Source organism: Megalops cyprinoides, chromosome 13 (genome assembly GCF_013368585.1).
Source record: "Megalops cyprinoides isolate fMegCyp1 chromosome 13, fMegCyp1.pri, whole genome shotgun sequence".
Lineage (NCBI taxonomy): Eukaryota > Metazoa > Chordata > Actinopteri > Elopiformes > Megalopidae > Megalops > Megalops cyprinoides.
In genome coordinates, this window is record NC_050595.1 from 29,849,244 (window position 1) to 29,993,422 (window position 144,179).

General features: G+C 39.3%; 1 protein-coding gene across 1 annotated transcript; it reads left to right on the plus strand.

Annotated features, from left to right (window-relative positions):
- The first annotated feature begins 230 nt into the window (after positions 1–230).
- Positions 231–101,857, plus strand: LOC118788035 (LARGE xylosyl- and glucuronyltransferase 2). Its single transcript, XM_036543867.1, has 17 exons — positions 231–382; positions 28,191–28,250; positions 59,470–59,554; positions 89,837–90,021; positions 91,406–91,695; positions 91,895–91,977; positions 92,240–92,363; positions 92,720–92,891; positions 93,575–93,679; positions 93,846–93,958; positions 94,195–94,320; positions 94,624–94,779; positions 95,113–95,276; positions 96,016–96,294; positions 97,235–97,381; positions 97,978–98,173; positions 100,233–101,857. Exons 4-17 carry the CDS (start codon positions 89,922–89,924, stop codon positions 100,428–100,430), a joined length of 2,253 nt encoding a protein of 750 aa, XP_036399760.1. The 5' UTR covers positions 231–382; positions 28,191–28,250; positions 59,470–59,554; positions 89,837–89,921; the 3' UTR covers positions 100,431–101,857.
- The last annotated feature ends 42,322 nt before the right edge of the window (positions 101,858–144,179 follow it).

Here is a 144,179-nt window from a genome sequence, read left to right on the forward strand (position 1 = left end):
TTAAGCTACAACATTTCTGGCATTATCTTTGTATCCAGACGGCTGTGGCAGGCTAATTTGAGCTGCGTACAGTGGATGCTATTTCAAGACAGTGCCACAAAGCTTGGGTGACAGGGTCTGCCTCATAACCTGTAAATAGTGTTGCTGTTTCCTGTAAAGGCTTGGTCTTGGAAGGGTGCAGAGGGGAACTTGGAATGCATTAAGTGTTATACACTTTCCCTGAAGTGGAAAGGAACTCTATTGCAGTATCCCTCAGTTTTTACCTCAGATCAGACAAGAGCAGCATCACATATTATCTGAAAGGCATTTGTAACAACAGAGAGCCTCTAACAGAAGTAGGAATTATATGATGGAGCTACATACATCTTGTGTGGAAAATTCTGTAAGTCGACTTTGCTTTTTCCTGTTCTGTAAAAGTCTCCTGCCACGATTATTTAGTTTATGAATAGTGTAGAAAATATTGTGAACTTCATTTGTTGTACTTAATGTTTTTGGGCAAATATGTTAAAAAAAACCTACAGACTGTAATAAAACTAGAGGCTACTATATATACAGAAATTTTAGATGAGAACACTACTCCCTCACTACCAGTAAAATTGTGTAAAAGTGGTAAATGATCATACATATGAAACCAACTTGTATGGCAAATGCAGTTAGTACATGGTAAATGGTGATAGTATACCTCTGAGCTGATCAATCAGGAGCACTGCATCTATTGGTAGGATTTATTTAATCCTTGGTAGCATCATGGAAAATGCAGTGTATTAGAATGCCAGATTTTTATTAGTTATTAGAAGTTTTATTAGATGGTATTAAGTAACTTCAACTCTGCCAGTTGTTCCAATATAGTCATACTTTCTGGAGCTACGAGTGGATAAGGTGGAAACATTGTTGATTGACTGCAAGTAATAGCATAACTATTTAGCCTGTGGGCAGAGGAGATGTCTGTGAGACAGGGAGATCGAGACACAATATGATTTCCTTGATGGAGGCTGTTATTTATGCAGACTGTACTTTTCGCCTCTGACCTAACATGTCTGAAAGTGTGTTCTGAATTGATTTTTTATTTGACAGTACATTGAGACATGGTTCTGTTTCCATTTGAATCTCTAATGCGGTAGAGTAAACAAACAATCATACCACACAACTGTCATTACTTTAAAGGGTAACCCACCACACAGAGCCGCGTATATATTTAAGGTTTCCAAAAAGTATGTTGATTTTATTGCACGTGTATGTAAAATGTTCAATACTCTTGGCGCAAACTTTTTTTTAGAGTCACTGGATTGCTCATTCAGTGCCAGGCATGATGTGTACCAAAGGAGCAAGCAAGCCAGCAACAACAGTCTAAATCCCTCATTCTGATGATGTTCTCTGTCGGTGCTCTGCCTTGGGTGTCATAAGGAATCGACGACCATGAAATGTCACCTTTTTTTGATTTGAAGACCTCTCTTTGAGCATCTGTGTCATTTGGGTTGTCCTCTTCATCAGATGTGTCTTCTTGTTCAGGATCATACTCAACATCATCCTCATCCACAGACACATCCTCCTCAATGTCACTTTGCTCTCTGTCCTCAATATCACTTTCATGACAAAAGAAATGGTCAGTAGCCTCATAGACAGTGAATCTCTTGCTCATGTTGAAATAGACTGATGCTGCTGCAGAATGAAACTGATAACAACTCACCAAGCCTTATTTATAGATACCAATGTTCCGAGAATTCTGTGCATATTGTTCACACCACGCCCCCAAAGATGATACAAAGTGTATCAATATTCTGCGAGAAAAGTTGTGTTTCCGTGGGGTTAGGTGTTATTTCTTTTTTTTCCGTGGGGTTAGGTGTTATTTCTTTATTTCTTTGACAATTTCTTTTGTTGTGTTAAAATAGCTGTTTCTGAGGATATCATGAAGACCTGTTCCAATAAAAAAGTAAATGGTACTTTTCACATATCTTAACTTGAAAACGGGTCAAATTTGACCCTAACACAATATAAGGGTTAATCTATACATGATACATGTGTGGCATTGTAAATTTGTCACTGTGTATTTATAGCATGTAAGCGGTCTGACAAAGAGCATATGATGGCAGTGTGCACAGCTACAGTGAAACCACTGGAAATGTGCAGGGAAACTTGTGGGGTACAGTTGTTACCTATGAGCTCTGACCTAGCTGTACAGAGACAACAGCTGCCCTGCTGGAGGGGGTCCTCCAAGTTGGATGATACTGGAAGCTACATGCCGGGCTGTGGAGTGTAGTAGAGTGAATGGGAGAGCTGTAACCGGAAATATCAATGAACGCTGTAGGTTTGTCTGCAGAGATCAGTGCAGGAGGGGTGGCGAGCAAGATCTGACACATTTGTGCCAATGGAAGGATTCATGGCGTGTTGTGCTGGTGGCAGTGCTGTCTTTCAGGAATGGAAGGGAGCTACAAAAGCTTTTCCTGCTGTGAAATCCCTGCTTATCTGCAAGGGAACACAAGTCTGTAATATCTGTATCAAATGCTCTGCACAGACAGCACAGCATTCACACCCAGCACCTCCCGCCACTCCACTCAGGGGTCCTCTACATGTTTTCACGCCTATTGTGGAAGGAAAATACAATCTGATTTTGGGGAAAAAAAAAACAGTCTGTTCCACTGCCACTGGCGACACATAAAACCCGAAACAGTCTGTCTTGACAAGCATCCGCAGAAAGTGGAAGCTCATTAAGTTCTCTAATTGTAAGACTAATTCACTCTTTCATGGTGATTTTTTTTCTTCTCAGTAGTGTTGGCTGAAAAACTGCAATCATAGCTGGCACAGAGGACTGCAGCTATTAGCAGTTTGAACCTCAGTTGAATTACAGAAATTCGCTTCATGTGCTCTAACAGAATGAGAATGAAAATTCACACCTAGGTGTTTACTTCAGAGAATGAAGGGAGTGACAGATTTTCTCACATGATCATGAGGTGATGTTGTGTGGAAATTCAGATACCGCTTTCTTTCTTTGACTCTTTACTGCTTACAAAATGTGAATCACATGAATGTGACAGTGAATGCTCGTATACCTCAGTTTGGCAAAGGACTGAAGTAGAATTGTGTAGATCACAGGTGAGTGTTGTCCTCCCTGAAGATTAGCCTCATTGTGACAGCCAGGACACACCTGAAGTGAATTAAGAGTCTCTGAGAGGAGTGTTGATGCTGCTTTGAGGGACATCTCTATGAAATTGGGCTTCTTTCTTGTTTGAGATTGAGTGATTCTGCTCTTATGAACACCAATCCCTGTCAAGACCAGATTGGCAGCAGTTCCTTTCAATCATAGTGTTTTTTAAAAGGCTGTCAGCCTTAGCTTGGGTCCCCTGGTTGTGCCTCTGTCTCAAGATGTGCCGTGTCAGTATGAGAGCCAACCCTGTAGCCCCCATTCCACTGCTGCCCATTCATTTCCCTTGATGCAAAAATGTCAAAGAGTGGCATGGAAATGTCAGCAGCATTATTTACAACCTTTTACCCAGAAGCCATGATTGTCCATTCCATTTCATCGGTCGTAAAATTTTTGGAATGCAAAAGCCGTGTGAATGACATTATTTTTCTCACACAAAGCTGATCTTGTTGTCCAGTCGAGTGAACAACAGGAACCTGTGACAGGTTTGTCATTAAATGACAAAAGAGGGTTTAAAAAGACATTGTCGTCTCTAACGGCCATGTGCATGTGTGTGTGCGCGCAGGATGTGTGCTCATTTTGAATACTGTGATCTCCTGAATGCATTCAGTTAGGCCTAGGCCACAGTCCTTACGTGCGTCACAGCTGTAATAAGGGATGAGGCAGACGGCCACGCTATTGGATGAAATGTAAATGCACCCTTGTCCTCGGTGTTGTCAGGGAAGAACTATTTGACTTTGTGACCAACCCTGCATCACACGGAATCAAATAACATCATTTAAATCTGTGACTCAGTTGATATTAGCATTCCATGGAGGTCCCTCTACAGACATTGAGTTTTATTTTGCTTGATTTCAGGAGGAAATATAATGTACTAGAACATTCTAAGAATAACTTTCTAAAAAACAACCCATACACAACCCATAAACAGGCACTCACCCAGGCATAAATATGAAAAGGCGCTCTCTTGTTGTGAGATATCAAAGTCAGGGAAGTTGATGTGCTTATACTGCTAATAGGGATGTGACATTCACAACTTTTATTTGACCTAAACCAAGTATTGAGTTGTGCTAAACGGGTTAGCATTTCAAAACTAACTGTGTACCGCCGTGTTAGGTTGCAGGAGCCAGGTGGTGCATTTTCAACATATTTAACTGTTATTATACCATTTAGTAGTTAGAAGCACTTTCTGTATAACTCCATGATAAATTCAGACTCTTATGATATGTGGTTAACAAGACTCAGGAATTGTGTACTGCCCAATCCAATGGTTGATGTTTCAAATAAACGTTAAGCTTTTCAACAGTACGTATCTCTGTCTTCCAGCTTTTGTATCCACATCCTCTACTCGTATCTAATCTGTTTTGTGACATCCTTATGTCCATTCTGGGCACAGTGGGGAAACGACACACCTGCAGGCCTTTCTGCAGTAGAATGGCAGTGGCCCCAGTAGTTATCTTTAGCAATTATATGGTAAGTCAATTTGACTAAAGTTTCATCATAGGTAGGGAGAGAGAGTTGCTGAAAGTATACATTGCTCTTTGAAAGGAGGGGCGTTAAACATGACCCTTGATAAGTGCACTCAGGATTCTCCAGAGTCAGCTCCCTGGGTATGAATCCTGAATGAGACCTCTCTGCCCACGGCTGCATGGTTAATTTCCTTTCTGTGAGATAATGAAATAATCTATCACAGACCTGTCATAATCATTACTTTTAATGTGGGCAAGTTTGTTTGCGGTGACAGTGAAGTGCCAAGAGTCCATGCTAATCTCTTGGACCTATTCTGTGAAGAAAGTGTATTGTATTGTTGTGAAGGTTACATGCTCTCTTTGCTCTTCAGACGGACTATAACTCTGCAACTACCTGTTGGAGTACAAAGACCCAAAGAAACCTGTTCTCTGACTGAGTCAAGTTTGTGGGTTTTCACGAGTGAGAAATCATAACTGCACTTACTCAGTTTAAAACAAAAAAAATGTTTCTTCAACTAAAAGGTCTCTGACCCAATATTGCATGTCAATGCCTGCTGCCTCTTTCTGGTGGAAGGGGAGGGGTGCTGTCAAATCACAAATTAACTGCCACCAGCAGTAAAAATGGGTCAAGGCTAACTTTCTCGTTAGAACTCACTGGAGAGGGATTTAAATCACTGTGACACCAATAACAGACTATTTAATTCCTGTTAAAAGTTGGACTGTTGCTCATTCCTTCTGAAAATGTATTTGATGTTTAACACCTTGACTTTTGATCACAATAAGCAAGACAACTGTATGTTTCATCCATTGTAATGTAATATCCAAGGCTTTCTGTAAAGATGTTGTGAAAGCATTGAAATTTTGATCAATGTAAAGCAAGTCCTGTCATTTTCTTGGCATGAAGACCTGCTTTTTTCACTGTTACTTTTTACTTCTCCCACTGTTACTCTTTCTGGGATTGCGGATTGTGGTTTTCTTAATTGAGCATTATGCGGTGACCTTTACAGTGCAAATATATAATGGCAAAAAATTTCAGGCTTTGCAAAGTGTTTTAGTGCCAATGGGCCAACATGCTGTTTTATTGAGTACTAGATTTAATACTAGAGATTGCTATTTTAGAAAATATTAATAAAAAGGAATCATTTCTGTGGCATGTATGGATTTGGCTAAAATGTTGAGAGATGCTTTAGTGTGACATTAATGCAACTGACTTGCAGTAGCTTTTGTCCGCTTCACTGTCATGTGAATGGTAAGCTCATCATAGAACTAAAGCTTACTGAAGCTGTTTTGACACAACTTTGAAAAACTAAAGTATGTAATACAATTTATGTCACAAAATTATTACTTTCTTGTAAGTATTTACAGTGCGTCATATTTTCACTTGAGTTGATGAATGATCTCTGTATTCCCACTCCAACGTGTGTCTCACTAGATTTTCACACTGTTAAATTCAAAATCATTTATTCCTAAAAGGGTTGGTGAGGAACCCCTTATATCCTGTCATTAATATGATGTTTTTGAGACTCTACCCATTCTACCAGTTGAAGAATGATTCCTCATTGATTAAAGACCTTTACAGTCCCTATCAACAGACTCTACCCTGAGTGTGTCAGAGGTAGGGTTGGGTATCGTTTGGGTTTTTTTCCGATACCGGTGCTAAATCGATACTTTTAAAACGGTACCGGTGCCTAAACAGTGCCTGAACCGATACTTAAAAAAAGCACAAAATGATGGTCGACGACATTAAAGAACAGCTTTTTTTTTTGCTAAGGCAAAAATTTGAACTTGATATTGAACTATTTTAAATTAACTATTAACAGTTTAAAGTATGCTTAAATATAAATATAAATAAATACAAAACACTTAATAAATGTTCGCATTATTAGCATATGTTTTCACTCTTTATATTTTGTAGCCATGTCTTTCTATCTACCACATGGAAGCAGCATAGTTGCTGTGATATCAACATTGAATAGATATGGGTGGCGTTTTTTTTCCCACGGAAGCATTTCACATGGCCTCAGAAAATTGGAGGTGTGCTCCCGCATCAGGTATGACTAATGGGAAAACAATACGGGAAGAAACCTAGCGCCTTAACAACCCTTTCTCATGTAACTTATTTTTTATGCTATGTAGTGTGCGGGTTACGTTACATGGTTCATTGTGTTTTCATTAGCGTTATTAAGCTTCTCACAGTTTTCAGTTAGCATGTGCTATATTTTTTAGAGTTAAATCGCTGTTTCCTCAAAGCTAAAATTAGCTAGAATCTAGTGTTCTAATCGCACCGGTTTTAGCATACGTGCTAAATGGCTAATCACACTGGTATGACCGTACGCGCGAAAGGTTAGGTGGCACTGAAATGAGGGACTGAAATCTGCCTTGTGATTCGATGCAGTAGATACTGGTCGTATAGGAGCCGGTGCCATATTGGCTCTGGGTTTCGGTACCCAACCCTAATCAGAAGGAGGGATTTATGCTTTATGCCTATGGTAAAAACGTGAGGGAAAAGTTAAAACACTCTCCAGAGCATTACAGAATGAGACAGAAAGGATTTATATTTATGTGGCCTGTGAGATATCTGATTGGACTGTTTTAAACTCAATATTTAAATGAGAATACAAAGAAGGAAACATATTCCCTCCATTTTCTTAATAGATGTTTTTGTCATCAATGTGTATATTTATGTCATGTAGTGATATACATGACAACAGGTAAAATTTATGTAATATTGCTGAAAATGATTAAATCCAGTGTGACTTTGCTCAGTGAATGCTTATCACTGTGTATGTGTGTTCCAGAGATTGTACTCATATGAAAGCAGTGCACAGTTTTTATCAGGATACTTACCTGGAGCCTTTATGATTTCAGTTGCATCTAAGGATAAAATCCATTAGCATTCTAGTCTAAAGAGTATGTAGTGATATACCGAGAATCAATATGGTTATATGAGGTGAAATTAGGCCTGCAAACCATGATGACTGTATGGTGATTCTGCAGTGAATGCATGACTTATCATGTATAACTGTGGTCATTATCAGATTGAAACCCCTGACCCCTTCAACCCTTGACCTCTTGATCACCAGTGTGGCATCTTTAGTACTACTATGCTGCTAAACAGCCATCTATTTGTCCTTTCTCAGGGGAGTCCTCCTTTAACAGCTCATCTGTAATGTCTGACTAATGAGCGGCAAATTACTGTTTTGACTGAATTTGGCCCTAATACTCTGCCTCCAGGTTTGTCCTTTGCCGACGACTGCTGTGGAAGAGGTTGGGTGTTGGGAAAGAAAATGCCTCCATTTACCAAGAAATGTCATTTTAGACTGTGATGTCACTTAAATTAGGCCATCAACTCTTTAGCTATCATAGAGTTTCAGAATAATCAATGAATAGACAGGCTTTCCTTGGAGACAGTCTTGTCCCTTGGCCCTGGTCATTTAATATGATATCTCCATAATAAACGTTATCTGTTTTGATATAGTGTTGAGAGATATACTTGATAAGTACATTTAGAGGCACTGTAGAATGCCTGTTATAATCATTTACCAAAACTTTATCAAAACTCTGGTGTTGGATATATTGTTACAAAATGCTGGTTTAAATGCTGAAAATTTGTGAAAATTCTTCCGTAAAATTACTGAAAATCTCATTGAATTACAATGATTGGAAGCTCCATAGAATGTGAACAGGTGTGCACTATTGAACATTTTCTATTGAATGGCATTTTGCTCAATATTATTAAATTTGCTGTTAAAGCACAGCGAAAAATAACAGATTATAGGAGAGTGTGTGAAAACCCCCTTTGATGTGAAAAGTTAGCTCTTCATGCCACGCTGGAAGCATAGAGCTCCTCAAAAAAAAACACACAAAAAAACAACTTGTTTTCTGTGAGAATTCTGTGTTTTATTCAGCAAGGAACAGAAATGATATATGCAGCACTGGCTGTTAAAACAGGCTGTAAACTGCAAGAGGAATGAGATGAACAACAAACTGAACAACAGCAAAACAATTAATTACATCCCAGTGCATGTTTGTGTGCCTGCCTGTTGACTAATTAGATGGATTTCCCTCGGATCTCATTCTATCTCCTTCATCAGATGTTCACTAAATTATCACACTTCATTCAGTCAGGCCAGAATGCTCCATTCAGCCATTCCTCATTACAATGGCTGCAGCCATCTGAGTGATACAATGCTCAGAGTCCAACTGATTTAGATCCTTGGCTTTTTTACTGCACCAGTAACCAGAGGATGGTTCTGCATTCTTTTTCCCCTCATCTTTTTTGAAAGGCAACATCCTCTCTTTAGATTGGTGTCTATTTAACACTATGGGCCCTATTTACGTGGTGGGAATGCAGCTTTCAAACACAGATATAAATGTATCGGTGTTGTAAGTAGGGTCTGTCTAAATCAATTTTGGTATTTTATTGGTGCAAACACACATGGCTTGAAGCACACATGTGCCAGGATTACCTATCTACTCTGAAGAGGGTGGGACAATCAGGTACCGACCAATCAGGATGTGTACCAGATTACCTTTAACAAATCCTCTGCCACAGAGTGCCAAGGTGCATTGTCATTTACGCACCTCCCATTGCACAGAACTAGAAATGGGTACACCCAATATTGTGAAGGGATCTGTGAAATACAAAACAAAAAAAGATGAATGCTTAGGCTACATAACCCCACCGCTCATCTTTGATAAACATTGTGCTAACAGTTAGCAGCATTGTGATTAAGTATTTGACACATTGCAACTGAAAACTTTGACCACATTGAATTAAATCTGGGCTCAACGCATGCAGGACCCACAGCCAACTTTATGAGATTAAAATGAAAATGGCCCTGGCCCTCTTGAGACTGCTTTTTGCGTCAGGTTATGAAGGTACACCTTGTCCTGACTACACCTCTTTGCGTGTGTGTCACTCCACTGCACATAGTGTTTTCACCATTAATTGGCATGCATATTGGGTGCTTGCATTTACTCCTCCTGGACAGTGTCTGCTACTGAAAGAAAACATTTGTTTGGTCTTGTGAAGAAGACACAATAAAAATATGTTTGAAATGTTCAAAACCCACTATGGACAGGGTTTTTATATTACTTGAAAATAAACACTGAACAAAAGAGGCAGCGAAAAACATTGTTAATAAGGCTGGGATCATTTCAAAAAAGATCAAAGGGTTTGGGCTGAGGAGCTGAAAGGTCAATGCTTACAAAGAGAAGGGAGGAAAAGCAACACTGATAACCCCTGAGAATGTAGAGAGTCAAAACAAATGCCAGGACACTTATACAGAGAAACAGTGCAGGAGCAGGCTCCCAGTGTTGTACAGGCCATTTCCTGACAGCACAATAGAAGGACTATGCGGTGATTTTTCTTTAAAGTGTAGATTTAAAGTTCCAGCTTTTCGTGAATATGTCACACTGCTGCTGATGTAAATCTACTGCAATAGGAGCAGGTCGAATGTGGAGCTGTGGAGTTGACTACGGAAGTGAAGGAGTTATTTTCTATTATCCTTGACATGCATCAAGTGGAAATGTCAATTAGGTGTTTGCCCAAAAATCCAGTATGTCTTCCAGGGCTTTTAAAATGCTCCCATGAAATGAACAAATGGCAAGTTTCATGCACAAGGGAACATATGTTCAAATTTTCATGAGTACTTTTTACTGTTCATAATTCAACATAAAAATGGCCAGAAAAGAAAAGGCTCAAAATTTAGTATTGATGAATGCAGCTGATTTTCTGAATGATCTCTCTGATCTTCCCGCTTTTAGGCTGCATAATTTCAAATGGGGTTTAGTGGTCTTTTGACATGCTGATACTGTACTGATGCCTTTGAATACATGGGAAAAGCAGAAATAATCTCATGATTTTGGGACTCCTGTGGATACAGGTATGTAATGCAGCCTTTTTGTTCTCACTGTGATTTTATCGCTGAAATGAAGTAAAGGTCTCGAGAAAGCAGACTACTTCAATCAGCAAACAAATGAGCACTGGTACAAACATGATTTTCCCTGCTGTGCTTGCAAAACAAACAACCTACCAAAACACACAGGGCAAATGAGCCATGAGTAAAGAAAAACTAGAGGGGAGCGACTTTTTTAGGTAACTAGCATAATAAATGGCATCACTTTTGATATACCACATTGTTACCATTTTTGTTGCTCTTTATTACTCAGCCAACCAATTGGATGCTATGGCCTACATAAATAGCTAGTCATCTAGCTTCAGTTTCCCTTGTGAGTCCAGCAACAGGCATGCTAACTCTGTCAGTCTGAAAGCTAACATCATCTCTTAATCTTCTGTTCCTAAAAAAAAATACACCTCCAAATCTGGCATGTGTCATATATCTTTCTCCACCAAATCTCATTATGGCAGGGTCGCCTGCATCTTTATACCACAAACATCAGCTATTTTTCATGTTTATTGAACATTAACAAAATACTTCTCTGAGCAGATAAGCCAGTAATGGTGCTACTCATTCTGGGATAACACACTTTTATTGTGATGAATGGCCAATGAGCAAAATAGTGTCAAATGAAATGCTTACTGTTAGCCAATAACAAACTTAACTGTTGATTTGAATTATAGGACATGCGGAAAATCGTATTGTATATCTTTATCTTTGGGATTTTCTGGGTTTTGCAACATACTGTTTAAAGGCAGTCATTGCCAGCAGCAGGTTGTTCAGATGGCAATGAAATTTTGAATGACCTTAGTATACAGGTACTGTGTAATTACCCCTACTACTTATGAGAGAGGATCACTGTCGCTCAAATTTATCATTTGTTGAAACTTGAAACATGTATATACAGTCCACGAGACATAATAAGCATCTCAAAAGTCAGGATTTTCACACATAATCCAGAAATAATATAGTGACTACATTTGAAAAGTCTGGTTACAAGAAAACACATTTACTTGTGTCTGTTCTATTTAAGCATGCATGCTGTTTTAGGTACAATTCCTTTCATACCATTTTTGTGATGTTTTCAGATAGTAAATCAAACCGTTCTGAGGCTGTGTGTGGCTTGCAACTTGTGCAGACTGGTACCAAACGTCTTTATTAAGGTGCGCTATTCAGTTCCTCTGATCTGAAAGACTCTTGTTAAAGGAGAGCCAGAGCATTGATTACACATGCACCCGTTTGACCGCTGGGCCTCTGTTCCCTTGAGATCAAAACCTCTCATTATGTTATATCAGTTGAGTCCACTGAGATGTATCCATAGCCATCACAATGGTCATATCTTTCTCTTAATAGCAAGTGTCTGCCTCATATTACACCTTCCTCATTCTCATCCTTCCCAGGAAAAGCTTTGAACTCCAACCAAAATAAAGGCTTATTGAAGCTGAGTGCTATTACCTGTCTGTTTGTTTTCACTGGCTTGATCTATATGTGTTGTGTTTTGGCCATATCGTATTCCCCTGGCTCTGAAGAAGATCATTATGTTGAAAATAAGCAGTGGACTTGTAATGCAAATAAGCTTAGGTTAACCATTTATGACTACCACTGTACCATTTTAGCCAGGCAAGTTCATTTGCTTATAAATATCAATGTTAAATTAATTCAAACCAACAAATATGAACATAGAAGTACATATATTATAGTGATTTCTAACCTACCTCATATAGATTAGAAGCATATTACATGCTTTATATTTATGACCTACAACTATCAGTTTGCTAACTACTCATAATGAAGTCAGCAATGTATTTATCAATATAAGCAGACCCATTAAATACAGTGTATTGAGTCTCTTTATGTAAAGCTCAAGTAACTCACACCTGCTCACTCATTCTCTGTAAATCAATAGAAACACTGCCAAATTATTGGCAGAAAAATGAAGCTAAAGCACACTAAATAATTTGTGTGACATTATATGAAACCATTACAAAAAAACCTATACAACCCTCTTTGTTTTTTTTTTTTTTAGCTTAGTGAACCCACTGGATGAAAATATAATTAGCTAGCAAGCTAAATAAGTGGCTGGCGTGCAATCCTTTTTAACCCAACAGATGACAGGTTGGTAGGTTGTGGCTAGGCATGAATGGCAAATCTAGCTCATGTTCAGGCCTACCTTGTAACCTTGATACCTGTTGTATGTTGACATACATAATGGTATTGTGGTTCAATCATAATTCTTAGCAAATGTATTTTAAGAAATGTTTTTGGAGCCTTTAGAGGTTGAATTGTTATTATAGCATTATTAATCTTTGCTTTGGAGCTATACTAACATGATGAAATTGTATCTGTCTTGGTTCTACCTCTGTGATGACACTTTTAAAACATGACATATAAACATAGATATGAATCCTCAAGATACGGTGTGCAATTGTTGGTATTTTCAATATCAAAATCAGTCAATCTTCTCTGAAAAGCACTGCCAAATGGTAAATGTTAAGTTTTAAAATGGTTTTGACTCTTAACATTTCTCCAAAAGCAAATCCACTCTCGCTCCACTTTGACATTTAAGCTGATGAGTATTCATCATCTTACCTTTTGTGTAAATCTTGTGTAAGCAAGCAGACACATTCCTCACTATAATGGCTGTATAGGTATGTGCAAGTGCTTATTCTCAGGAATTATGTGCACCTTTCTCATCACTCATCCTCTTTGAGGGAAGATGCTTTAATCTTGCTCCTCTTTCAGGAGTGAAAGCAGATAAGAGGCCAGAGAATATTTGCAATGTCATCTTTGAAAAAAGCCTTTAAATAGAAATGTGCTTTTATCACTTTCCCCTTTTCATTCCTAATCTGGATGGCTGTCAATGATACGTACAACTGGAATGGAATTGCATACATTTGAAAAATTGATTAAAACTACTGAGATTGTCGGTATCATGATAATATTTATAGGTTTTTCAGTGAAATGTCTTCAGGGAGCTATTGAAATGTCATGCTGTTAAGACACTTTGATAGAATATGGTGTATGCAAGGAGCACTTTGGCTGATGTGTATTAGAAACACATCTATTCTTTGTTAGCTCCTTCTGAATACATCTCACGCTTGCAGATTGTTCCCTTAGCATTTCTGTATGTAGCACTACATGATGCATTGCTTTGCTCATCCTAGACAATATTTACACATTTTACACATTACAGATTATTTTGTGTATTTATGTTGTAGCTGTTGAGGTGCAGTAACAAGTATACAAGACCTGTTATTGATATGAAAAATTACTTGAAATGTCCACTTTTTTCATTTTATTAAGTGAGGATGCTTTACAGCAGAAATGTGTCCATCTACTAATTTCTCATATTGCATCTGGAGTTAAGAGACAAATTCCTTCAAGCACATTTCTGGTAGTGGTCTGTAGGCTACAACATCCCTGTCTTTGATATTTCCAAATTTGTTGGGGGTTTCGGAATAGGAAACTGTCAGCAGAGCCCAATTAAAAGTAGTCCACAACAAATAGTCCTGCTCAACTACCATAGCCTGCCTAGATTTTGGAAACATAATCCTCTAGCCCCTTTTTTCATACTGGCTCATACTCACAGGTGTACAGTACAATCCTGTACTACTGACTAAACTGGATCACTGAATGTTTATCTGAGAAGCTTACTGCAAGTCATTGTTTTCATATTCTCTAGGATGATCTTTTGCACAGAACTTGCTTGGAAGTCTGCCTTTGTGAAAACATGTTCAGTAATCGTGTATTCAATACCTTTATTCTGCAGTATATTGGATATTTAAAATAGGTAGGATATTCTTAAACATTTACTTTTGACTTACTTTTCATGGTCCAATTTGTCTATGTCTATAACATTTATAAATTTTTCTGATACTATAGACATGTGGATTAAATATTGACTTGCTTTGCCTTTCTGTAAATGTCTTTTGGCTTTGCCATTCCATGGCTCACCATCACACAGAGGGAATACTATAATCATCCTCTCTAGTGTTTCTCAGGCTTTCATTTCTCCTATTTACTAACAGCTACCACCACTCACAGAATGGTATACCAGGACTACGCAAAGTGATTTCATTACAGTACGGCAAAAAAAAGTCTTAAAAGGCTCTCTCATATATTGGTCTGATTGTGATGGAAGCTTTACAGATGCGGTTTGTGCATGCAAGCCAACGTCATCATTGCAGCCATGACATACAGATTTAACCGTGTTAATTCCCAGAAGGGAATTATGTCATTTTTAATGTTTTGTGTTTCATCTTTCCTGTAAATCTTTTTATGTGTAGCCACCATTAATTGAAAGTTAATACTGATGATGGTGTGAGTTTGTTCCTTGGAAATTATCTTCATTGAAAGAAACGATTTAGATTTATCAATTTACACAGACCTGTTCTGGTGCCTGTGTTGATTTACACAAAACATTTGTGATTTTTTGAGCAATTGGATATTATGGACATATAAGCGCTTACACATATGAAGTAGTTGAGGAATGACTGGCAGGGCCAGTTTAAAGGCGATGGACCCATGCACTCTTCACAGGTGAAGGACAAGTCTTCCATTCTTTTGTGTGAGATCACATTCTATCATCTGCCTCTGGATAGGTAGACAGATTTACAAACAACTGGATGTACTATGGCTGGCCAAGGTCTAATAATACTAAAATAAACAGCAATGGAGGGGAAAAACACACACATCTGCAGAATATAATCTTGCATTTATCATAACTTCAATGAGTAGAAAAAAAAATCATATTCAATTCTGCTCAGAGCCCTCTTACAGTTAAAGAGCATATCTACGAGAACTCGAGCTGTTCTGCTGCTGGTGCTCAGAGATAAGAATGTGGTGTTGTGTCATTATAGCTTATTACCAATCTGTATTCACATGCAGTATAACAGGAAATAATTAAAAGAGAATAATGTTTTTTTTTTGCTTCAGCTTGCATTTTTGAAGTTATCACTTTTTTAGAGATTTCAAATGAAAAGGGGAGAGATTTCACATCAAATCCAGAGTTATTAAATATTTCTCATTCAGTGGAAGACATGAATGCTATTGGAGAATCATTTTTGGTGGGCTGTTTTGCTGAGAAAGGGTGTAGTGTGGATTGGAAATGCTATCATTTCTGAATTACTCTCAAGAATTTGTTGGAAGAACATGATTATATTGGCATATTAATTTAAACCATCTGCATAATAATATTCCATATTTAATTATATTTGGAAATTTGCTTTTGGTGTTATGCAAACACATTTGGTAACTACTCAATAACGCATGCTCTTATGTACTTAACCTAGTTAATAGCAGGGTTAACTGCTCTCCTGACACTTGATTTCTTTGTCAAGTAGATACCAGCACAAAGCTGAAATTCAATTTTATGATCTATGATTCATGACTGAATACATTAAAAGACATTAAAGTGAACACTTCTATTGAAAGCAAAGCCTGTGTTCCTCTATTGTATTGATCATGCACAGCTCACTTGTAGTGTGAACTTGGTGCTTTAGAGGTGTGAGACACTGACGTACAAATGAAATATTCTTGGGTTCCCACCAAAGAACATCCCCTGAGTTATTTTCACCCAACTTCCTGTTAATTTGTTCTTAAATCATCTCACATGGTGGCAGATGGTCACCCCACCCCAACTGTCTTGACCTCTCAAACCAGAGAGATACATGCACTTTTCCAGTAATTCAGAATAAATCTTTTTAAAAGACTTCATGACTCTATATAGGCCAAGCAGCCATACCACCCTGTGACTTTCTTTTCCTGATGGCTGAAGCTAAGGAGGGCAGCACTTGGTTATTGCTTGGTCGGGAGACCTCTTTGGAAAAACTAGGATACTGCTGGAAGTGGTATGAGTTGATCCACAGGAGGCGGTCTTCCCTCTGTACCCAACAGAAGGCCAATGCTCCAGACTCACTGTGATCATTAAAGATGCCATGGAACTTATTGCAAGGAGTTTCCCTGGTGTCCTGGCCAAAATCCCAATCAGGCTCTTTCAATCTGGCCCAATTTAACAGGTTGAATAATTGCCTTGGTCTGGCATTCTGGTACAGAATGGCTACTGTGACTGACCCAGTGGTAACTCACTTTGGTGATGCGTAAGCTGTGGTGAGTTGCCCTGCTCTCCTCCCCCACCCACTCATTGCAGGGTACTTTGAGGCCCTGAAAGATGCTATAGCCATTGATTTTCTTCTTACTGTTGTTGCTGCTATTACAGAGTGTAAAATAAATGAATAATATCATGACATTAAAGATTAAAGATTACAATTTATGAGTTAAATCACTCTCAATCTATCTTTTAGCTTGTGCTATCTAGGCCATTGTACATAGAGTATGATGTACTGTAGTTGTTAATGCCATTACATTATGCGTGAAATGACAGCTAGATAGTTTGCAGTTTATCTTAAAATGATCTGTTGTTATTAATGTTGAAACATAGTGGGTGAACATGTCAAATAGTTGATTCAGCTGATTCAGAATCAAAATTTTAAAAAGTTGCTTGTCTGCTTGTCTATAGCTGGGGATATGGCTGAGCCCTTCATGACTAGCTGTTCTTTTGATATTTAGTATTTTTTCCTTTTATCATTATAGCATTTTTCCTGTTAGAATACGTGAAGCCATTCCTCTCAAGTGTCCACATTTACAAAGTATTGCCAACAATCATATTTAAATACAGACATCTATATATAACAGCAATACTTGCAATATACTCAGATTACACACTATGTCAACAATAATAAAAAAATATAAACGACATTTTAAAATCTGGTTTGGCAATCTGAAAACAAAACAATGTTATGGTACTATTAAGAATGCCGATGATGCTCCTTATTCTTTTGTCAGTGTCTCTCTAAGGAACAAAGTTAGGCTCCTACAAACTAGGCTGAAACTGCTTTGAATGTTCCTCTGCTTCAGTATGTGAAGCTGTGTTTTATGTGCTGCACACATAAAAGCAGGAGCTCCAACAACAGGCGTGGAATATATCATGCTGTTCTTCTGTTACCAGTCGTACCATCAACCTCCCTTAACTCCCTGCTCAATTTGCTTCGCTGCTTTGTGAAAATTTTACATTGCCTCAGGCTTCAGTCTCATCGTCAGTGGGCCTCGGAAAGCAGGAAAAAAACCCAAGGTAACCCCCTTCAGAAAACTTGCTCTGGGTTTCCAAGACAATGTTCTTTCAGGTTCTGACTGGAAATGAAGGCTTGTTAGAGCCACTCAGGCAGGAAAAAATGTTAGTTAGATGGCCTTTATGCATTACTGTGTCAAAAAATTTTCTCTTGAACATCACAGGTCTGTTTTTTTTTAGCCAGCACACCCTACTCTGACTCTGATTCTACATGGACCTCTGCTGAATTATTGAGGCACTCTGCTTTTGGAGGGGACAGCAGTGGGAACGAGTGAGGGCATCACACCCTTTAACCAGCCATTACCTTTTATACGTGAGAGGACACATCAAATCCCACATTAAAGGCCTGTCATGCGTAGCCCTGCTATATCAGACTGAGGTGACCTCTCGCTATTTGAAGGTCCACTGCTCCTGTGCAGATGATTCCCTGAATGGACATAATTGCATGGAAAGGACTTGAAAGATGGGGGTTATGGTTTGTCTAAAAGAAGGTGCAGTACCTTGAGGTGAACAATAACAATCGTTCTGACCATGAAAAATAAAATAAAAACAATTAAAGCATTTTCACTAGTGCTTCCTTACATTTCTAGTAAATTCAACAAAACCAAAATCACATTAGATGGACTTCATACTGTTGCATTCTGACAGTCATCATAGGCCTATTACAGAGTAAATTGGCTAGACCTCCTCAAAATGGGTTTTGGATTTCATCGTTGTTGTTTTGATATGGCTAAATCATATTATTGTCCATAAAATACAGATAATAATAATCATTCATTTCAGCTAAAAAGGACATTAAGTCCTCTCCACATGTCTGTCTCAGGGATGTAGAAGGATTGCTAGTGACAGGTGTTTAATGTTTTAAAGGCAGCAGTGGCTCCCCTTTGGCCCCTTGTCATTTTGAATTACAATCATCAGTGAAAACGGATGGGTTAGTCACTGCTGTGACAGTTGCTCGGCATTGCTAGGCAACACACGCCGCAGGGTCGGGCTTTAATAGTCAGGCTTTCTGGTGGCAGTCCGGTCTGGGAGGCTTGTTCCACGCAGTGGGAAAGACAGTTGAGTAAAATGTATTCTTTCTCGCTGGAGTTTGCCTACAAGTTCACCACTGTTTGGCCAGCAGGGAGGAATTGCTCTGACCTTTCCTTTGTTTGTTTTGCTTTGGCCCCCATGGTTACAAAGAGTTTGCCTTTGCAGGCAGGGGTGGGTCACATGGAAGTAACTGAGTGTGGATCCCTTTGGGAGATAACAGTTTGGTAGTGGCTCCATGTTGAGCCTCTACAGTAGATGGTGAACATGCTTCACAGCCAGGGAAAGGCCTCACTCTTGCACAGGCCTCATTTGTGCCCTACTCTGTTCTCCTGGCACTCTGTTCCTGACTGTGTCTGAGTCATGAATTTGTCTTTTGGGTTTGTCAGCACCTTAGAGGCAGGCCAGAATAAGTAAAAGCTTGGGACATGCCAGCTTGTTACTTGAATGATTGTGGTGTCTTCAAGATGATGTTGAAAGAATAATATACCAGTACTGGACTTTTTAATCTCAGCTATTTCATGATATATTCTTGTTCTAAGTCCATTTCTGAAAAACGGCAACCCAGGGTTATGTTTACAGAATAAATATTGACATTTTGCTGAATAAATTAATAAATCAGATTTCAAGTAACATTTAATAGAGTGTGCTCCAAAATCATTTTCCCCTTATAAACACTACACAAATCACTCTGTCAGGTTACTTTCAGTGCCCTCTGATACAGTAATTTACTAATGAGCACACTCCACACTTTGTCCACTTCTGATAACTGCAAATCCATTCAGATTTTGCAGCTCATTATATAGTGAGAACCTTTTGCAGAAAGTTATGACTGATGTTCTAAAAACATTTTCACTAGGTATGAACATATTAGAGGATTTCACATTCACAATTCACATAGAAGGTTTAATTCAGAATCCACTGCTGTTCTGAACAAGTAAGACCATTGAAACTCCTCCATTGAAACACCCACAGAATATAAGTACCTGAATGTACAGAAATTGTCAAAATAGCAACTGCTCGATAGTGCCTCCTGTCATCAGTTGCTACCATAACACAATTTGATGGAAGAATCTTAGCTGCTTTAAAGTGAAGCAATTCCCTCCTCTCTGTATGAATTATTAAAGACATTTGCTGGTGAAATAATATTCTGTTATTTTTTAAATGAACAGCAGGCGTGAATCATCTTTTTCTTATGGAATTATTTTAAAGCAATGTTGGTGTTATGAAGATGAAAGAAGCTACAAATAGAGTAATATTGAAAATAAAGTGTGTTATGGAGTTATGTATATTTTGTTGCTGATACATCAGTTCTCGTGCTGAAAATGAAAAAAAAATTGAAACATATTCCAGACAGACCTTCATTGTCATTATTATTTCATCAAATCACATGTTCATTTCTAAACAATGTTCCAAAACTCCACCCTTCCTGCTTTTCCAGGATAACATCCATGGATCAGCAGTAATATTGACTATTTCAATATCCAAATAGTTGAGATAATAAGCATATTGTATTTTCAGCTATATACAGAAGCTTGATCATTAGTATTATAGCAGTGGTTTAAGTAATGTTATACCACTGAGCAAGCTCTATACTTGCTCTGAATTGCTCAAGGAAATAACACCTGCAACAAAAGGATCTCATGAAAAAGTAGCTACTGGAAAGAAAGCTTCAAGTGGATGTCCCCTTGATGAACTGCTTTAAGCTGTTATGAGCCCACGCAATATTGCAGTTATAGCACAGGACACATCAAAAACGTATGCAAGCGTGCACGCATTCATACGCACAGTAATTACTTCCTCTCAGTTGGGTGTGTATGTTTACTTTGTGTCGCATCCTCTGTCTTCCTGCTGAGGTTACCAGAAGCCACCTGTTGTCTTCAGCTGCCAGGAATCCATTTCCAACTCAGCCCCCAGTCAGGCTTTCCCCTTGACCAGCTTGATGCTTGGGCGCCTGTTCACGTCCCCCAGGGGGGTGCTGGGTAAACAGCTCAGTGGTCATGTTGTTATCACGGCCTGATGGGAAGGGATGGCTGATTTTCAGGAGCAGATTGATTGTGTTTCTAAAGAGCGTTTATTCCCTCCAGCTCTGCCATTTAAAATCATCTCCTCTGTCTGACTTCCATCCCTGTAATTAAGCATCAAGGTACAGCTGATAAGAAGGGGAATCACTTGTCTATTAATTACCTGGGCCCTGTTCTTTCCTTTTGTGGCCTGTAACTAATTATAACGACAAGCTTGTTTTCCCCCCGTCAGATGGACTTGATGTTCTTGTTCTGTGTTCCTGAGCCAGCGAGACTGAAAATAACCTGATATCCACCAGCAATTCACTGAAATCCCTCTTGCACGACTCATTGCGTTCTTTCAGCTCCAACTCAGATTACCAAAATAACCATCCATCTAGCTGACTGACAGCTTCTATTACTGTAAAAAAGACAAAGCAGGACAAAAGACATGAATTAATAGTATTTCTCTTAGTATCATAAAATGTGATCACTTTCAAAATTGTAGAAAAATGTGTGTAGAAAAATATTGGTACTTCATGAAATATAGTGCAAATAAATTGGTATTTCTGTAGTTGAGGTATTTAGGGAAACATGTTTGCCTGTAAACTCTGCATGGTAAAAGCTTTAAGTGTGCTGGTGAAATCCCATTCCCATTCAAGTGACAGATGTGAAACAATTACAGTTTTTTTGTTAATTGTGGTATTTTGCCCCTGGAAGTTTCTTAGACGTTTGGAATTCACAGAAAATCCTCACTGTCATGGAAATGACACATCCCTCACTGGCATATCCCATGCAGATATTGTATACAGGATAATTAATTAAGATAATTACAGACAAAATGATACAGTGTGTGAATAATGTCAGAGATGTGCTTTTCCCCAGTGTCTGTCTGCCATTAACAGGTTGTAAATTGCAGCAGTGTGCAGAACTGGAAAGTTCAACAAATGATGGTAGAGTGAAATGGTACTGTGCAAATATTGCCATCAAGGGGACAATGAAACATAGTGGCCCATGAGGAATGTTTCCTACTCTTCTAGCATAACATTTTCAACAATTTCACCTCTGGCCAGTTCTCCCTTTACCCTATAGTCAGTGGCAGGACTCCCTGATGCCCTCTGGAAAAAAATAATGAGCCATAGCATTGATTTCCATCATCCAAGCCGTTACTTTCCTGAGCTCTCCACTACCTCCACTTTAACTTGCCTTCAGAAGACTGTTGAAGACCCAGAACCTTTCTAATTCTCCTCTTTGGAAACAGGGGATTGTGGAGGAGGGACAGTTCTTAAGGTACTAAGTTTCTGGCCTGTGCCCCGGAGTGCATGTTCCCCGAGCTTCCACCCTGCTGTATGATAATGATGCTGTCCTCTGCTGTGGCTCAGGTGAAGAGGATGTGTGCGAAATCACATCTTATTTACAAACCAGGCACTCGCATCACATTCCAAGGTGTGGGAGCCTCCAAAAGCAATTTAGCAGTTAATCCTTTCCATCTGAAAAGCCAAACAGTTTCTTTGCTCACAATTATAAATGCAAATCTGAGACCTGGTATGATGTGTTTCCATAAAGCATAATTAGTTTCCATCAGCAAACGGTGTGTAGGAGCATTTAAAAATGGATTGAAAATATTTTTCAGTTTTTTTTTTCTAGGTTTTATACAATGTGTTTTTGGCAGACATAAACTAAAAGTACCACTTGAAGCACACAAAATTGTCCATAGCAAAAGTTATTTAAAAAAGTATTTAATAAACTGAGTCGTTAAGTGATCTTTTGCTCCCAAAAACTTCAAAAAACATCAAGAAAATCAAATGTCAGAGAATTACTTGACATCGGACAAGATGTTTGCCTTTATTTATTTAAAAAAAAAAAAAAGATGTTTGCCTTTAACTAAAGCATATTTAAGTTTGAGTGACTAGTTGCATAGTTATTGTTTAATGGTTTAAAAATGTTTTATCAAGACTGGATTTGGCCTGTAATAGGCCCAAGGGATAGGGAAGCCTGTCACAGAAAGGTAATTTTTTCATTCAGCTCCACAAGGTCAGAGTTCTGTGAAACTCCACATGAAGAGCATATATGGTGCATATATTTTAATTTCTTAACTGTGGAGAGATTCTGCTTTGTAATAATCAATAATTTTCCAACTTCAGAATGCTGTCACAGCTTTAAAACTGATTTCAAATGCATTTAAACATTTTGCGATGCCATCTACCACAGAAGGATTTCAGATAAATTGCATAAGACAGACTCTCAAACTCTGAAATCAGCCCTAATTCAGTTGTCCTTGCAAAACAAACAAAATATGCAAAAACTTTGTTATCTTCCACATGTTGATTCCTTAGTGATGAGAGATGCTGTCACATATTATAATCAGTTCTTTCAATTTGCTTTCATGGAAGTCAGCAGTCCAAAGTTGATTGGCTGATGGAATTTAGCCCATTGTTTACGGCATGCTTGTTTTTCGTAATTTTAGCTGGTCCACTTTTTCAAGAGTAAGAACACATTGATGAAATCTTGAATGAAAGCCTTAATTTTCCCTTTGTTTTTGACAGAGAATTCCCCCTGATCCATGTGACTTTATGGATTTTAAATTCTATTGTTTAAAGATGCAGTTTAATAACATATTGCAAGTTGTGGAAAATAAATTATGCTTGTTCATGATAAAGTTATGCCTCTTGATATTTATGTATCCATTTCCTCCTCCTCATCACATGTGTTAATTTTTTTGTTTTGCACCAGTGAACTCCTAATTGTTACAATTATAAACTGATAATTGTATTATTTTTCATGTGTCTTTGCCGATTGCTACAGGCTGCTGTGATTGGAGTACCCACAGGGACGCCTGGAGGGTAATGATTGAAATACAGGTTTAAAGCCCTGCAGCTGATGTGGTGAAGAAAACTTTCCCATTTATAGCTATTATAGAGGTGTATCAATCTGGAAGCGAACACTAAGCCATTTCCACTTTGGTGTCTAAAGTCACATATGAGTGACTGTGGTGCAGGTCTCCCCTTCTGCTGTGCGATTGTTGCTGATGCAGTGATGAGACCGCCACCTGTCTCACTGTGCCTCAGGTGATGAAGCCAATTATCTTAGACCCATTCTGTGTCTGACACATATTTCAAAAGAGCAGTGTTTTGGATGTTCCCCAAATTGTTAGCTGAAAAGAAGGCTTGCTTGTTGGTTATTTACTCATCTGGAGCTAAATTTAGTGTGTGTGATACTTCATACAATCTGTGTCATCCTGTACACTTTTCATGCCAGGCAACCATGCATTTCTTGATGAAGACTTAATTAACAATATTTTTCTTTGATTAACAAGACTTCTTTGCAGACATGTTTTAGTGTCTTTTAGACTCGCTTGGTGTTATACTTTTAAGGCTGGCAGCAATATGTCACTTACAGCCAGTGTGCAGTGTTGCAGGTTCCTAGGTGTCTTTCATAAAGTCAGGACTTGGCACTAAGTTTGTCTCCACACTGTACAATAGCTTACTATTTATTCTATGGAAATTAGAGAAGTACTATAACTCCTAACACACAACTTGCATGCAAATTACCCTTTAGTGTCTATAGTTTCAATAATGTGACACGTATCACAGAGAGATGAAATCATAAAAAAATCTTATTTCCTGTATAGATCATAAATTTCCCCATATTTTCACAGAGGTAGTGCAGGTATTTGGGAATTTAGTTTTTGTAGAGATAAGATTACTCAGGTTGGGAGAATGTTTTTGAGAACTGCCAAACTGCTGCCTGCTCTAATCCCTGTCTACCTTACACGGAGGACACCATATGCTTGAGGGCAGTGTTGTGCATGAATGCGTTAAAAGAGTGCGTTCATTGAACATGCTCATTTTTTCGGTGAACAGTGAACTTGAACGTATCCGTTTGCAACTAAAGAACGTGAACTTGAGCTCGTTCAGGTTTGCGCAAGATTCGGAATCCTTGGGTGTGTTAAAGTTACTGCTTGATGAATAAACACGGATGGCGTTATTTCATCCTTGAGATGGTTTTATTAGTGCAACTCATCAGATAGACAGCTCGACAGCTCACAACTGCCCACATCCCGCGTAAGAATCACTGCGCATGTAGACATATACATAACGTCCCTAGAGCAACTCATTTTAAAAAAATAGAAGAAATGAACTGGGACTGTGAACTTGTTCAAAATTCAAAATTGTGAACCATGAACGTGAACTTGTTCCTTTTAATCTGTGTGAACTGAACTTTGAGCTAGCTCCTGTAAAGTGTGAACTTGCACAACACTGCTTAAGGGTCCTTTTATAAGTCATTCAACTACAAAGAGGGGGAACAAGTCATGAGGGATCACACCTCTACATGTGTCAAGGATTACTGTAGCCATTTCAACTGTTTATGACATCTATTGCAGTCACCAGTGCTGTGGGCAAGTCCAGCAGTGGAAGAGGGGGATAGCGTGTGGCCTACAGTCCAATTGATTTTATAGGTCTTTCAAAATATCAAATCACTGAGAACGCTGATGTTGTGGTCGTGTGACTGACTGAAGCACAATTACAGATCCAATCAAGTCAAAAGGGACTGAACCAATTACACAGATGGGTGGCTGCACACATCCATCCATGCCCAGAGCCTTGAGAAAGGACACAGCAGCTGTTCTGCTGTTGCAGTAACTACGGTACACTGCTGCCCTGACCTTTCCTTTACCATCTAGACATGATTAAATAAGGTCTAGGTTTGATATCCATACACAAAAGGTAGCACTGCATGTTTGTTTTGGTGGTTGTGTACAGTCTTGATTTTGACAGCAATATGAGCACAGTATTCCACAGATGATTGACAGGGGCTTGGCTGATGAGGACATGGTCTCTGCCATGTGTATCAGAGCGTTCTAATGTGCCTTTGGTTCTCTCTGTTCCCTCTATCTCTGTGAACAGTTGCAACAGACTTGCATGCTGGTTTTGCCAGAGCACAGCCCTAGCCCGTCCGCTTGCCACCGTCCGTGGAGACGTCTCACTTACGACAGTGATTAACTTCCTCTCTGTGATTGACAGCTGCCATTTCTCTGGTCACTGCTCCACTTCTAGATAACTTTCATGGGGTTTAGGGCGCCACATACAGCCAGACAATGGGGTGCGAGCAGGGTGTCAGAAATGAGTGTGGGTAAAATCGGAGCGTTATGAATCAGTGGCAGCAGTGGAGCAGTGTTCGGGGATCTGTACCTGATCTGAGGTTTGTTCACTCAAAGGGTCATAAGGGTCATAAGGGTCTCTGTTGAAAGAGAGAAGTCAGCTATCCGTTGCCAACCAAGCCCAGTGGACACATTTAACTTGCCCTGTATTATTCACTGTAGAGCAGCCAGGTAATTAGAAATCATTACTCATTTTCTGCTGCACTGCATGTGTGCTCTAGTAAATAGAGTAATTTGGGTGCTACCTGTATGAATAACAGAGCAGCTACAAAAGGACAAGGTGATTCAGGCCAGGCGTGCCACTGTATGGCATTATTTCAGTGTCGTCAAGGGAGAAAACGTTCAAGAATCTGCTCACAGATATCACAAAAAGGCAGTATTATATGAATACTTGTTAGAGAATATGCCAATGTACTTATTTGCAGTGTTCCTTTTGATTTAGTTATGCATGAACAGAATGACATATTGTCTTATATAAATAATGTAGATCCTTCTTCTGCGAAGTTAAGGGTGTCTTAGACCTTTCAACATGCAAAGTAAAGACATCACAAGGTGTCATCTCCTCAACATGCTAACTGCTCAGCAGCAGCTTTTTCTTGATGATCAGGATACAGTGGAAATTACAATGATGCCCTAATGTGTGCTAATATTGTTTCTTATGTGTACTAGTTCTCACATTCATTCAAGCGAAGGTCAACTACATGACAGTACACACATTATTACACACCATCCATTTCATTATCATTATTAGGGTGACCACAGTTACTAGGAAAGCACCGTTCATTCATTGTGTTTGTTGCAACTCATGCCCAGCCTTCAGAACTTTTAATACTCAGAGAAGTTAATTGTATTTCCAGCCAGAGTTGCCTACTGCATTATGAATACTGCTCTCTCAGTCTCTGGGCTCTGCTTAGCTATTCAGTTCACTGTCTGCGGTGTGGTTCTCCTGGGAAGTAGGTGTGTTTGAATGACTTGGAATCAGGGTGAGGCTGTTTAGCCCCTTGCATTGTTGTGTTAATGACTGAGTCTGAGCCACTTCTGTGCCGTCTTTTACTCTGATGGGTATTCTCATGGTCATTAGGAGCACTTCACTCCCACACCATTATTTTTGACTTGTATCACAGCATTATTGATCGACTGTCTTCTCCAGCTGTCCTGCATCATTTTCATCTCCAAAGCTTTGGTAAGATCCCAATGTTACTGCCTGTAGGCCCAGGTAACATGTAACATAACCTAGCCACTCGTCCCCAGAATACCATGATGACCAATAGAGAAGAATTAGCATGTTTGGAGGATGTGCTATAGCAGGTAATGGTGGACCAGATGCTGTCAGAGTGAAAAGTGACAAGCTTCATCTTTAATTTGAAGTTGAAGCAAAAGCTTCACACAAGCATGCTCTTGAACATGGTGCTGTTTCAGGGCAATTCATTAAAGGTACACAAGATGGGGCTTCTGATCGGCTCAGGCAGTTGAAGCACTCATTCCAAGTACAGGATGAGCCCTACAGTCCAAAGCAGTTCCAGTCTGGGCTGTGTCATTAGCTGACAGTGACCAGGAGGCCACAGCAATGGAGCATAACTGTTTCACCTGGGTCATGTTATCCAGGTTCCCCTCATTGCACCTCACAATAGTACCTTCTATTACCAACGTTTAGGCCCTATGAGTTGCTCGGGTGATATTATTAGTTGCTTATTCTGCATTTGCCCTCTTGTGTTCTATTTTGTGAATTGGGCGGGGGGCTTAGCGCAGAGGAGAGTTCAGTATGGCCCATTGGCAGTTCCAATGTCTGGGTAAAAATGAGCATTAAAAAGGCACAAAATGCAGAAGGGAAGGTGGTACAAGTGTAGATGCAGTCAAGTGACCTAAACAGATTGTTCATTTGACAGACTTGTGTTGCTTTTTAATAAGTGAAAACTTTACTTCCATTATATATGTCAGGGATAAGCAACTGCATATGCTGTACGTGATTCAGAAGTTGTATGTATAATCTTTCAAAATATAATGCCCTGCTACTAATTGTTCAGTATCTAACTTATAAAATACCTACAGTACTCTTGCAATTTGTTATTTACCACCTATCTACTACAGTTATCCCAGAATGTAAATTCTATAATTAAAATCAAAGCTGTAGGGTACTCAGCAGTTGAGAAGGAACTGAATTCATGGAAAAGATTTATGCATTTTTATAATTTATGCTGTCTCTACCTCTCTAGAAACAGAGCTTTTTATAGAGTCTCTTGTTATATTCTGAAGGCTTCTGTTTGAGCACAATAATTGCATTTTGCTGCATGTGAAAAGTCAGTTAGATAAGATCACCCTGCTGGTAAACTGAACTGACGTGGGCTTATCTTTAATTGCAGAGTTGTGGCATGCTTCTCCGCCCAGCCCCCTTGTAACGACAAGCAGCAAAAGAGGAGGAGGTGAGTTTTTAAAGCATGCTAAAAGTTGTATAACTGCTGGATGTATTCAAAGAAGCAGCTAAGATTCATCTAAGATGCACAGAGCAAAAATGAAAAATCAAGAGTTTCTCTCACTTCAATCCTTTGTGCTGAGAATGATGTCTCTGTAATGGAACATCCTTTCATGAAGCACAAAGTGGGATTGGGCTGGTGGGCACTGATGAACAGCAATGCAATGCTTGTTTGGGCCACGGGGAATTCTGAGAGTCATCAGATGCCATCCATACTATTTTAATCTGTCAGCACCCCATTCTCTGATAACCCTCAATTAGGAAAGAGGTAGATTTACTCTTCCATTATCTACATTTCAACTGACCACCTTTCTCTCTTCACCCATGCATGTACGCTGCATCAAGTAGAAACCATTTAAAGTCTGATTCACTGTGTTTTACATCCCACCACTGACAAAAAATCTGAAGTTATTTCTGTTGCATTGGAGCTGCCTGGTAGCCTTCTGTATATTTCCTTTTGCATGTTTACCATGTCTTGATATAGTCATGGTATGTTGACTAGTCACTGAATGAGTCTTCAGAAGGCTTAATTTACTCTCTCATGTCTCACCCATTCTGATCGCCCTCCACTGGCTACCGGTGATGGCAGACATCCTTTTCAAAATGCTGGTTTTAGCCTAACAGGTGGTGCTGCTCCCACTTACTGTATCTTCAGCTCATCACCAGATCCCACTCACCAGCCAGGCCTCACTAGGATGCTTGGCTGTCCCTCCCTCTTTGCAGCTGTACATCTTGGTTGTATCCTCTGTCCTCCTCTATGCAGTGGAATGATCAGAACAGCAGTCAGAGTTCCTGGCCACCTTCTGTTTCTCACTGAAGACCCACCTCTTAAGACTGCATCTCAGTCCCCCTACCCAAGCGTGACCTTTCGTTCCCCTTATGTGTAACTTCATATGTGATAGCTTTTCCTCAGGGAATGTGGTAGCTCTGTTGTTTAGAATGGTGTCGTCATACTGTAGGATTTATTGTATTGCACTTGTGTCAAGTAAGTACTTATGCTCTCAGGACTCTGTTGCTCTGGCATTGATGTGAGTTTAATTATTTGTAAAACATTGCATGCCACTTTTTTAGATGTAATTTTGGCTTGCATCTTATAAGTTGATCTAGATAAGAGTGTCAGCTAAATTACTATGCACCCATCTGGTATGCATTTCTGGCTCTGATTAATAGGTTGGTGTGAGAGGTGGTGTCCTAAAACTCCTTTATCCAGTGAACTTACACCTGTTCCTTTCTCATTTGATTCCACTATCATATCTCAGTTCCAGTTAACCTTTTGTAAGTTTAAAACTATACAAACTCTCCTCAGCACCTGAAGTGGGTCCATGTTGTGTTAACAGGGAGGTGATGTTCATTGGCTTTGTAGGGGACTCACAGTGCCTATAGTATGATGTAGAACAGTGTGGTTTACCCCTTACCCTCCCTACCCTGTTACCCCCAAGAAGCCCCCAGCCCTTATCCAGACTCCAGAGTCCTTAGGACTCAGACAGAGGAAGCAGATTTGGACTCAGAGAGAGGAGGCAGATTTGTATTTGAACTGAATATTTTTTGTTACTGGCACTGCATTGGAACTAGAAAGAGGGGAGGAGATGGTGAAAGGAATTTGTGCATGTGTGTGTGTGTGTGTGTGTGTGTGTGTGTGTGTGCATGCATCTGTGTATATGTGTGTCTGTGTGTGCGTGTGTATGTGTGTGCGGAAATGTGGTTGTGTGTATTCAGAATTCAGAAAAAAGGTCAGTGTGGAGACAGTGAGAGGAGGAGGTCAAACCAATCCAAGTGGTTCTGTTTCATGGCAAGTTAGGACACAAAGCACAACAGACCACATTGGAAGTAAAAAGCAGACCAGCAGATGGAAGTGTTGAGGGTGTGCAAGTATGTGAGTGTGTATGTCTATCTATTTCACAACGGATTGTATAAAATTTAGATTTCTCTTGTAATGGAAATGTTCATATGTCTTTGTTTTTATTAAAAACATATACTTTACTTTAATATACTTTTACTTTTATAATTATTTTATTTAATCCATGATTAATTTGCTTTGGTTTACCTCAGCATCAACTCTTTCTTACCAGGCACCATGACAATGTGAAGTCTGGGAATTTTTATTGACTCGCTGCCTTAGCCATTCAATTACCTGCTCTTTCATGGTCATTGGCGAACAGGTCCTACACAGCCGCACTGATCTTTGTGTCTTCTGGATGATAATATACAGACACTGATGATTAGACTGAGCCATCCATATGCTTTGATGACTAGCAGAACTGTGCAGTGCTTGCTTTAAACCCTTGCATGTTACCTAGCTATAAAAAACTGATGTCTGATTTTATAGCCATCACTCTCAATCCAATCAGTGAAGCCTTACTTTTGGGCTGTACCAGAGTTCTCATCATTATGTCTGTTCAAAAATGAAATATTCTGTGGACTCACTGGGCACACTAATGTCTGGTCTAGCCACCAACCTTCAAAAATAAGTAGCATTGTTGAAATTATCATAGTGCACCAACCTCATTTTAATTTGAAATTGGCCACCAAGTGACTGAAGTGTTACAAGAGAAGCCTTTTTCTCGATTGATGTCTTTCTTGCCAAAAGATGTTGTTTGCTGTTTGGGGAAAAAGACCATTTGATATAGAACCTGCAGAGTAGAATTAATTAAGTGTTACTGTGTTGGTGATTTTATTGATTATTATATTATCTAAGTTTAGGATATGCTGTAATAAACAGAAGTCCAGCCTCCTTGTGTTACAGATGCACTTTGTTTCTGAGACAGACAGATCTCCTGCTTGGGTTGTTCTCCAAATCTCAATTCCATTTTAATACAGCGACTGACTAGCGGAGTGATTTATGTGAATTTTCTGACCCAGTTACCAGATGACTAACTGTCAAGGCTTGTTGGTTTTTTGACTCTGAATATCCATCGCAACACAGTATGAGCTTCACTGCAGCTTCACAAAAAAGCATGAAAGTGAGAGAATGTATATTTGCTGTACATTGTGTAGTATTATTACTATTTTTGTGGTTGATTTTCACTTATGTGAAATGTACGTTTCCATGTATGTTTGAAATAGCAACAACATATGTTGCAAAATGCACATGCACATGTTCTCTGTTGAAAAACCTGAGCTATCACAGTCAAATAATATAGGGACAATGTATTCCACTAAGCACATCTAGAGAAAATCAAATGAATCTCAGTACAAGAATTGTGAATCCCATTTTAAAAACATTGTCCAATTCTATAACACTGTGTTTGAAGAGAAGTAGTTAGCCCCTTTGTGCCCAGATTTTTTTCAGAGTTGTAAGGCATGTCATTTTATCAGTTGAGTCTCTCTGAATCATGTTATGTATTTATTTTTTCCATTTTGTACTTCGCTTTGAAGAAAATAGCATTTTTATGACTGGCAACAATTGTTGCCAGTAGTCACACAGCTTGTCACCAGGTCAAATGTCACCTAATAATAATAGAGAAATAATAATAATAATAATATAATAATAACAAACATATTTCTTCCCATACATTCCATCATCTTTCATGCATTTTCTACTCTGTATGGTACTTCTTGAAGCACTCCACATGTAGTGGCACATCACACTTTCCACACGCAAATGATGTGCGTCCGCCACAGTTCTTGCATCGCTTGTACCTGCTACCAGTGTTGCAGGGCCAGTGGTTGAAACTATCAAACCTGGTGGCATCAGTTATCGCCACCGCCATTGAAGATCTTCTGCCCTGCCTACTTGCCATTGTTCCATGGCGCTGGAGGAGGGTCTGGGCTACCAGCCTCTGGAAGGAGAGGAGATCCTTCTGCCCGCTTTTCCAGGACCTAAATGAATGGTCTGCTTCTGTTTGTTCCATCTCTTCACCTCAGTTTCGGTGAATTCCCTCTCCATGTTCGACACCACAGTGACCACGCTGTTGTCATTCCACCTTACAATCAGCTTCTCTGCCTCAACCAGATACTCAGCATCACCTCTGGGTGTCTTCTTGAAGGTCTGGGGTGCTGTGAGGGAACGTTATGGAGCTGAGTTTGTCGCAACGTGCCACAGCTACCATAGCCTCTCAGGGTCATCTCATCCACCAGGGACAGGGTTGTGAAGAGGTTGTCGTGGTAAAACTTGACTCCAGGTGGCACTTCAGCTTTCTCTGCCAGGCCAAGAACCACATTTGGACCCTGACCAAGTCCAGTTTCCACCAGATGTGTGTGGCTTCCTACATATGCCTCCATCTGATGGACAAACCCAGAGGAGGATGCTAAGCTCCATATTTTATACCCAAAACGAATAGGCTTCCCTCTAATAAACTGTTTGCACCCATGCCTTCCAAAATACTCAATCATCATCTCATCTACTGCCACATGTTCTGCTATCGGGATTGCGTTGTTGATGTCATTCAGATGCTTAAAAAGGGGACGCACCTTGAAGAACGGGTCAGCTGTGATCTTCATGTTGTCTACTAAATGAACAGAAGACATAATCTCATCAAACCTGTTCCTCCGCATGGCATCTTTTACAGCAGTGTTGCTGACATCATAATCGTCTGACCAGAGAAGACGCCGCCTTGGGACTGTGTTGTATCCACTGATCAGCAGAATACCATAGAATGTCAGAAGTTCATCCTCAGTCAGGTTGAGTGTTTTCCCTTTTTGTTCGGCGTAGAGATTGGACATTTCCAGTGTGGTATCTCTGAGGGACTTGGGATAGAATGTGAGGAAGATATCCACTGGATCATCTGATGTGAAGCCAGGATCATGTTCTTTTGGGACATAGTGAGGGATCTGATATTTTTTGTTGGCTTGTGCTGGTGCTTTGGCTGCAATCTTGATTTTTTTGAATTTCCTGTCTTGGTTCTTAGTTTTGTGGAGCATGGGCCCAACGATCTCACTGGTCACCTTTTCATTTGTGCCACTGACCTTTCTAGTCTCTGTCTGACCCACTGAGGATGAACACCCAGGATCATCATCGGGGGGATTTGGCAGTTGCATGTCTGAATTAGGTAGAAAGCCTTGACCTTTCAGTAATCTCGATGGGAGGCGGTTATGGTCACCAGTGGCCTCGTCATCAGATTGGTCACTGTCACAGTCTGTGTCATGTGCATGCATTTCTGACTCAGGCACAACTGTGATGTCCGCCACAGAGTCAGAGTCCTGCAGTATGGCCAGGATCTCTGCTACGGTGTACCTAAGGAAAGGACAACATACATGATTGATTTTTATTTTGACCTATGTTATTTTATGAAAAATGCTTACATACATAGCATACCAGAGGGAAAAGGGGGATTTGTGTGTGTGTCTGTGTGTGTGTGGGGGGGGGGACCAAGGGACAGCGTGTGTCAAGAAAAGTGCACCTCCAACTGCACATAATGTTAGCTAGCAAGAAAATGATGTATGGTAACGTATAAAAATCCTATACACACAGGCCTTGAATACCTGTGAATTTATTTAGCTAGAAAGAGTATTCTAAGAGGACTAAAATGAGCCATTGTACATCATTCTACAATTTTAAATTATAAAAGTAAATTAGGAGCAATCCTGCAGACAGTGTTTTCCTTTAGTTAGCGACACGCTATGTGCCCACTGGCAACTTTTGTTGCCACTCACAGAAATAAGCCCATGAACAAAAAAATATTTATCCTAGGTACAATTTTTGGGGGGAGGGTTACTCTAGAGACTTGAATGATTAAATAATTATAAATATGTTTGGGGGGAAAATCATAAGAAGTTTATGAAAATTACCTCTTTCCAGGAAGATTTGCATCCGCCATGTCTTCAGCCGGAAGGAGCAGGAAGCAGATGATGTCATGCGATAGGAAGCACTTGGAAACGATTTTTAAAAAATCAAAACCTTTGTCTAAGTTGTCTACTAGCATATAAGTGGAAAAAGTTGCATTAGTACCTTTGAGATTTTTTTATTGTGAGTCGAAAATGAGAGTGATACACTTTGGCAACAATTGTTGCCAGCGGGGCATAAGGGGTTAGCTGTGATAGTTGTGTATGAAAACAAACAGTGAATACACCAAAACTAGCACATCTTGTCACATCTAAGGCCCAGGAGTTAGTAGGCTGAATAGTAGGCTTTTTGTATGTTATGTAAGCTCTAGCTGTTTGCTTCATTTCTTTCCATTGTCTGATGCACAGTAATGCTGAGTATGTAATATACTGCAAGTGTGAACGGAAGGTTCCTCCTGGAAGTCAGTCTTGGCAGTTTGTTCGACAGTTTGGTGGCATGAAAGAAGTGTAAGCCGTTTAATCTCTCCAGTGACACATTCTCATGTATGTAAGATGTACAGGCTTAGAGTGGTTGACTGAACCAGCTGTCTATGACCAGCTTTGTTTTCAGTCTTTCCACTTTGTGGATGATTGGCCACTGTACTTCATTCATACATTGAAAGTGAGTGAGAGCTATTTGTATGAATGTTAATCTTGTCCTTATTTGGGGTATATTCGCACAGTGTAGATGACTACTGACAAGGTGGTAGGTGTAAATACAAATGCCATAAAATGCCTTTGAGTGAGTTGCCAGTACTTACACTCTTTAGTATACGAAAAGAAATAATTTAGTTTAGCTGGAAGAATGAAAACTCTTTTCTAGTCATAAAATTGGTTAGACTGCATTGCCATTTCAGTCATATTATAATTTACCAATATTCACAATGTGGATATAACTGAATTCTTAGGTATGAGATTAGAAGTGCCAAGAAAGGGTTATTACATAGAGAATATTTCAGGACTTGTTTTAGTCATGTTTCTCCATGTCTCTTGGAAAAGCTGATGAATTTATCTTGAATTTTGAATGGTCATTATTTTAGTACAATTAGTCATACTAAAGGCTGTGTGCTGCTTAAGGATGTCTTATTATGCTAATATATGGATATTTTATTCTGAGTGCAGCTAAGCCTCCTTGTTAAACAATTGCATCCTATTCTCCCTCTATCTTCTGTAGATACTTTAGTGAACTCTTCCACTGCTTTTATCAATTTTACACTATGACTGAAAGGAATAATCTTTGATAATTCAATGACACATATCTAAATGCTATAGACATGGGTTTTTGCCTGGAGATTTACTGATGCCTCATGTATTAAAAGAGAGAAATGTGATTATTGCTACATTTTTACTGGGTCATCATGGTCACATGATGTTTTTTGTTTGCTTGGTTTTTGTCACAGAAAGTGCTTGTAAATTTAAAGTGTTTGCTTGTTTTTTTGTCACAGAAAGTGCTTGTAAATTTAAAGTGTAATTTAATCTCTTCCTGAATGTTACAACAATATTAGAAAATGATTTATTTGTACATCAGAGCACATTTTCACTGTCCTTCATCTAGACTTCCAAATAGGAAGGTGAAGATATTCTATATAGTTCACTCTGCAATCATGTAGCTGTGGAGATCTAATGCTTTTAATTACACATCTGATTAATTCAAAATGTTCAAATTAGATGCTGATGGATTTTATTAACATCCAGGAACTCAGTGACTGGAATAAAAGCTCTGTGCATTAATTTGTCTTATTGTTCTGGGCCGTGATTTGCATTCCTTCATGAAAATCTCTGGAGGACCTTGACAGGATAGCAGAAAAAAAGTGACAATGGATTTGGTACAGGTCCATAATTAGAGTAAAATTGTTGTGTACAATGGACCCTATTGTCCCTTCCACTGAAATTCTACATATACATGTAATCAATTAGACCGAGGCTGTGGTGACTTTGGCCACAGGAAGGAAGGGTAATTCTTTAGCCAGCTGGCATACCAGGTAAACATCTGTATGAAGGTTGGAGAAGGTTCTGGTTCAGGCAAAGCTGTTTTTAATCTGGTAGGTTCAAGTGTATTGCAAAGGATGACATTTAGCAGTATTATTTTTCCATATTAAGGTGACAGTTAACCGATACTTGTGTTGGAAACCTTAAATGGAATGAAGGTACATATTGGCAATCTGTCTTCAGTCTCTGTTCTCATCTATCCATTTACTAGAAACACTGTGTTTTCTTAAAGAACAAACGGTTTTGTCCTTTTGCTGTAGCTACAAACTGTATCTTGATGTTTTAAGTCAATATTTGGACACAAATAATACCACAACTGCAACCATTGGACGTGTACCCATGTTTGTAAGTTGCTCTTCATTAAAAAAACAACATGCAATTCCGCTACGGTGAGCAGTATCATTGTGTAGTGTGTGTCCTGTTTCTTGAATTTGTGCAGTGATATTCTAATTCATCAGTTTTTGTTTAAATGAGGAGAGATTAAATTTGAGGAAACTGTAATGAGATGCCACTTTAGAAGTGAATATAAATTGCCATCTGTCTCCCTGGCTGTGTGCACCTGCCTCCACATTCCAGCGCACTCCCACGGCAGGTCATGAAACCTGACTTTAGTTCTTACGCACTTGGAGTACAGGAAAATAACAGCACACATTTGGATAAACATGCCTGTTGATGTTGTAAGCTGTATGTATGTAACTTTTTTCTTTACCCAAGGTACATTCATCCTTGAGGAAGTTCCAGAGCTTCAGAATTTCTTCTTACATGTTGTTATCTTGCATGGTAAACTGAATCCAGGCTGACTCTAAATCATAGGAGCAATTTAAAATAGCTGACTGCCATGATGATACAGGATTACAGGAGATTTCAGAGGATGAGACTCCTGATACCAGCCTCTGACATAAATATGTTTTGATCCCATTTGGCAAAACAAGGTTTTGAGTATGTGAATTGAACAACGTCTTGTAAGCTGATCCAACAGACACAAGCAGCTACATGTCCACTGCAACTCCATGGAACTTGCCTAATCCAATGTTAGAAACAATGAACAGGCTCTCAGTCATACAGGCACAGCGGTGAGGATCCCCGTCTAAAAGCACAGGGGTGGTCTTTTGAAACAGGCTGTGGCTGTTTTTCCTGTTACCGATACCCCAAGATGGCATCCCTGGTTGTAGATGTTCCATTTGCTTCAATGCACAATAGGTATATAACTTGTAGTGGCCACAGTGGGGCACCCTGACCCACATGTTGTATGAGCTACCATGAATTACATCAGCATCTGCCCCTCCTGGGCAGTTATTGTAGCTTCCTCTGAATGGAGGGTCTTCTCTGATATGAAAGACACTTTTAATGTTTTTTAAAATTTTAACATTTAAAATTTTTGTTTCACTGATTTTGCAACATGTGGTGCTTCAATTGTAATGTGTCTTGCAAATGAATCTTTGGTACTCTGTGTTATTGCTATACAATGTACATTAATTTCCAAAGAGGAGTGTGTGTAAGAGTGTGTGAGTGTGTGTATGAGTGTGTGTGTGCGTGTGTGTGTGTGTGTGTGTGTGTGTGTGTTTCTTTTGATTGATGGAAGTGTGTGCTCTCTGTTCAATGTTTGTAACATTGGATGAGAATGAATCAACATTTGACACAGTTTGGTGTTCAAAATCTCAAGGCCAAAGCTCAGAAAGAATTTGTTTAGCAAAACCCAGAGCCGTATGCTACAGGGGGTGGGGCACCTCCCACACCAACGGATGACATTTCTCAAATATCTTGGATTCCCTTCAGCAGCAAATGTTTGAGTGACTAGGATGATGACAGTGCCAAATACCAGGCAGGCACATCAACAAATATGACTTTTTTACACCTTCCAAAATGGCCAGCTCAGTTAACAGTGATATCCGTTAGCTTGTTACTTGAAACAAATAAAGGTTTCATTAGGTGCAAGACATTGTATTCAAGATAAGAAGCTGTCATTATCATAACACCAGTCCTGATCAAGGATACAGTGTGGATTCAGTCCGTATCTAGGATTAAATGCAAATATTGACATGTACAACTGAAAAATTGCTTAATCCAAGATCAATCCAGGTTTACACAATCAACCCAAAGAATCCTCAGGTCCTGGGAGTGGTATTTGCAAAGGCATGAATGGGAATGAGAATGTGAGCTTGGCAGTTTCTTTGAAAAGAAAAAAGGTTTTGGAGCAATACAGGGAAAGGGGGATCTAAAAAGGGTATCACTTAGGCATGATTGACTGTGTGTAATAGATTTACTTAAGGGCATTCGGACATACCCAATCCACAGGAATAAAGCCAACACTCCAGAATTTGAAAGTGTGCTGACCGTGTCTTTTTTAGTAAGAATAAAGATGCAATAGTGTAGCAGTGACAACATAGCATTAAAGGAGGATGTTAGAGTATGTTTGTTAAAAGTATACATGCATTGCATTGCAAAAAGCAACAGTTAACTAAATAGTATTAGAGTCCTTGACATAATTTCCCCAAGATATTTTACAAAGATGTTTTTATTGCTTTTACCCCTGATGCAGCCCTATTTTTGGAATCACCAGCTGGATATGTTACATTCAGCTCACCACAACTGTACTCATGCAGGAATAGGCTACTGGGGCATAGCGGACCTCTGAAACACTCACACTCCAACCACAACTATTTCTCTCAATGCATGTCCCACAGCACACTACTATCAGCTAAGTGCCTACTGGAGGATGGATGTGGCTTTACCGGCATCATCCAAGAAACCTGCAGGTTCCTGAGGGGTCACAGGGTGCTGAAAGCACCGGGAGGATCAACCCCTGCCAGCATATCCACCCCTGTTCCTGGTGGAACAAGGCCACTTATTCCTATAGCTGTGTGCTCCCAGTCATCAGGGCTGATGGTGTGGCCGAGATTGAAGCCGGGCTGTAGAGCTCAGAATGCACTCAAAGGAAACATATTAGCTCCTGACTACTGGGGAGTTACAGAGATTTTTTGAAAAATATCCATTTGTGCCAGTGACTTGCCACTTGCAGATGTTCTGTCTGTTTTAACATAAGCTACTTTATACTGTAATTTCCTGGCACCTTCACTGTCATACTAATTGTGAGTGAAGACAGTAAAGCTACTTATTACAAATATTTCTTCTTTGGATGTGCGTAACTTTCCATTAATGGAAGTGTTTGAAAAAGAGCCTCATTCAAGCAGCAGCTTCAACTGAATAGCTTGGGGAACCCCAAGGCAAAAAATAAAATAGTCATATCAATGTTCTTTGCTACCAGGCGTGTGCCAGACAGCTTGCAGGAGTGTTCCAGCACCTATTCAACCTCTCCTTGAGGCTGAAGAAGGTGCCCCAGCTGTGGAAGACCTCCTGCATTGTTCCGGTGTCCAAGAAAGGATGTCCCAGTACTCTCAAAGACTACAGGCCAGTGGTACTGACGTCACATGTCATGAAGACTTCGAGAGACTTGTTCTGTGGCACCTTAGGCCCCTGGTGAGTGACTCCCTGGACCCTCTGCAGTCTGCATACCAGGCCCAAATCAGTGTGGACGACGCCATCATCTGCCTGCTGAACAGAGCTTACTCACACCTAAGAGAGACCGGGAAGCACAGTGGGAGTCATGTTCTTTGACTTTTCCAGTGTGTTCAACACTATCTGGCCCCTCCTGCTTGTGGAGAAGCTCTCAGCCATGCAGATAGACCACGGCATGATGGCCTGGATTACAGACTACCTCACCAACAGGCCACAGTTCGTCCGGCTGCAGAGCAGCCTGTCAGATGTGGTGATGAGCAACACTGACGCACCCCAAGGAATCGTACTTTCACCATTTCTTTCATCATCTGCACCTCTGACTTAAGCTTCAACTCTGGAACATGCCACCTCCAGAAGTTCTCAGATGATTCCACCATTGTGGGCTGCATCAGTGAGGATGAGGAGGAGGACAGAGCGGTGGTAAGAGAGCTTCACCAGATGGTGCAGGGAGAACCACCTCCAGCTCAACATCGGCAAGACCAAGGAGCTGGTGGTGGACTTCTGACGGAGCGGGAAGCCCCCAACCCCAATTACCATCCAGGGGGAGGAAATTGAGATGGTTGACTCATACAGGTTTCTGGAAGTACACATAAACAATAAACTGGACTGGATGGACAACACCGAGGCTCTCTATAGGAAAGGACAGAGCAGACTGTTCTTAGGAGGCTCAGGTCCTTCAACATCTGCAGCAGACTACTGCAGATGTTCTACCGGTCTGAGGTAGCCAGCACAATATTCTTTGCTGTGGTGTGCTGGGGAGGCGGCACCAAGACTGGGGAGACCAACAGACTTAACAAGCCAGTGAGGAAGGACAGATCTGTTGTTGGACTAAAACTGGACAGTCTGGAGGCAGTGGTGGACAGGAGGATGAGGGACAAAATCAGGACCATCCTTGGCAGCCCTTCCCATCCCCTGTATGATGAGCTGTGGCAGATGGGGAGCACCTTCAGCTACAGGCTCAGCTTCCCCAAGTGCAAGCCGGAGCGATTTAGGCGTTCATTTGTGCCGACAGCCATCAGGCTGTACAACAGCGCCTGAGACCCCCAGCCAATGCCTTTTCCCTAGTTGCCACCCCCCCCCCCCCCCCCCAAACCTATCATGCTATTTTGCACTACATGTAAATACCTGAACCTGTTTTTGCTCATTGCTTACTGCTCACTATATCTTTTTTTGCACTACATGTACAGTTGTTTGCTTAGTTGTTGCTTGTATTGTTTATTGTTTATTACTGTATTGCACATTATAGCATATTACATTTATTGTATTGTATTTTTATCTGTACTTCTTCGCCTATCTTTCTGCTGCTGTCAACACCCAAATTCCCCCACATGGGTATCAATAAAGTGTTATCTTATCTTATCTTACCAAAACACATTGAATAATCATTCAATATATTAGCAAAGAGCATCTGTTTAATATTTTGATACAAATGTAATACATGTGTATCATAACCCATCTAAACCTTTTGTGTCATGAAGGCAGCCTCAGTCTTGCTCAATATGGTCCGTGAAATTTCTCTAATAAGTGTCTTGGTACCTAATATACTTAACTAAGAAGCTAATAATGCAACCATGTGTAATTTCATAAACTGTGAGCTAACATTAATAATAGTGATAAATGAAGACAAACACAAAAAAATAGCACAAAATGTGCTCAGTGGTGGTTATGATTCAGCAGTTCCTGTATGTACACAGGCAGGGAAACAAAGTCATGTTTATACATTGTTCATTATTCCTTTTGACCAATGCCAAATGCAGATGCGCACTCACAGTAATGGTAAGAGGGGACTGTCTTGGCGTAGATAATTCAAAAGTATTCCCTATATTTCCACTTAATTTATATATTATGTAGATTACCTTAAAAAGAGATGGTAATTTCAAAAGTCTATGGAATTAAATAATGTTGAACAATATTTGTGCTGTTGCACAGCTGATATCTTTAAATCACCCTAGTAAATATTCCCTGCTATGCAATGTTTAATGTATTGAATCTATTACAGGCTCTTTGTCATAGAATCACACAAGGATGTTGTAAGGTGACAGAGTCGTTGTCCTCCATACCCTTGCACAGTTTTCATAACCTGTTGGTCCGTTTTGCTGACTGTTCACAGTAATGATAGACATTGTTAACTGTAGACACATAGTCTTTTTTTTTCAGACGGAGCCACTAGGCATCCCTAGTGGCAAGTGCTGCTCTGTGACTGTAAATTGCTTTAAATTGCAGATAGCATTCTGTATATACCATGTGTAAGTGTTTTTGCTTTTTGTCCATCAAAACAACAGATTAACAGGATAAAAAACGTTCCATCAAAGCTTAAAAATGATGGGTAATTGCTGGCTAACAGAAACCATCTCATATCAGTACTCACTCACAGATACTGTTGCCATGTTTTGTGAAAAATAGCTATTGGAATGTATTTAGAAGCTATCCTCGATCTTCTGTAAGATGCATATAAATTAAAGGTTAGGGCTACCCACCTTTTTTTCAAAATAATGAAATCACAGCTCATATCAGACTCCTTTGGAAGGAGGAACTAATATCTATTTGTTGCAGCTCATGCTACAATTGAAAAGGAATGATAGTGCATAAAAATGAATAATGTAATAATAATAATGTAATGTAATAATGTCATCATTTCTGGGTAATGTAAGCTTCAGTATTATGCTCAGCTGGCATTATTTCTGAGTAATGTAGATTTCTGTTGTATTTTTAGTGTTCAATTGTATATATCAGCATGGTACATGCCTTATTATGGTTTTAATCTGTGCAATTTTTACATTTTAATTTTACAGTTTAATCCCCCAATGATCAATTATATATGTACATATACATTAACCTGTATTTCATTTCTGTGTATATTGTACATGAATTACATTTGGAATGGAATTGTTCCCAAACATATTCCCGTCTTGTCTCTGAGATATAGGCTTTCATCTTTCCAATATGTTAAAGACATGTTAGAAAATGATTTTGCCTCCTGGAGAAGCATGAAAAATTGATCAGTGATATGAATATTGACAGTGAAGGAACAGACATGCTCTCAGACAAGGGCAAGATGTGTTAGCAGCCCTCATTTCAATGAGCTTTTTTCGGAGCAGGGTTTCAGAGTGCTGAAATCATGCAGTGTTAACAGAATGTGAAGCACTCTAGACTGGAGAGTGGTTCTCCATTAAGGCTCCTGCCATTGGTACACCATTCCAACCCACTCCATCACAGAAGGCAGCCCCTGCTGGGGGCAGATCAATACTCAAACAGATGTTAACAAACAGGGCACTTTGACCGTCTGCACTGCAGAGAAAATGGTATGAGGTGGGAATGGAAAGCAGCAAGCAGTATGATAAAAAGACCAGGGTGGTCAATGTATCCAGGCATCAGGTCCTGTAACAGTGCTTTAGAACAAGTAGTCTAGCTTTTTCTAATACTGTCTCTGTCCACTATAGTGTAATGCCTTTTGGTGGTCTTGCCCCAAATCCAAGTTGGCAAGACACTGTGATGTTACATGAGAAAGGCAATGGACAGAATTAAGACGGGGTTTGTGCAACAGTTTTCTGATTTTGAGTCTGATTTGAAGCCTCACCGCAGGTTCAGTCCTCCCATTCAAGTTAGGTAATGATACCAGCATATGTGCATGGTCTAACTTGGCTTTTCTTCCTCATCTGGTGTTACGAAGGTGTGAATGAAATATACACTACAAGTGCTGTGGACAGTGTCACAAAAGGTGGCACTGCAAAACTGGATGTCTCCCGTTATATTTGCGGCAACCCTTACATAACTGATTTTCTTTTTTTCTCTTTTGCACCCCTGAATCAGTAGCTATTCGTGTTGCGTTTATTCACCCTAGACACATACATAATTTAATTCTTCTACTGTGAGAATAAAGGCTTGTGTATCTTCAATGCCTCCTGATGTACAAAAGCAGGTAGTCCTGTTTGGGTAGCAAACATGATTACTGTTTTCTCAGTGTTTCAAATGATAATTTTCTCAGATATTTCCCCTGGTTTCAGTTTGAATATTGCATTTGCCAGTGACATTATATAACTGCAACTGGTTGCTTTTTGTTGTAGTTTCCGCAGTTTTGTGAATATGTTTTTTGTGCAGAATTTTAAGGGAGTGAGAATTGTTTATCTTTTAAATGCTTCACATTTTTACACTGTCTTACACAACATGTAAGTAGTTATTGACACCATTAACACAGCTTCACTCTGCATCATTGATTCACCCAGTCCAAATCACTCCTGCCCTGTGGGCCAGCATAATTGAGAGAAAAATGGATCTAAATAATTCAAGAGGAAGGAGTGAGGTTTAACCCACTCAGGTCAGCAAGTAAAAATAGTTTAGTAAATATAGAGAAAACAAGGTGGGTTCAACACGGTTGTATTGGATGTGTGTGTGTAAGAATTACTGAAACTGATTCGGAATTCCCCGTTCTCAGTCCTTTTTGGGGTAGGTTGTGAGCGCACTCTGTGTTTGCTGTGATCCCTGTGTGATTGTGCAGTATTGTCCCCACCACCATAATGACCTGCAGTGAATCGGGGGGGGGCTCAGGTCGGGGGAGGGGCGAGGGGTATGTGTGTGCATGTTGGGGGGGATTATTGCAATGGGTCTTCCCTGTTGGCCGTGTCAAAGGGGGTTGGGCAGGGGGCAGAGCCTAGACTCGTGGGGGAGGTGGCAGCCCTTTCAAAAGTGGTCACGGCTCTCTCTCCTTTTCTTTGGGAGCACGCCTGTGCTTGTGGAGTCCTTGTCGGACACTCGAGGGCTGATATCACCGGAAAGTGCAGGGAGCAGTTCCTCTCTCCCGCCCGCTTCTCAGGTTCCGCGGTCCGCTACCCCGGACTCGCGCTCTCCTCCTACCTCATTTGCTGAGGCAGCTCTCTGGAGTACCTGAGCAGCCAGAGCGCGCTGCCTGTGGGAAACCTGTGCTGACTTTCCTCCTTCATTGTTTGTTTCCACACTGGCATACTTCCTTTTTTCCTGGCTAACCTTGCTCATGCTGTGGAAGGCTTTTCCCACTGTGCCTTCTACCCCGTCACAGACTTGTCTTTTTTCATTGCTTCTCATATGCATCTTTAAACACACACCTGGCATCAGCGTCCTCTGAGATAGGGATAGATCAGACCACGGGTATTGCCTTGAGGGAACTGGCTCGGACCCTCCTGGATACTGGGAAGCGCATTTGAGCTGACGGTGGAGGAAAGTACGGACCTCAACTTCAAGCAAGTCATAGGCTGAGTAGGTGAGAGAGCTCGACTCGCTATGTTACTGATGTCGTTTGCTTTAGTCTGAAAACAAAGTGCTTATCACAAAATAGAATGTTTATTGGTTTATTGGAGTTATGCATGTATTAATGATGACTGCTGAAAAGTTCACCTGGTGTGTTGTTGTTACGATCTTCGCAGGAATCTTGCACAGTGGAATTTGTACCACATTGTAGATTACCTATGCAGGCTGTTTCAAACGTCAGCACAGTGGTGTTTCCATTGTGAAACTTAGCTCTCTCCCTGTGTTTTCTTAACAGCCGTCACTTCCAAATCACTTAAAAGCTGCCTCTCTTCTTCCCGTAACTCCCCCTCCTTCTCATTATCAGACTTCACTGTGGGCTGTCCCAAACCCCAGTAAAACTTCAAATGCAATCAACATCTGGGGAGGTGTGACAGCACAGAGTTATTGAGGGGGAAATTGCCTGCTTTTATTGCAGTGATAAGCAGGAAGGAGAGGGTCTTCCCCCATCTATTCCCAATGAGCTGCGCACTGATGCTTGTTTTTCTGATGAAGCAACACTCATACACTGTAAACAGTTTCTCTGTATAGTGAAGAAGGTGGATTTAATATCGATCGCTCTTAGTGATCAGAGCTCTGAGCCCATGCATGGCATGCAGGGAGTCCTAATCAGCCTCAATCCTCAGGTAAGGTCTGTAAAAATGGGCAATTTAGCTTGTTAGCAGAGGGTGCGGAGAATACTGAGGTCCTTCTAAAGCCTCTCATATTACAGGAATGTAGACAGGATGTCATATTCTTTCAGTTTAATACAATTTATTGCTGTTATATCCCATTGTTTTAAGACTTCAATTACCATAAGAGACTGGTACTTTATTGTAGTTCTCTGAAGCCACTTCACAAAAACTAAGGCTCAGATGATATCAACATGTAGAAAAAGACTAGAAAAATGGATTAAAGCAATGGCAGAAGTCACTTGAACAAAAAATAATTCTGTCACCATGCTGTTCATCACATAATTCATTGGTGTACTGTTGATTGATAGTGTAGTAGAATATGTGACCAGACCAATCAATAATTAATTGATAAATGCAATTCATAATTTTAGCCACATTTTGTGTGTGAACACATTAATGTGGATCCCTATAAGGAGAGAGTTATAGCCAGTGCAGATTGTAGAAAGAGTTAGAGGGATCTTTTGTAATGCAGTACACAGGGACAGCTTGCTTCTCTTGGCAGTACAGAAATACACAGTCCAGCATTGAGAGTGATCATGTACGCTCATTGCTACCCAGTTTCACACAGATGAGGACTGTGACAGATGACCAGCATTGCTTATCAATCACTGTGAGTCACAGATGGGAAATTCCCTGGTGAGCTTCCTGATATACTTCCCAGATTGCTTTTTCTTCCCTATGTGGGGACTGTTCCTCACTGGATGAATCCTTGATGGTCTGGGTGTGTCCTCTCCATGCAGATAATTTTGCTGATGGTGGATGTGTCATGGGTACTGTCTGTCCATTATGTGTTGTGTTGGTATACTGTAACCTTTGCTTGCTGGATATGAGACAGGTACAACCTTTTCTCTTGATGTTAATGGCTTCATTATTGTCTCCTCCATTTGAGAGCACCAATTAAGGGTAAATCAATCAGAACAGAGGAGCTTATGGGAAGTGACACAAAGAGACTATTAAGGAGGCATGAATGTTTCCACTTCACTTAAATGGAAAAACTGACCATAGGGCATGGCTTAAAATTTTGGGTTATGCAGAGCAAAGCTGAAGACCCTTTCTTTAGCTTTTATAAACATATATTTGTGGTCTATGCAATCCCTCTTGCACCACTCAGCTTATGATCAATATGTTCAGTATCGGAAAATGGCTATTCAAGTTACCTTTTGACCTGGAGTTTTGAGATCATGGTACATATAACAGAGACTGTCATGTAGGGGCTAATTGCAGTGCAGCTTGCTGCAGTTCTGTTCATTTAAATTTGATTGTTTTTTGTCTGCAGGTGACACCAGACATGCTGTGATATTTATTTCCATCCTGCACGCACTGTTAGTTTTATTAGGGAAAGTCACAAGAAAGCAATATGTTTAAGGCAAATTTGCTCCTATAACACGACGTATATTGTATTTTTTGGTAAATTTATTGAGTGCTCGTCTGGATTTATTGGGTGAATGAACATACCTGCTGACACAGTGTAACGGTCATAAATATAATTAGGCTCTTGCGATTGGCACCGCACAGCACAGAGACTGTGGTATAATTTAAGATATGGAAAATTGTAAACAATAGAGTGCAAGCAAACTCTGCGTTAATATTCAATTTTGCGATGAAATATTTAACTAGTAACCTCCTTTCCTCTGAGTACATGATGCCAGAGGAGAAGCTGTGGCCTCACAATATGCACACTCTGACATTCATCCAACATTGGTGTCATATCCATAACACAAAGTATATTACAGAATCTTTTCCATGACATGTGTGTAGATCCAGTCCAATTACAAATAAAATATATAGACATGGACCTATGTAACTAATGATAACGCTTTGCTTGATTGTGAGATAATAAAGCATAACATATTCATAAAGCATCATAACACATTCATAATTCTTTGCAATGTTTGATAGAAGCATTTACATATATATTCATAATATTTTTTTTTAAATGAACTACTTAATATAATATGTCTGCCAATCAGAACTCATACAGGGGCCAGTTGATACTTAGGAGCACTGAGCGTCTTTATCTTTTTTTCTTTTTTGTACCCTTCACTTACATTCAGACTTAACTTACGAACCATCCATCTCTTAAAGTGCAATGTTTCACACTGGGAATAAATGTAAATTGTCCTGGAAAACCACACCTCCTTACCTGGTGGTTGATAGATTTTCTCATGGAGTTGTTAGTCCGCATTGAAGAATGCAGCTGCGGTTCACCACAAACTGAATCATGAATGCCGATCAGATAATTACAAGATAAAGCAGTTGTAGAAGTGAGACGAACCTTTTCAGTACTTTAGCATAAAATGGTAATATTTAAAAATATCAGTCGAGTATTTTTATTTTAAAATTGTAAAACACCACAGCATATTTGGTTCAAAGTTTTCTCTTACCAATGTTCATTTTGTACTTAACACAGCAAAAGCAATAGACAGTATGGAAGTGTGTATATACATACCAGCTATATGAATTACAATATCTGCATGTGTATCCGATACATAGTTGTCTGAACTTATGGTTAGATATTTAACTACATAAAGTAGGAGGAGAGACTAAATTTAACAAATTTTGTTGATTACATCATTTCCCCAATGAAGTTAGTTGCCAAGCTTGATATGATACTTCTATAGTAATGTTACTAACAATATCTAATGATGCCACTGGATTTTCCAGCAAGCTACCAAATAGGCTTTTGAGACATCTTTTTTTTCATGTTAATGTTACAGAGTGCTGGCTCAGTACAAGAACATACTTCTCTTTCTTGTAACAATTAACTTGTACAGGTCCATTCATATCACAGTTAACATTACTTATATATCTATGTTTTTCCACTGTTTCCTGTTCTCAAGTGATGGTTGCCCATAACTTTGTATTGAGCACTCTTCCTTGTATCCACTTAATCTATATTATTTCCCTGGTGTGCAATCTTGAATTCGCTAGCTAGCTAATTAGGTAGTATATGAATATCATCAGTATTGGCACGGCTGTTGGGGTTTTATTAGCACTGTGCAAATTATGTTTCATGTAATCAGTAAAAAATAGTTAATGTGGTTGCTCTCCTTACTTTATGTGGCTAACTAAATAGCTAGTTAATGTTAGTGTTAGGTTCATCCAATAATCAATCTGTTTTATAAAGGCAACAGGCACTCAATGCACAATGATATTAAAACAGTGTATCAATAAAAACAATTCCATTCACCAGTTGTATATCAGGGCATAGTGTCATGGCTGGAACATCATGGCTCTAAACCAAAGGTCCAAAACTCTGTAACTGTGTTTTCTTTCCATTGTCGGATATAATGTCCCCATCTACAACAGGAGTTTAATACCGTTTTGAAAAGTGGAATGAATCAGTCTAAAAAAGCAATATGAGTAGAATTGCACTGGAAGGGGTTGCTGATGAGGGAAATGCATCTATCATGCCAGGGTGACAGGCAGAGCTGTATCAAATGTATCAATACAGGGCAGTTGCAAGGAGCAAACAGTTTCGAAGAAACTGTTTAGGTTTTGGTATATTAATGTAAATGGAATTCATTCATAGAAAGCAACACTACGTAAGACTTCACTCACATGCACTGATATTACTTTTTGATTTATCGAAATGTATTTGCGGCATTTGGCATTTGTGATATTTGTAGTCTTAGAATGTGATTACTTTTTTGCTTGCTTAGCTAAGCAACACCCAGGATCAGCCCCACAGCCTGCACTCTTCCATAAAAAGCTTACCTATACTGAAATTATTCTCCACGTCATGGTTTTTCACTAGCGGTCCGCATACTGCCACATCAGTACAAGCTGATGACAGGGAATTTGACATGCTTTTTGATGGCGAATTTACTGTAAATTCCCCTACATTTATTTTCCCTTTCAAAATATTTCATGTTTCATGTACCATTGTTGATAAATCATCACTAGTGTCACAGCTCATGGTGTAATCAGTGATTATAATAATAAAAAATACCAAAAGGTCTTGGAAGTTCCTTGCAGTTTATCAGACTGTGTACTCTGGCCTTACAAGTATACATAGATTTGTTCTGTCCATTTGAGTGCAGTGTAGCAAGTAATTGTTTCTCCTGTGGAAAACTGTTTCGAGCAGTGTTCCATTGTTTTCTGGGATCCTTGTTTTTTGTCTCTAGATTTCACCAATGAAGGCTTAGAGCTGGCATTTTAGATGAATATAGGAATTTACAATGAGCTTCAGGGTTACTCAGCACATCATTCCATCTTGAAGGACACCTAGAATATACGTCACAAGGTTGAATTATTATAAATGAATTTTTCCACTTCCAAGTGGGTTGATAACTTTTAAATTCTCCTACTTTTGGGCTAGTGTAATGATTTAGTACTGACTGAAAACACTGTTTTTTTTTTTTTTTGTAACACAGCATTGCCCTCATCTCAAAGTTCAGCCTTGGATTTAAGTTGTTTGTGGTCATAGCAGCAAACCCATGCTTTGTGGGGGTGGAGGTAGTGGTGGTGGTGGAGGGGGGGCTCTTTCTGCATGAAAGAACATGAAATCCTTTGTGTTAGCCGATTTATTGGAACTTCCCAAAATAGGACAGCACAGGCTTTGGCTTTTAAAGTTTCTTTCGGCTTTGTATTGTTGGTATTTCTCATTCCCAAAGCAGCTTATTGGATGCATATCCATATTCATTCTTTCAACCTGTCTTTGGTTTGATTCAGTATAATCCTCTGCTGTTATTTTATTCATTGTGATTTCCACAGGATTTTCCCTTTTATTTAGAAAAGTGGTCTGTTACAAGGCCAAAAGAGGTTTTATTGAGAATTTTGGACTCTACATGATTTGTCTCTGTGGGACAATAACTTTACTCTGAATTTAAGTGGTCAGAAGTGACATTATTTCTTACAATTTTTTCATTGGATTTTTCTTGATTTCAAGATATTTTATAAACACATGAGCATGTTTTGGTAGCAATGCTCTCAACAATACACTGGCAGTAACAGTTGGAATAACTTGACTGGAGATGCTCAAAAATGAATCAAGTCACATGTTTGCCGATTCAGACTTTTTTTTCCACGTTACACTTATGTGATTTTCAGTTCTTGGAATTCAGACTTGTGTACTGGCATATCTCTTAAAATGGACAGTACTCTGTGCTGTAAACAAATATAAATTGCTCTGGATAACCACACCTCCCCCACTCAAAACCTGGTGGCTGATAGATTTTCTCATGGAATTATTAGTCCTCGTTGCAGACTACAGCTGCAAGACACTCACTTTAAACAATGAAAGCTGAGCAGATACTTCTGTGAAAATACAGCAGTTCTTGAACAGAGTTGAGCCATTTCAACACAGAGTTTCAAAGTTGTTTTCTTCTCAGTTTATTCATCAGGTAACATTAAATCAGTAATCGCTACGGCAAAATCAAACCCTACTGGTTGAGTCGAATGTTCATTAATGAATGGGAATTGCAATCAGATGACAGAGAAAATATTATGCCGTGTGTAAAGTAAACGTTCAGCATTTTGTTGGTAGACTAATTGTGCTGGGTTATGAAATGAAGTGAATTGATTCAAATGTAAAACTCAATATTTCTCAAATGGAAACTTGGTTTTCTATGTTTATTTTAACTGGACTTTGCCTGTCTAGTCACCAACAATGCTATTGTTACACATGATGGTCACTGCAGTTGCATGACATGTTCAATACCTTCCTGCATGGAAGGATTGCAGAGAGAAAGGAGACTTAAGTGACAAGTTAGAAAAATGTGTTTCTTGGAAAATAATGAGACTGCACTGTCCAGTTGCAATCTGTGCCTGTTTTTCCACTTTTTGAATTATTCTGTACTTCTTGCCTCCCATGACTCCAAAGAGTAGAACATATAGTATGATTATTTTAAATGGTAAGCTAGTGCACTGTGAGTGTCCAATGTCTTACTGTACCAGATGGCAGTAATTTCCTTCTTCAGAATCATTGGAGATTTAACATCAGGGACTTGCACTATTTTTCACCACTTCAGATTTTGGCTAAAATTATTAGAATATTAGGAATATGGACAGACCTGCTACTTTCTTGATGTCTTCCTCAGAGGCTTTTAAGAACAGAACTTCAGAGATCTGTGATATGCAAAAATATCTACCATTTTGACCAAGTTACCTGGTTATTTCAATCCATTGATTGCGCCGCCATTGTTTGCCATAGTAGGTCTTTGCAAATGGACAAATACGCACCTTTGTTTCCCCAACAGGACAATTGGATCATAATTTTTTGGTTCTGTGAAATGTTGGTGCTTCGCCTCTTGTGACTGTGGCCATTCAGTAACATGCTTTTCTCCATACTTCTTTATTTTTGTTGTAAAGGAAACATCTTGACAGAAACATCTGGCCAAAGAAATTTGCCAGAAAATAAATTACAGTTTATAGTTGTTCACAAAGGTAAGGCATTTTATTAAGCATCTGAAACACAAGATTTATGCAGCAAAGCAGATGTACTACATTAAAGTTTCAACATAAAGCATAGCACACTCTTGCAGACTCAGAATGACAGTTATTGAAACTAAATCATAGTTAAATCATACTTTGCTTAAGCTGGAGGAAGAAACTTCATACTCCATATATTAAAATGTCACCTTACAGCAGTGGCGGCTGGTGAGCTGGAAACAGGGGAAGCTGAAACATTACCTTTAAATCTATCATTACTTTCAACCTGTTCCCCTTTATCCTCCTTGATTAACAATAAAACAAATAATTCACACAATAATTGACACCAATGCGTAAATAGAGTAAATGATTATGCTCACGAAACAGCGCAGATTGTCTGTAGTTTGTGCGCTATTGTGAAAGCTACAGCATGAAGTTGTTTAATTAACAAGGATGGCAATTTGAACAATTAAGTGGCAAGTAATCCCAAAGCATTCTCTTAAATGTTTCACATTATAGCTTTCTTGTGTTACAAAATTAAAATTACAAAACGGAGCTAAATTTAGTTAGATCGATTTAAATTGCTGAGAATAAACTTTTAGGTTAGGCTGAGTGCAATGAACAATAACATTTAGAACACAGACCTCACAAAAGCTGTGATGTGTCATGAGCATTTAATGAAATTAAAATCGATAAATGCCATCCTTGTTAAACAATCTCACGTTGTAGCTTTCGCAAACACACAAACTACAGACAATGTGCGCTGTTTCGCGAGCATAATCATTTACTCCATTTACGCGACTGGTGTCAATTATTCTGTGAATTATTTGTTTTATCTTCCTTGATTGACAATAAAGGGGAACAGGTTGAAAGTAATGATAGATTTAAAGGTAATGTTTCAGCTTCCCCTGTTTCCAGCTCACCAGCTGCCACTGCCTTACAGTTAACCTCAGATCACACATTCTAACACATTCTTCTACACTTTAATCACAGTTCTTAGCTGACATTTAGTTTCATAACCACTATGTAAGCCACAAGGACACCGCAAAAAGCAGCTTCTTGTATATATAGTATAGTACTGTGGCATAGTGTAGGGGTCATAGAGACTTGCACATATTTTGATGGACTTCACTAAATCTAGTGTCACATGAAAAAATATGGTAATGAATGAACTACCAAAACACAGAAAAGTGTGTTTATCATGGGTTCCCACACCAAAAGCCAAAATCACATTTTATTGTTGCTGATGCGGAATGGAGCATGTTGAATGACTGGAGTAGAGGTAGTCAGCATGTGAATCATTTTCAGATACTCACTGAGCAACCAGGAGCAAACATAGAGCATTTTACCAAATTAAATTCGTTTAGGACTGTTATTACTATTTTTATTTATTTAGTTTATTATGGAAGAGCTTAACTGTGCCATATTCAAGGTGCATGTGCAAATCCAGTGGCACACCATCATTGCATGCCAGTATTTTTTTGGCTAATGGGTGCACTGATGGTAGTCAGTAACCTGAATGAAGGGAATTAGTTCTTTTGGGAAGTCAGTTTAGAGAGGTGCTTTGGTAATACTTTGATTATAGTGTGTACCTATTCTGTACCTGCTGCAGAGTGCTCTCTTTCAGTTGGCACTTTAACTTAACATGATTGTACAAACATTTTGGCATCTAATCCACTTAAGTATTCAGTCAAATTGTGATATACACAAGTATTTATGGCGTAATAGTAATAGCATAAAGCAACCAGAAAATGACAAACATCTTCTTTGGCATCAAGTACATGTTTAATCACAAAATTGATATTAAGCACTTTGTTTAAACAAATCACAGTTCAATCAAACAAAAGCAAATGTCACTGATGAATTAGTTGCACAATATCAGTTTTGTTTTGCATTCCTCTCCGGCTTCAGAGGCCTGGTAGGATGGTATTAGCAAAGCTGATGTGCATATAAAACCGTTGTGCCTCCTAGTAATTAAACCTCACTTTTTCTGGAACAGAATATGTGGTTCCGGAGACAAATTTTGCAACTGAATGCACAGCATCTGCCTTAATCCTATTTTTTCCAGAAAACAAAATTAAACAGCTTTGGAGCACAATCAATTTACTAAGAGTCCTATGTGTGTTTCAGAATGAAAGAGCAGTTTTTCTGAAATGCGCTCTGATAGTTACAAAAAGAATCCATAAGCCGTTTGGAGATATCCATGCGACAGTCTAATCCATGCATGCACATTTTACAGAGGCCACTTCTGTCATGAACTGTAGAGGTAGTCCTAACAGACAAAAGATGTTCTCACTAAAAGGTAATTAAAGCCATGGAAAAGGTTTTATTGAATGCACCAAGCAGAGAAGTAGCTGATCCTCATGATGGTGTCTGATAAATACTTGGCAGTGTCAGTGACTTTTTCAAGTTTTATATTTTATAGAGAACCATTTTAGGCACCCCTGACACCCTTTAGCTACACAAGGAACTAAGATACTGCAGGTGGGTCAGTCCAAAAGAGGGGTGTATCATGACCTGTCTTCTCACCTTTCAGCAATCCATACTGCAGAAGAAGACAACACCTGCAAGTTGCCTTTGCAGAATGATAGACCTCAGTCTTATCACATGCTATCTGTAGTTCCCAGCATCAGGAAAAAAGTAAATGTGTGAATTGGGTGTTTCACCTTACAAATGTGTTGTGTAATACTGTCACATTGTTGTCAATAGCAATTTTATTTTTTTTTTCCAATACAAACTCGGTTTGCAATGGGCTTATCTGAAAGATTGAAGTTTCAAGTGTTAAAATAAAGAACAGAGCACTCGTCTTGCTTGGCGTGCGGTAATAGACCCACTCAAGCAGCAACAATAGCCATAGTGGAGAGTGTAATGAGGCACAAACAGACCTCAAAATATCTCATTCACCCTGGTCATTGCAGAGATCTTCTTCTTATCTGATAATGTGCTCATTCTACCTGAAAGGAGCTATGTTGTTTGACTCTGTAGCTGTTTAGTCTAGCATACCTACGGTTTGTTTCGTTATTGTATCAATGTAACTCCCAAGAGCAGCTCAGACAGCTAATTAACACATGGGAGACACAGAAAACTAGGTCATCCACTGATGCCACCATTGGCCCAGTAAATGAAGGGAGACATTTGTGCATAGTCTGGTGGGAGGCCAATTTGTACATCCATGACAATTATTGCTGTAATTAGGCTTCTCTGTCCTGGATTGGGACCTCTGCCTGTGGCGATTATCCGTACTCACGTTCCCGCATAGGAAAGCACTTCTTGAGGAGAAAACTGGGTTGAGCATCAAGTCTGTAACAGCAACTACAGAGTGGCAGTAATGGCAGATTTGAGAGCACGTACTTACATGTGGCATCAGCCGTTGCTAAATTTCTCTTCATTAAAACTTCATTGAGTCAGTTTTCAGGGAGCTGTTAACATGAAAGCCCTGTTGCTCTTGGAAGCACTCAACATGCAGGACTTGAATCTGTCAACATCTCTCAATTGGTTTTGTCACAGCACAAAATGTCTAATTCACTTATTTAAGATGGACAGTGAGGGCACGCCATCTCCCTCTGCTATAAGATCTTAGCGTTGAGGCAATGCTTTCATTGGATCAGAGGGGGTTTTCTTTAGATGTGTGGAAGTGCTCCAATGAGCTTTAATCTTTCATAAAACTTGTAGGTTTGCATCTATTTGTTTGTGATAACATGATTACATGTTGATTACATGTGAGGACTTTATAGCTGCACATATAGCTATTGCAATTCATATTTTGTTGTGTGCCTCCCGTTTTTGTCAAACTCTATGGATGAAATTACAGTGGTACATAGTAACTTTGTATACTGAGCTACCTAATGAGTGGCCAAAATTTTCCTCAGGGCAAAGTCTGGAATTCATCTGTAAACAGATTGACTCACTGTTCATTTAAAGTGCGACAACAAAAAAGATACATTCTCATTCAGTTTTTCAATCAGCTAGCTCCAGGCTAGCCATTTATAGAGTGCTTAAGTAGGGTGGGGCTATCCTAAACAAGTAAACAAACACATTACCTTAGCAATTACATGAAGAGGATAGCCCCAATGACTCTACTGAGTGGAGTGGAGGAGGGCAAATTCCATTCCACAAGGGCAGGGAGATGTACGCCTGCTTGCTTTTGTTCCAGCTGATTCTCTTGTCTTAATTAGTCAGAGTTGTCAATTACAGTATTTGCATGATTTATGCCTAAACATTAACTAAATCAGATATACTGTCTCTAAGTGCAGGGCAGAAGAACAACATCCAGCTGCACTTCATCATTTAAAAGAACTGGCAAACCAGGTAAACCTAGTTAAGAAGCTAATTAAGAACCATGTAAACCTAGTTAATAGTTAAGGAATTAAGACCTGTGGTTGGAGCAAAACTAATGAATGTGTACCATTCTCTTTTTAAAATAAAAAACAATGGCTTCAAGTTAGCAACAAAATATAAGAAAAATAGAAACCCCCATTACCCCTGGAGCATGATTTCACCGACTATCAAAACCAAAGAATATCAGTTGGCCTGCTTGTGCTGGCAGGAATTGTGCTGTCAATCAGTAACTATTGTGGAGTTAGCCTAGTTGCTTCAAACCGCCAACATATATTCAGTCAGGCCCAATAACAGGCATGTTTCTGTCAGTACATCTGGAAAGTCATGGAGCAGGTCACAGAGGGCACTGTCTCCTTGTACTCTGAAGGGGCTTATGAATTCTCAGCATATGGCACAACTTTCCCATGAGGACAGGTCACAGCTGGAAGATGTGGCACCAGTTAAAAACTGACCAAGTGTGAAAGTGTCTCACAATGAAATAACGGCTGCACATGCCAGATGGATTAATCTGCAAAATGTTTAATGGCAGCAAAGCTACATGCCTTGGGTTTAAATGTGTGTAAACATCAGAAGTCAGATGCTATGATGTTATTCAAGAATTATTTATGCGGAATACACGTGCTTGCCTCCTTTTGTACGAATGTGAAACCTGAGAGAATTGGATGCACTCAATTGCTTGTCTTCTGCCAAAGAGGTGGATTTGCAAATGAATTCTGAAGTAGGCATGGTTTGGACAGGAGACAGTCCCCACTCCTGATAGTAGGTGGTTATGTTAAAACCTCCAATGTCCAATGATGTGCAAACTTCAATAAATCTTTTGAAGAATTAAATATTCTATATATAATATTATGTTCCATCAAATGCTATGGTAATCATAGTGGTTCACTTGCCCCATGTTACATAATTTCAAGAAAAGAGTTATTCATAGTATAGCAGCCATCCATACATTTAATTTGCTTTAAATTTCGTAGTGAATTGACACTTTTGAATTGTGAATTGACACTTTCATTGTGGTCATAAATGTGATTCTGCTGCAAAAACAAACTAGCTAATGCACTGTATCTCTAGGGCAACAAATGTTTAGTTTTTTAAAAACATGAAACCAAACAGATTTCTGATTTTTTTTTATAGTACTTACGTTATATATTGCAATGCAAAAAGCTTAAATGCATAATGGTAAACTGCTCATAGATCCAATCTCAGGGTTTTTTTCAGCAGTGGGAAAACCATCATTAAAAACTTAATTAAAAAAATTTCAAAACATTTTTTCAGAAGACCCTCCACAAAGGTACTTGTAGTTTCTGTACATTGTAATAGAACACATAAATATATACTATATCGAGCAGATTGGTTCTTTTGATATATGTTCATAAAAACTTGAACATAGCATGACTTCTGTTTAAAACTTACCTTTAGCCATGTATAAATTTAACAGAACTTGCAACTTTGAGTTGCATTATAAAGTTACCATGAAGGGGACATTAGTGAGCTAGATAACATCTCTGCTCCCCTGCTGAAATATCACTGTTTATGTTGATGACTTTTCAGGTCTTACTGAATGGTTAGACATTGACATGTTATAAATAGATTTATAATGACAGTGTAATTGCATCAAGGTCTATGTCCCAGTTGAAATAATTACTTACATGTGAATGTGAAAAGCACTGCTGGGCATCTAGTGTTGGACACTCTTGTAAAAAAAAAAAAAACCCTTCGATGCACTTGTGACTTAATTGATTTGCTGCCACATAATAGCTCAGAACACAGTCCTTTTCAAAGAGGCATTGGATTGGGCAGAAAGGCCATCACAAAGCCCCTGCTTCCTGCTGGTTAATGCTTTCCGCTCCTTTTGTGATGGAGGAATATGTTCCTACAAGTCCCCTCACACCAAACCTACCAGAGGCTGGGATCCTTTGCTATGTCCTCTCAATATTACACTTAAATCCTTTTGAACACCAAAAAGAGAGCAAATATAATGTATTTCTATCCTACTGAAGTCACTGCAAACCCTCCTGTTTTTTTTTGTTTCAGCCTTTTGGGGTGAAGGACTGTGAGAAATTACATCTCTTTATGCTAGTCTGCAGAAACCACCTGTTGATTATGTATCTTAAAAAAGCCCTCTCTCATAGTGCCTTATTTGATTCCCAGTGAGCATAGGTAATTTTAAAATCTGGATTTTGTTTTGTTTCACTAATGGCTTTTTCCAAAAGGACATGTTTAATTACCAGTTGAACTCAAGAGCTAAGTGTTTGTCAAAGAATTTGCCTTGCCATACTTGCCTGAATATATCATAAAGATTTAAAGCTAAAACAAAATGATTTTTGGTAAAACCTTTTCTAAAAAACACACAGATACACAAACAAAAAAGCAAAGGCAAAAAGGCAAAGGCCAGAACTTGCATGCTCAGAGGTTTCAAGCTGAATGACTCTTGACTTATGCTATGGTGAAGAGTATATCTGGAGACAACATTTAAGTTCAGTTAATGAGTGAAAGCTAATCAAAGCTGTGCAAAATATTGTTTAGAAAATCACATTACAATAGAAGACAACAGAAGTATTTACTGTGCTGGGGTATGGCTGGGCGTGGCCAGGGATCTCAACGTGAAAACATTCAGATAGTAGATAGGAGGTGTGGCTTATGACATAGGCCAGCTCTAGTATTAGGTGGCTGTGTTTGGCAGGGTCTGGGACCTGGACAAATTAAATGTATTTTTCCTGCATCCATGAATTATAACTAAAAAGACTGCCAATATCTGCAGAATAAGGCACTGCTGTCAAGAATAACAAATGTAAGAAAATGAAAAACGGGAAAAAAATCAAATCAAGGCCAAAACAATTCACTCAACTCTTCTGGCCTGAAAGCATAAAATAAGCATTTAAAGGCCCACTGGTTATTGAATTAAATTAATGTTTTTCATCAAACTACTACTTCACTAGTATTGATTATTTTTGCCCTAAAAAATGTCATTAATAAACATGCTGTTACAAGTAGAATGTAAACTGAGTCCCCTCTGATGTATATTGATAGCTTTCCCCTGTTAGTGTATTCTGAATGTTTTAAAGTGAGTGTATTTATTTTTGTTTTCACAGACCACAACAGAAACATTTTCTTCCATGAGGAATTGTCATTTTGGGAGTTTTTTTTTTTTTTTTTGGGGGGGGGGGGGGGGGGGGTCATCTCTGAAGTCCTATCTTAATTAAAACTGTAGGCAATGAAAAGTCTCTCTTTGTCTCCCCTCTGCAGTAGACTGAGAAGGGAGCGCCTGGGAAATCTCAACTCCAGCATCGTTCTCTGGCATAGTTGTGGACAAACTTCAGGAGAAGGCCTGGTGAGTAACAATGGTGCACATATGTATATGCATAGCAAATCATACTAAGTGTATTACCCCGTCAGTGACATTGTCCTAATATTTTCCTAACATACGGATAAATTCACCTCACTACTGTATCTATAAATATACAGTACATGGCAATGGTTGCTCTCAAGTAATATGGGGAGGCCATGCAATTTTGTTTTTAATGATTCCCTGTGAGTGATGTAGCCAATGTGTGCAAACTGAATACAGCCATGCGCTGCTTAACGTTCATTTGGACAACGTCCGTTTGCATATACGTCCGTAGTCCCATAAGGTTATAATAAAGCTTAAAAATCCCGAACGCAGAACGGGACGTAGCGGATGTAACCAGATGTAGTGAAGGCAACGCTTCCCACACGCAACACGTGTATCTCATGTCTCATGGAAATAATTCAATTGCGCTGCCAGGCGTATAAGGGTACAGTACAGAGTATACCATATACTGTAAATAGTATGCCATTTTCTTTTACGGCACATCTGTTGTTGAGCTAACACATGTTGGCTTGTTCTAACGGACTCCAAACTGAGGTTGCAGTGTAGAGTGGAGAGCAAACTGAGCTTGATTCAAGGTAAGTGATGAAAGGCATGCTGGGTAAAAACAGTGAAAGAGTAACTCTGGCAGATCAGAGTCCCCCTGTTGACCTCCATCCTCAGGAGCCAGCTATTCTATCAGAGCACTGACCCCTGAGGAACATGGGTCATTCCCAGATACCCCCTCTCTTTCCGGTCCCATGACCTGTCAGTGAAGTGTGCAGAGAATGCCAGTGGCTTGAACAACCTCACGTTTTACCCACAGGGAACAGATTACCTTTGAACAGCTGATAGTTCACACTGCCAAAACCACAGGGAGAGCATCTGCAGTGGGTTGACAGAGCAGAACTGAGCACAGTGTTAGCTTGGCCATTTTTAACAAGTGAATTTCTGGGAGGGTAAGAGAGTTGTTAGAAAGACCAAGGGACTGTTGTGCAGAAACATCCAGGACTAGCTGCTGAAATTGTTGAGTCAAGGCCTGGAATGTAGGCAGATTCACAGTGGAGTGGGTAGGGTGCTGTGCACCTAAAGGTTAAAATTCGAGCTGAGATGATTCTTTTGTAGTTTTGTGCACCATTAGAATTAGTACAACACAAAGCAAGGCATTAACTTCACTAAATATATAACCGACTTTAACAATGTAACTATTTTATTCACTTTCACGTGTTAGTTCACCAATGCTAAATGCCAATAGTATATGACAAGTTGTACTTAATGTTTAAATACTGACTCCAGTGATCATAAATATTGGAACCAAGTCTATGTCTAATCAATATACAGTTCATTACTGATTTATTTGTATATTGAAAGCAAAACATGCTAGCCAACAAGGTGTCAGTGAGACTATTAAATATTCATTGGTTAAGGTGGGTGTACTGGAATTTTTTTTGGAATCTTTGAGATCTAAGTTAGGGCGTTGAGTTGAGGACTCTGGTATTGAGTTGAGTGTGAACTCCTTCACTGAATGAAGTTGAATGTGCATATCACCAACAAATAAATGAAACCAGATTTATCTGAACCAATATGATAAAAAACTGAAGCGACTTGTAAACTGAAGGTCTGAATGAAATCAAATAAAGATACCTTTCTTGCGTTGAGATTTTTTTGGCTATAAAGTAGAAAAGCAGAAATCTTAGGGAACGATATCGGAGGAAGCATGCAGTGATGACTTACACAGTTTCAGACCTTGAATAGTGTTTCTTTATGCTAATTAAGCTTGGCAAACCTTTATAGCAACAAGCGAAATAGTGGAATAAAGGTTTTAAATGAAGTTTAGCCACTGAATACAAGTTATTGGCGCTTGACAAAAACCATGAAAAGTGCTGGTGGAGCAACTTCTGCATTTCTGGATGCAGAGAGGGCCTAATGACAAGCAGAGAGTGCACATATTGTTATGTTGCTTAATTTGTGTGCAATCAAAACATGGGCTAGAAGCTGCGCTTTAACTGCCCTCTGCTATCAATGTGTTTAAATGCTATTTTCATGAATTTTCCTAAGATGAAGGTATATTAACCCACATGTGAACATACGGACATACCCAAGTCATTGAAATAATGTACCAAATTAAAATGTCCGATTTTAAGACCAGTCTTTAGTCATTTCAAGCTGCTTGATTCCCACTAAAGAAGCTCCATCCTGTATTCTGATGACATTTCTGTGGATTAGCAGAATTTGAGCCATCAGAGTGTTAGAAGTCCAGGGAAATATAAGGCAGATGCAGCTTGCATTTTGAAGAGCTGCTCGGCCCTAGAGTGCTTTGTGACACACATCTGTGTGTTGCCTAATTTAGTTAACATAGAGAAATGAAACCCCCAGAAGAGACTCCTAATTATTGTGCCATTGTGTCCCTGAAGAATTGTCTGTTTCGAAGTACAGATTTCACTCCAGGATATGCATTGAAGTAGATGTTATTATTCTTGCCCAAAAGCAAGGAACATTTAGGCTCCTTGTAATGTGCTTTGTCCTTTGTTCTGAGTAATGAATTTAAGGTAGAGTTCTTTTCTTATCTGTAATTACATTATGATTTCAGCTGTTGTTGAAACTGAACAAAAATGCATGAGAAAGAAAAAAGCACTTTCTGAAATTCATTCTTAAATTAATTCTTTCTGAAAATTTGGAAAGCACCTTGCCTGCATCTAAGGGTAAATTTGTCTTTTTTTTCTTGGAATTAGAACTATTGTTTAAACAACAGTCAGTACCTCTAGTGAAACAGAGGTCATTCTTCACAACACAACATACTGCTCTCCACTTAAGGGGTTCCATTCCGTTGTAATGTTTGTGTAATGTTGATACCCGTCTTAGCAATCGGAAATGTTTCAGTGCTTGTGCACCTTGATTTGACAGTTTGAATGTGGCTACAGTACATTTGAAAAGCTGTGATATGCTCAGCCTGTTGGCAAGCAGCATCTCTTATTTCAGATTTGAGTAGTTTTCTCCTTTTCTCTTTTTTCTTTGTGAGTACTATAGATGAAACCACTCTGCTTATTTTATGCTACCATGACTTGCGCAGTCATTTTTTCATTCATGGGAATACATTCTTTGCCTATCCATTTTGATCTTTTGTTCCTTCCAGATGAATGCTTAGGGATATAAATCCACATGGACAATACCAGAATGGTTCCCAATCCTATTAAGCTAACCAAGTGGCACCTTTCTTTTTTTTCCATTTCATGCTACCTGGACGTCAGTGTGTGCTGCTAAGACTGATTTGGCTGAGTATTAAATTAGTTTTAAAGCAATGGCTGACCATCCACAGATTTGTGAATGTGATTACAGGAACTGTTACTCACCAAGGCTGCAGTAACCTATTGGGCAACATGGGCTGCAACCCAGGGCCCTGGCCACTAGGGGGTCCTGGGAACAGAAGATTACATTGAATTTTTGAATGTTGTTTTATGGTGTTTTGATTGTATACTGAACATTTTGCTGTCGTTTCCCACCTGTAGAGTAGCCTACATTGTCCTGTCGCAACAATTAATCGTCAGTGTCAGTGAGAATGGTGTTTGTAGGCTAGTCAGTTCACAGCGATGTCTCACAAGGCTATTAGAAAATATGTTCTGTGTTCTGTGGCAGTTGCATTGATTCAGACCAGGGTTTCCGTTAGCCAGTAATTACTGGTTTTTGCCTGGTAAAATTTTATAAAAAACAGATAAATTAAAAAGGGGAAGGAGAAAAATAGAAGAAAAAAAGGAGAAAATGAAATGTTACCTGGTAGCCTATAGGCTACATTTGATGCCATGTAGGCCTTTTTTAAAAAACAGGCTACAGATGTTACAGGCTACAGAGGTTACAGATGTTTCGTAATACATTTTAGCTGCTACTGATCAGGATTCAGAATCGTTACTGTTCATTAAATAGTCAAACTGATTTGAGGTCGTTGTCATTCTTTCGTCAGCCTTGGTGTACAGTATATTTGCATTTGTAACATAGGCTGTTATTGAAACGTGACCGGTAATTTTCAAATTTGTCCGGTTAAATAAATTCTTTCCGGACACTGGACCGGCAAGAAAAAATCCAGCGGAAACCCTGATTCAGACTTGTGCCAATGTTCACTTATGAGTGCGGAGTGTGATTCATTTATTTCGTCTTCAATCTGTTGTAGGTGTGTGGGGTAGCCACAGTAACTTGCAACTCTCAAGTATTATTCTATCAAAAACCTCATTATTTACCAAGCCCTTTACAACAGTTCAATTTGATGACCTCTTTGGGAAGTACATTCACATAAGTAGCCTACGTGTGTGTTTATCTGTTGCAAGATGAAAAGATCTCACGAAATTTAAAGATTCAGTCTGCGATTCTGACAACCCGAATCACGACAGACAACATGTGGTAAACACGTTTATGAAACGTTTTTAACACGTCGGTATTCTGTCTAAAAATCACACCACGTAAGCACCACCGTTGAATGTTAGAAATAGGTTTCAGATACATTCATTATTTAATGTTGTGTTTAACACTTACTTAGAACGTGACAGTCACATCAGTTACTGGGCTTCCACGATTGGTGTAAATTGACACCATATCAACACCTTTGTTAAACGTTGGAATCGATGTTAGATTTTTCATTTTTAAACGTTGTGTTTAACGTTTAACCGATTAGAACATTTAAGAAATGTTTCTTATTGGGTTCCTTCCATTGGTGTCAATAAACACATTTGGTGGACATAGTTTATGCATCAGTTTTGTTGAACCTACATCAGACGTTGGTTTTGGTTCAAATAACTTGTTTTGTTACTTGGGTTTTAGTTTTCCGGTTGAAAATCATGGACATAGGGTCCCGGGAGGTGTGTGAGCACTGGGCCCTGGGGAGGCTTAATGCGGCCCTGTTACCCACTGAAGCCATAAAAGCCAGGTGGTGGCTAATGTGACCATCAGCACGCAGATTTAAATGTCTTTCTTTACACATTTATGTACAGGACTTGAGTAAACCTCTGAGCTGACCACATGCAGGCACATTTGTCCTCTTGGTGACCATTTTAAATAATAACCTGTAACATACATATCTACCTGTTTGTATGTATCTGTTCCTGGTCCAGAGTTCCTGTTCCTTTAACCTCAAGGGGAAAACATGTATGGACGTAATAAATATAAAATAAAAGGAAAATAATTAAAGCTCTTATCACAGACCTCAGAGGGTTATGTCATGTCTTGAATAGCAGTACACAATGAGCCCTCTTCCATATGCAGACATTTGAAGTACCAGTGAGACATGGCATTCCTTTTTAAAGGAAATTATCTTTCAGTTTATACTCAATTGATAAAACATATGTTTTCAGACAGATATTGCAAATACCAGGTAGAATTCCACTGTGAGGACAAAACAATATCTTTCTCGATTGGTATATTTAACCATGTGCTTGCTCAGGGGAAAGATGTTGTGTTATAAATAATGCATGCTTTCGTGAAGGTTAAAACATAGATTATGCGGTATAGCAAGGCCCTGGAATGTGCAAAATGATCATATTGATGAGTGATGTTCAACCCTAAGGAGAAGGGTTATAAACTCTCCATCAGCAATTCCTGTCAACTCACAAAAACCAAAATCATGTGGCTTTAGATAAAGATTTACATAAACCTATCCACTAGGGATGAAAAAAGTGCAATACATGGCAGTTGTGTCTTTTCCTGAAGTAACTAGATAGCTCAGAAATGGATTGTAAGAGCTGATTATCCCTGGTTTCCAATGCAATTGAAACAAATGGAGGCTAATGATACTGAATACCTTGTCTTGGATGAGAATATGAAGTTACACTTCTGCTCGATAAGCTGTTTTGTAAATGGATTTAATTTGGTTAAAGCAATTTGCAAGCTTCTTCCTCATGAAACGGAACTCAAAATCTCGTCTACTATGAAGTGGAAATTACACAGCTGAGTGCAAATGTGTTATTGATTGCTTGTATTGACAAACCTTCAAGTGTTTCAAAGCCATTGTGAACTGTTCCCTTAACAGAAAGGCCAGACAGTGCACCAAGGTCCCAGAAATAGTCACACTATAGAGAACATTTGGCTGAATACGCCATTTTCCATTATTTGTCTTTAGATGAAAACAAACTTTTGAAGTGCATTTTGTTAGTTTTGTTGTGGTCTTGATGGATTCAATACAATTTAGCTTGTCTGTTTAAGCTAAAAGTAGCACTACTTCAGATTGAAGGTCACTGTCCTCCAGAAAGTGGTGTGAAATGTAATTTTTCAAAAATCTAAATGTTCACAGATATCAGTTGTCCAGCACAGGTGTTGTAGTTTTGTTCTTATAGCAACTATTGTTTGTAGGCAAAGGAAAGCTCATAAATTCCTTAAAAGAAAGTTTATGCCCAGTTATGGTACATACACTTCAAAGTCCATAAATGTACTGATTTCTTTTATACACACTGACATTTTATGACTGCATTCATTAGTCCGGAGACATGAGAAGTTGTGTGCTTTGGACAGTGTATTTGTGTAAGTTTGTGTACAGCTTTGACTTTTGACAGAGGTAAAGTGTGATCACAGCTATGTCCAGGTTTGTTCAGGAGTGTGGGACCGTGGCATAGCAACTTTTCTGATCTAGTGAGCTCCTCCCTTGAGGCCTATCTTTCCTCTTCCATTGCCCTCTTTCACAGCTTTTCCACCCGGCCCCCACCTTTTCACCTAAGAAAGATCTAGATACTTTTTACTCCTTTGAACAACTCATGACCTGAGGGAGCAGGTACGATCAAATCACATTTTATAGGACTGAATAATTTAGCATGATGCATAGAACATGCAAAGTGGGCATGTACATGGCTTTTAGTACGATGTTTAATGAGTTCTCCAGGCTGCTTATCAGAGTCAATGTAGTACGTTCATGTTTAAATTAATCCTCAAGAGCAGGAGTTAAAAGTAAAATTATTCAAATAAATTTGTAAAATTCCCTGGCTTGGAGTTTTGATGTGGTTCGTATTCTAATCAGACAGGGAGCACTGATTCATTTTTCCTAAGGAGACAAGAAGACAACCACTCCCTTTTCAAAAGCTAGGGAAAGGCCCTGTTCTCAGTAGTTTATTCAGGTATGCTATGAGACTGAGTCTGAATTCCCTGGGGGAATCTGTTGTAGCTTGTCTTGCAACGCTGTCTGGCAGAAATTGCAGGCTGCTGCCCCTGTGTTCTCCCCCCTCCAGAATGTACTGTGTGATGAATGAAACCTGGAGCAGACATCTATGACTCTGTTCGCAAGGTCAGGGTCATAATCCCAGACTGCTTCTATGTCAGGGGCATGAAGCAAAATTTATGAGTTACATACGTGTGATAACGTCCATGTAGGATCTTCATAAGTATGACCCAATACACGGCACCATCATGTGCCTAACATTCCTATTTTATGTAATATTTAACAGTTTACAACATCTGGAATGGTGATATAGTGCATGTTTTGTGTAAAACATTAAACCGTCCATGTGAAAAGATGTACTATTATCTTATGTTGTTGTGTAAACAGCTGGTTCAGCAAGAGGCAACAATGGAAGCAGCCACTAAAGGAATAAAAGCTTACAGAAACATATGCAGCACAGTTTGTATGTTGGCTTTTGCTCTAGCTGAGCTCTCTGCTAATTAGGGTTGATTGTTAATTGAATACTGATATGGATTTGACATCACTTGGCATTCAGCTGTTAGTGCTTGGTTACAGATGTGGATTGTTGGAAATGTGTTCTAACAGAAGAATACCAGAAAAGGTTCTTCTGTTATTCACATTCAGCTGAGCACCTTAAATAAATTAATAATTCAAACAGGTGTTCAGCTTTTTATAACTGTTTGAACAGTGGGCCCCAGAACAAGTAATTTAACCACCTCTCAGCTGAGTTGAGTCAGCTATCTGAAAGAGTAGTTACAGATAGTTACAAAAATGTATTGAGTAAACCACTTTATAGTTTATAATGAAAAGAGTAATTGAGACCATTAAGTTATTGCTTTTGAACTTTGTGTACCATGTGTTTTTATGAAGAGCCTGTATCAGCACCTTGGAGGACTGCATTTTGATACCTGAGGTGGGATACCTAGCAATTTTTAAAAATCTTTTCTTCATTGAACAAGTGTGGCCATCTGGGCCAATTGGTTCTGAATGACTGCCCCTCTCTGGATTGATACTGGAAACAGGCCCTTTTCTCTGCAGTAATTTGTGGTGCTGTGTTGAACTGTAGAGCCCCAAACTTCAACAAAGTGGTATAGAACTATGAGACAGTGATGTTAATGAGATGCCTCTTTTTGTAGCTCTGTCTGATTGCCTTAATACTGCATGTGCCTGTCCAATTAAAGCAGAATATCTGTGGTGAGCAGATAATCGCTAAGGAGGGGCTAGCAGGTACCCACATCGGGAACCCCTGCTGTGTCCTCCGGCCCTCATCGTTCCCACCTCTGATGTCTCCCGACACTCCCAGCAGTGTGAAAGTCTCATACATATGCATACAGGGACATATATACAGGGTCACTGTCCAAACAAGATGGGGCTGTATCACATAAAGGTGATCTCAGATCAGCGTCGTGGATGGCTTCCTCCTGTTCCCACAACTCTCAGTGCCTCACAGGACTCTAGGAAGGGAGTGTGATACTTGTCCTCACTACTGCCTCTCCCCAGTCTAGGTTTAGCCACACATTGCCCATAATGTGGTTTCAGTCAGTAGCTCTGCGATGGAAGGAAAGCCTCAAGATGACATTTATTTTGCTGCTGTTGCAGGGCCAATAACCAATATCAGCAACCTGTACAAACTGTGGGAAGTAGCCGAGTCATAGAACCATGTGTATCAGCAACCTAAACGAAACTGTGGGTGGTAGGGGAGTTGGCTGATGATGTGGGCTTCCAGTTCCAGGCCTGCTATGGTACAGGGCTCATAACTCAGCTCTGGAATGTTTACAGGAATCTGTCAAAGCCACTTTCAGAATGCCTGGAAGCAAATGCCAGGGAAACCCAAGCTCCAGAACCCTCCTCATCCTTTGTTTGCAACTGATATCTCATTGCTGAGGAATTGCAGTGCTTTTTATGGGCTTGAATTTCCTTGCACTTGCAGGAGTGAGGTAATGGAATGACCTTTAACATGAAAGCCAGTAGATAATCGAGGGTGCTAATTCGCATATTATCTGTAAGGTAGCTCACATTGGTTTATCACAGCATATGATTGGCACATCAGCACTGGTTACAGTCAGAGCGTACTTCCACATTGCAATCTGTGAAATGGTGAACTTATGTTCTTTTGCTTCTCATGAATATCAATCTAGAAAAAACAGGCATAATCACAAGGCTAATATTTTCATGCTGCTCATGAAATTACTTCATTTAGGCATAGTCAAACTTATGTGGTGCATTACAACACAAGAAAAACATGTATGCTTTACATTTTATAGAAAAGTTCATAGTCATGTGGTCTTCTCACTTTGCTTAATGTTCAAATGCCACGTTTAAAATCCCAAACACATTTGGAAATTGGTTACATTTTTTGTTGGTTGTTTATTATTTCTTTATGAATTTGCTACATTGATCCATATTAAAACAGACTATCTGATAAAGTATCATGTTTTTCCTTTCTCCCATTTCGAACACGCGATGTAATTCATGATGCCATACTTACATTTTATTCTATTTATATGAAATTCTTTTAAAAATCACTTGCTCTCTAGATAACCTTCATTAAGCACACTACATCAGCTTGTGCCCTGTTAATCATTTCTAGAGGGAGTCACACTGTAACGTAATAAAGTCAAACAGACTTTCTACAACCTTGCAGCAGGCTGCATTCTTCTTTGCAACCTGCTGTCAAAGTTCAGCTCCTGTCTTTTGTCATGGACGCATAATCGTTTGCAAGATTACACCCTTACCCCAACCCCCTCCCCCCTCCATCTGCCTATAGCTGGAAGACATGAAGTAGCAAGTACGAGAAACACAGGGAGAAAAGAGAAAAAAATCTCCTGAAATTGGAGAGCTGCTGAAGGGGGTGTGTGCACTGAGCCATTGTGTTTACTGAGAGGGAGCTGGAAGTTTCTTGTCAGGCGGTGGAAAGTCACCGGAGGACTGCAGTGCAGGAACCTTTGAAGCTGGAGGTTTTGCTGGGAAAAGTTATTTTACAGAAGAAAGGATTTGGGGAATGGAAATAAGAGATGGAGAGGAGCGAGGGAAGCGGGTCTGATTTGTGACTGTAGAGAAGGTAATTTTGTTGGCAAACAAGCATTTGAAGCCGACCTGCAGCTGTATGTGAATAAGAAGAGGGAAGCAGGAAGCATGCAGGTAGGGGCTGCCAGTGGATGTTCCTTTGAATCATATCTGTCTGTAAATTTGTGAATCAGTGCTCATGTGGGTTCCACTGTTTGCCTTGTGCTCAGCGCACAGATAAACACATGGTGGCTGTGAAATCAACCCGATCACCATAAATTACATGTTGGAATATTATTTGGCTGCATTTTGGTTGTTAATACGATAGAAGAATCATTTTGTACTGTTCACATGACTTCAGTGGTTGTGTGTATGTGTACAGTGCGTACAATGTACAGTGTGTTTCTTTTCCCCCTCTCTTTGTTTTGCGGTACTGTACATGAAAGACCTGGTGTGCAGAGAGGCAGAATGAAATGAATGTAGATTAATTTAGTCCCACCTTTCCCAGGTTTCCCACATCAGATAGGGTGAGAGCCATGCTCAGAGCAATGCTGTAGGTACATTAATTATCCCTGGCTTGTTTAACTTCACTGCACATTATGAATGGCATTGTCATTTAAGAGGAAAAATATGGAATCAAGTGTTTGTACTGTAAGAGTTCAGCTGAGGTTGTGTACACAGTTACCATGGAGCAAGCACTTTTCAAGTCATCAAAACCTTTGAGCTTTGAAATGTTTGATTTCCTCCAAATGCTGAACAGTCATGACTGATGCAGCTCTAACATGGAAGCCTGCTGTTGACTCAAACTGAGAGCCAAGTCACATGAAAGAGTGAACAGCTCTTCTCTTTTGTGTAGTTCATAATTCTGCATCAGACAGCCCTTGTGGGTCTCACTCATAGAGGTGTGAGATCAAAAATAACCTGGGTGATAATTAGCCAAGGATGTTAACGGAAAATGAAACTTGTGCATTGTAGCTCAGGATTAATTTCTGTGATTGCTGTTTGAAAGTTGTCTTGTTGGATCTTTCCCTGGATAGTATTTTTGTTAGATCTTGCCTCATTCTAACACAAATGTGGTGGTTTTGTAGTACTGTAGGACAGACTAGGTGGTTCTGTGACTAAAATACACCAAGTCAATGTGTTTGGTTGGAGGGGATGTAATAATTGAAATATTTATAAATCAGCATTACCACTGATTTGTAGCTTGCTTAGTAGTTATATTTTACTTTTCTTGTGAAAATAATATTTCAAACTCAAACTTTCAAAAGAGCAAGATCATATTGTTCCTAACATTTTATTCCAGGAAACATGAGAGTCACATCTACTCACCCCCTGAATAAAAATTTTGCAAATCCTTCTCAGGATTACAACTTAAAAGACACTTCCTGTAGTTTTATGTGGTTCTGGCACTTTCGGGGGTGGGGGGTTCTACATTCCTCCAGGCAGAATTGTCAAAGCTTTTCTCTTTTCTTTGTGAACTGTTTTCTTAGGTTCAAACCACAAATATTTGTTTGTATTGCAGTTTGGTGATTGAATCGATCAGTTGAGTACATTTGTTTTGTGCTCAGTTAACCATTTTATTGTGAATATGTATAAATAAAGACCATTGTCATGCTGGAAGTTAATTTCTTGGCAGAGAAAACCAAGTGTTTGCTTTTCTCTCTTAACAAGAGCTACCGAATGCAAAAAGGCAAAATCCCAAACAATAGTAAGTCCTGCACCATACAGTATGTCACAGTGGGAATGGGACCTTTCTCAACAATCATCAAATGGTTGGAAGGAGGAAGCTTCTGCTGGCGGCAAATCCAATGTGTAGAACAACATCTGAAGAGCCATTGTCACATGGGCAGGGGTATGAATGAATGTGGAAGACATTGTATAGACAGACACACACACACGCACACTCACATGGACACTAGTGAGGATTAAGAAATTCTATCAGGATCACAAATTTGTGACACACTGTGTGATATTACTTTAGATATTATATGAATCAGCAAAAGTAGTCAGCCTGTTCAAACCGAGGGAGGATGGTGGGGGTGGGGGGGATGCGGAGGGAGATGTCAACCTGAGGAAACAGTGATGGCTTGTTAGCTCAAAATAGTTTAAAATCTTACAATTAAATTAATAATTTCTCCCGACCTGTTTTTGTTTGTTTTGATGAATTAAAAACACAATTATTTGAGTAATCTGTGCCAGTTGGAAGCTAATTCCATTCTCTTAATTGAGGTAATTTTTTCAAAGTTTGCACATTTCTGACTATTATGTGGGAGCATGGATAGATTAACTGTCTGTGCTGCATTCCGACAATCAGAGCATATTGACAACATGAAGACCAGTTAATCTGTGCAGATCCTCCTCAGTTTAAATGCTCAATAGGATGCTGTAATTTTCTGAATCAAGCTTATTTGCTTTTCCTTTTTGCGCTTTGTCTTCAAAGCTTGTGTGATATGCAATTATAAGATGATTCACCTTTTCAGGACAAAACTGTTGTCATTGTGATTATTAAATTCATATTCCTGTATTTAATTCTGCCATATTACTGAGATGCTCTAACATGGTACCGCATTGCGTCAATAAAGAGGAGAGTAATTACCTGCCAAAGAATATAGATTAGTCAGATAATTGCTAAACAAGTGAAACTGGCAGAAAATAGGCTGAAACAAGTCATTAGTTCTTGGTAAAATTTCAGCTTCCTCCATTTGAAACTCACAAACTATCACTGTCTATTATTCATGTGACTAAATCCTCCAGACAAACCCAGGCATGGACGCAGCAGGAGAGTAAATAACACAGGCCCAACCGCAGGCCACTGTCACATTCAGCAAAGTAATGCCCTTTACATGACTAATAAAATGTCAAAATTCAATGTAATTCATCACCAATTTACAAGTCCTCTGATACGGGGAGCTTATCTTCCACAACCACGACAGATTGAACAAAACACTGTTAGGCCCTGGGTTTACATGCAGACGACAGTGTGAATTTTAAGCAGCATATCAGAATAAATAGATTGTACATCAGGCAAGTGTGAATCAGAGAGATGGGTGTGAATGGGTGACTGTCACACAGACAGGAAACTGCTCAGTTATGGTGAACACTTGTGACCAGTTTATCGTACTCCCAGCCTTCCCATTAGTATACCGAACACTAAAATTTTCTCTCAGCATAAGCTTTACCTTTTTATGAAAGCTGATAAACATTAAATTAAAACAGCTTGTCTTCTTCCAAAGTTGTGTTTAGTATAAATTTTATTTGGCTACATTAGTTTACTGCTCATTTAGATTAACAACAAAACAATAATAAAAACAATAACTTAATTTGTATAGCAACTTTTTGTAGATTGTAAATGAAACACAAAGTGCTTCACAAAACAGGTTAGAGAAAGTCTAATAAGAATTAGAGACAACAGTCATACAATAATCAATATAGTAATAAATAATTAAAATTACAGATGAAACACAAGAAGAAAAACATTATAGCTGGTATATAATATGCATAAAACAGCAGAATGCTAAAACAAATAAGCATCATAAAACAGAGAAAAAAGGTATTCATTAACTACAAAGATAAGTGTTTAGTAGAAAGTTTAAAGTATTAACTGATGGAATATTTTTATGTATTTTGGTAAAGACTTCCATAGTTAGGAGTATAAAGACAGAAAGCTCTCCTCTGCATTTATGCATTTATGCTTTACCGTTGGTAAAGGTAATGGTAAAGCATTTATGCTTTACCATTGGTAGTGTGACGAGACCAGAGGTGAGGCATGGGGTTGTGCAAGAAAATGACAGACCAAAAACAATGTAATACGGGAAAGGACTATAGGACTAGTATTGTGACACGTATGCACTGCCCACAGCAATGGCGCATAACAATAAAAAAAGAAGGTAAAAAATAAAACAAATTCTAACTCTGTTAGGAACCATACCTCCCTTAGTTCCTCTCTATTACTGGCAAGCTAAGATGTTTCCCAGTTCTGCAAACAAATACAGATCAGCAGGCAAGAGCAGAGTCAAACTTAATCCAGGGTCAAACACCAATACAGTTTCTCATACAAAGTTGGTACACAGTGGTACCAAGTTGGTACACAGTTTCCATTGCCAGCGCAGTCCAAAGACTACTCACTCCCTTCCATGCTTTTCCATCAACAGTACCTCACACCCAATGAGAGATTGGGGGGCCTTAAATAAGCCAGCAGAGAGTTCATTTGGCAACAGGTGCGTGACTGTGGGCTGGCTGGAAGATATGGCCTGGCTGCAATCTGCCAAGGAATGGAACCATTCTACAGGCACATATCACCCTTCCACCACTACTCCCCACACCCTGTTATAGTACATCAAGCATGGCTTCATCTGCAGAGAGGACAGCTTGGCTTGGTTGGTAATCTCTAATGCATTCACTAATGTATTTCTGATGCTAATCCTTTCAGTAATTTATAAAACAATAAAGGGCCTTAAAATCAAGTCTAAAACAAACAAGTAGCCAGTGCAGGTTGGCAAAAACTGGAGTGAATTCAGGATCTAAATTAGGCCTCTTAAGAGAGTGCTGACCCACTGCATGTTCAAAACATGAAACAGACCCCAAAGCCTGAGAGCAGCTGATGATAGCTGTAATGTTGGTGCAGTTTGCACTACTCTTTTAGTATTCTATCAGGAATGATATGTAAAGGCAATGACAATGGTTTTGTGTGCCACATGCTGTCAAGACAGTTTCAGTATACAGGCTCAAACAACCTCAACACAGCACTCCTTTGGGAAGTAATCCCTGTATCTAACACTGATGAACTAATCTGGGTTCTAGTGTCAACAATTTTGTTGATAAAGAATGACAGGAACTTGTCATGTTGCTCTGGTGTGGAATCCACTGCAACAAAGGTGGCCAGGTTTACAGTTTTTTTCAATAGTTTTAAATAAAATATGGAGTTGTGGCAATTCTGTGCTGTAATCTTGGAAAAATATGTTCCTCTTGCATTTTAGCCTCTTTGTTTAAAGTGTTCAGAAGATCTTTCATGTGATCATAATGCACTCTTAATCTGAAGGCATTGCATTCTGCCTATCTGCACCCTGTCTTGATACTGCAGATCTTGTCATTCGGCTAGGGTGTAAATCTAATGGAATTCTTTGTTTTAGTTCTAAACGGGACAACAGCATTACGTGTGGCTAGGCAGAAATCATTGAAACTACTAACTAGTGTATTTGTTTGTAGACATAGGCTATGGGTTGTGTGAGATGTTGAGTAGGCAAAACTTTTACTGGGCAGTAAAAGAGTTAATAATGAGAGAGAAACTAGAACAAGGTTGTCTTTTGAGGGGATGGAATTATGCATGGAGTACGTGGGCCTGGTGACAGATATCAGGTGAAAAGTCGTGGTGAGAGTAATGAACTCAGATGTTAGAGCATCCACAGAGCTATCTACGTGTTTTAAAGCAACCAAGATTTAAAATTCTACCAAATAGATAGAAATTCAGAAAATTTATCCATAAACCATTGTTTAGATGTAGGAGGACGATATACCGCTGCACACAACATGGGAGTCTGGCCATATATTAAAAAGGTTTGTAATGCAAATAAAGAAAAGCCACCAAGCATTACAATAGCACACTTGAAGTCTTTTTTGTGTATTACAGCAAGCCCTTCTCCCTGAGATGAAGTCCTTGGCTAGTGAAAGAAGGCATCATCACAGGGACCAGCTTCAGTCAATGGGCTATGACCACCAGTTCTATTCCATAATGCAGTTAATATTACAAAATCCAGACAAAGCATAGTGAAATCACTAACAATACATGTTTTGTGTGATAAGGAATTAACATTGAGAAAGTACATCTGACACAAGTGAAACTATAAAATGCAAACAAAGCACTAGTTACTGGAAAGCATATCTGAGTTTTAAAGCAGGAAGCGGAGGAGAAATAGGAGAATAATACACTAGTGTTGAACGGAGTTGATTTTATAAAGAAATCTTCTGAAATTGTGTCACTTAATCACAGATCTAATTGAATTCATTTTCTGCCTATTAATATAATAGCAGTTTTATCATATAGATACTGTATCTTCATGGCAGACTAAACCATACAATACCATGGCCAAACAAGTCAACTGCTTTAATGAATGCCTTTGTAGCTGTGTGTTTATGTAGCTGGCTGCTCAAACAATCTGTGTTGCTTTAATCCATCCAGGAGTTGTTATCAGGGGTGCAGGACTCTGTTTTTACAGTATGTGCCATTTACTTTCTCAGCACATTAGAGTAAATGTGTCACAAAATGCAATAATATTTTACAATAATATTTTCCTGAAACTAATTAAAATATAAAGAATGGTAAGGCATTAAACATTTGAATGCAGCTAATATCCCCTTATTTAATATGCCAACCCCCTGATTTTTTAACAGCTTGCACTGGCCCATATCAGTCCTTTATTACTGTTTATGGGGCTCAAGTCCTATATGCACTGCTTTATAGGAGGTCTGCAGGGCTCTGCACAGATGTTGTGTGACTTGACTACACATAAGAATTACATGCATGGGAAAGTAACATATTGTCACCATAACAGAGTCTAACTGTTGGTCACCTTACATGACTTACCATAATTTGGTACCATGACTGCTACAATGATTTTGTTCAATGAGTTTGGTTTTGAATCACTTTGACAAAGAATTTTCACTTCAGGATTCCAAGAGTTGTTAGAAGCAGAACATTTCAATATGTTCTGTGAAAATGTACACCAATGCTCATGATCACAGTTTAGCATGAGTTACTGTTGGAGTGCATTATTGTTAACCCACAGAAAGCAGTGAGTCCTGGTTTTCTTACTTTTAATACACACTATTCAAGGCACTCTAGTGTACATAAATACTGTCAGATGCTTTATTGTATGAGGTGTGCTTTCCTCTCCTGCAAAGCTGGGTAAATCAGAGCCCAAGTAAAGCATGCCTTTCACATGCTAGGCCTTGAATTCCTGCTGAAATTGATTCCATAGATTTTGCTTATTTCATAAACCTTGCTTTTGCTTGAGCAATTTGCTTACCTGTCAGATAATACTGCTCATTGCACCATGTCAGCATCTGTGTAATGTTAGGATTGGGGATAGTCACTTGGAGATACAAATGATCCCAGAGCAGAATCATCAATTGGTATCTTTTTAAAAAGGCTTCTATCATCTTGCAGTCTTACCTTAGTATGTGCTGTATAGGTGTTCTTTCTGCAGTGTCAAACTTGTTAGAATGAGAAATTGCAAAACCCAATTCAAGAAACTGACACAGAGTGTATTCATGGCAGAGGCGCATATCCTGGCTTCTTGTTCTTTCATTTTATGATCCATTCCCAACTGCTTTCACTTCAAAATATTGCGGAAGAGACTTCAGCCCCTCAGCACTGACTGACCTCACATGAAAGTTTCCCTGTAGCTTGTTAAATAGATTTGGGTATTCCTCTTCATTGAGCTTAAAGATCTGAACATCTTTGTCTGGCCTTGATTGTGTCTCATAAAAACTTGTGTATGACTCAGTACGCTCAGCCATTGTGGAATGCTGATGTGTCATGCATTGCTGAATGATGAAAACACCATATTGGTCTCTCATTCTTCTCATGCTGGCCAAGTGAAACAGATGCTTCATCCAAAGTTTAACCTACCATTTTCTCTGCTAAGTTTTTGTCATTTCCATCTTTTCATTGTACTGCACAGCCATTTTTAAAATTAATTTTGCAATCTTTGCTTAGTTGATTCAGCAATAATTCATAATTTACAAACAGTTGTTGAATAGTAAGTTTATTTTACCCAACATCCTCTGGACACATGCTTTAATGACATTTGATGATGATTTTCCCCACACAATTTCTCAAAATGGTAGCAAGCAACAGTTTGGCATTTCATTACGCAGCCACATATTTCTCGCTCCATAAAACCACCTCTGTGTCAAAATAAAGTAGTCTTATTCCCAAAATAAGTCAAACAAGTCTCTACTTTGAATTTGATGTCATGTCTTTTGCCTCTAAATAAATAAATTGGTAGTCCATCATCAATGTTGAATCTACATATTTTGAAGAGATTACTACAAACACCAGGTTGTGTTTACAACTGGCTATTGATGCCTTTCCAACCCCTGTTGGTCAGCCGCGTAGAAACCCATGAGGAGTAATGGTTAGGGCCCGGGACATGAGATTGAATCTTTCTGTACAAGCATATATAAAGTAAATACAACAGAGAAGTTATGCTAATGCTTGTAAATAACGCAGTGGGGCAATGCTGTCCAGGCTCTCTACACACATTACTGTACAGGAAGCACTGACCAGAGGCACTGTGTATTGGAAAGGCAAATGAAGGAAATTAATACAACAACAAAAGGGGCAGAGGGGGACATTATACCTACTCTTGCTCATTTTTATATCAGCAGTGCCATCTGCTCAAGCTGGAGAGAGATCAGGAGATTTCCGGCTGTTAACGTGCTTGGAGGCCGCATGGAGAATCTCTAGCGCCTTTTCACTTGTCTGTACTTCAACAGTGACCTCATTAAAAGTGCATTAGAGACAGACCCCAAGTCTGACTGCTGTTTAGAGAGGCAAGAGGCAGCTCAAACACAGACTTTTTGGTGGCTTTCTAAAATACAATACTGTCAAGTGTGCAATCTCCACATCAAGTTTCAAATTTCAAATGAATGGACTTATCTGCTCCCCTGCTTTGTGGTGCCAGTACTTTGTCTTTCCCATTTTGGACTAATAATAACAACCAAAGCTAATGGGGACTTAAAGACAGGATGGAATCTCTTTCTTTGTAGGTCAATATTTGAGGAAGAAGAACCCAAGCAAATGTTTGAACCAGTCAGAATATCTGTTTTGGTAATAAGGCAGGTTTTACAGTGAGCATCTCTGAGCATCATACTAGGATTCACATCATTGATGTATACAAGTCATTGATTCAAACAGGCATGTTTTGAACGTGAGAACACGTTTTGAAATAAACATACAGCATTAACGCCCCATTTCCAGTGGCTTTGACTATTAAGTAGTACCTTGGTTTATTTTCCCATTGAAAACTATATAATACCTTGTAAAAAAATTTAATGACCTAGGGAGTGAGTCAGCAACCTAGCCAATGACTTAGCTAATGAGTTCGAGTGCTAGCAAGCTACCTAGGTAATGACTCAGCTAGTGAGCATGCTAACTAGATAATGGAAAATAAAATAAAATTAGCTATCTAATGGGTCAGCTACTAAGCCCAGATTAGAAATACCTTGATAGCTAACAATCCAGGTGACCTGTCAGTTAGTAGGGAATCACATGTATTTTCAAATTAAACCAAATTGGCCAAACTCTCTCCCTGTGGTTCTGTTCCTGTACCCTATGAACCTCTTCTCTATTCTTTCAGATTTCAGATTTTCTAGTTTGTAGTTTTGTAGCAAATTTAAAGAAACAGATGAGGCATAACATCTTTGCAGCTAAATTAGGTTGAATATACTGAATGGGCTCATATATATGATCAGTTCCTGTTCTCAGTGGAAGTGCTTTGACACTGTTGAACAACAACATTATTCCTCTGGGTAACATACTGGCATCTGCCAGTCAAAGATGACACTTTACCTGTGATTGGCAGATGCATTTTATCCGGAAGAAGATTGTCTTTGATACGGAAATGGACTGGCTAAAACCATGTGTTGGTGAAACTGGATGTAAGCCTTTGCAGGGCATTTTAGTCTGACAGGATTTTGAGAGATAGAAGTAGATTTATGGGGTCTGAGAGAGTAGTGGAAGCAGATTAGCTGGGGTTTTGTAGTCAAAAGGACAACTAGACCATGTGAGTGGGAGATAAAGAACAGAGAGAGCTCAGCAGTTTGAAGATTACTGCTTCGATGGGCCTGATACCAGACTTGGGGATAGACTTAGAGCTGCGGTCTTGGATTGATCTCCCAGGTTCTTGAATGACAAACTCAGTCAGTTAGCTTATTTCACTAATAGTCATTCTGAAGGACATAAAGGAAGAGCATACTTGATCTAGAATGTTTGTAAGGCAAAATGCTCAATATAACCCGTGCACTTTCTGTTAACCTTTTATGGCATGAAAGAGGATGCTAGTATTCTAACAGATTCATTTATCATGGCTAGAGAAAATACATGTCGCTTCTGTGGTCTTTCTTTAGCACTGTGCGTAATAAACATGAAAAGGAAATATGAGGGTTGGAATTAGGTTAACCTCACCCCTTTGTCAGATAGATATATCATTAAGAGGGAAACTGCAAGAATGCCTAATCAATCGATTTTTATGATGAAACATGTCATTTGAAATGTTGTAATTTGTTCTCTAACCTCTTACCAGACAACAGACTTGTCATCAGACATTGTGCACCTGCAGCTGTGTCTTAGGCAGACGTAACTAATAGCACAACCATCAAAACAAAGTGCAGTTTGTTTCTTTGATACTGCAGACATATTTGCTATCTTGGTTTCTGAAGCAGAGGATGTCAAGGCTCCTTGTATGGATTGGATTTCCTAATTCTACCTTTAAAATCAGTTTATTTAAAGCCCACAGAGAACAATTTAATTAATCGGGGACACTTTCAAATCTCATGATTTTACGAGAGAGCCATTGGCATAATTTATTAGTCCCATTCCCTGTCATCTGTGATTTAATAATGCATAATCTATGGCCAGAAATCAGGTCTTAATGAGACAAGGAAAAGTGTTTCCTGAACAAGTATTTACTGTCTCCCACTGTGAACAGCGACTGGAACCGTACTCTCAAAGTCAAACAAGAGAAAAGTTCATTATCTTAGTCCTGCTTATCAGGAGCTCCTCTAATGGAGAAAGCGTGAGGCTGATTATTTTTTAATCAGTGAAATCTCTGTCTCTGATTAATGGGCTGCTAAAAAGGTAAAGCCTGAATTCACAGGGAGGAGGGGCTGAGCCAAGAGAATTAAGGCTATTTGTCTCCCTTTTAATTTCACTATAACATTTTTTCCTGGAATTGGGACCTAGCAGGAGTTCAGTTTAAGGCTGTTCTGTTTCCTACTGTGTTGGCACGGTGGTTCTTCACAGAATTTTGCATGACACATAATTTGTTCAATCTCACAAGATCAACATGGGAGATTTGTTAGCAGTGGCAACCAGGGAGAAGAAACGGACTTCCAGTGACATGATGTTTGTCAGATAAAACAATGCATATAATCCTCTGTGCCTTTGTAATTACCTGAGACCTCACCGGAGACACATTGAAAATCTGCCTCATCACCCATGAAGGATGGCTTCATTATTTGATATAATATCTCAAAAACATTGCTGGCAGTTGTTTTTGGGGGTGTTATGTAAATCCTGCACTTTTGTAAGTCGCTTTGGATAAAAGCGTCTGCTAAATAAATAAATGTAAATGTAAATGTAAATGTAAATGATGGAGTCCTCACTGAGCTGTTGAGATGTTGGTTCCATTGCATAATTTTTTTGCCTATGAAAAGCTACTTTCAATTTGCTGTTTATCACTTTTTATGGGGTAGCTTTACCTGCCATTTTTTATTATTTCTGTTATTCTCTGGACGGGAATACTAGTAATATAATCATAATGAAATCTTTCATTTTATGAGGTTCCTTTTTTATCACAAAATTCACATTTTTATCACCAACTATTGGCACCAGATTTCCCTTCTCTGTCACTCCATTGTATCCCTCCCACCCTCCAAATGCATATGGAAGATATTAAGAATTTGAATGATCTGCATATGATGATAGGAGAATCAACTTTTGATTTTCCTGACCACCAGACCTTTTAGTTAAGGCTTTTAGTAGTGACTGCCTTCCTTTTAGTTAAGGTCTGATGTTTAGATTATACATCTAGCATTTGTTCTTGTGAGAACAAGAAGTGAGTGTGTGTGTGAGAGAGGAGGAAAGGGAGAGGGAGACCGAGAGTGGGAGAGTAGTATATAGATATAGAGAAGTATATAGATGGCAGATTGAAAAAGTCTTTGTTCATATGACCTCATCTTCAGGAACCTGAAGCAGTTTCATTGGGTACATTTCAAAAATAAATCATACAAGATCATGCAAACTCAGACCAGACTGAAAATTTACTGGTGGCAATTTTTCAATTGTTGACAGTCTTTGTGAAGTACAGCCAACTTGGTAAAGTTGCAAATGTGTCCTCTCCATTCCTGTCTCAGCTGAAGCACATAACACAAACTTCAACCATTAGACCCACCGTTGTGAACCTTGAAAAGGAAAGTATGCGTCTGTAGTCAAAATTCAGAAAGGTATGACTACAGCTTCCTCCTCTTCAGTACTGTGTTTATCGTAGTATTCATACGATTAGCATGGCAAAGGTCTATTATACAAAACAAACAAACAAGTTGATCTGCTGGCAATTATGAAGAAGTGCTTGCGGAAGAGGTTGACAACTGGCAGCACTTGAAGGCTTGAAGGTGCCCACATCTTGTACCAGAGCTATGTGGTGTGCTGGATCATTTGCAAATCAAGTGGTGAATTATGCTTAGCAAATTGCAATTGCACAGCATGAGCCTCTGTGTTTCACAGCAACTGAACAAATACTCAATTACAAAATAACAAAAGTTATAAATTAGAAAGGTTTAGGTAGCAAGTGATAGAGATATTGTCATTAAAGGAGAGAAATATTAAAGGTAAATAAAAATGGTGTTTATTTATTGATTTCATTCCTGTTTCTCAGTCTGCAAAAATATGAAGCTACATCTTGCCTCATTAAGTGTGATAAGTGTGCAAATACATTGATGATAATGTTGATGATATATTTATTATGGTATATATAAAGGTATGAACAAACTATTTCAGTTAACATTAAATACACAGCATAATATTACTTTGCATTGTTATATTACATGTTTGCTTGGCAGACAGCCATACATAGCTCATAGCTGACATTTTACCCATGTGTGACTGAAATTCCTGTATGAATGGGCATTTGTGTCTGTGGAGCAGCATGATGCTGCTGAATTGGTTTGAGGGAATGAGGTGCAATGAGTGGTTGAGTAATTAATAGTGCTGAACCTGAAGATGAATAAAGCTTTATCACTGCTCTGTTGCGGCAGTGATTTTAGGCAATCATTTAATTATGCCTCTTGAACTTCCACCAATGAGGGAAAATAAATTTGATTGCAACAGGTAGGCAGACCGACAGAATGAAACATTAAATCTGTGGAGATAATAATTTAGTGTGCTCATATTTTTGTATTTATTTATTTATATACCAAATGGCATTATCCAGAGAGATTTAGATTACATTTAGCCAGTTATCCATTTTTATGTCTTGATATTTTACTAAGGCAATTCAGTTTAAATATCTCACTTAAGGGTATGACAACCCAGACTCACACCGTCAACCTGCTGCCTACAAGTATAGTTTATAAATCATTCAATCACAGTGCAAAGCATGTACATTAATATTAAGACAAAATTAAGAATCAGGATTAATATAGAGGAAGACACTCTCACTTTCCTGCCCCCTTGGAGAAGACAGTTAAGGGATATGATTACTGAGGGTTTGCTGAAGACGTGGCAAATTGCTTTCTGGTGGAATCTGTTGTTGGGGTGATTATTAACCTGAGTGTGTTGATTTTTAAAATCACCCCTGGATAAAAATCAAGCCAATCCTTAGGCACACATTAAAATATATTAGGGCTGGTGTCTCCTTGTAAATCATTATTACAATGGCCAGTTTTGGTTATTTACTAATAACACATGAGAAAAACAATCCAAGCAGAGACAGCAGGTTGGTTTCCCATCTTCCTTTGTCTCTTTCTGTCAGTGGCATCCTACTCTGCCAGCCACCTCTGTATTTTCTGTTTGCAGGATGACTTGTATACCAGTCAATAGAATCTGATTTCCTTTGTCTGTGTTCTGAAACAGTCTGTACTCAAGCTGTCTCTGAGATGGAGGGAATGAATGCAGCTCCATTTAATTTCAAACATACTACAACAAGCTGTAACCAAACAGCCCCACATTATTAACCTAGGCTGATAGTGGCTGACATAATTTTCAATAACAGTGAGTGGCTTCTGACATCTCCCAATATTATTACTACGTTCTAACATACTGTCAGTCCATTGAAATTAATTAAGAAATCAGATTTCAGGGTGAGAAAGCAATGAATATCCAGCCATAACAACATTGAAATGAAGAGCCAGAAAGGGGGAAGTTTTTAGAAATGCTGAGAACCCATTTTATATTTGGGGCAGACACTATATACAAATAACTCCATCAACATTTCCTCGGTAAGGACTGAGTGATACTATGCAGTGCCGTGATCAGGTATAACATAGCCCCTCCGTATGCAGTTATACTGCATGATCTTGGCATAATGGGGTGAAAAGGAATGCAAGCAAGTTATGACATTTCTGTGGATGCGGGTGAGAAAGCTCTCCTAGCAGGAAATGTTACTGGCAATGCTGCAGACAATAGGGACGATGGCTCTGAATCAGTAAATCAGGAGCTTTATAAAATATGTTTTTGATTTGCTCAGTAGACCCCCTTACACTGGATGATTTAAAACCCTCATGTTCTGTATGTTATGTGCTCATAAATATGGGAAGGTACTGAAGCCTTTCAGGATTGAGATCCTTATTCATGAGTGCAACATGAGGACTCACCTGAGATTTAGACATGAAACATTCTAAGATGAAGCCCAGTTCCCTAAATACCTCTCCACAAAGCCTCCCGGTGTGTATTTGAAGTCCTAGCTGGTTTTCCTCTCCCTTAAAACTCAAAGACATCCCTTCCTCCTCGGATACATTACTGTCTCTGGACACAATAGCAGCTGTTTTTATCCTCTCTATGAGTAAAATTATCTTTGCAGGAAGTGAGGCACCGTGCCAGGAAGGGTGAATGTGTTGTCCGAAGCATAATATTTGAATCCATTCCAGGTTTCACTAATGCAAGCTTTCAATCTAATTGCACTGACAAAGGAAAACAAAGCAAATGTATAAATCAATGTGGCCCCATGTGTGCAAATTTGTTTGGAATAAGCTAAATGAAATATGGTACAAGCACCTGGCAAAACCTTAGGAGACTACAACTGTTAAAACCAGGAATGATGCAAACTACCTCACAAAACAAGTCCATAGCATGTTTTCATCAGGATTGCCTACACCTGTCAACTTGTTTTGCAGTGCCTGTACTGAAGTGATTTCTAACTGGTGAATGATTTCTACTTAAGGAGAGGCACTGCAATAAATATTAATACATTAATTTAGAATTAGCAAATGGAAACTTAATATATCGTGTTACTCCTTGTTTATACAACACTTTCAGGCCTTGCTTGAATGATTGTAGGTAAATACTGACCACAGCAATAAACCAAATGGGTTGGCACCTTCTGTTTTACTCTGCTTTGGCCCTTTTCATCCCTGGGTTAATAGAATGGAAGCAGGCAACCAGGGGACCAGTGATACACAGTGGTCTTAGCTTGACTGCAGCCCATACCTGAAAAGACACAGGATGCACTCAGAAAGTGTAACTGGGTGTAACAGTGAACTGTGAACAGTGAACAAATGAACAGTATGTTCATTGTGTGTGTGTGTGTGTGTTTGTGTGTGTGTGTGTGTGTGTGTGTGTGTGTGTGTGTGTGTGTGTGTGTGTGTGTGACAGAGAGAGAGAGAGAGAGAGAGACAGTATGTGCAGGGAGGGGATCAGCACCTGATAGACACGTCCCGTGAACTGCAAAGAAACATAACAATGTTTCATATTATCTGGCCGGTATCTTTGTTGCAGCTGGTCAGTTTAAGCCCTTGATTCACTTCCGGGCAGCTGTGCACATCGTCACACTGCAGTGCTCAAGTATCTTTCTGCCACTATCTTAATGTGCAGTGGCTGGGGTTACACAGTTTTGATATCACATTGAGTGGGTCAAGCAGGGATTACTTGCTGCTGTGCAAATTCACATACTGTAGATTTCACAAACCCTGCTGAGGCTTTGCAAGTTACTGTAGTTACTGTAGTCATCTATGCAACCAAAAAATGAATTCTGGTATGCAACCAAAAGATGTTTTGGCAGAAATGAGTCACTGCAGTTGCTGTAATATCAGGGTAACACAGACAAAGGTAGTAGATCATTTTTATCATTGAAAAATGTATAATATCACCCAGGCACTAGGAGAGAAAGATATATGGCAAAAGTGGGAACACTGACAGTTTTGCAGCCTTTTAGAAGTTACACTCTATAAATTCATTTCAGACTTGGAGCAAGTTTTGCCTACAAAGTAAACTTGGATTCTCTCCCAAGGGCCCCCAAGAGGTTGCAGTGATGGGTCCTACAGAGATAGTTAACCCTGAAGCTGTTCTGTGACCTGCACTAAGAATGGGGCCTTCGTTTACTCAGTCCATTTCCTGCTTCAGGCTGTTCCTGGGCACCAGGGCGTCCCCTCCTCCCCTCCTCTCCTAGGGTGACATTTAACACCTCATGCTTTAAAGCACAAGGTTTGGATTAAAATGCTAATCTCTCCCAGCCTGCAGGGAAATGGTTTAAACGGTTCGAACAGTGACGAGGGTCAATGGCATGCACTATCTATGTCATACCAGTCAGACTGCCCTTGCTCCATATGGGCAGGGTTAAAAAATATGTAATTATGTACATCCCACAAGGGTGATTTGCAGTTTTTTTTGATGTTTTTTATTTTTTTTTGAAGGGCTTACTTTCAATTCTTGTATGTCAATTTATGCTGTCAAGACTCATGAGTCACAATCTAGCAGTGAATCACAATCACTGGAGTCCTACCCTGTATTTAAGCACAGGGCCTTCAAAGCCAGTAGGGAAACTGCCTAATGTTCAGTTACAATTTTATCATAGCAACCAATCTTGAAGCCTGCTGTTGCTGTCTGTATGAACATAAAATATTACAGATGTTGTAACACTGGGTCAGAGGGGGATGGGGAAAGCAACCCAGGCAGCACCCCCCCCCCCACCAAATGCACATGCTGTCCTCACGGTGCTGATACCAGGGAGAGAAACTGTCTGGCACTTGTGACAAAAGGACCCTATTACTGCTGACTGCCCTTTGAAGTGTTAGTGGGAAGGTGACGCACGGCCAAATGAAAACATTGTCAGGCGCTAATGGCACAGGGACCCTATTACTGTAGACTGGCATCTGAAGTGTGAGTGGGAGAGGGAGGCAGGACTGTGACATGATGGTAAATGCCACCTCATAATTGCCTCCTCTCCGCTTGCCTCAGATGTGACTCGCCGGATCAGAATACGGAGGGTAAGCCGTGCATGAAGGGGAGTGGGCGGAGGTCTCCTGGAGTAAATACAATCCCGGCACGTTTCTCTGCCAATTTACCATAGGCCCCCTGGAACTAACTCCTATAATTGTTTGAGAATATGGAAGAAATGAGACAAGATAGGAGGTTTATTATGGTGTGGAGGAAACTTGGTGGTGCCAATTTATATTCATCAGGAGAATTTTTTCATCTCTTCTACTCTTCACAGCTAGTCTTAGGGCCAATTTTCCACATTGCAGCTGGCTAACTCGTGAGCAAAAGGGGGGTTGTTGTTTGTCATTGTTGCTTGAAAATTAGAGCCAGTGCATAAACATAGCAACACCATGTCTCACACTTGTGCTTTTTTGAGGTGAAAATTGCTTCCTGCCCAAGGACAGTTATTGAGATCCACAACAGTTCACCACTTTATTTGTTTTATGACTGTGAAAATTGGGCCCATTTTGTACACATTTGGTTCACATTAGCACAATTTGCTTTGAGCCTAATAGACCGCTCCATAGTAACATGTCTGAAACCCATACTCCATCCTAAAGTTGGATCCCAAATGTTTCAATAGGCTTGTTATGAGAAGAGTTTCTTGGCACTCTGAAAATTACTGTTGAGATTCATGGCTTTGTCCTGCTTCAGTGCAAGCTTATGTGAATGTTTGTGTGGCTTATCTGGCTGTTTCTTGCAGTATAATTTTGTTAGTTTGAAACTGATTTACTGGTGTGCCTCTACAATCCTTTTTCAATCACAATTGGCTTCCTCTTTCACAGCCTCCAGGTTTGTTTACTGCAGGCCTGGTGTTTAGTGTTGCCCTGGCATTATGGGGCGATAAAAGTTGAACATCACACAAGGGCTTGAATGTTAGAGCCAACAAAAAGCAAACAAGTCAACAGTTTTGCAAAGGTTTATGGTCTGAAGCATGATATATGTAACAAGCACTCTATCAAACTGTTGATACCTGTGAACGCCCCCCACTTACATCTAAATCTCTCCAAATTAGCCCTGTTTAAAATAAAGAGTAGTATGAAAATCCTCATTTTCCATGTTGTTGTTTACTTCCAGCTTCATTCTACTGTATATATATATTAGAGTACCGTTAGTTGTGTTTTAGATGAAGGAGAACCCAAACTTCTCTGCCCTTCCAGTGTATGACTGCATGATTGTGTGTTTCCTCCATTTCTCCTGGTAATCTGCAAAAAAAGGTAGAGGCTAGAAATCATGAATGTCAGAAATACTTCTTTTGTCAGTAATTATGATTAGGGGTATTATATTACAATAAATGTAGGTACAGTATGTAGAGAGGTAGGAACAAACAAATAATAGGCTTACTCATTCTATTCACAGCAATGTGCTTGGACGAATCAGATTGTCCATAGGTCACAATGGTGAGCTGCAAGAATTTCTGTTGGAATTCAGCACTCTGTAGATGTGAACAGTATCTTTAGCAAACATTTTGTATAGGGTAGGAAAAGTCACATTTCTTTGTTACATCTGTATATTTCTTATGTCTTATTTTGTACTGCCAGTTTGGTAATGCTTAATATGAAAACATTTCAGTAGTGTGGCATAGTAATAAACTTGACCACAAGATTGCTTGGAAAAGCCCATGGAGCACTGCTGTTGAGCAGGAATATAATGTATACAGAACATTTACACTACACAAGAAGGTTATGAGAGGTGTTTAAGGATATGTCATGCTTTTTAATATACCTGTTATTGCATATCTGGCATTATTATGTAACACATTTATAAATGCCACATTAAATAAGGATTAACAGCCATCAAGCATTCAAGACTACTGCTAACAATTTGACATACACTGTATGGCCAAAAGTATGTGGACACCTAACCATCATACCTATATTACTTACTTATTGCTTACTGGACATCCCACTCCAAAACCACAGGGGCACAGTCATGTTACCCTTCACTGGAACTAAGGGGCCTAGCCCAAACACTGAAAAACAGCCCCAGACAATTATCCATCCTCCACCAAACTTTACAGATGGCACTGTGCATTCCGGTAGGTAGTGCTCTCCTGGCATCCACCAAACCCAGATTTGTCCATCAGACTGCCAGATAGTGAAACGTGATTCATCACTAATGAGATCGTGTTTCCACTGCTCCAGAGTCCAGTGGCGACGTGCTTTGCACCACTCCAGCTGTCGCTTGGCATTGCGCATAGTGATGTTGGGCTTGTGTGCAGCTGCTCGGCCATAGAAACCCATTTCATGAAGCTCCCGACGCACAGTTCTTGCGCTGATGTTGCAAACAGAGACAGTTTGGAACTCTAGTGAGTGATTCAACAGAGGATAGGCGGTGTTTACGTGCTTCAGCACTCGGCGGCCCCACTGTAAGTTTGCGTGGTCTACCGCTTCGTGGCTGAGCTGTTGTTGCTCCTAGACGCTTCCACTTGACAATAATAGCACTTACAGTTGACCGGGGCAGATCTAGCAGGGAAGAAGTTTCATGAACTGACTTGCGGCAAAGATGGCACCCTATGATAGTGCCACGTTTAAAGTCACTGAGCTCTCCAGTACGACCAATTCTACTTCCAAGGTTTGTCTATGGAGATTGCATGGCTATGTGCTTCATTTTATGCACCTGTTAAAAATCAGTGTGGCTGAGACACTCAATAATTAGGAGGGGTGTCCACATATTTTTGGCCATATAGTGTATAATATTCATGCATATCTGAAGCTGTAATCAGAGTTTTTAATAGATATATGTAAATGTAAATGTAAATGTATATTCCTACAATATGAAGTATATTATAAAGCCTTGGCTTATGACTGTGGGATGTGTACTGTATGAAGTATTCATAATGTAAATCACTGTGAAATATATGTGGTACTGAACACTCCAATTTTACAGTGACTGGTATAATTATATGATCAAAACTAAATCACTTCCCTTTTTCCCTCAGCAGATGATAGGATGCAGCAGCTAGCCAGTGAGGGACTGAGCCCAACCTGAGTACCATCCTGTCCTCTCACCCTTGCCTTCCCACAATGCCCTGCCCTTGCCGTGGGAAACTGAAGCTTTTGGTTGCATCTGTGACGTTTGTGTTGCTTCTGACATGGCTGTACCTCTTTGTGGGGAACTTAGAGAGTGAGTATCATGTGAAAGTGTACCATGTATAGATTACCAGTAAAAATAAACACAACCACTTTTGGACACTGTTAAAATTGATCATAATATAGAGAAAATTATATCAGTGTAATCCATGTTTCAGAAGGGATGAATTCATCAGATTGGTTGTAAAAATGGATTATTAGTTATCTGATTATTATTATTATGGCCCTCATTGTGTGTTTTCTCCTAACATAGCCCCTCTCGATCATCTCAGACTTAACCTACATGAATAATATTGACCACTGGCAATATAAGTACTGTTCTTGGAAAAATGAATAAATCTCTGCCCTTTTCATGACTCCATTAGCACACACAATGCAGACTCCTTGAAAATGTCAGGCTAAAATGTTAAGCAGTGGGAAGTTTACGAAGTACAGCAGGGGAACGCGGTTTGACACTGTCAAAAGTGAAAGGCAGATCACACTCCCCTCTGTCCTTAAAAGCCTGTCCCTCATATTTCTCTGTCCTGCTTCACATGTTAAATATTATTCATTATATCCTGGTGTGTGGTGAAGCCGCTCATTTAAAGTCTCAATTCCCCTGTCGTGCTGATTCATACCACTTTGCTTTGGAAAGTCTCTCCAGAGAAGGAGCTCAAGAATAGAAAAATAAGGACCCCCTCACCCCACTTAGTAACTATTCTCCCTGAATTAGCTGGAAAGGGCTGTGAACATTCCGTGAGTTTCACACTTGCTCCAGGGATCAGAAGGGCAGTGCCCCCTAACAGCTGTCTGCAACCTGAGACAGACTTTCTCTCCAAAGAGGGGGTGAGGGAAGGAATTAGGGATTGGCTGTGGCTTGGAAACCTTAACCTGACAGAATCCCCCAAAAGATATATATATATATATATATATATATATATATATATATATATATATATATATATATATATATATATATATAAATCATAAAGAAAGACAAACACTGACAGGCTCAATAATAACAGCCTTGATGAAAATTCTTGGATTAGCAGACAAGAATGACTGTGCAATTATTCTTCACAAAAAATGATATACACTGGGATAATGTACAAAAAGGAAGTCAAATTCCTGCATATCTGAAGACCAAATGTTCAAATTGAATGCCGTGCCAGACTAATGTACAACCATTCTCTAAGGGATGACTAAGGGACTATAAACTATGCAGCCACATACCTGTCTGCCTGCCACAGCCCCTTTGCTAAATTCAAAGCTGTCTTCTGATAGACTGGCATTCCTTGATGCCCTGTCCACTATCCCTGCCCTAGTGGTCATTGGCAGTAGGGGAGAGCACAGTTGCAGTTCCTCTCACAGGAAGCAAACAGGAAGCCATCCTCACATGAAATCCATCCAACCAAAATAACGGCGTTTGTCGACTGCAGATGGGCGGTCCTTACTGCTCTCCCCCTGCCTAGCTGACCAGTCGGAGCCACGTTACCTGGACCGCTATGTGCTGGAGTCACGGGTGCGAGAGATGGAGGAGGAAAATCAGCAGCTGCGGCAGCAACTCAGCCAATCACCAGGAGCGGCGCCGCTGGCCCAAGAGGGGAACTACGGCAACCAGCAGTGGGTAGCGTCAGCAGATACAGGTGCAGAGGATGGAGAAAACACAGCAGAGGAGGGGGGCAACCACACGGAGTGTGTCCGACAACCCATGGTAGAGAGGTGTGAGGTGAGGAGCACAGAGTTTTCACCTCAAGACCAGTGTGTCCTGTCAACCCTCTGTTTCCTTTATTAAGTTTTAGTTTCATTTGTTGTCACATCTGAGTGTGTACAAAACTCAGCTTTGAAGCAAGAGCTGCTTCTGGTTTAATGGTAGTTGGAGAGCACCGCTGCGACCTGACATTTGTCTTTCTTTCCTCCTCCCTCAGCTTATTCATGTGGCGTGCGTGTGTGCTGGTCACAACGCCAGTCGAGATGTGGTCACCTTGGTCAAGTCCATTCTGTTCCACAGGTGAGAGTGTAGGGCTGACAGGTCCATGTGTAGGACTGTGATTGGATATGCTGCTGTAGACACACCCCAGATATTCAGTAGCAAGAGGTCTGATGTGATGATTACACTCTTTGGAATCAGTAAGCTTGTTCAAGGTCCTACATTTGCCTGTTATAGAAAATTCAAGGGCCTCTAAGTTGTAGCTTTGGCTTTGCCAGAGAAACAGCTCATCAGATAAAAAGCACTCCCAGACTGATTGTTCCACTCCTGTTCCATTTCCAAGGAGAAACCCCCTCCACTTCCACTTCATCACTGATGCGGTGGCCCATCAGATTCTCAGCTCCCTCTTTCAGTCTTGGATGGTGCCGTCCGTGCAGGTCAGCTTCTATGACGCAGATGAGCTTAAGGTAACAACCATTCCTTGGGTTCCTTACTGCAATGCTATGTTGGGTAGAGATTGGCATCTTCATTACCCTTTTTCTTCCTACAGATTACGGGCCAGGCTGTTTCAGAGTGCTCTTCTGTTATTTCAGAGTACTCACCTTGATCTTAAGATATGCATGGAGGACTGTAATTTTACATATATCTGTTTTATATATGGTTCAGTAGCATTAGCGATGGCTTTGATGTAAATGTTAATTGGCTCTGTGCACAGGTAGACTAAACAATGAACCTTTTTTGTTTGGAAATGTCTCATCTTGTGAAGTACACTCTGCTTCATGTGAATAGCTAAGCTCTGATTCCAACCCCTCTTTGTTTGCAGTCAGAGGTAGCCTGGATCCCTAATAAGCACTACTCAGGGATATATGGCTTGATGAAACTGACCTTGACCAAAGCGCTCTCCTCTGACCTCACTAAAGTCATTGTCTTGGACACGGACATCACCTTCGCCACTGACATTGCTGAGCTCTGGGCCATCTTCCGGAAGTTCACAGGTGTATTGATGAGCTGATTTGATGGTTGCCTGTCTGGTCTGTGGGTGTGAAATGCTTGTTGTTTGTCTGTTTGACATTACAGTAACAGTTGCTTTCAACAGGAGCTCTGGAAGTCTATTACAGCTTAATGAGCTAACTGAAAATCAAAATTTAAGTGCTATTTTTTGTGAAGCAAGTTTGAGGAAAAAATCAAGTGAATCAGATCTGGTTTCCCAGATTTTTCAAATTTTCTGGGAACAGTTTTTCTCATGTGCTCATAACAATGCTCATTGTACTGCCACTTAGCCCAGCATAATTGTGTCACCAGAAGTTAGGTAATGTCAATATGGTTTTATGCTAATGCTAATGGTAACTTAGATAATGAGGTCATTTTAATCATAAAGCTAGCTACGTTTCTTAGCTTGGCTGTCGCTGTGGAAATCCCTTTGACCTTACTTCATTGGAGCTATTTTAGATACACAGGTATAGTGTTAGTGTTAACAATTTCTCAGCGCAGGGGATAGCTGAATTTAAAATGTGCAAAATGGACTTATTTGTATAAATACGGCACACATATGTTGATCATCAATATCAACATCTCAATGGCACAAAATGTAATTGACATTCAATATGGATGCCACATAAATTTCAGTGACCGTCTAATTTACGGCGATCCTCACTTTCTAACAATATTCTGGTTTCAGACAAGCAGGTGATTGGATTGGTGGAAAACCAGAGTGACTGGTACCTGGGAAATCTCTGGAAGAATCACAAACCTTGGCCAGCCCTAGGACGAGGGTTCAATACAGGTCAGGACACAAATACGGGCAAATGAATATTATGTTTTGTTTTGCTGTATTTTGAGTAAGGAGTTCTTGGAACTGACAGATGGAACTACACTGTGTGATTTGCATGAGCAGTGAGGGTATGTTGGGTTCTTGTAGGTAATCGTTGTTGGTCTTGGTTTTGATACAGGGGTCATCCTCCTCCTCCTCGAACGATTGCGCCGGATTGGCTGGGAGCAGATGTGGAGGTTGACTGCAGAGAGAGAGCTCATGAGCATGCTTTCCACTTCATTAGCTGACCAGGTCAGATACTACAGTACCACCATCCATTCCATCAATGACGTACCGTTTTGAAATGCCAATATTCACCTAGTTTAGACCAAGCTTCTCATAGTTTGTATTCATTCTGCTGAAAGGTTTCTGACAGACTGATCATGACAAAAGATTTTACAGTAGTACTTTTTTTACCTGAACAGAGTCTTAAATACAGTGAAACATTTATATTATGGCTAACTGTTAACATTTACCATCAATTGCAGGACATTTTCAATGCATTCATAAAGCAGAACCCAGTCCTAGTGCATCAGCTTCCCTGCTTCTGGAACGTCCAGCTATCTGACCATACTCGCTCAGAGCAGTGCTACACTGAAGTGTCTGACCTCAAGGTAGACCAATCGTCCAATTTCCTTAACTACTGTTGGATGTATTTTGAAATGGGAATTTGATTATTGGGCCAACAACATGATAACACAGCTCTGTGGTGTCTTTAAGCAAGTTACTCAACAACCAGTCCCCTAAAATAATTGTTTGAATGGAGTTTTAAGCAGGATACTCATTGGGAATTACATAGAAGAAGCTAAATACACTAGAAACTAAAGCACTTGGTAGCTGACATTCCTGTCTTCCTTTTGCCATTGCCACTAATTCCCTGCTGTGGCTCACAACTGTGACCTGATGGATTGTGTCAGGTCATCCACTGGAACTCCCCCAAGAAGCTGCGGGTGAAGAACAAGCATGTAGAATTCTTCCGAAACCTCTACCTGACCTTCCTGGAGTATGATGGCAACCTGTTACGCAGAGAGCTCTTTGGATGCCCCAGCCAGCCGAGCTCTGAGAGTATCCGCGTAAGGACCCCCACCCCTGCCACACACTCACCTCACTAATTCTTACACAGTTACACAGTGTCCACATCATCTCTTGGGACAGTCTGAGCAGCTTCCTAAAGGTCCCAAACAGCAATATGTATATGTAGATTCATAACCAAGCTACATCCCACCAGTTTTACTTGGAAGATGGATGAGGTGATGAAACATGGATGACTATTATTCATACAAACCCATTACGGTTATATCAGAAATGCAATTGATATCAGGTGTTTATTTTTAAAGTTATAGCTGTGTATCCTGTAAATGTTAGAGGCGTTTTGTGGACTGAGCCTTGTCTCTCTTTGGCCCCAGTTACAACGTGCCCTCGAAGAGCTGGATGAAGATGACCAGTGCTATGATTTCCGCAGGGAGCGGATCACAGTCCACCGGATGCACCTCTACTTCCTGCAGTATGAGTACACCCCCATGGATGATGGCACCGATGTCACCCTGGTTGCACAGCTCTCCATGGACAGGTCGCACATTAAAGCCCTATTATAATGCTCTGAACCTTCACCTTGAAATGGAGACAGTCTTCCGCTGAAATACACTGCAGTTACAGGAATTTATTGGAATAATGAATTTAGCTCTGTCTCCACTCAATTAAAGTCTTGATTTTCACATGGATTTAGAGTTCAATTCCATACTTAAGGATTGCCACAGGCGCCAAGCTCCTGGTCTCATTAAAAAAGGCCATGGCTCATCAGCTTGTGATCCTGAGCAGTAATTAGATTGGTTCAACATGTTAAGCCCCTAGTCCTCCTTACTTGGGTCAGGGGATCACTTGTACTAAAGGGGAAACTGTAATCCACTCAAATAGTCTTCTTGATGTGTACCAAATTCGCATGGGAAATTCTCACAAGTTACAGAAAGCAGGAATGAATCACGACCTCTCAAGTGGCAGGTTCATGTAACTTCCTGACTTAAATTCTGTACTTTCTGGCTAGAACTCTACAAAAATGTGCCTGTGATCAGGCAAGATGTTCTGTAAGGTAATGTTTAAAATGAAAATACTTTGTCAGAATTCTTGCAATGACCAGTGGTTACCTAAATGTTCTCACAATACTTCTAAATCACTTTTTCTTCAATATTACAACATTGTTGACAAAACAAGAAATGTTTACTGGTTGGTATTTCACATGATTTGCTTTTCAGTTTGTTTTAAATCAAAAGGGAATACTTTATACTTGATAGATGTTCTCTCTCTGTGTCCAGGCTGCAGATGCTGGAAGCCATCTGCAATCACTGGGAGGGCCCCATCAGCCTCGCTCTCTACATGTCTGATGCTGAGGCGCAGCAGTTCCTGCGCTATGCCCAAGCTTCAGAGGTACTGAAGAACCGCAAGAACGTGGGCTACCACATTGTCTACAAGGAGGGCCAGTTCTACCCTGTCAACCTGCTGCGCAATGTGGCCCTCCGCAACGCTAACACGCCCTACGTGTTCCTGACTGATGTGGACTTCCTGCCCATGTATGGCCTGTATGATTACCTCAGGTAAGCCACTCTAAATGTCAGCCTTGTCTTACCTCATGGTATTGTGTAGACTTCCTGTCATATTTAAACTACAACTTTGTGATTACTGGATCGGTGGTGGTGTCATTCCTGGTCAAGGCTTTTATAGTAACCCGGTTCTTCATTAATGCACTGCTTGTGCCATTATATCCAGGTATTGTCACTATTGTAGATCATGATTCACTTCAGGCGTCTTATCTTTTTTCATTGTGTTTTCATGTCACTGAAGCTGTTGTATGCCTAGATATTTAATAATGACCTTTCCATCATTGCTAGTTACAATACATGACATTTAGCAGTTGCACATTTAGTATGAACTCATTGTAAATGTAGGATTAAATTGAGATACATGGCACACTTACAATATGTATGCATATTAGTGTGGCCCATTGTACCCAATGGATAAGAATACAGAGTCAACTCTTATCTTTATGTATGTGTTCTATCACTGTCCTTTATTAGACAGTCTATTAGGCATCTGTTTTATTTGGCACTTCACACTATGAATTGCAGATGAGTTATGTTACAGAGACTTAATTATCAACATGAAAATGTCAACCTTCCAATTTGCATCCTATGAAGCATGAGTGAAAGTCACATTAGTTAATTTTCTATCATTGACAACAACAAACCTGTATGGAATCAATGGAACACTGAACTTTTTAGATAAGCCCAAGAATGGCAGACAGTGTAGCATAGTGGTAAAAAAGCAGGGCTCATAACATACTTATATTCTCAGGTGGGCCACTGCTGCTGTACCCTTATGCAAGGTACTCAACCTGGTTCCCTCAGTGAATGTCTAGCTGTATAAATGGATAACACTGCATAGAGCATCTGCTAAGCAAATGTAAGCTTCTCTTGTTCTTGATTTCCTCTTAAATGGTGCTTTGTGTTTGTTTGGGCTGGGCTCTCTCTTCCCTAGAAAATCCATAATCCAGCTGGACATGGCCAACACGAAGAAGGCACTGGTGGTGCCTGCCTTTGAGACCCTGCGCTATCGCCTTTCGTTCCCAAAATCCAAAGCTGAGCTACTCTCTATGCTGGACATGGGGACCCTCTACACTTTCAGGTCTGAACTCACTTCTTTGTTGACTTCATATTTGTAGTGTTAGGCCATGGGTCTTTGGTAGCAAGGCTGTTCAATTAAGAAACATATTAAATCCAAATGTTTCCTTATTTATTTGGGGTTTTCAAGGCATTTAAACAATTAACAAATGCTAGCTAGCTCCTGCCCCAGCACATGTTACCCACTCTGGGCACAAGCCCACATTTATCATTCCCCTTTAGACTACTGCACAAAATATAACTAACCTGAAATGTCCACGACTAGTCTCTGGTTGACAGCTCTGTGAGTCATTTAACTGTGGTCAGTTTTCCTGTAACTAGGAACATTTTGGTTATTATTTTTAAGTGGAGGAAACAGTAGCTCTAATTGGTTTTTGTGTAGAATGTATGGCTGTGCTCCTTACCAGGTTATTGTCATATCCTTAGTATTTTTAAATTGGAAATAGTTTTATATCAAATATTAATGTAAATATCTTCCTGTGTAATTTACTGTTAGCGCAATGGTAGTATAATAAAGGCTAAAAGGCCATACTCCTGAAGACAAGAAACAGTATGGATAGAATTGGACTCTTGACTGTGAACTCCCTGTTTGCATTCCAGGTACCATGTGTGGACCAAGGGCCATGCACCAACAAACTACGCCAAGTGGAGGACAGCCACCATGCCCTATAAGGTGGAGTGGGAGTCAGACTTTGAGCCCTATGTGGTGGTGAGACGAGATTGTCCCGAGTATGACCAGAGGTTTGTGGGTTTTGGCTGGAACAAAGTCTCCCACATTATGGAGCTTGATGCACAGGTAAGTAGGGCTGTCATGAAAGAATTGGTGATTTGCAGTGTAATACTTAACTGACTGTTTGATAAATGTCTCACAATCTTAAATGTCTTCAAGTATAAAACTCAAGTGAAGACAATTTGAGAAATATGTTCCAGAATATGGGAGTGAAACAGGAATATTTTAATGGACCCAAAACACTACAGTGAACACATTACAATCAAGGAAACAGGCAATCAAACAACTATTGAATAAATTAATGGAGAAGAGAATAGTATTTTATCTTAATTTCAAAAGATTTTTGGAGCCCATAACTAATGTTAATCACCCCAATAGTATGATGCACATGTCAATATCTCATTTAGCAGTTAATATGCTGTAACTCCTTTGTCAAAGAACTGTGTTGTCTACGAATAGGTTTTGTTAACTTTAAGCAAATGTTGTCTTAATGAAGGACAGTTGTTCAATTGTTTTAAGCCTTAAACTATACTGTAACTCTTAAATAGATCCTAATCAATTGCACTAAACATCAATTAGTGTGACTAATATTATTAAGGGGCAGAAATGAACAGAAGTAGAAAAAACTTTAATACCATCTTTCTCAAGGTCAAACACCTTTGCAACAAGTATTTATTCACAAAAGGCTAACAGCAGATACCTCTCAAGTGACGTCAAAACTCAGATTGACATTATAAAGGAACAGGAAACCTAAAGAGGAGAAACATGTTAAAAATAATGTATTACATTTATGTGATTGGATGAGATGATCAGGGGCCTCATTTATAAAAAAGTTGCGTAGAAACGATCCTACATTTGCTCTAAGATCATTTATGAAATGTGCACATGTGTGATTCAGAGCAAATGAACGCACATACCAAAAAGACATGCATACGCCACTCTCCCAGATGTGAAATCTATAAATCACAAATGATCTTGAAATTGTGCGTAGCTGAATGGTTTTAGATCTCCACCTTGTAAACGCCCCCAATTAATTTCATTAGCATATAAAGGAGCTCGAATCAAAACCCAAATCCTCTACTTGATAATGGCGAACTGCAAGAAAAATCGAGGTCCTGTTGGTGGAGGTGCAGATGTGTGCAGGGACGCTGTTTGGGAGCCTTTTCAGTGGTGTTACCACTAAAACCAAGTACATGCCATCTGGCCACAAAGCTCTAATTTGGAAAACCAATGTGTGTTTTTGTTTTGTCTTCCACAAGTAGCCTAGCTTATGTTATTATTGACAACTGTATTGTGCAAACCAGTACGTATAGCCTAAGCAATGTGATCAATCTGGCAATACAACTACAACAGCATCTACTACTACTACTACTACTACTATTAGTAATAATAATAATAATAATAATAATAATAATGAGGAAACAATTAGGCAGCAGGTGACATGTTGGCGCCAGGGTTTCCGTTAGCCGGTAATTACCGGTTTTTGCCTGGTAAAATTTATTTAAAAAAACCTGATAAATTAAAAGCCTACATTTTAGTGGCTAATGTTGAGGTTTTGCACAATCGTTACTGTTCGTTTTGCTTAATCGTTACTCTTCATTAAATAGTCAAACTGATTTGAGGTTGTTGTCATTCTTTTGTCAACCTAGGTGTACATTATATTTGCATTTGCAACATAGACTGTTATTGTAAAGTTACCGGTAAGTTTCAGATTTGTCCGGTAATTTAAATTCTTTCCGGACACCGGACCAGCAAGAAAAAATCCTAGTGGAAACCTTGGTTGGCGCTCTTAGATTTCCGAATACCTGCAGTACTCCAACATTGCCACAAGGAAATGTTTGTACGCCAAGTTGGAACCTGACGTGGAGCTAAGTACTTTTCCACGTCAAAGACTGTTTTTATAAATCTGAACTTTGGCGTGGATTTGAGCGTACGCACATTCTAAGATCAAATCTGTGCATACGAACGTTTTATAAATGAGGCCCCAGATCTGAGTTTGTTGATTAAATGATTTGGCTGAACAACCAGACATATCAGCCTTCCAGGACCACAGCTAATTTGCAGTGATTTGAATGACTGTGCTTTGCAGACCCTTAACGAACTTTCCATTGTTCTTTCTTCCCAGGAGTATGACCTGATGGTTCTGCCCAATGCCTTCATGATCCACATGCCCCACGCACCCAGCTTTGACATCTCCAAGTTCCGCTCCAGCTCCAGCTACCGATATTGTTTGACCACACTCAAAGATGAGTTTCACCAAGACCTGTCCAGAAAGTATGGTGCTGCTGCTCTGAAGTACCTTACTGCTGAGAGGAACATCTAAATGAGGGCATTGCAGGCCTTCATATCTCTCTGCGGTGGAAAAGGTGTTGATGGATACAAAACATCTCAGCTGTGGTCTGATGTCACTCCTGAAGTCAGGAAATTTGGTTTGAGGAGGGGGGTTCATGACACTATAGGACTGCAGAAAATATAGTTATTGGTTACTCCCTTTTCCTCTGCCATGTACTCTACTTGACAGTTTCTGGATTCTAGCACCGAGTAACATAAGATTATGGCAATTTGTGACCAAAACTGTCCGCTTTAGAGCAGAGAGACTTCAATAACCAAAAAGATTGGATTTTTGGTGAGCTTTTGCTTTAAGGATTGAGGATTATAATATTCCTTTTGAAAAGCTGAGCTTTTTTCTGAAAAAAAAAAAAGTGAATCCACAACTGTTGATTAGTACTGTCACTGGATCCGAACTTGCAATTGAACTGTGAAATGAATGGTACAGTATAACAAGCTGGAACGAAAGTGCTGGACAGCACCTGAGTATGTTAACTCAGCCTCCCCTGGAATCTTCACGAGACCAAATTAAATCACACGAGAGTGGACAAGTCATCAGAACTGGAGACACATTTAGGCTTGATATTTTCCTTGATATTTAAAATATTTAAAATATTTTCTTTTTTTATGTAAATGATTACTTAAAATACGTTTTAGATTATGCTGTCACATACAAATTGCATTATTTTTATTTCTATATTTTCCCCTCAGAGGAGAGAAATTTTATTGGTTATATTTAATAGAATGAGTGTTTGTGAGAAATGCTGAATGATTTTCAATTGCTTATGATACATTGTTCCATTTGGTCAGAATGAGCATGTGGGATAACTTGGACCCTCCGTTACACTTGTGCAGTTACTGAGTGATAGTGTGGCTTTAGTGTTTGTTTCATTGAACATCAGACCTGATTTTCATTGAATTATCAGTTATGTTTGATTTTCTTTTCCAGTACACATGCTTAAAAGCCTGTTATTTGTGCCAAGTCACAATCTCTATGTTATACTGTATGTGCCATCTACTTGACCCCTCCACCATGCTCCATTCTCTTGTCATTGTTGGGCAAAGCACTGCCTTGACACAATCTAGGAATCTACTCTTCAGAAATCCTGACAGAGGAAGTATATATGAGGGACAATCCACAGTAGCTTGAGTAGGACATAACTTTATGAAGCCAGGGAAATAGAGTGAAAAACATTATTGTTAACATACACCTAGACACCCCCACTCCCACCCCAACCAAGTCATTCTCTTCTCCCTATCACCCCCTGCCTGTGCGGTAAATGCTAGTGCCTTTGCTGTATTGTGAAACTGGGTATTGATTGTATCACTATATAGAGCCTTGGAAATATCAGGCTCTCTATTTATTATTGTTGACTTAAATCGATCATATTTTTCTATATTGGGGAAAAGTGCTTTAAATAAATCCACCCTTTTGTAATGTTTGTCTGAGGTTCCTTCTTTACATTTCACTGTTGAAAAAAATCAGTTTGCTTCAGTTGCCAGTTGTGGTGATGTTACTCCTGCTTGTTGTTTTTGCACATGGACAGGTAATAGATTGAAATGCCTCTTGCCTAAAACATAAATAATTGAGATGTCCTAGGATATTTTGTCATCCACTCACAGTATGACATAATACTATATTTGCCATTCTACAATAAAAAAAAATAATAAATAAAGACAAATCAAACATTGCTTTTACATCATGGTTTTGAAATGTACACTGGACCCCCTTACCATTATCGTTTAGACTGTCCACATTTCCTTAGTTTTCACATTAAATTAATAAATCCATGCAGAGATGTACTACAATGATCAGACCACGTAATTCATAAACACAAATAACATTCATTAACACTGGCCACATACAGCCCATGCAATGATTTGTAATGCTGAAGTGAAGAGAAGGTTGAATGGTGTATTACAAATGAATTGCTTCAGATGAATCACTAAATAAGATAAGCTAAGTTGAGGGATAATCAATTATTATTTGTATACACATACAAATGCATACTTTAGTGAGTATTTGTGCTGATGGGAAATTGGGCTCCAATAGATTGAGAATGATTATGAATCCAATAGAATGAGACAGAATGTAACTGATGACTTTGCCAAGACAAACAACAAGAGCTAGTACCAACAGTTCTTCACTGCAATTAATATGTGGGAGTATCGAATTGAGGTAGATGCAATCCTTTAATCAGCTGACTCATCTGGAGTCTAGAGTCTCCAGGTATCTTCCTTACAACTCAGAGACAACAGTCATTGGGATTCTAGGCACTGTCCTTGGAAAATATTTTATCCTTGTAACTGGTCTGGGTCAAAGATAATACATTTATGTGCTGTGCTTCAAAGTGGATCATCCAAATTGACCTGAAACAGTGTCATATGTTTGTTGGTTTATTTTTTCTTCAGACCCACAGACCTCTATTCTCTTATCTGGAGATCTGAAACAGCAGGGTGCCTACTCCACCACACCTAAGAGCATCCACAGAAAGCATCCACCACACCTAAGAGATCAGTGCAGCTCACATCACTTGGGGTTGTGACAGACGCAACCCTTCAAAACAACAGGAAAAAACAAATTCAAACTAATCTGTTGTAAGTTATGATGATCCATTTAAAATAAATGCCAGTCATTAAAAAAACAAGAGAATTGAATTTCCTATTATGGGCATATTGCTTGTTTAAAGGCAAGAATTGCCAGCCAGGCTGCTTCTGTTAAATTATAAAAGAAAATTGAAAAATATATTTTGAGTCAGTCTTTTGTCCCAAACATTTCCACTTATTTTGATGTGCAAGCTGAATTCGCTTTTCCTTGAATATATAAAATAGCCCCTTGCTGTAGAGGAAGAAATAGATGTGATTCTGTTAAGATAAAAAATCTAGTTGTTCCAATCCAAATTTAGCTTCATAAGCACTTTTCCCCCTGGGCTTAACAGGACACTTTATATAGTGGAGGATGCTAGCATGATAATGGCTCATCTTAAACATGATCGATGGTGATGTAGATTGGTCACAACATTTTTATGATATCTGTGTCCCATATGTGGCCTGCCGGGGGTCATCCATCAATAATGATTGATTTTCCTGATTGGAAGGAAATGCAGTTGTATTTCTTTATAAAGGCGGAAGCTGACCTTTCTGCTTTCTCTGGTGTCCCAAAAGTATTGAATGTTGCAATCCCACTCTATCATTTCATGTGCTCGGTGTTGGAGGAGCTGAGGGAGCTTGTCTCAAAGCCTCCCAGTCTGTCCAAGGCCTCCCTGATTGTGGTGGACTTAAGCTTACCGGGCTTCTCATTTGCTGTTTGCTTTCAGCAAGTGTTGGCAATCTAGACCTGTTTAAATGGAACAGAATTTATAGATGTCACTAACCAAATAGTGATTTGTAAAGTTTTGTGAATGGTCTGTCCTGTGCTGCAGTCAATACACAGCTTTGCTTTTGAAAATTGCTACAAGGGCCACAAAGGATAGCCTGAAGTGAGAGACATCCATTTCTGTTTGCATGGTGAAATTATCAGCTAAATGAGACCTATGAAGTCCTCCTATTTCAGCAGATTTCTACTGTCCAACAAAAAATTCCATTAGACACCATAGACAAGGGAAGTCAGAGAATGGCTGCCCTTAAGATTTCATAAGTGTCACCCTAAATAATTCATCCTGTCAGAAAGAATGGTTAGAGAGGTGTTCAAATATTAATGGAGAGGCTGAAAGTGGAGGCCCTGTCAGATCAATTTCTTGTTTTTGTTTGCACTAGAAATGATTTAACACTGACCATTCACTGGACAGAAGAGCATTCTTACTTCATGGGCTTATCTACACTGTTTCAGCAAATGTGGAAGGTTTTTATCCACTGGCTCTCCTGCCCCTTTTGGGTTGCTATTCTTTGCTTTATGCTCTTCCCTTTTATGCAACCCTCATTTACGTCACTTGTCTCACTGTGATAATCTCTGCACTGAGGCAGGAGAGCTGAAGCAGGACAGCAGAGCTTCCAGCTGGAAGATAGATGCTACTCCACTCATGCTTACTGAGCAACTCATGGCGCCTAATGAATGGCAGGGTGCCTGAGAGCGGTGAGATGAGGAAACTCTGTCCACCCTATCCACCCCTGTCCCTGGTGGAATGAAATTCTTCTAATTTGTTCCTTCTGTCATAGCCAGTGTTAGCATATTACATAGCTGATTTTGAACCTGTGCCGTAGGGCTCAGCCTACACTCAAGATGAGCACTCTGTTTAGCGCTCTCTAGCTGCCATTGATTTCCTGAAGAGCTGGGTCAACACCACACAATCTCATCGACCATAAGGCCAATATCATAAGAAAGAGATCAATAAATGCATGACAAAAATGAGTGAATAGTTGTTTCAAAGATTCAAATTTTCACCTCTTTCCTCTCAATTTCAAAATTATGGGGCTATAGCCTCTGTATTTTCCTGGATAGTGCTTGTAATAAATATTGCTTAGGAATTAAGGAGTATTATAAGGTTATATGGAAGGAATAACATAGCATTTGAGAAGGCGTCACTGATATAATGTGTCTGTGTTTCTGCACCTGTTGTTAATATCATTGCATATTTACTGTATGTTGTAGGTTAAGTACATCACAACCTCTTTGTTTATCTCTTTTCTCTCAGCTGTGTTCAGCATAACCATTACTCTATACTCAGTGACCACTTTATTAGGTACACCTGTACACCTGCTTGTTGATGCAAATATCTAATCATTCAATCATGTGGCAGCAACTGGGACATTATAGGATAGATTTTATAATTACTATGTTGTTAATTACTACTGTCTATCAAACTCAAATGTCTTAAAGTACATTGTACAACTTTAAGACTCTCTCTAATTCTATCTGCCCAGTGCTGGCCAGAAGCAGATGGGCTCCCCCTCTGAGCCGGGTTCTGCTCAAGGTTTCTTCCTGCTAATTGGGGAGTTTTTCCTCGCCACCGTTGCCTTAGGCTTGCTCTGAGGGGGGCCTCAGGCCTGGGATCATTGTAAAGCTGCTTTGTGACAACTTGTGTTGTAAAAAGCGCTATACAAATAAAACTGAATTGAATTGAACTCAATGCATAAAATCACAAAGACATAGTCAAGAGGTTCAGTTGCTGTTCAGACCAAACATCAGAATGGGTAGGAAATCTGATTTAACTGACTTTGACCGAGGGATGATTGTTGGTGCCAGGCGGGGTGGTTTGAGTATCTCAGAAACCGCTGATCTCCTGGGATTTTCATGCACAATAGTTTCTAGAGTGTATAGAGAATGATGCAAAAAACAAAAAAACATCCAGTTCTGTTGGTGAAAACACGTTATTAATGATAGAGGTCAGAGGAGAATGGCCAGACTAGTCCAAGCTGACAGGAAGGCGACAGTAACCCAAGTAACCACACGTTACAACAGTGCTACGCAGAAAAGCATTTCTGAACATACAACATGTCGAACATTGAGGTGGATGGGCCACAGCAGCAGAAGACCCCTCTGGGTACCACTCCTGTCAGCTAAGCACAGGAAACTGAGGCTATAGTGGGCACAGGCTCACCAAAACTGGATGGTAGATGACTGGAAAAACACTGCTGGTCTGATGAATCTCGATTTCTGCTGCGACATGCAGATGGTAGGGTCAGAATTTGGCGTAAATAACATGAATCCATGGATGCATCCTGCCTTGTGCCAATGGTTCAGGTGGAGGTGGTGGTGTAATGGTGTGGGAAACATTTTCTTGGCACACATTAGGCACCTTAATACCACAGCCTAAACGCCACAGCCTACCTGAGTTTTGTTGCTGACCATGTGCATCCCTTTATGATCATGGTCTACCCATCTTCTAATGGCTACTTCCAGCAGAATAACGCCCCATGCCACAAAGCACACGTTATCTCAAACTGTCATGTTCCAGGAACATGACAATGAGTTCAGTGTTCTCCAATGGCCTCCACAGTCACCAGATCTCAATCCAATAGAGCACCTTTGGGATGTGGTGGAATGGGACATTCGCAGCATGAATGTGCAGCTGACAAATCTGCAGCAGCTGTGTGATGCTATCATGTCAGCATGGAGCAGAATCTCTAAGGAATGTTTCTAGCACCTTGTTGAATCCATGCCACAAAGAATTCAGGCTGTTCTGGGGCAAAGGGGGGTCCTACCAAATATTAGAGAGGTGTACCTAATAAAGTGGTCACTGAGTGTATAATGTAATAGTGCTCAAATCCAGCTATCTTGTCACTTCTAATGAAAGTGTATAACCAAAGTTCCAGAGGACAGGATGCCCTCTATCTGCAAAACCAATCCAAGACATCAAATTGTGTATATAAACCACCTACACTATATGGACAAAAGTATTTGGCCACACCTGTTTTTCAGGGTTTAGGCTAGGCCCCTTATCTCCAGTGAAGGGCAATCTTGATGCTTCAGCATACCATAAGACATTTTGGACAATGCTATGCTTCCAACTTTTTGGCAAAACAGTTTGGGGAAGGCCCTTTTCTATTCCAACATGACTGTGCCCCAGTGCACAAAGCAAGGACTATAAAGACATGGTTTGATGAGTTCGGTGTGGAAGAACTTGACTGGCCCGCACAGAGCCCTGACCTCAACATCATCGAGCATCTTAGGGATGAACTGCAACGGAGATTGCGAACCAGGCCTTCTCGTCCAACATCAGTGCCTGACCTCATAAATGCTCTACAGAACGAATGGGCACAAATTCCCACAGAAACACTCCAAAATCCTGTGGAAAACTTTCCAAGAAGAGTGGAAGCTGTTATAGCTGCAAAAGGGGGACCAACTCCATATTAAAGTATATGTATTTGAATACAATGTCATTACAATGTAATGGTCAAGCGTCCAAATACATTTGTCCATATAGTGTACTAACCTCTCCTTCCCATTTCAATTTGGTGTCTGCGAATCCCAGCTCCTCCTCTCCCTCCGCCCTTTGCTCCTCTCCTCCTACCTGCAGCTCAGGGTTGAAGGGTCTCCCACCTGGCTTTGATCCTCTCCCCAGATGGATCCAGGGTTCTGCTGTCCTCACCAGGACCAGTCCCCTCTGCTCCAGAAGGTTCAAAGGGGAGGTGTTTAGCCCTGCCCTATGGCTGCACTGATATGCTTACCTCCCTGGAGGGCTGGACTCCAAATCAAGCCAAGGATCCCATCAGACCTGCTTACCATTCATTTGGTGTTTAAACTTTTCACTAATATATACCCTTAAATTCATTTCAGTCCCTGTTGGAATTTCTTGGCCTAGTGAAATTACATCTATATATAATAAAATAATATGTTGGCACTGTTTGAAAGGGACCACAAGTTTCTACATTTAGTGTGCTATCTACTTGAGGACATAATGACTCATAATGCAGATATTGATGTGACAAAATTAATTTAATGAACATCTTATTTCTGTCTTTCATATAGAATTTCTTTAGATGAAATAGTGCTGCTGATTAGTGGTGTGGAATGGAATCCATGATACAAAAATATGTATTGTGTTTTGTGAATAATTATTTAATAGTACAATATGAATAATATAGTCAGTGGCTGCATTAGGTTGTGAACTCTTATACCTGTTAGTAATTATGGCCTAGCAGTCACTTACATTATAGCTTACATGCTGATATTGATACTTCAAAGTAATATTTGGCTATCAGTGTCTGTCATATTTGTCATTGACAGCAGAAACAGCAGAGTGCCATTGAGACAAGATCTATCAGGAGATCAAGTGAGTACTGCGTCATTAATGATGTCAGATGAATAATGCCTCTTTGTTGTATGTTTCAAACAGAGAAAATTTACTCACAATGTACCCTGAGGACTGCTCTCCCTCAGATCAATGGCAATAACCATGTACCTCTTCAGTTTTCTTTCTTTTGTCAATACAATGGAACTTAGCTTATCTGTCCACTATACCATTTTAATAGATTTAAATAGAGGCAATCCTGAGCTCCATCAACATAACCACATAGTGTGCAGCAGTGGTCCGTGCTTATCCATGCAATACTTCTGCTATTTGTTATGGAAACAAGTCGATTTTCCCACTCTTTATGTGCCCTGACCCAGACCCTACCACTCTCCCTCCTTTTATGCACCAATTATAACAAATAGCTCAGTGGAGGTGGGAAAATTACTTTGGCAAATAAGGGCAGAACAAATAACTGTTTTGAACTGGGAGAGTCTGAGTCTTTAATGCACATAAGTGGTCTTACATAATGTTAATAAATTCATCTTCAGGGCAGGAAAAAGGTTTCTGTATGTATGTTGTCCCACTACAGCCTTCAGATTATACTATAGACAGGGGAGTGGGAAGATATCAAGCATCCCTGTCTCCATGCCAACAAGCAATAATCTCTAGCCTGCAAGTGTCAGTAGGTTTAAGTCATGCCATCATAAAAATGCAGGAAACCATTTCCGAGCTGGGTCAGCCAGGGGTTTAAATGGGCAAATAGGACTGTGCTGATACATACTTGCCTTTCATCCTTCCCCATGTTCTCCTGGAGTGCGGGAGGCCTGCCAGTCTCTCTGTGGCACTCACCTTATTAACATCCTTCCTTCACCTCTGAGCCAGGAAAGTAATAACGAGATTATTTTTCAGTTTTGACCTCAAAGCACAGAAAATCATTGTGCTCAGTCATTTACTGGCACAAAGTAAGAACGTTGCCTATTAACTGTGAAAAAGTACTGTGCATCTATGGAGTCGTGAGGGGAGAAGAACGACACCAAGCAGGATATGATTTCAGAGATCAACAGCTCTAATTTGGATGACTTCAGAAGAAACCAATTAAATGGCTGAGCTAAAGTGCTCATTCTGAACGCAGAATGGGCCCTATGGCTGCAGTTCAAGCCTAGTCCTGTCATCAGCTGACCATGAGGAGCCCACAGCGACTTAACAAATTGGCTTCATTGTGCCAGGGTTATGGGTAGGGATGTCAACAGAGTTCCCTCATCTCTCCACTATGGCTCCCTCTAACAGCTTCAGAGGTACCTGCAAAGTCCTTGGGTGATGTCAGCGGGAATGTGCCCATTCTCCAATTAGCACTTGCCCTGTTGTGGTGCACTGTGGGCCTTGCAGTCTGAAGAATAGCCGTTGGTTGTGTCCAAGTGTATAGGAGGATTGTATTGACAGTGCTTCAATGGTCCTGAATGAGCACAGAGAGTGTGTGAAGGGATGGACCAATAGTACAGTGTAAGATTTCAAATTGAAAAAGCATAGGAAAAAACTTGCTGTACATGTCCACGTACAGATATCCAACTGGATTTACATTTACATTTATTCATTTAGCAGACGCTTTTATCCAAAGCGACTTACATAGGTTACAGTTCTTTACAATGTTATCTATTTATACAGCTGGATATTTACTGAGGCAATTGTGGGTTAAGTACCTTGCCCAAGGGTACAGCAGCAGTGTCCCAGCGGGGAATCGAACCAGTAACCTTTCGGTTACGAGTCCTGCTCCTTAACCACTATGCTACACTGCCGCCCTACACATAGTTTACACATAAGTAAACAACTGGGTGACAAACATATGAATATTGCTACCTAAATCTACACATGTACAGGTACCTCATGTCCTCAGGAAAGAAATTCTACATTATTTAAGCCTTTCTTGGGAATTAACAAATCCCTCGATGAAACATTGTGATGAAACATTGTTGAATGATCATTGTGGGATGATGAATGATCAAATGCTAATGGAACTTTGCTATTCAAATCCTCATTTTCCTCCAGCTGATTTGAGGCACCAGGAATCAATAACATTGATATTGCAGCTATGTATGTAAAACTGTATGCCTGCACTCTTTGCAATGCATTGAAGCTAGCTAGGTGGCTGGCTGTCTCAGTGTAGAGAAATATTACTAATATATCTGTATAACCTTAATAATTTGTAAAAATACATTTCTATCAAATTTTCCATGATTTCTGATTTCATAAATGCATTGCACCATAGTTCATCACTGGTAGCTTCTCAGCATTGCAACATAGGCCTCATAAACAACAAAGTCGATTAAAATAAGATGGCTACATCGACCAGATACTGGTGTCTGATCTGCCTGATGTATTTAGCCTGTCTGTGTCATGCTTCACAATGTAAACTTTCCTTTATATGACTGAGCACAGAGCTATCTAGCTGGCTGGATAGAAAACTAGTCAAATATTGCAAGTCAAACACTTTTTTACCTCAAGACTTTTTCTAGAACAAAGAAACATATCCAAGACAAATATTGACAATGGTATTTTATATCCTATAAAACAAACTAGGTATGGGTAATACAAAGCATCACTAATTTAAACAAACAGACAAAAAATAGGTCACTCACTATTAAGATAACATGGTTCACTACTGCAATGTGGCTGCATTCAAACAGAACTCTCTCCGAGTGCCGAGCAGTGGGGTTTCTCTTTACACACAAACTGAATAAGCAAAAGAGCAAAGCAGTGATACCCAATGTTTCCCTAAATCATTCCATGTAGCTGTGCCCTGTATTATTTGTTGAAATTTGAAAAATGGGTAATGAGCAATGAATTTCCCCCGTCTGTCTCTGGCCTAAATCACCAGAGCCTGAAGGGTCCCTGAGTTCTTTTTAATGATGCAATAGAAGTGATCTGCAGTGAACCTAGGGCAGGCTGAGAGATTGATGGATAGAGGATCTGCTTGGACGAGCAGAGGCCGGTGGGCACAGGACGATGAGCACTTACATCTAACACGCAACTCTAAATCACTTTCAGGTATTGCCTCAGACAACCACTAGTAATAGCATGTGCAATCATCAGGATTTTTTTTCTCATAAAATTTTTAGGATTGGAAATAAAACAGGCAATTACAATTCCATTTTTGGAAGCTGTTCAGCCTCGTCAGCATTTAGTTATAGCTGCGACATCCAGCATCCTGGTGGAAGAGAGGTACATGGTAGAGACAATGGCCTACTCTGCAACAGACACCTTGAGGGAAGGAGAAGCTAATTATGATAGTTCCTAAGGACTAGTGCACTCTACTCCCAGAAACCCCTGTAAAAAAAGCCCTAAAACTGGTACTTTCTAGCCAGTTCTTCTTTTTGAATCTTGATTGATACATCTTTGACACAGCACAATTTACATTCCTGAGTTCTTTGAAAGGAAAGTACAAGAAAATACAGTTTTATTTCAGGAAGTATGAGGTGAATTGAACAGAGGTATTTTTAGATGTGATGTTTCTCTAATGGGTTGGGGTTTGAATTGGGAACACTTTATGAACATCTGAGTACCCCATCCCACCCTTTGAGCTGTCATCATTTTGTGGCAGTCTTCCATCACATCGAATTAAAAGGGGAAACTCCAAGGTTTCCTAAACCATTGGGATGGACATATTCCACTCACGCAAAAAAATATGATGATGTTGTTTGAACATAGTACAATGCAAATGTCATCATTTGGTGTAAGGGCCTCAAGACAGCAAACCAATATTGTCTGATAAACAGCATTTGTCAAAAGGAGACAGGTTAATGTGACCTACCTATTGAGAATATCTCATCTATTTGTAGTTTGGCCAACCGCCAAGTTCCATCCTGTACAATGCTGATTGCGAGTATTCAGTACTTGTCTACTTGATGTGACATATGCTGTGACCAGCCTGCCAGAAGAACACCTTCTCCTTCTGCTTCCTTACTAACCTTTCAACGCCATCAATCAACTGCCTCAATGCCAACATGGCACAATGAAAAGGCGACTTGGTGCAAATTCCTGAAAACACACACTCTATTGTAATTGTGGAAAACATTTTGTCCCAAGAGGGTTTTATGTTAGAATTCATAAAACACTCAACAATACATTTAACAAAGGACACACAATAGTACAATCAATGTAGATGACAATAAATACTGGTTGAAGGGATTCTAGCAGTCAAAGTCACCAGTCATTGTATTTGCTCATTATTAAAATTACTGCCCATCATTCAGAAAATAAATTACATTCTGCTCAGCAAAAAGTGAATGTCCTGCTTCCGTAAGAAAGCTCTTGTCTTGTTTAGAGTCAGCTTTACACTGTGACATGTACTTCTTTTCAGTGTAAATGCCAGCATCATGCCAAACCAATGCACAAATCTTTATTTGAATTCCACTTTCTAGTCCTGCGTGCGCGCGCGCACACACACACACACACACACACACACACACACACACACACACACACGTGGTGCTATGACTTGGTGGTGCAAATGTGTCTCTTAATTTAATCAATTATTACAGAATGCTATGGGAATGTATTTTCCTCCCTCAGATATATATGCATTTACAATTTGTTGCATTTGTTAATTTAGCACATCAACCTCCACCATTTTTTGAGTATGTGGAATTCAGACAATAATTTTGCTATAAAGCAAGCAATGCAATAGCGCTGTATTTAAAAGCCCTAGACATAATTTCATATGTGCTCTACAGCTCCAAGCAACAATGGCCATCGCCCAGGAACAGGCATTTGCACAAAATCCAATCTGGCAGCTGACCCATGTGACCTATTGACATGGCTTTATTTCCTGAGGTGGGGAAGGATAACATGTGGCAAAGCCCTTGTGGAACCCACCTGAAGTGAGTTAGGGTTGTCAATATTTTGATTGTTTGACCTTGTTTGCTGTTTGAAGCTGACTGCCTTGGGGAAAGGCACAGGAGTTGAATGACATTTTCTGCGTCTGTATGTTAGAGGGAGATGATCCAATATGAAAACTATGTGTTAAATGTTGCTATTTACAATTGTTGATCATACTGAAAAATGGCACCCAGTTTCATTGTAGGATAATACATTTTAGCACAAATGTTGAAATTATCTAAAAAAAATAAATATTTTTTGCTCATTTCCTTATTGTATGCAACCATAATTATGTAGGAACCAATTAATACAACTTGACAACGCTTATCATGTTTTGTTCGAATCACTTTAACAGTAAGATGTTCATGGTAATGTGTGAATTTTTTTTAAAAGGCTAAACAATTGCATGCACCAAGCTAAATACTGTACCTTATGTTAAGCAGATATATGTGAAAATCTCAAGACAATTTATCAAATTGTTGATTTTATTGCAATGTTTTCAAATTTGTTAAAAATTTACAAGGAAATTAAATATATCCATACCAAGTGATCAATCAATGCAAAAATTGTGGGGCAGAGACTACTCCTACCATGGTCCCATGTTTTGACAAACAATTCCGAAGAAGACATCATAAGCACTACATTTAAAGCATATTTAAATCAGTTCAGTATTTCCTAAGATAATGCTGTTTTAGCTAATATGGTTGAATTTTTTATCAAATGGTTGACATGACAAAAAGATATTGTGACAAGATGAATATATATGAATGAAGATTTAACAATTCTGAAATTGCCAATATGCTGCCAAATCATCTGATGTATATTATGTCTGTAAAGATACCACCTACTGCCCTCTACAAACCTCCACATTCAAATTCAAAAACATACGTTCAGACTTTATGGACAATGTAGCAAAATGGAGAATAAACCAGAACAATTCAAACCAACCAATAAGGTGCTTTACATTTTTGCCCCATAAATACTGTACTAATGGTACTGTATTTATTTAGTTCTTTTCTGGCTGATGAACATCAACATTTTGTTAATCCATTGTAAGCCACAAAGACGTTGAACCATGTGGATAAGTCTGCTAAACATTTCCTATTTTAACAAACTAAGATCAGAATCCTAACTGTATTGCGATGTATGTTTATTTGAGGGAGTGCTAATGATATCTTACAGCCTGAGTAAAAGGATACGGAACATTTCAATGGTAATACACCAGATTAAAAATTAACCTGAGGTTGAGTGTTCTTAAAACTCCCTGGCACTTGTCATACTAAAGAGGCAGTCAAGTCCACTTGGCTCAGGTAAAGTGATGTAAGAGAGTCCCACACTTTTTATTAGTTTGCAAGACAGGTACAAAAAAGAAGACAATGCCCTAACAGCCATCCTTAATGAACAGAATCCTACAGTGTCATGTCTACTGTCTCTTATTTTTGCTCACTTTCTAGAACTTACCCTGCTCTCATCTTTACTCTTTTTCATCTTATTCTTTTTCATTGTTACTATTCTGAAGTCTTCAAGAACTGTGCAATGTGTTCATTTCAGTGGGCAGTTTATCTTTGCTTTCCTCATGAAAACAAATGAGGAAATAAATACAGCATCATAAAGTTATACAAAATGCAACAAATACTGCTTGCCAAATATTAAATGATAATATCTTTTCAGCGTGGATGTGGATCAATACAACAGATTTGATGTAACACAGAGCAACAGTTATTTACTTGGTGATCAAATCCATAATCCATGCGGTGTTATGTGTGATGATTGTTATCAAATCATTAAATCCCTAGTTGCATGTAAAGTCAGCTTCTGATGAAAAAGAGATGTGATATGAGATGATGGATGTGTAGACTCTGCAACCTGCTCTCCTCAGAGTAACCCTGTTACAGAAATGAAGTAATAGATTAATTACCATGATGGCATGCTCCACAACGTTGCCAAATACACTCCAGTATTATCTGGCTAACGACTTAGCAAAGTGTGTTTTTGCCACTGACACATAACACTTTTGAGACAATGTGTATGGAACTGATGGAGAATTTGGGCTCAGGCCAGACATTTGCCACCTGCGATAATAGAACTCTCAACAGAACAACCCATACGTTTCTTGGCGGCCCTCATCAATTATCCACAGGCACTGAGAAATATCTCTGCTCCTAATGAAGAACTGCCTCTTTTCCAAAAATCACTTTGAGTCATTCTTGTTTGTACAAAGTGATAAAAAATAGACTGGGATGCTCCAGGCATTGTTATTATCTGTGGTGTGTCCAAAATGATTTATTGACCAGGCCTGATCAGTAAATGGAGAGATGTTCCCGCAGATGTTTACTCCAGCATTTGTTTTCCTCAGCATAAAACACACTTTCCCAATTCCCTTGTCTAAGCTGTTTTCTTCTCAATAGCAGCTTGTTTGCTTTAGTCCTAACAATAGTGTTAACGATTTATGTTAAGCTGTACATCCTCTCTAGCAGGTGTGGATTATACTTTTTCAGATAGATTTTCAATGCTGAGACTTTCACATGTGAATTTACATTTGCCTATGAATTTCAGAGATTTAACTATTTACCAAGGGAACAGACATATCTCTCTGATCTGTCCTCCAGATATCAGTCTCTGTTGTTGTATTAGAGCTCAGAGTCCAGATGTCATCAACACTTGTTGTTTGTCCCAGTGTTTGTGAGGGCAGGGACCAGTTTGTGCCATTGCTGCCTCTGGTTGTGGGTGTATTTTCAAGACTGACTCACAAAGCTTTGTCAGCTGCTGCTTTTTACTCCAGGAATGACAGAAAAATCTACATTTCCCCCAAGGCATTAGAGATAGAGCTGCTTGAATGAGTCTGCCAGGTGAGCTTCAATATGAAGTGGCAGTCCAGGGCTGGAGTCTTTTAAGAGAACTGAATGCACTGAATTATTGCACAGGGAGGGGACAAAGGATGCTATAGTTGTGACACAAAACTTCGACACTCATAAACATGGTGAATGTTTTCAATTTCAAGGCAAGAAAGAATTGTTGACACTTTTTGGATTATGTTGTAATAGTGTTGCTATGCCTTCATTCTGTTGTGGAGAATAGGGATTTTAGTTTTAGTTTTTTTGTTTGAAAGTTGCCATCATTTAATTTCAGGAAGGCAATGTGTAGACGTTAGTGAGCATCATCATAGACAAGACTTGTATATTTTTCACTATAGCAGCAAGACATGAGAGGCCTTGTTTACTTTCAATCCTACTTCTGGGTTAGCAACATTATATACAAGGGTTTGTGGTAATCCAAAACACCCATTTATTTTCCTGATATGGAAACAGGTCAAATACAGAATAAGAACATAATGTAACTGTGCTAGAAATCTTACGTTGTACATATTGTCCCCTCAAGTCTAACTCAATTTAAGCTTCATTTAAAAAGCCAGCGGGAGACCTCCAGTTCTGTGTTTACTTCTCTGTCCTCTTGTGTCAGTCATACAGAAACCCCGCTTCACTGTGACTCACAGACACAGGTACTACAAAGAGATGGATCTTTTATCTTGTATTATTATTATTAGTGTTATTTTATCATTCCTGTAGGCACAATTGCTTAGGCCCTTCATATCAGTTGGTTTTATTTGTGTTCTTTCCTGAGTTTGAACTACAAGTTGGATTGGATTGAGGTCTGGAAAATGACATGTTGTGAACATTTCGTGCTTTAAACCATTTCTTTGTAAATTTTAATGAATACTTTGAATTGTTGTCATGCTTCAGCGTCCATTTTGGGCAAGTTTGATGTTCATTACAGATGGAACCAGGCTTTTGGCTAAAATGTCCTGGAAGCATTCAATGGTACATTTTGACACGTTGCATTCTGCATATTTTGCAGATGCCAGGTTGCTTTGGAGATGTCCAACTGTTGCCTTTGGATTTACGGTTGCCTCCCAAACCACTTGTCTCACAGCCTGCAGAAGCAAGATACACCCTCTCTGGTAGGACTGACACTATACCAACAGTACCAGTGTACAAATGGTTTTCTTTTCCTTTTCTATTGTGAAAATGTAACTTTGTTATAAAGGAGCTTTGAGCTCAGAGGCTTCATCAACTGAGGAGCAACTTTACTGTAACTTGTTCCTGTTCAGCTGCTGGTGATGCATTTGCTTATCATTTATCTGTGCATTGTGGGAGAGTGAAAAAAAAACAAAACAAAACACTGTTGTCTGACAGGTGTGATTTGTTTAATCTGCCCTAACAAGGATAAACTTCAAAACTGTACCGGGTACTTACCTGTTGAAATTGAAATAACATCAATGTGGAGAACAGGATAAATTTATGATCATCATCAAATGTGGACAGATGTTTCTGAATTAATGTCTCTTAATTTTTACTCAGAACACAAATGAATATATTTAGTTTTAGAGGTATGTGTTAGAAAGGGGGCAGGGGACACAGCTCTCATAAAAAGGCTGAATTGCTCCACTAATTTTCCTGGCTTTCGAGAAAGGTGACAAAATGTTTATATCGCATGGAAGGTTTTGTGAGGTGCCTGCCAGTTGGATGGGTGGTTTTGAATCTCCCTTGTGATTGTTTTTCCAATGACTGCACAGCTGTAGTATGAGGGACTGGTGAATAAAGATAATGAAAATTAAATTTGGTCAGAAGGTGAGAACGAGGCAGAATTTTAACTTGGGGTGTGGGAATCTAGTCTCCAAATATCAACTTTTTCATTTTTTAGTTTTTATACAAAAACATCTAGGTGGTGATTAGGTAACTAAGTACTTCAGTTTAAAAGGGAGAGTTTATTAGTACCTTTGATTCACAGAACTTCTGATTTCACCTTTTTTAAGTTTATGTCTCTCCCTATATAATTCTTTATATTGATCTGCATGTAAGTGTTTCTGCAACCCAACTGTTACCTGCACTGGTAGGAACACTACCAGGCCATCTGCTATCTCTATGCAGGACATGATGGAAGCAGACAGTAGGATGTCAAAAATATTCTCAATGAGAGCATCCACAGTCAAGGGCAGGATACTGCAGATTGCATCTGATTTAAACCCCAAATACTAGATTATGGGATTTACAGCTTCAGGCCTGAGTCTGTGTGAGTAAATGGAGTCCGTTATTATTTTTTGTGAACTCTTGGGAGGTTGTGACCACAGATGGTGCTGCTATGAAAGTAAGCTTTGTGGGGTCTTAATGAAGACTTAGTATATCCATTGCGAAGTATTTGATTTGATCCAGTCTGAACCAATGACTTTGCTGGTGTTCATTTACCTTCAGATGATAGACATGTGGGATTTACGCAAGAAGATAGTGGACACATTGCAATGGTCAGGCTGACCCATCAGAATTTTGACTGCAAATTATCTGTAACATTGTAACACTCAGAACAACAGAGAGAACCACTCAGTCTTTGTCATCTGATGGGAAACATTTTAGATGGAATTGGGTTGTCTGTCTGACTTGATTTTAAATTCAACAATCTTGTGTATTATTAGGGATTACAAAATTTACCTATTTGTTCCATCAGATGTCAGATCTACCTCTTTTCAGTGATCACTATTCTCTCTTCTAGAAGTATGTGCATGTCTTAAAGCTTACCAATAATAGTGAAGGAGAATGGAAAGCATATGTAGCTGTGTCTTTTTCTGATTACATGTATTTTTCACAAGAATTGTGCCTGTAAATATATATACAATTTAAATTCAGAATAATGGACTGCAAAACTTTTTCCATGGGGAATATGGATGGATGCTAATGTGAATATGTTCCATGGGGAACATATTCACATTAGCATCCATCATTTCCTGCATATATTACAGTAAAATTATACTTTAATCACAGAAAAAAATAACATGAATACATGAGAATTGAAAGCAATCAAAAGCAAAACTATTAAGTTAATTCACATTAGCTTTGGTAATAGCCTGATGTGAAAATGCCACTTAAAAGCAAAATTAAGTTCTTTTTATTTCAGGAAGTGTCAAGCACTGCAGGAATTAAAAAAAGAGCTGGTGTCTGTCAAAGAACTGGTACTGTTAATTACATTTCTGAAGGTATTTCCAGATTGGCTGAATATAACCTTGGTGCAAAACACATGTACTGTATAACAGCTTTACATTAAAGGATATTTACAGATTTGGTCATTTATGATTTATGCAAAAACTCTGTTTTATAGAGGGCTTCTATGCAATTGTTTCAATAGTACACACTGTACTTGCCACATGACACAGCTAATGTGATTTTATTTTGGTTACAATCTTCATACAGTATATGCAGTCTTTTCTTTTCCATACATGATTTCTACATGTTGTATTGGGCAGGCTAATGGACTACATAATTTACTATTTACCAACAATTAACAAAATGTAAGGACTTTGTCACTCATGATAATTTTGCAGAGGTGTATATTTGCAAGGTTTTCTTTTTTTGCTTGCATATATTTGTAATGGCCTGTGTCCAAGAACTAATGGCCTATACTTATCTTGGGATGGACTTTAAGTATGTGAAAGTAATTAAGAACTAGAAGGCAACAGCACACCTAGAGTGTTTATAATTTGTTCTCATTACAATCAGCTGCTAGAATTAATTCTGTTTGTTACACTTCCATTGATCAATTTTCTAAATAAGGAAAACATTGAATGGGAATCCAATTAACTATGCGATAATGAGACAACACGTTGAACAGGGAATTTACTTCAATTACAGAGTCAGGAAACTGACCTCATAAGGAACACTGCCATTTAAAGATAATCGCCAAATATACAGTGCAGCTGAAATCTGATTCTGCCAGAATGCTGCTTCATCAAATAATTTAGCCACAGCAACAGTAGTATTTTGTTGCTGAACAAGTATTTCTATACAACCATGTCTTCAGCTCATTTGGCTGAAGTTTGTGGCTTTTGATTTCAAGCGGCCTTTTTCTAAGCCTACCTGCTTGCATGTAATAGGACAATAACAAGCAAGACATATGATGATTCCACTTTATCATTTTTTAAAATGATAAAAAATATAAATACCACTCTGCAGTCCAATTCCAAGAATTAGACACCTCCTTCATCTTGAGGTTCTTCAGTTTAAAATCTGATCCTCAATGTAATTTCAAAAAGGCAAATTGAATATTTGCTGCATCTTTAATCATGGTGCATGTCCCGTTCCCATTATTGAAAATGTTCCAAATGACATATACTGCAGCTTGTTATACATTTCATCAACTTGAACTCTTTAAGATTATAACTCCATTATATTAAGAACAATTACTGGTGGACAATTTCTCTGTTTACTAAAATTAAATCAATTAGTAAACAGAGAAAATCAAATACAAATGAGGCAAAACAGAGGTTTTGAATTTCTTCTTGAGAAAACAGAAACCCTAAGATCCTGAAACACACACAATGCCAAAAATTGTTAGATTTACCACAGCATACTCATATCACACATCATGCTTTTTATGTCCAGTGAGGAGTCCTGATTATGGCCCTCAGAACTGAAGGACTCCATTGAAGCCATTCATCCAGGGCTGAGGTAAGAACATACAGCAGGTGCTTTGTGCATCTCATATGACATGCTTTGATTCAGAATCCTGTTAGCTTCGTGGGAATTCTTTTAGATGAGATCCCCTTATGGCTGTCTCTGAGCAAGCTCTGTAGCTGATGAGGCTGTAGGTGGCTGGGTGGCTTTATCTCATAGGATTCCTGATCCAGGTTGAGCCCTATCATTCATACTCTAATCCCTCCACTCTCTCCCTGACTGATGGCATTGAGTCTGTACTAGGAAACTGTAGACTTTTCTTGCAGTCCCCCAGGCCTCTGTGGATTGCAGTTGTGTCGTGGGTTTCCAGTTTTCCTTTGTTTTGGATTAGATTCATATTTGTGTTTTTCTGAATAGGTTTTATAATGAACACAAGGAGAGAAGTGATTCTTGAATGGAACTGAATATTTAATGAACTTAAGGTCTTCAGTCCTTATTGTCATTTCTGTTTAAACATTGCTGGGGACTCATTTTCCAATAGTGTGGTAAATAATCCGAACAACAGAAATGTACAATGAAATGGACAAAAATGTAAACCTTCACAAAGAATCAAACATACAATTCAAAGTGGCTAAAATGATTTTTCTATTATAATCAGACTGTTATATTATAACAGCACCTGATCTAGCAATCCACACATATTGTCTAAACTGTACTGGGACACAGACTGGCTAATTCTATGGGTGTAAAGAGCTGTAAAGAGAGTTCACTCCTGTAAAGGCTCAGTGAGTCTTGAATGAGTATGAAAGGGAATGATGGTGTTATGTACCCTCAGGTAATATGGCCATCTCCACTGGAATTCCTTTGTGTTATTTACAGCAACAGTTTCTCATTAACTGTTATGGGTTAACACTGGGTGTTCAATTTAAGTGAAGAATAGAAAGAATACTGTTCTTTTTCAGTTCTCAGTGAATATCTCTTGACTGTTTATTGTTGGTGTGGGCATGGTACTAAACACCTGTTGCCATGGAATTTTGAGACACACAAAACAGTAATCATAAGGTACAACATATAACCAGAAGGTGTTTTGGTATGGCTTTTGAGCCAAAATCACATCAGTGAGACCAGTTTTACCAGTGTATATATACATCACACACATCACAAATAATGGCATGCTGCTTTAGGCTGCTGTGGAACAGCATTTTTAATCCCTATGATGCTTGGAATCCTAGCTCCGTCAAAGGAATAATTCTGTTGAGTTTCTTGAAAAACTCAAAACCTTTTAAACCCTCAGTTTTAGGATAGTGAAGGATATGAAGAGTTACAACAAAGCTTGTCTTTGAAGGCTGTTCAGCACATCACTTGCAGTGCAGCTCAGGTCAACCATGACAACTTACCATCAGCAGTGAAAACAGAAAGTTTACAAATTGACTTTTAGCAAAGTGCATACGTTAGGGTAAAAACAGCACAGTTAGTGAAAATCTGGATTACCATTTAGGTTCTCACTGAGAGATTCTAAGAAATTGAGTCAGTGGGACTTCTTGGGTTTTCTTTAATAATTCAAGCCTATGAATTAAGATCCAGGTGGAATAACACTGATAAAGTCAGTTGCAAAGATAATTTTTCTCTTGTGAGAGGGAATAGTGGAATTACATTCTTTAATTTTGAGTGTTACATATTCCTTCTGACAACCAATTCCGTTCATGTAAAATTTCCAATGGGCATTGAGCTTAAGATATATTTTCTCTTATATGAGGTGTCACAAAGTTCACAATCTGTGAGTACTAGTGTTGCAAAATAAGTCAAATTATTTTATTGAACATTGTTTTGCATGCTACAGGACAATGTGATGTGTTTTCAATAAAAAAATAAAAAAAAAACTAAATAAACTGAGAAAAAGGAACTTGACATAGAAACAAGTACATTCTGTATGCATATGGTCATGGATAAAGTAGCTGTTCCATTCACTCGTAGGATCACAACATTCCCTGAATCTGTGTGGTGAAAGGGCTGCATGAACTCACCTTGGTTTCTGTTATCTGTGAGAAAAGAGGCACCGGGACACAGGTGAGTCTGTAAACAGTTCATAGTCTGACACCACTGCTGGGTCAACTGGTGGTGGATTCCAGCCCTTGAGCACTTCTGAAAAGGTGTCCCTTTTGCCCAGTGCACCTTTTGTACTGTCCAGTGATCTCCACTGAGAGCCCAGATATGTCACCTAGAAAATACTGGGTCTACTTCCAGCATGGGAACATGAAATATTGCAGAAAAGGCTCAAGGAGACTGGCAGACATGGAGCTGCCACCATATGTCACATTTTCAAAGATGCAAATAAACAATTTGATCAAGCAATCAAATATCATCCTTACTCACATCAAGAAGGTATGTGACAAATACCTAGAAATCATTATTGGAATGACTGAGATTTAAAACACCTCAGGAGCCTTGGGTGGGGTGATCGGTTCCCAGGTTTTGATGTGGGATGGGCTGAATGCCACACAGAGGGAAACAGAAAGTCCCCATGCTGTGAAAGACCAGCTTATCTGCAAAGAAACAGTCTGAAATGTTTGGACTGAATACAGCATGCATGATATCATATGATACCCCATTACGTTTCTGTCACTCCATTCTTGGATCCCCTGCATGTTCAATGGTAAAAAAAGAGAAAAGCTTTTATAGGATTGTTTATTCCACACCCAATTTCCATACAGAGATTCCATGCAGGCAATTTTCATGGAGGCATTGTTGGAAAGCAAACGTGTTGTGGCTTGTTTGCCATTGTTTGCTATTGTTTGCCAGTTCTTCTTGTGCCTGTATTTTATTCCTTTATGTGTTGAATCAAAGAACATTGCAGTTTTCACTAGAGAACTGTTTTGACTTATTTGAGTAGATTATTGAATCTATTTTGTCTTTACATTCAGTAAATTACATTTAATAAAAAGTACAGCATATTAAAAAAAAATTATGAATGCAATGTAATTATGGCTATGCTGCTTGTAGTGAATGAGTATGCTTTGTTGTAAGCGATTATGAAAGGTCTCATGAAAGATGAAAAATAATGAAAGATCTGACATAAACTTTCTCCTCTTCATTGTATCAGATGGGTCATAACTGAAATACACAGACCTGACATAAAATTTTTGTTTCATGGTCGTGGTCAAAGACAGGACTCTTAATCTGGACTTTTGGTTTCTGTATGCAGTGTGTTGGTCTCTAATTTTTGTTTTTATTCTTCTTGTGAACTGCTTCATGTAGCAGCGGATACCCGTGAGGGGAAGGTCTAGGTGGTCAGTAGGACATCCCACAGCTCCTACAAAAAACCCTATGCACTTTAGTCCCTTGCACCAGATGAAATAGGATGATGTCATATTCTGGGTCAGCTGCATCTCCAAATAGGAATGCCACATGCTGGCTAATGCCCTGTCCATCACAATCGCCTTGCTGCTCCTGTCAATACCAGGCAACCAATCCCCTTGTGGATTTTGTAATTGGGTCGCCTCCTTTTCTTTCAGGCTCCAAAAATATATCCTAATTATGGAGTCTCACACTCTGACTGTCTCTCTTTTTGTGTGTGCCCTGATAGCCAATCCCTTTGACCCCAATTCCGCCTGCTCCGTCTGCATCCAGCTGACAGAGAAATAGTAAACGTTTACACATTGACGCAGAAATTCCTGGCTGACAGCTTACTACCTAGTGGCTGTGATTGCCCAATCCATGTCATCAGCCACAGAGCTTTCGTAACACAAACAATGCCCACGTGACTGTCAGCAACATTTATCTTCACAAAACACATCATTTTGTGATCAAACTGACCAAGCTGACATGGACAGATTTGTCAATAAGTAGAGTCAGCATTCAAATGGCTGCGGTGCATACACATGTTTGGGTGTGTGATCATCACGTGGACTCAAAGCAATGCAATTTTTTATAGGAACAGCAAAGCCACTGTAACTGTACGTTCACACCGGGAGCGGCGAGAGCGTCAAAATTCGCTCTGGCTGCCCTGTCGACAACGCTGTTGAAGAAGTGGACGCTCTGACGTAGATGAAATAGGCGGCTATAAGTTCCTTTGGAATGCTTGGGCTTGCAAACGTTATTTAAAGGGGCTGTAAAGCAAACAAACGTGTTGACTGGTATCTTTGTGCTGACTGACCACAAGTAGGGTAGTTAACTTCATGAAATCTTTTAAATGTTAAGGTAAGAAATCCATCGATGAAGGAAAGAAATGAACAATTATAATTACATGTTTGGTAACAAAATAAACTAACGAAATAAACTAATTAAAAGCCATTTGTGTGGTGTGACTTTTGTATTGATGCTAAATGCTAAGTCAAATTTCAACATGCAGTTTATAGGACACGTTTACTAGCCTTGGTCTTTAGTTAACATTAACGTTAATTTGTGTGTAGCCTACATTAATTAAATAAACCTCTCCTCCATTGTGCTTGGGAACTAATGTTTGGTGGGAACAAAAGTTTACACCATTGTGCTCTTTAGAATTCTGTAGAGCTGAGCACTTCTATTCCGATTGGTTGCCGCTGAACCGCGTCATAGCTCATTACCATAAAGTTGCCCAGACTTCAATTTTATTCTGATGCCCACACCGCCCAAGACGCGCGCCAACGGTCATACTACTGCTTGCCGCCGAGAGACATAGAAAATGAATGACTTCTGGTCGCTTTGACGCTCTCACCGCTCCCGGTGTGAACGCAGGGTAATAGATTAATTATCTTAATCTTTGTTGAACAGGGTTTAGCCTATAAAGAGGATAAAGGATGATGGTGCAGCTGCATGTTTGGTGACAATTTAAGTCCACAACTTTGTGACCATTCCCCAAGAGTTTTCTTCACCTGGATGTGCCTGTACTTGTTCAATAAAGTGCTACACAGTAACATCTTTCTTACTCTTACCAAGAAACAGGATTCTGTTTCCTTGAAATAACTAGACGGCTGAGTCAAAACCCAGACAGGAATATAAATATGAATCAAAAACTTTGGTATGGAATATTAAGCCATAGTTATGGGTTTGCACAACAAAAACAACAAAAAAGAGGTTCACATGCACCTCAGTGCTTGACTTGACCTGTGTCCTGACAAGGCTTTCCAGCACATTTTGTTTTGATATGTGCCTCAGTACTGTAGCTGTGCTGCTTTACAATACTTCAAACTACATGCTCTCACCACTTGGCAGACTGCCGAGGATTCTAATGTTCATTGCTATAGGAAATCACGGTCATTGCTTTTCCAATTTTTTTTTACCTCTATTTGTATTTTTTTCAATATTTGTCCAATGCACGCTGTCAATTTTCATCACGCTTTCTAGCTTTCAATTTTGCTGTGAATAAAATTAGGTACCTATGCACCTTAGGTAGCTAGTTAGCAGCTATTCCAGATACTACCAATAATAGGTAGGTAATCAAGTAACTGGGCAACTAAAATGTATTTGTTTAATTAATCACAAAGCTGAACTCCACAGCCATTTGAGCTCTACAGCACAGGTTTGACTTTGATTGTGTCATCAATTGACGATGACCAGGAGCTTACAGCCGTGGAACAAACTGGCTTTGTTCTGCCGGGGATAGGTGTTCATATGGTGGGAGGATTCATGACTCTTGCAAGCGATACTGCAATGTTGTCTGTGAGGTGCTCAGATAATGTCAGAGAACTTCCACTCATCTTCCAATGAGCACCTACTTTACTGTGGTGCACTGTATGACAAATAGCCATTGACTGTGTGGTGAGTGTATTGGAGGATTGTGCAAGTGCTGAGCAAGTGGTTGTTCTGCTGAGACAAGCCTAGTGAACAAATACCAGTTCCAAAGTAGGGGAAAATAGCATAGAAAACCATTGCTGACACTTACACAATTGCAGTTTATCTGCTTTGTTTGATATTATTACCTGGAACAGCCTGGTGTTCTGGTTACCACCATCAAAACTGCTTTGTTCTTTTTCATTTTATGTAAGAAATACAGGATACATGTCAATTCTGGGATACATGTCACTATGTATCTTCATTGGGCTCCATATATGTATAATGAAAGAGTCAGAAGACTCAAGTGCAGAGCTCTGGTACTTTAATAAAGCAGTCCAACAAATCCAAATCAGAATCCTCGGGAATAATCAAAAACCACCAGCCAGGGTCAAAACAGCATAGAGAGCAAAACAGGAATCCGTGCAAACAATCCAAATCGTAAGACAAAGAGCAGGGTTAAAAAAGACAGGCGAACAGGTCAAAAAACAGGAACAGAGTAACAAGAAGAAACACTGATGAAACCATTCAGTAGCACAAGCTCAATACCTCACAAAGAGGTGCCTGAAACTGCAGTCCTTAAATCCCCCAGTGGTGATTAGGTGAATGCTGCAGGTGTGGTTAAAACTCAGGTGAATCAGAGCGTGGGCGTGACTGAACAGGGAGTTGGCTGGAGGCAAGTCTGACAATATGTGAATTTAAATAAAGCTCCATATACATACATTGTATGTAATTGTACATGTTGATATTGTGAAAGCATTTCTTCAGTGAGTTCAGTTAACAGTATTGAAACAGTTCAACTTATCTCATTAGAGAAATTAATATTTTATTTGATGTCACTCAACTACGTTTTTGAAGTATTAATGAAAGCAAGCAATGAAACAGCTTATCAGCTTAACAGATATCAAAGGAGATTTAACAATATTAAATCAACACCAAAAACTAAATTTAAAGAACACAACAAATGCATTTGTTGAATAGATAAAACACATGATGCAGTGTTTATTTTTTCTGGTCTTTATTCTGTTCTTTCTGTGTAATTCTGCTTCAACAGAATAAATGTGGAAAACTGCTTGTTGAAGTTTATCAGGGTCTGATTTTAATGAGGGAAAAACGTAACAGCTAATTTCTAAATAAACGCAGTACAATGGGTTTGGCTAATTGTGATTGTAAAAACACCATCTACCACCAGATTTGCAGTCTTTATACCTATGCTTCTATTGCTTTACTCTGTTGCAGGGTGATGGGTGGTGATAAAAATGTGGGAAGAGGTGTAGAATTTTGGCAAAGCACAGCAGGTCAGTTTGATATATATATATATATATATATATATATATATATATATATATATATATATATTTTTTTTTTTTTTTTATTTTGTTGCTTATCAGAAAGTCTTATCCAGAGCAACTTACATAGATTACAATTATTACATGTTATCCATCCATAGCTGGCAATTTTGTCTCAAATACCTTGTCTAAGGGTACAATGGCAGTCCTCCAGCAGGAAATTGAACCAGCAAACTTTAGGTAACAACCCCTGTTCCTTGCCACTACACCACACTGGTGCCCATTTATTTTTGCCCCTGACAGGGGCTGCTTGACCAAAAATAATGCTATGCTATGAGAGAGGGAGAAACATTTAAGATATAATGTTAATGATTTCAATTATAGCATTCATCTTTTAAACTTTGCCTTAATCTTTTAAACATAATCAATCCCTAAGCATACATTAGACACAAAAATAAATACAAGGATGTCTCATGTGGTTTGTAAGATTTTCTAGTGTAGCCACCCTGCACAAGAGTTGTAAAGTAGCAAATAGGTCATTGGTCTTGTGACAGAGTGCTGTCACTACAGTTGAGTATGCGCTCTGACTGCCATACTAACGAGCCTGGCTCTTTGGCATTGCGGTCAAGCAGGTTTGGCACCCTGTAGACCTGGGTTTGAGGCCGGGTGGGGTGACTGCTCTCACCCTTCGCTACAGGTCTACTGCTAACAGCCAAGCACAGTATAAAATTTGTTTGGGAAAACATGCTTTGCTCCACAATCAGAGACAACAGGCGTGCTAACAAGCAACTAAAAGTATCAGAGGATGCAAAGCACAATAGCAACTGTGAGAACCAACCAGGTAATCAGGTTATTCAAAGAGCATGCAATCTAAGTGATGTGTCCTGAACTCATCATGTATTGCTTTGATAGAAATGGATTTTGATGGAGACTGCTGTACAGGAGATTGGACCAAGTGTACAGGCCACAGTATGATTTTTTCTGTATGGGAAAGCTAGTGTAATAGTGAGCTGTGCCTGTCAAGGAGTGCAGTGGATGTCATCTGCTGTGTGTTAGCTTTGATGCCATTCCCACTGTATCTTTTTCCTAACAGTTGCTGTTAAGGTGATAGTAGCTTTGTCCTTCTATGCCAGACTTCAGTCCTTTCTTCTAATTTCTCATGAGCTGCCAGTTCTGAGTTCATATCACCTTTAGTCTGTGTAGCGAAGGGTGAGAGCAGTCACCCCACTCGGCCTCGAACCCGGGTCTACAGGGTGCCAAACCTGCAGCTTGACCGCAACGATAAAGAGCCAGTTTGGTACCCCGTAGACCCGAGTTTGAGGCTGGGTGGGGTGACTGCTCTTGCCCTTCGCTACAGTCTGGCACACAAATGACCACATTCACTTTTCTCCTCACCTGGAAGAAGAGGCTAAGCAAGAATTTATTATGATTTATGGCTTACCTAATGTACTTGAGGCTATCAGCTGTACCCTTTTGCAGATGTGTGCACCATCGGTTAACTATGGTAGGGGTGGGGAGAGGGGGGTCCATTCAATCAGCATTTCTTGTTTCTAATGCCAACAAGAGTCTAATGACTCATTCATTCGGCTAGCTGTGACACACCTGCAGCCTTTCAGTGGAATGACCATCTTAACGTGTGGATGACATGTGACAATAGTGCATCAATGAAATGTTTCATTGTGGAGATAGCTTATGACATCATGCTGTATATTGTGACCACTACACACTGACAGAAGTCTCAGTAGCTAGAATGCAAATGAGTGAACTTTGGAATTTATGAAAACTCATGGTGCTTGGAAAGGTTGGGTGGCACAACCTTTAGAGTCAGTTGAATGGAGCTGTGTTTATTCATTCCATTTAGCCATCTTCCTCTTCCTCCATCTTCCCTTATGCTCTTCTTTTGATTGACGAGCTTATGGGAAACAGTGTGTAACACTTGGTAAAGCAATGGAGGTAACAACTGGGTCGCCGTCCACTCCTCACTTTTGCACGCTGCTATGTTTTGTTAATTGACTTTAATTAACGACGTTAATTGTTAATTCTATACCATTTTTACCAAGTTTACTGAGCCCATTTTCTGGATAATTTTCACAGGCCCAACCCTTTTGGAGGCTAATGCAGAGGCAAACTTTGGAAAAGCACCGGATTGAGGATGAGCCTCGAATCATACTACTTCTTCTGTCTTCATCTGGACATCATGATGACAAGCATTATAATAATTTGCTTGCTTTGCTAGGTCCTTCTCAACATAGTGTGGGATTGCCTGAGACTGGCAATGTGGAGGTAGAGCCAGTCAGATTTGATGTGCGGGAGAGGCAGTTCTGTCTGATGGATGACGTCTTGGAAAATTGCTGGTCATGCCAGAGGGACAAGATTGGAACACTGACCCATCGCATCAACTTGGTTTGTTGAGCATATGCCCCTGGCACCTGGGTGAACATGTCCATCAGTATAGTTTAAATATTTATGACTGAAAATGTATTACAGTCAGTTATCACTTTTCAGATAGATACAGAGAACCTGTTACTTGGAGGTTGCATGCTAGTCTGAATCCCCCCAAAGCCTCCAGTGCTATTGATGGAAATGGTGGAGACTACAGCCCCCTCTGCTATGGTGAGGGGACTCATCCATGGATAGTCTCCTTCAGTTGCTCTTACCTCCTACTTCACTGCTGCCAGTTTATCTTTGCTTCTTCATCAGAGATCATGAATATACTTTTGACTATGAAGTACAGTTCATGGGATACCAATAATCCATTTTCCATTTCTGTTCACGTTTTGTTGTTTTTATGTATATACCTGCTTATGTATATGTCTTTCAGCAAGTTTTTATTTTGTTAATTGTACTTTTGTTGTGTGACCTTTGACATTTTGGTGAATTCCAGTGAATTCGCAGTACTCTCCTCAGTCGGCTGGAAGCCTTGCTGAGGAGAGGTAGGTCTATACGGAGGCTCTTGTTAATAGCATGTTAAAATGGGGTAGAAACGCTAAACAGAGGTCCAAATCTTACTTTGTACAGGTCACAAATGCTGTTCTTTGTTGTCATAATGTTTATTTTGTTGTGTGTATGTATTTTTTATAGTGTACAGCACTTCTGTGTAACATGCTAGTTTACCGATTCCAAGCTAGCCTGACGGAGTTTGCTTGTGGTTTCTCACGCGGTCCTCTGTTCTCTCCTTTCATTGTGTCCCATCATGCTTCAACCTCGTGTAGGAAGAAAATCACTCACAGTGAAACCCTGGGTCATAGTTGTTGTTTCTCTCTGTGTTTTCTTCTTCAAAGACAGCGCTGCACTACGGTGCAAGGGTATGCGCACATTGAAAGGTAATGTGGTGACCGCCCTTACATGGTCACACCTTCTCATGCTTACAGCTCAAGTGTTCCCCGGCCAACGTTCCAGCTGTGCTGCCCTCTCCATCAGTTTGTCGAAACACCACAATGCACCGACCAGACCTCCTAGTCAGTGTGCACTGACCACTGCACACCCCATTAAAGGTTTGGGTTTTTGCCATTGAAATAGTGCCCAGAGTGCCAAAATAAAGACATTTTGTTTTATTTTGTTTATATAGGCTATGTTTTCCAATTCTACTTGGACTCTGGGCAACAGGAGAAAACAATACATTTCTTCAGTGGTTGCAGCCCCTGAGGAAAGCTTTTCTAATGTTGCAGAGTGCAGACACATCATCATTGTCAAAGTGCTCCTAAGAGGGAAACTTTTAGATATTGTTTCAGACAAGCGCGTCTCAGTGTGCAGCTTGCCAAAGTTGGCTCCATAGATGTGAATGTTCCATTACAACTCCTTTTGACCTCTCCATTCTTAGGCTCTATTGAACAGAAAATGTATCGTAGATATGTTGTAATAATTTCCTCTGTGTGCATCAGTGGCATAGTTGAGATATGATGACAGTACTCATGCCACTAATTGTTTTGCAAGGACAAATGTGTCTGCCTTCGACGGGTGCTCTGTTTCTGAAAGAAGCTTGCATCACCTGTTTAATGAACAGCCATCAGCAGCAGGAGGGTCTCTGTTTTGGGCTTTCAGCAGTCAGTGTTTAATGCACTTTTTTTCTGTCCCACTCCACTTTCGTTAAGAGGGTCAGGAAGCCCTTTCATCCATCTTAATGCAACTCATCTCTGCCAGTCAGAAAGTGTGGGGTTGCAGAATTATAATTTATGGACCTAAGAGGTTCCTTATTTCCCCCTCTCTGGAGATTGACTGCAGCAGGCCACACCGGGTGACTTCTTATCGCAGTATAGCTGCAGAAAAGTGCCACACCCAGGGGAGCCGGTGTTTGGAAAGCATGAAATGGTAATCTACAGTTACGCTTCACCCTCTGACATTTTAAAACAGAAATAGACTGTCGGGAAGTAGTGGGCCTTGAGCTTATCGTTTCAACCGAAGTGCTCAGTGAAGCTTTCTCAGGGAAATCTGGCAGAAAAGGAGGTTTACAGCCAAAGATTTGCAGGCGACTGAAGAACATTTTGGACTCAGTAGGTGATCAGTGGAAATGGATTTAAATCTTCGTGGCTCATCAAAAGAATATATCTTGTAATTTAATTGCCTAATAAAAGCTGAAATGTTTCTCTTGCATTGTGCATATTTATTATAATTTACTAGCAGTATTGCTCATTGACTTTTTCATCAGGATTGTCTATGGAATTCAATTACTGGGAGCTGTATGAGAGTTTTGCTTTTTCATAGACACACAAACTATAAAGACATTGATTAATATGGTGAGATTAGTTTTCATTTTATGAGGCTCACTGCAATCGGTTGCAATGGATTGACAATTTTTTATCTAGTGCACATACATGTCAATCTAGTGCACATACATGTCAGCAAAATATTCTTGATGATAACAGGTTGTGGTGTTGTAGAAAATTGCAGAAAAATGTAAAAAATGACACAGGACATTGATAGTACCTTTTAAAAATAAAGCCCAAAAAGGTTGGTCATGAGGTGTAATAGTTTAGTGACAGCTGGCTCTTAGACATGTGATAGCATTATTTCTGTTGGAATGCCACTTTGTCCAAGCTCAGAGTCCAGCCAGCTGTTGCTCAGCCCACAGATTCTCATTTGTTTATGTGGGGTCTCCCAGGAGTGTCTGAGAGGCCTTGTCGGCCTCTTGTAAACTGGCCCTTATCAACATATATGGGAGCGAGCTTTGCCATACACAGGTGATATTTTTTTAGAGCAGATTGGGAAATTAAAATAAGAAGTTATGCTGGGTTTACCTAAATGGAAACATTTCAAGAGCATGTTGGCAAAGTCTTGAATAATAAAGCCAACAGCTCACCACAATACTCATCAACCCTGTTTTGCTAGCAGCACACCTGACACATATCTAGTACTGAGCATCTTATATACAATGTGATATTGCCATTCCCATTCCCACTGAAAAGAGCTTGTTCTTCACTCTATGATAAACAATGTAATGCAATGCAGAGAATTTTGTCTGTGTAAAGATAAAAGTGTTGGACATTCATATAAAATTGACATAGGGTATATCAACATATATTAGAAGAAGCTATGACTAGTTATTTATAAGTTATTTAGCATCAAGTGATGGATCTGCAAGGGACTCTCCCAATATTGTTGCTCAGGTATCTACCATCCTAGGCTTTCAGTACAGGTGTTGTGCCACAACAGCACAATGGATTCTTTTGTGTTACCATTATAAAAAGAACATTGCTTGTTTGGTATTGTGTTATAGAGTATGATATATGGGATTTGGACAGTGACCTTATCTGCTTCTGCTAGCATGTTAGTTATTCTTGAACGCTCGCTAAACTGTAGGCTCAGTTATAATTACCAAACAATGTAAAATTGCACATCAATTCATCAATTGCCTGGATCTACAGTGGGTACAGTTGATCAACTTTGAATCAAGTGACCAGATTGTGTAGGCCTGTTATTATACAATACCATGTACATGACCTCATTCACTCACAATCAGATGCAAGCAATATACTTGTCAAGCTTGAGAGGGGAAACCTTGCAATGATATCATTTGCTGTGGATGGATACCTATGTGGATATTACGTAGATGCCTTGCTGCAGATCTGCTGTTTCATGTTCTCATTGGATGGGGGAGTTGGATTTCAGGTGAGTAGGTCAAAGGCCAGGACTGTGACATGACGGGCATGTGAACTGTACTGTAATTGCAGACTGGTAAAATCTTTCAATAGTATTGATGCTTTCCACAGTGTAATAAGTAGTATCTTCGCATACCAATCACATTGGCAAAGCACTCAGTACAAGGCACCTCTGTTACCATGTATGCATTTTCACTTTCTGTTGAAAATAGTAAAGGTAATTAACAGTAATGAAAAAGCTGTTAAATTAAAAATTAAATATACTCACAACATATTTTGGAAATATTTATTATTATATTGGGAACTGTACCAGAGCTCTCTTCCTGGATGACTTACTATTTCGAATACATGTTGTAACCCTGGTATTAATGTCTACAAACAAGCCCAGGGCAGCACTACAAGCTACTTCCCCTAAGGACTTAACCATTAGGGACGCACAAAAGTACAGAAGCAACAAATTGCTATTTGTGATAAAACACACAAAGCTTGGGAAAATCTGCTGACTGTAGTTCCAAAGGGAAGTCCAAGGGAAAAATGCTTTAGAAATGTGTTGTGTTCTGAATGTGCTACCAAAGAGCTGGAGTGTACATATACAAATTTTCATTACATTTAATGTTTGTTCATCTTGGCAGAATGAGTTTAATTAAATATGAATAGAAATACTGTAATAAAAAGTGTGTTGTACATATAAAAGTTCTTTGACAGTAGCGATGAAGCTGTCTATGCACTCTCCATTGTCACACAAGTCCTGTGAGAAGAAATCTACTTCTCTGTTCTTTCTCTGGTGTGAGGAATGAACTCTGCATTTTCCTGGAGTGAAAAAAAGCATTTCTGAAGTGATAAACCCCGCAAAATAGCCTTGTCCTGTGGGAAGCTGAAACTGAGGGCAAGTTCCCAGCTGTGGAAATCTCACACCGAGGTGGAGAAAAGTGGACTAACAGGGGTGCAGCTTTTAAAGCTTATAATGTAACGCTTACAGCGCCAGCCTTACTCCAGGCTGCAGAGCTAGGCTTGGGCCATCTGTTTGAAATGGACAGATTTAATGGGTAGTGAAAGGCGATATCTTACCAGGGGTCAGGAGTCTCCTGCTGAGAGCTTCCATAATGTGGATGAATGAATGAGTATTGACAGCAAGGGTCTAAAGTGTATGGATTCTATATTTACAGACATGAATTTTCGAGCATTGTGGGATAGCTTGCGGGAACATGGCATCATGTACCTTATAACCTGCCAATGAGTTATAGCACTAACCGTAATAATGTCAGCAACAGAGGTGAACTGATCCCAGGGAAATCTTTTATTAGAAAAGGAGTTAAATATATCCCTCCAGATCACAGTGCACTATATGGATCCACAAGGTATGTCCTTGCAAAAAAGCTTTGTTAAATAGTTAAATGTTTTGCCTGTAATTCTATAATTCTATAATTTGCACCTCCCTGAGAATGAAATCTCTTACATTTAATGTGGAATTTGATTGAAGTCTTAGAAAGAATATAATCTTCAGCATTTGATATAAAATATGGGCTATGAAACAGAAAAGGAGTCAGGCAGACTTGAAGAGCAGGCAACATTATAATAAATTATTCCTCACTTTCTGTTCACACTTCTTGGAAGAATAGATCTGAGTTCCAGTTTACAGATGATAAAATTCTCAAAAAGGACTTGTTCTGCCTCCCTTTCCATTGTCTGTTCACAAATCATGATTATTAGTGTTATTATTATGCATTAAATGTATGTAGTAAGTGATCATCTAATACCCTTGTGTCATTGCCTTTTATTTGGGGAGTGAATTTCTTTGTCCAGTTACATGTGGTAGTTATGTGATGGGTTGACCAAACCCTTGGACCCCCTTCGTCTTCCTTCATCCTCAGGCCACCTCAAGAGAGGGGAAGGTGGTGAAGTAAATTTTGAAAAAAAGTTCATTCGTATTATGAACCTCTACTAGCTACCAGTTAGCTTGTGTCTCTACCATCTAGCTTGTACATTGTCTGGCCAACTATTGAAACTTGGTCATGCAGCACGTCTAATATTTTGAGTCCATGTACAGCTTTCAATTGTGTTGTACTCTGCCTCACTTGTAAGTCACTTTGGATAAAAGTGTCTGCCAAATGAATAAATGTAAAGTAAATATTAAACAGTCGTCCAACAGCCTCATTTCATATCGGTAACATTCCTTTTTCTAGACATGTAGATACCCTTCTTTTTACACAGCACACTTGCAATAAAAATCAGCGCACCCCCTTCTGGCTAAGGTCTCACACACTGGTTCAAGAAAGCCTGGCAGTAATTTACACAGAGGTTATTCTACTTCTGTGATTGTAAAGGCTCATTCTAGAGGCTTTTTACAGCTGGCTCCCCCCGCGTCTGCAGCAGCCACCCTCAAAATCCAAAATTCAAGAAACAACAACAACAAACAGGGAATGTGCTCCTAACAGTCTCTACTGACTCTCACCCCCCACACACACCCCAGACCCCCTGTTACTTCTCCCCATCTTGAATAAGCTGTTGCCCCCATTCTACTCAACAACATGCAGCTGCGACACATTATCAATAATTAAGAGCCCAGGAAACTCAACTTACTACCTGACAAATGGTGGCAAGTTGATAAGTGGTACACTTTCTGTAGTAATGTTAAACATGAATGAGATGTTTAATTAATGACCAATGCATAATGAGACTAAATCCAACTCAATGGTCCGCCTTACCATTTTTGGTAGTCAGTTTTTTTCTTTCATATATGTATGATTGTCTTAGATAAAAGTGGTATGAATCTGGTCTGAGTGTCATAATTAGCATTGTAGACTTTCTTCATAGAATTCATCTGAGCCACAAATAGTACTGGTGTCAGCTTTTCAACTAAAAGCAGCTCGACTACTGCAGGCTTGACAGAGACTCATCTCTTACTCCTGAAGGAAAAATAAGTCATCTTTTCTATATCTGTAAGGTCACAGACCAATGGAAAACTGTCTTTGATAAACAGTCTGGGGCCAATGAAGTCTGATGATTGCTTTGAAATGGTGTTTCATTTTAACATTAGGGCACAGGCTCTGAAGTCGATTTGAAATGGTGTTATTGATTGTGTTGCAGAGACCGAAAACATAGAGTCACAGATATGTGTTCAGATGGAACGTGACACCTTGAATCTACACCAAGCACGTGCAGAAATATATAAAGCATTTCCTGATTGAAGACATACTCTCAGCTCTTTACAAACAGCTGAGTGAGTGGAAAAAAGTTTGAATCACCTCATATTTTGCACAATAAACTCCTATAATACACTACCCAGGTGTTTTTGTAGGGATGACTAAGTCATATGTGTTCATTTTCTCTTTGTGTATGGTAACTGATAAGCCTCATTACCTTTCCATTAGCATTTTTCTCAATAAAGGCTTCTAATTAGAGGAAGAATAATCACATTCTCCAGTGTTATTCAACTATCTATTATGAGAACTGTGAGACATCCCACTTCAGTGATATCCATGGTAATATACAAAAATCCCCATGCTACCATCATTAAGTGATCCACATGCTACCTACTTATCCAAGTTAGATATACTTTCCTTTGTCACTTGTATCGTGCTAAATTAACCTGGAATGTCAGACATGCAGCTGAGATGCAGACGAAAGCAGACCCACACATCAATGGAATTATGCACTTTAGATTGCACAAGGCTATATTTAACTTATTGTTAATAATATTATATTTTAATAATAATAACAATAATAATTTAATATTGATAAAATTAATAGTTAATAATATACATGGGACCACAGTTATATTTTAAATATAAAAATGCAGAGGCTGAGGTTGAAGAGTGATACAAGTGCACATCCAGAATAGAATTAGATTCATTAATGATTTATGTCATTTCTTCTAATGCACCTTCCCAACAGTTATTTGCAACAATCCTTTATCAGAAAGCACATGAATGATAGATCTTCATTTACAATGGAATAAAATATTTATGCATCCATCTGCTGTATGTAATTTTGTAGTTTACAGAGAACTGCATTAGATGCAACAAGTTACAACTCAGCTCAAATTTCGTAGCCATTACACTGCCATATTGGCCATTCCCTCCAGCTACTGACCTTCCAAGCAAAGACTTGGGAGGAGAATTTTCAAAAAATGCTATGAAACTGACAAAGTTGCCAATCCACAAGTATGTATACACTACTTACTATACCACTTCCTTTTTCTGTCATTGTTTTACAGCATCACTTCTCCACCCCATCTCCACTTTTTTCCTGTTCAGCATGTCCACACTGGGAGTCAACAACCTCAGCCAGTGGCCAGATGCGATCTCTTCATTCTTGACTCCTAGCTAAAAATCTGTATCTCATACCCACATCAACAGCAATGCTTATGAATTCATTGTATGGAGAATCACATGTATTGAATACAAATTTCCATGCAAGGTTTCAGTTGTGCACGTCTTCATAAATCATTTCCTGTAATGACACCTGATAAAAAGGAAAGCATAATACAATTTTACATTAGTGAGAAGTGGCTTAATGGATGTTTGGAGGACTCCAGCGAATACACACCATTTCAGTAACTGCATTTGATTCTCTGAAGGATGCGCTTTTGCACAAAGCAGCTGTTCATAGGCTATCATTCCAAGCAGTACTCCAAAATCAGCTTCAGTGAAATTGTATTTAGTGTGACCTTACAATGTAAGTTTTTCTTGACTACTGCTGAGGAGAGAAGGTCATTTCAATGCAGATATCTTTTTTTCTGCAAAATAATATAACATATTTGACATAATTCTAAACAGTCTCTGAACAAGTTTGTTCCCTGCTATATTCCCAAAGCAAATGTTACCCCTATCTACAACAAGAAATTATCAAAGTAAAGGATATCTCCTAGTTATAAAAATATTAATTATACAATGTTTCTACTAATGACATAAAATCATTTGGCTTCTGTGGCTGAGAAGGATATATTTTCCATCACAAAATTGGATACTATACAACTTCAAACTCATTAAAATAAATTAAAATTAGGCCTCCCTAGACCTCAGCAAATGATTCTCGATCAAATTGCTAATGTGCACCAGGTCGTTAGCTGATTTCTTTTGGAGGATGTGTAAAAATTAATCGCTATTTTAATAGACAAAAGTTAAAGTTTTTTACAGTAATAACCAATAGCATAGCAAGAATATGTAAGAATGAACTGTAGTCACCACTCCTCCAATGCTTTTAATGTTAAGTGATGTGCTAAAATCAGAAAATTAATACATTAATACTCAACACTTACAGTGGCTGATGATGGTGGATGAGGGTTTAAAAGAGCTGTGAAATGGTGAAATGTTGCTACTGTATTTGGCTGTTTGATCAAAATGTTATTGAAAAGCAATGCAATGCAAAGGAATATTTACTTTGAAATAGGCCTGAAAAGTTTGGTAATGTACAGTATTTTCAGTTAAGATAAAGCACTGAGTACAATGTAGGGTGGGAGGGGGGTGCAGTATCATACTACAGTTCGAAACACAATAGACTCTATTTACCAAAAAGACCTCAAATCTAACAAAGTCCATGTGGTAGAAGTGAAAGATTCATTATAGCACTTGTGTTCATCATATCTTTAATAGTTAGTGGGTTTAGTGGGTATTCATCCTATTGAATACCATTTCTGTTTCATGTATTAACAAGTGGAGAAGTTCCTGTAAGAGGCAGGAGAACAAAGAACATCCTTAAAACGGGATGACAAAATCTAAAGACGCAAAGGCAGATAACCATTTCCAAACCATCTCTCAATAAAGCCTGTAAATAGCAATGTGTGTTTATCTTCTCTTGTGCTCATTCCCATCTGGATAGCTGTCAAAGCTATACCATAAGAACAGAAATCTACATTAACATCATATAATGTTTCCCATGCTATTAGTATAGATGCCTCCACTATAAAGCCATCAACTAAATTGTTGAGTTTACATGTATTGAAAATGTCAAATGCGATGAATGTAATGAAGACTCAAATAAAATGTGTTGTGTATTGCAAATATATTCACATGCATTTTTAATTCCTCCCCAGGAGCTATTTTGGCAAATGCATATTATAACTCCGTATGAAAACTGTGAACGACTGGCCTGAGAACTAAGGTGTCCCATATTACTTGCTTGAAATTTCAAACAAGGAAGGTTGGGCAATGCAATTTATGAGGTCACTGGTGCCAGACATTTTCTAGCCCAAAATGGAAAAATAACATGAGATGCCTTCATTGTGTTTTTGCAGGGATTCATTTTGTGTTATATGACAACAGTAGGTTGACAAACAGTAATAACAACAGAACAACATTCATAGAGTACATTTAATGACCAGTCACAATTTCCACTAAACATTCAGTGTAATTGACAGGAAGTGTGAAATACGGCACAATTTCATTTCTCCAGCTAGTTGAAGGGGAAGGTTCATCTCCACAGGAAGCTCAATTATTTCACCATTACCTTACCATAACTTGAGCAACATCCTGTCCACCTTTGGACACAGCCTGGGAAGACAGCATCACTAACATCCATATTATTATGATATAAATAAACTGAACATATATTTATATTATATTTTTTAACCCCAATCCATATGGAAACTGATTTCCAATTAATTTTAAGTGATCGCATTTACATACTTTTGTATGTGAAATTTTTACATGTAGAGGTCATAATTTAATGATTTGCAGCATTGTAATACATACCTTCATTCTGTCAAACTGAGTGTTGATTTAGCAGCAAGAATAAGCGTTTGTATTACAGTAAGATTAAGATTTTTAAAAATATGTCAAAAAGATAGTGAAAAAGCAAAATGATGATGGAGACAAAACAATGATAGAGATCTATTGAATCAAGGGTTCCATTTTTGTATTACAGATTGCAGAATTGCAGAAAGGGAACGACTCTTGAATTCCCAACGGAGGAAAAAAAGGTCGGGGCAAGCATAGCAGTCAGACTTAGTAAGCAAAAAATACAATTGTCAGCAAAATGCTTTGTGGGCAATCGGCAAAAATCAGACTTTTTCAAAGCAGGGAATGTCTGAAAAAGGATGGTATGTCTATCATCTATGCTTATACCATCATGCCCTGAAACTGCTGCTGATATGCATTGGAAGTAAACATTAAATCCTTTCATCATATGTGGTGATGTGGAATATCAGAGATGGATATTTAATATTTCCCACCAGCAGTACCTCTGTATTTGTGTATCATTGTAAATGACAGGTATCAAAACAGATTGGGTTAGACTTACTCTGACAGTTGTAAGACCCCCACACACTGTGAGGTCAGGTTTTTATATCCTGGTTGTCAGTTGGAGGGGGTAGCTGGAATTATGATCTACACAGTGGGAAGAACTTAAATTGTTCTCTTTCTCAAGTGTGTTCCCACTTGCTCACCACAGTTTGACCTGCAGAATGAATCACTCTTCCTTTCCGTCCTTTGTAAAGCCTGTACCCTATGCTTTAAACTAAGAACCTTCAACCCCGTTTCAGCTGCATGCTTATGTTGACCAACATGGGTCACATGGAGTTATGTTCAGTCTAGCCTGTATAACTAAATCCTGGCCCTATACATGGCTCTGTGACTGAGAATACAATTTATTGGCAGTATGCACTCATATTTCTGTGTGGACTCCCCTTAACCCATGCCCTCTTTATTCCCAGCGGTGGCAGATTCATTTATTCCTTGGTTGCCTTGGATACTGGGAGAAAGTTTGCTGTAGGTTCTCAGTTTGCTGGGTACTGCACTCTCCTTCCACCTTACAAATGCATTTTTGGCCTGTGGCATTTGCTGGCTTGTGGGATTTCTTGTGGGATGTCCAGAGGTCTGCTGGCCACTGCAGACATTTCTGAGGTTTACAAGTGAACTGGTTTGCTCATTTTTGCAAACATTTCCTGGAAAATCTCTTGTAGTATTGCTTATAAAAATGTTATATACTTGTGAATGACCACCTCTCCCTGTTAAAATCAAACAGGTAGTCTTTCAACTAATACTGTAAATGGTACTGCTACCATAACATTCACATTATGATCATATTTTTTCCCAAAATATGGTTCTACTGATTTCTTTCTCTCAAACATTTATCACTCTTGATTTTATTATTTGTGTGACCTTCTTTCATCTTACAACTAGAACAGATAAAATTAATATTCAGTCTTTCATGAAAGACTATCAGTTTCTGACATTAATAGGCTTAGGTTTTTTTTTCTTCTCGCCTAAAAGTAGTAATTTTAGCCAGCAAAGGTTTTCTGTGAAAAAAAAAAACAGTCCAATTTCCCTTAAACACCTGTCCTGAAATATAGAATGTAGTGTGCTATGGTCATGTAAAAACTGTTAGTGAAATGCTGGGGTTGAAAAAATTAAAACCTTCATTTGGCCTAATCTCTTCAGTGTCATCAATTCTTCTGAATAATTCTAATATCAATTTGTGAATTGATCATAATCACCTGTAATACCAAACACTCACTCCTTAGTAATACCAATCCTGGGCTGCTGCAGCTTTTAATTCTATGGTTATTCTTCATAGTTTAATTGTTACTAAAAGTCACTTGGTTCATAGGAAGTTAGTTCGGTATCCAAGACGTAAACTCTTAGTTATTACTTGAAATGTAACTCTAAAACCTGCAGACTTCCTACCCAGAGGACTATAGTTGTGCATTTCTCATAGCCTAAATTGATGTTCCAAACAAAAAATTGGAGAGGAGAATTTTAAATCACTTTTTAAGTAACAAAACCTAGAATTCTACTGTAATCAAAATCCCACTTACCACCTCCTTTCTGTGTCAGGTGTTCACAGCATACCAGTTCTGCCTGTCTGCCCTTGACAGCAAGTTTCACCCCTATAAGTTGCACACAATTTTTGCTGGCTTTTTTGACTTTCACCTCCTCTGAAGCAAACTTCACCTCATCTCTCCATCCTCACAGTTTCGACTTCAAAATAGTGAATCATGTAATCTTCGCACAAAGACAGCAAAGATCAGTTTTCAAAAGGTTGCCATTCTTTAAACTTAACTTTGCAGTCACCCTATGACCATCTCAAATCCTGCTTTCAATACTGCACCAATAATTTCTGATTTGTATCCGACACAACATTTAGGACAGACAGGTTACATCCCCACCTGTGGACGATTCCAAAAACACTTCTAGGCAATATTCCATAAATCTGATTTTTCCCCTGAGCATCACTCCAGTCACTCTTTCAAGGATCAAAGCTGTCACATCCATTAATCAAGGGATCTCAGACCACACCATACAGCTATAATGCAGATGTAACTCTAATGATTAACAAACCTAAATTTGCTCCAACATACAAAGCATTTAACAAGCACATGCTGCATTAGTTCTATCCACGATTTTCAAACAAGATGCACATGCTTGGGAAGACCATTCACTCACAATAAGCAAACTCCTCCATCCCCACAGATAAAGAAAAGTAGCCACACATATTTCAGCATACACTGATGCATATGCAAGTTATTGTAGGTGGTGTATAAAATGAAGAGCTTATCTTTAGCAGCAGCGTATTCATCAACAGGCAGTGGAGCAAAGGCAGCCATGCCCAGGCTGAATCAGCTGCCCAAGGGGTAGACAAATCTGATGTGTACTTCTTTATACAGACAGTAAGGCATGGAACGGTATTAAACAATATCAAAATATCAAAGCTTTCTGTCAAACTTATTAAGGGCCATCATACACCTCTCACTTTGACAGAGAAGCAAATTTGAATTATTGCAGTGTGTACATTTTTGCCTCAATAATCTCTTTGGGGTGTCAGCAACCTCAGCCTTATGACCATGTGCTATGCCTTTAGTGAACTCCAAGTTAGTACTCCTTTACCTACGTAAAACAGGCTTCATTTTCCTCAGTAGATACATTCATATTGTATGCATCTACTGAATGGATCAAAATCATTGTCATGGTACTATGTCATTATTGGAAAGGTGGTTAAGGGCTGGAAATTGACTACCTTTTATGTTTATAATTGAAAATTAATCTGTTTTAAAGATTTCTGAAACCATCTCTCACCAAAGTCATGACAATGGCCCAGTGATGTAAGTCTTCACAAACATTCTACATCAGGGGTGTCAAACTCATTTTCACTGAGGGCCACATCACTAAATTTCTAGGTCATCGAGGGCCAAATAATCGTTGACCATCCATTCAAAAAGGGCAACCATGAAATCTGCATGGCAGTACGATTCGTTTTTTCAAGACAGTTTGAACACCGTTTCATTGGGAATCAGTAAAACAACTACTAGGCTAATTTCCCATTTATTTTATTTGATTCCATTTCAATACATTTCCAACTTTTTTGTTTCATATCTTTTAACATAAAAATATTACAGATTGGCGGTGATTGAGCCCTTTGGCTCGAATGAAGTTGACAGTTCTGATGACAACAGCCATGACATTGTCCATTTTCAGTGTTTTACAACAGAGTGCCTCTCTGTGGAGTATACAATGAAAATTCCAAAACTCACCCCCTCCAAACTGCTACACTTCCTCTCGAAGTCTGGCCACAACTCCAGCTTTCACACCAATCATTGATGGTGCGCCATCAGTCGCAAGACTTACGTATGGCGTCAGATTTATGTCAAAAGTCGCGAGCGCAGGAAACACGCTCGCTTGGCCAGCGCAAAG

Coding starts and splice junctions, on each gene's coding strand:
- LOC118788035 (XM_036543867.1), top strand. CDS start 89,922: ATGCCCTGCCCTTGCCGTGGGAAACTGAAGCTTTTGGTTGCATCTGTG. Junction 90,022..91,405: donor CTTTGTGGGGAACTTAGAGA/GTGAGTATCATG, acceptor TGTCGACTGCAG/ATGGGCGGTCCTTACTGCTC. Junction 93,680..93,845: donor AGGACGAGGGTTCAATACAG/GTCAGGACACAA, acceptor GTTTTGATACAG/GGGTCATCCTCCTCCTCCTC.